The sequence below is a fragment of the Oryx dammah genome, unplaced genomic scaffold, assembly GCF_014754425.2.
Source record: "Oryx dammah isolate SB20612 unplaced genomic scaffold, SCBI_Odam_1.1 HiC_scaffold_4, whole genome shotgun sequence".
Taxonomy (NCBI): Eukaryota; Metazoa; Chordata; class Mammalia; order Artiodactyla; family Bovidae; genus Oryx; species Oryx dammah.
Genome location: NW_024070188.1, coordinates 52,017,325 through 52,161,503, shown reverse-complemented (window position 1 = coordinate 52,161,503; position 144,179 = coordinate 52,017,325). Strand labels below are relative to the sequence as shown.

Below are 144,179 nucleotides of genomic sequence, written 5' to 3'. Positions count from 1 at the left end.
GCAGTACGTGGATGCAATCTCAAAAATGACAGAATGACCTCTGTTCATCTCCAAAGCAAACCATTCAATATCACAGTTATCCAAGTCTATGCCCCAAACAGTAACGCTGAAGAAACTGAAGTTGAACGGTTTTATGAAGACCTACAAGATCTTTTAGAAGTAACACCCAAAAAAGATGTCCTTTTCATTATAGGGGACTGGAATGCAAAAGTAGCAAGTCAAGAAACACCTGGAGTAACAGGCAAATTTGGCCTTGGAATGCGGAATGAAGCAGGGCAAAGACTAATAGAGTTTTGCCAAGAAAATGCACTGATCATAGCAAACACCCTCTTCCAACAACACAAGAGAGGACTCTACACATGGACATCACCAGATGGTCAACACCAAAATCAGATTGATTATATTTTTTGCAGCAAAAGGTGAAGAAGCACTATACAGTCAACAAAAACAAGACTGGGAGCTGACTGTGGCTCAGATCACAAACTCCTTATTGCCAAATTCAGACTGAAATTGAAGAAAGTAGGGAAAACCGCTAGACCATTCAGGTATGACCTAACTCAAATCCCTTATGATTATACAGTGGAAGTGAGAAATAGATTTAAGGGTCTAGATCTGATAGATAGAGTGCCTGATGAACTATGGAATGAAGTTCGTGACATTGTACAGGAGACAGGGATCAAGACCATCCCCATGGAAAAGAAATGCAAAAAAGCAAAATGGCTGTCTGGGGAGGCCTTACAAATAGCTGTGAAAAGAAGAGAAGGGAAAAACAAAGGAGAAAAGGAAAGATATAAGCATCTGAATGCAGAGTTCCAAAGAACAGCAAGAAGAGATAAGAAAGCCTTCTTCAGCGATCAATGCAAAGAAATAGAGGAAAACAACAGAATGGGAAGGACTAGAGATCTCTTCAAGAAAATTAGAGATCCCAAGGGAACATTTCATGCAAAGATGGTCTTGATAAAGGACAGAAATGGTCTGGACCTAACAGAAGCAGAAGATATTAAGAAGAGGTGGCAAGAACACACAGAAGAACTGTACAAAAAAGATCTCCATGACCCAGATAATCATGATGATGTGATCACTCATCTAGAGCCAGACATCCTGGAATGTGAAGTCAAGTGGGCCTTAGAAAGCATCACTACGAACAAAGCTAGTGGAGGTGATAGACTTCCAGTTGAGCTATTTCAAATCCTGAAAGATGATGCTGTGAAAGTGCTGCACTCAATATGCCAGCAAGTTTGGAAAACTCAGCACTGGCCACAGGACTGGAAAAGGTCAGTTTTCATTCCAATTCCAAAGAAAGGCAATGCCAAAGAATGCTCAAACTACTGCACAATTGCACTCATCTCACATGCTAGTAAAGTAATGCTCAAAGTTCTCCAAGCCAGACCTCAGCAATACGTGAACCGTGAACTCCCTGATGTTCAAGCTGGTTTTAGAAAAGGCAGAGGAACCAGAGATCAAATTGCCAACATCCACTGGATCATGGAAAAAAGCAAGAGAGTTCCAGAAAAACATCTATTTCTGCTTTATTGACTATGCCAAAGCCTTTGACTGTGTGGATCACAATAAACTGTGGAAAATTCTGAGAGAGATGGGAATACCAGACCACCTGACCTGCCTCTTGAGAAACCTGCATGCAGGTCAGGAAGCAACAGTTAGAACTGGACATGGAACAACAGACTGGTTCCAAATAGGAAAAGGAGTACGTCAAGGCTGTATATTGTCACCCTGCTTATTTAACTTCTATGCAGAATACATCATGAGAAATGCTGGATTGGAAGAAACACAAGCTGGAATCAAGATTGCCGGGAGAAATATCCATAACCTCAGATATGCAGATGACACTAGCCTTATGGCAGAAAGTGAAGAGGAACTAAAAAGCCTCTTGATGAAAATGAAAGAGGAGAGCGAAAAAGTTGGCTTAAAGCTCAACATTCAGAAAACGAAGATCATGGCATCTGGTCCTATTACTTCATGGGAAATATATGGGGAAACAGTAGAAACGTGTCAGACTTTATTTTGGGGGGCTCCAAAATCACTGCAGATGGTGACTGCAGCCATGAAATTAAGACACCTACTCCTTGGAAGAAAAGTTATGACCAACCTAGATAGTATATTCAAAAGCAGAGACATTACTTTGCCAACTAAGGTCCGTCTAGTCAAGGCTATGCTTTTTCCTGTGGTCATGTATGGATGTGAGAGTTGGACCGTGAAGAAGGCTGAGTGCCGAAGAATTGATGCTTTTGAACTGTGGTGTTGGAGAAGACTCTTGAGGGTCCCTTGGACTGCAAGGAGATCCAACCAGTCCATTCTGAAGGAGATCAACCCTGGGATTTCTTTGGAAGGAATGATGCTGAAGCTGAAACTCCAGTACTTTGGCCACCTCATGCGAAGAGTTGACTCATTGGAAAAGACTCTGATGCTGGGAGGGATTGGGGGCAGGAGAAGAAGGGAACGACCAAGGATGAGATGGCTGGATGGCATCACTGACTTGATGGACGTGAGTCTGAGTGAACTCCGGGAGATGGTGATGGACAGGGAGGCCTGGTGTGCTGCAATTCATGGGGTCACAAAGAGTCGGACATGACTGAGCAACTGAACTGAACTGAACTGAGCATAAGCAGAATTTGAGAGGGATAGTCTCTGCTAAAGGACCAACATGTATGGTACACAAAAGGAACTCATCTATATATATTCTTCTGAGACTCATGAGTGGTTCAGTGTTCTGAAACCAAATCCATGGCTAATGAAACCACAGGGACAGAGCCTAGGAAGGTTGGGAGGGTCCACAATATCCTGGGCCCAAAAGGCAAGCCAGAGAGTCTAGAATTACCCGGAGGGCAATGGCAATCATCAAACATGCTTTGTTCTGTTTTGTCTTTTTAACAGTGGAATAATATGATCAACTCTGTGTTTTAAAATATTCACTCAGGAGCCAAGATGAAGCATGATTAGTGGGAACAAGAACAGTGAGGACTCCGAGGTAATATTTTAGACAGAAGATGATATAGATCTAAATTGGAACAGGAGAAGCGAGAATGAAGAGCAAGAATAGAGTTGGAGTCCCCTCTGCTCTAGAATAGGTCCTTGATGTTTACTTATTTTATATATAGCAGTGTGTATCTGTTAATCCTCAACTCCTAATTTATCTCTGTATAACATAGGGAACTATACTTAATATCTTGTAATAACTTTTAACAGAAAAGAATCTGAAAAAGCATATATTTGTGCAACTGAATCACTATGGTATACACTTGAAACTAACAACATTGTTAATTATGCTTTGATTAAAAAAAAACCTAAAACAGATAAAAAGAATAAGGTGAGAAAAACTATCACACACAACTTGCAAATTCAACCTTGTCATTGTTTTGCCTGAATTCATCGCCAAGACTTTAAAATCCAGAGACTGATTTCACATAAAATCTAAATTTCCAACTCTTCCCTAAAAGTCCAAAATCTGCAGCACTGAGCCACCTCCTTACCACAACACTCTGCTCAGTAGTGAAGAGTACTTGCTGTCTTCCTTAAACTGAGTACCCTCTCCATGGGGCCATGTCCCCTCAGGCTTATTGTATTTGACCCACTGGACCCCTATAGCCATTTGAGATAACCCAAGAAAATCAACAGGCCCTGTTGTTGGTGGGTGAGAGAGTGAGCCGGGGGCGGGGTGGGGGGGGGGCGAGTCACCTTCAGGAGGTGGCAACTGAAGATGCAGTGACCTGAGACAGAAGGGTGTGCAGGAGAGGGAGCAGGTTTGAGGAGTAATCTGTTCAGTTTTGGACATGTTGAGTGAATATATTATTAAATTACCCTATCTCCTAGTGAAGTTTTATTAAAGGAAAAACCATCTTCTATTATAAGCTTTTAAAAACAGATGACTCTCCATTAAACCAACCTGCTAATTTCATTCTGCCAAAAAAAAAGCCTTTGATCCAAACATATAAATGTACTGTGTGCATAAGGAGATGTCATTTTAATCAAATTTACATTTGAAGTGTCACAAGGAATTTTTATCCTTCCTGTCATTATTTATGTAAAGGAAAATATTGCCAAAATTAAAGGCAAAGGAAATGAGCTCTTCTAGTTAATGTCAGAGGACATGAAACATTTTTTACTCTGATGGAATGAAGAATTGGAAGACTTTTTAAAAACTTTACAAAGTCCATTTAATCTTACTAGAAAAGACTATAGAGCAATATACTGAAAGGCTGATTTTTTTTCCTTAATGAGGAAAAATGTCAAGATAAATGAGTTTTAACCCCGAAATTAGAAACAGGTTGTTTATGGAGCGTTGATAGGTGAGTCCACATTCCAGAATATTCTCTCTCCTCCTTTCTCCTCCTCATTCATAGTACTTAAAGGTATAGCTCCAGCCACACCTGGTTCATTGAGACCTCACAGAATCACATAGTCCATATTCACCTTTCTTTTCTAAACCTTGTCTTCTAGCTTCTGTAGCTAAGAGTTTAGCCCTCTCCTTTTTCACTCATGGAGTCATTTGTCTTCATTTTACTTCTCTGATAAGTTAATCAGTTCATCAGATAAAGAAAGCAAAGCTCTGTTTCTTCTCTGGTGACCAGAATTCTGTGTCTGTCTCCCAGTGCTTGGTCAGTCCTTTGTCTGGTTGAGAGATAAGATTAGAGAATGATTTAGTTCTGATTTTGGACCCTGCCTCAAGCTCCTGAAATGTGGGCAAGTTATTAAACCTCTTAGCTACAATGTCATCACTTGCCAAATGATAGTATCTGTGTGGGATAATAAGTCAGCATATGGAACACACTTGGTTCCCTATGCTAACTACACCTGGCATGTAGTAAACTCTCAACATAAGTGTTGCCTGCCAGGCTCCTTTGTCCATGGGATTTCCCAGGCAAGAATACTGGAGTATGTTGCCATTTCCTCCTCCAAGGGATCTTCCTGACCCAGGGATTGAACTCTTGTCTCTGGGGCCTCCTGCATTGGCAGGCAGGTTCTTTACCACTAGTGGCACCTGGGAAACCCCTAATAAATGTTAGTTACTGTTATTATGGACTTCTCTGCTGGCTTAGATGGTAAAGAATCTGCTTATAATGTAGGAGACCTGGGTTAGATCCCTGGATTGGCAAGATCCACTGGAGAAAGAAATGGCATCAAACTCCAATATTTTTGCCTGGAGAGTTCCAGGGACAGAGGAGCCCGGCAGGCTACAATCCATGGGGTCGCAAAGAGTCAAACATGACTGAATGACTAACACTTTCTTTCACTTTCACTGTTATAAACCTAGACAATGACACAAATTATCTGGCCTTGGACAAATTAGGCACCTTCTGATGCCTCACTTATTTTTTCTGGAGAATGGGGACACTAGCAGTATCTGCTGCATAGAGTTTTTTGGTAATTAAATGAAATGATGTATGTAAAACTCTATTTAAATAAGATCTGGCTCATAGGAGGAGCACGCTTTTAATTATCAGTATCATCGTTTTATTTATTCATTCATTTTAATTTTTATTGGAGTATAGTTGCTTTACAATGTTGTATTAGTCTCTGCTGCTGCTGCTGCTGCTGCTGCTAAGTTGCTTCAGTCGTGTCTGACTCTGTGAGACCCCAGAGACGGCAGCCCACCAGGCTCCCCCATTCCTGGGATTCTCCAGGCAAGCACACTGGAGTGGGTTGCCATTTCCTTCTCCAAGGCATGAAAGTGAAAAGTGAAAGTGAAGTCGCTCAGTCTTGTCCGACTCCTAGTGACCCCATGGACTGCAGCCCACCGTCCATGGGATTTTCCAGGCAAGAGTACCGGAGTGGAGTGCCATTGTCTTCTCCGTATTAGTCTCTACTGTACAGCAAAATGAATCAGCCATACATAAACATATATCCCTGCCCTTATGGTATTTCTTCTCATTAAGGTAACCACAGTGCACGGTGCGTAGTTCTCTGAGCTATACAGTGCGTTCTCATTAGTTATCTATTTTATTTGTAGTGTCGATAGTGTATGTGTCAGTCTCAATCTCCTGATTCTTCCCACTTCCCTCTCCCCACTTTGTATCCATATATTTTCCCCCTAGATCTGTGCCATCATTTTATTTACACCAAAGCAGTCAGTCAATTGATAGGAGAGGGAGTCTGAGGGGGGGCGGGGGGAGTAAGCAAACTGAGATGGAGAAAAATTAATCAAGATTTCTGGCATCGGGTAGAAATGATCTCCAACAATGGTCTCATATATATCTTTAATAACTCCTTTGCCAAGGAAGAACCATCAGTTTCTACAGTAAGTGAAAAAATTGGCCCCATGTGGACAGTTCAATTCAGCAAAGTAGTAAAAGCTCAATGATTTATTGCATCCTCATCAGCAATTATTTGGAAAAGACAAGGCTGAGAATTATCACTGCAAATATATGGAGAGAAGGTTTGCTAAGCAAACTAATAGCATAGGCAATAGTTTTAAAATATCTATTTTTTAGAATAAATTGAGTTTCACTATTTTAGAAATACCCATTAATTCCTAGAAAATTAATATGCTAATTCCAACTACTAATTTCCCAAGAACTATTATTTAAAAATATGTTTACAATCTAGATTTAATGACCATACATCTTAAAGAAATAAAATGTAATTTAAAAAAATTTAACAAATATATAAACATGAATAATTTTAAAGTAATTAGATTAATTCAGCATAATACAGACATGCTTCATTTATTGCACGTCACTTTATTGTGCTGTGCAGATACTTACACATCAAAGATTTGTAGCAACTCTGTGTTGAGCAAGTCTATGTGGCGCTATTTTTCTAACAGTATGCACTTGATTTTTGTCTCTGTGTCATGTGTTGGTATCACAATATTTCAAACTTTTCCATTATTATTATATTCATTATGGTGATCTGTAGTCAGTAATCTTTAATGTTAATATTGCAAAGATTATGGCTCGATGACTCAAATGATGGTTAGCACTATTTAGCAGCAAGTGTTTTTTAATTAACATATGTACATTTTTAAAAATATAATGCTATTGCACACCTGATAAACTATAGTATATTATAAAAAGGATTTTTATATGTAGTGGAAAGCTTTAAAAAACTGTGACTCTCTTTATTTCAATATTCACTTTATCGAGGTACTCTGGAACTGAACCCACAATATCTTCGATGTTTGCCTCCATTTTAACATCAGCCATTTGTCAAACTCTTTCCACTTAACCTAACAGTATCCTTTCCAGTTGGAGAAGGCAATGGCAACCCACTCCAGTACTCTTGCCTGGAAAATCCCATGGGCGGAGGAGCCTGGTGGGCTGCAGTCCATGGGGTCACTAAGAGTCGGGACACGACTGAGCGACTTCACTTTCACTTTTCACTTTCATGCATTGGAGAAGGAAATGGCAACCCACTCCAGTGTTCTTGCCTGGAGAATCCCAGGGACGGGGGAGCCTGGTGGACTGCCGTCTCTGAGGTCTCACAGAGTCGGACACGACTGAAGCGACTTAGCAGTAGCAGCAGTTTCCTTTCCAGTATGTATTATTATCCCAGGATTATTGGAGGTTGAACAACTTGCCTTGTGACACTCAGATCATACAGTTGAGTAAGATCAGAAGCCAGGTCTGTCTCTCCTAAAATCCATGTTACCTTTTTATATCATTTTCCACTGAGAAAATATTTGATCCAAAGATGTGTTCTCCAAATACAGTAGTCCCTTGGTATCCACTGGAATTGACTCCAGGACTGCCCACAAGTACCCAAATCTATGTACACTCAAGTTCCTTATATTATATTGAGTGAGTGAAGTTGCTCAGTCGTGTCCTGACCTGAGGTAGGTCACCTCATTGCTCTAAGGCTGTTTCATTTTTTAAATGAGCATATAATATATATATATACCGATATTCCCTCTCTCTAGATTCGTTAAAAGTACCATGCAACTTAATACAATTTCTCAGTTCAGTACAGTCGCTCAGTCATGTCCCACTCTTTGCGACGCCATGCTGAGTCGTGTCCCACTCTTTGCGATGCCATGGACTGCAGCACACCAGGCTTCCCTGTCCATCACTAATAACTCCTGGAGCTTGCTCAAACTCATGTCCATTGAGTCAGTGATGCCCTCCAACCATCTCATCCTCTGTCATCCCTTTCTCCTCCTGCCTTCAATCTTTCCCAGCATCAGGGTCTTTTCTAAGGAGTCAGTTCTTTGCATCAGTTGGCCAAAGTATTGGAGTTGCAGTTTCAGCATTAGTCCTTCCAATGAATATTCAGGACTGATTTCCTTTAAAATTGACTGTGATCTCCTTGCAGTCCAAGGGACTCTGAAGAGTCTTCTCCAGCACTACAGTTCAATAGCATCACTTCTTCAGCACTCAGATTTCTTTATGGTCCAACTCAACTCTCACATACATACATGACTATTGGAAAAACCATAGCTTTGACTAGAGAGACCTTTGTTGGCAAAGTAATGTATCTGCTTCTTAATATGTTCTTTAGGTTGGTCATAGCTTTTCTTCCAAGGGGCAAGCGTTTTTTAATTTCATGGCTGCAGTCACCATCTGCATCTGCAGTGATTTTGGAGCCCAAGAAAATAAAGTCTGTCACTGTTTCCATTGTTTCCCCATCTATTTGCCATGAAGTGATGGGACAGGATGCCATGATCTTAGTTTCTTGAATGTTGAGTTTCAACTCAACTTTTTCACTCTCCTTTTACAGTTTCATCAAGAGGCTCTTCAGTTCCTCTTCACTTTCTGCCATAATGGCGGTCTGTCATCTGCATATCTGAGGTTATTGATATTTCTCCTGGCAATCTTGGTTCCAGCTTGTGCTTCATCCAGCCCAGCATATTGCATATTGTACTCTGCATATAAGTTAAATAAACAGGGTGACAATGTGCAGCCTTGACATATTCCTTTCCCAGTTGGGAACCAGTCCATTGTTCCATGTACAGTTCTAACTCTTGCTTCTTAATCTGCATACAGATTTTTCAGGAGGCAGGTAAGGTGCTCTGGTATTCCCATCTCTTTCAGAATTTTCCACAGTTTGTTGTGATCCACAGAGTTAAAGGCTTTGGCACAGTCAATAAAGCAGAAGTAGATGTTTTTCTGGAATTCTCTTCCTTTTTCCATGATCCAACACTTGTTGGCAACTTGACCTCTGGTTCCTCTGCCTTTTCTAAATCCAACTTGAATCTCTGGAAGTCCTTGGTTCACAAATTGTTGAAGCCTGATTTGGAGAATTTTGAGCATTACTTTGCTAGCATGTGAGATGAGTGCAATTGTGCAGTAGTTTGAGCATTCTTTGGCATTGCCCTTCTTTGGGATTGGAATGAAAACTGAACTTTTCCAGTCCTGTGGCCACTGCTGAGTTTTCCATATTTGCTGGCATATTGAGTTCAGCACTTTCACAGCATCATCTTTTAGTATTTGAAATAGCTCAACTGGAATTCTATCACCTCCACTAGCTTTGTTCATAGTGATGCTTCCTAACGTCCACTTGACTTCAGACTCCAAGATGTCTGACTCCAGTTGAATGATCACACCATCGTGGTTATCTGGGTCATGAAGATCGTTTTCATATAGTTCTGGGTATTCTTCCCACCTCTTCTTAATATCTTCTGCTTCTGTTAATCTATGCTATTTCTGGCCTTTATTGTGTCCATCTTTAAATGAAATTTTCCCTTGGTATCTCTGATTTTCTTGAAGAGATTTCTAGTCTTTCCCATTCTATTGTTTTCCTCTATTTCTTTACATTGATCACTTAGGAAGACTTTCTTAACTCTCCTTGCTGTTCTTTGGAACTTTGCATTCAGATGGGTATATCCGCCCTTTTCTCTTTTGCCTTTGGCTTCTCTTTTCTCAGCTATTTGTAAGGCCTCCTCAGACAACCATTTTGCCTTTTTGCATTTCTTTTCCTTGGGGAGGGTCTTGATCCTTGTCTCCTGTGCAATGTCACTAACCTCCATCCATGGTTCTTCAGGCACTCTATCAGATCTAATCCCTTGAATATGTTTGTCACTTCCACTGTATAATCATAAGAGGTTTGATTTAGGTCATACCTGAATGGTCCAGTGGTTTTCCCTACTTTCTTCAATTTAAGTCTGAATTTGGCAATAAGGAGTTCATGATCTGAGCCACAGTCAGCTCCCAGTCTTGTGTTTGCTGACTGTATAGAGCTTCTCCATCTTTGGCTGCAAAGAATATAATCAATCTGATTTCAGGACTGGCCATCTGGTGATGTCCATGTGTAGAGTCTTCTCTTGTGTTGTTGGAAGAGAGTGTTTGCTCTGACCGGTGCATTCTCTTGACAAAACTCTGTAAGCCTTTGCCCTGCTTCATTTTGTACTCCAAGGCTGATCTTGCCTGTTACTATAGATATCGCTTTATTTCCTACTTTTGCATTCCAGTTTCCTATGATAAAAAGGACATCTTTTTTTTTTTTGGTGTTAGTTTAGAAGGTCTTGTAGGTCATCATGGAACCATACAACTTCAGCTTCTTTGGCATTAGTTGTTGGGGTATAGAGTTGGATTATTGTGATAGTAAATGGTTTGCCTTGGAAACGAACAGAGATCACTGTGTCATTTTTGAGATTGCACCCAAGTACTGCATTTTGGACTCTTTTGTTGACTACGATGGCTACTCCATTTCTTCTAAGGGATTCTTGCCCACTGTCGCAGCTATAATGGTCATCTGAATTAAATCTGTGCATTCCAGTCCATTTTAGTTCATTGATTCCTAAAATATCGATGTTCACTCTTGCCATCTCCCATTTGACCACTTCCAATTTACCTTGATTCTTGGACCTAACATTCCAGGTTTCTATGCAATACTGTTCTTTATAGCATCCCAGAACCTAATGTTCTACCTCAAACATTGTGGGCACTTACATTAAACAAAATAATTAAAAAGTTAAGGCTGAGAGATATCATGACTTAATCAAACCTGGGATCCACAGGAAGAGCTTCTTTATTGACATATCATAGAAGAGAATAGTATTATGGCCTCATGCTCATGCTTAGTCATGTCCAACTTTTTGTGGCCCTATGGACTGTAGTTCACTGGGCTCCTCTGTCCATGGGATTTTCCAAGTAAGAATATTGGAGTGGGTTGCCATTTTCTCCTCCAAGGGATCTTCCTGACCCAGGGATCAAACCCTTAAATCCTGCATCTCCTGAATTGACAGGCAGATTCTTTACCACTGAACCACCTGGGAAATGAATATTATGAGCTAAAGGTTGATGAAACAAACTAGGAAGGAAAACAATCTCATTTAATCTATCCAAAACTAATTTGGATAATCTACAACCAAACATGAAATAGATAATTCTAGAGGCTCTACTAATATTCTTTAATGAAATTCCTCTGGGAATTATATATGGAAACTATCCTGTTTATGCAGAGATTTTTTCCTCTTTAAAATATATTTAGAAGACATAGTTCCCAGGCTTAACAAATGAAAGCTATCAATTTTAACAGAGTTTTAAAAGTTTAGAATATTATTTAGAATAAAAGGAGGAAACCAGAAAAAAGTTCTTGGTTATTGTTCAAATTGAGTAAGAATTTTGCATACATACTATGTATGTAGGCATACATACTGTATTTAAAAAAAATATTATTATACACCTCCTTAGTGTTTATTTAACGTCTTAGCAACATATTTAATTTGTTAGAACATAGAAACAAGTAGTGTAATTTTTCTAAAAAATAACAGGGCTCATATTTTTATGTTATTTCCCTTCTTAGCTGCCACAACTGCAGTGCCTCCTTTGTCCACCTGGTGGAAATGCCTGGAATTGCAGGAATAGTTTTCAGTGGCACAAACCTCTCCAGTACATAAAAGAAACCAGGATGTCCATTCCTACGTTCAACAAGCACTTAGATACTAAGAAAGGTGAGATACTAGACATAATGATGAATGTCAGTGGCAACAAGGTCTTTAAAAGTTTAAAAGTACATCATATACTGGCTAGAAAAGGGTTTAAATACAACTGTGATGTACCAGCATATAGCACTCAGTTATTGAATTTAAAGTGCTATAGTCTAATGAGTCTTTACCCTGGTTGCATATCTATCAGCACTTTAATTAAAACCATGTGTCTTACAACAGGATTCCAGTTCCTGTGAGACAAATTCAGCCCAAAATACATCTCACAAAGATCACTTGTCTAACCCTGATTGTTTGAGTACCTGTTGCAACTGATAGTTGAAAAAGAAGTAAAAGAAAAACAATTGTGTGCCCCAATGAACAATTTAATTCAGGATGACTATTCTTCATTTTTATTGGATACTGCTCAATTTTCCCACTCCTCAAGGGAAAAGAATTTAAATTTGCTCTGTTTTTCAAAAACATAATCTAAAACACTCTAACCTGTGAGCTGAAATGCCTCTTTAAAACTTGTTGAAAATTATGTCTTTGCTGACTAGTTCAAAACAATTGCAAATACATAGTCTATAATTTAGGGCACTGAGCAAATTAAAACTATTTCCTAGCCTGCCCAAGGCCACAGAACTTGCTGTAATAGGCTCTGGAGCCAGTTTGCAAGGGAACTAGTAGATGCATGAAAGGCTTAAAAATACCCATTTTCGTTTGTTTATTTCTGTATCACTCAGGGATACAGAATGAGCCAAGAATCCATACATTTCATCTCTTTTTTATTTTAATTTTTATTCATTTTGGTTGTGCTGGGTCTGTGTTGCTATATGTGGGTTTTCTCTAGTTGTGGTGAGCAGGGGCTCCTCTCTAGTTATGGTGTGCAGGCTTCTCATTCTGGTGGCCCCTCTTGTTACAGAGCATGGGCTCTAGAGCACACTGGCTTCAGCAGTTGCAGCATGCAGGCTCAGCAGTTGCAGCATACTGGCTAAGCTGCCCTGTGGCATGTGGAATCTTTCTGGAGTAGGGATCGAACCCACGCCCCCTGCATTGGCAGGTAGATTCTTAGCCACTTGTCCACCAGGGAAGTCCCATACAAATACCCAATGCAAACACTTGATTCAGAGATGTTTTTCTCTCTTTAGACCCAACTCTGGTCTTGAACTCTGGTCTTTAGACCCATTTCTGGTCCTGTGCATGTCTAAATGTGACCTGCCTTTTAACTAAGATGGTAAAATGACCACGCCAGAAATCCACTTTCTAGCCATCTCTTTGAACAGCTCCAGACAAACCCATCCATTATCTGTATCAATTCATTTGGAGGTTTTCATTTTTCATTCAAACATTAATTTACCAGGTACTATCATTTCATCAGTTTTGGGGATACAAGAAAGAAGAAAATTAAGCTCAAAGAGCTTACTGCCTAGTAGCCAAAAGTCTAAATTTTATTCTTTTAAAATATATTTTAATTGGAGGATAATTATAATATTGTGATGGTCTTTTCCATACCTCACCATGAATTCACCATAGGCATATATGTTACCCCTTCCTCCTGAACCTCCCTACCACCCAATCCCCCAGGTTGTCACAGAGAACCAATTTTGGGTTCCCTGCATCAAACTCCCACTGGCTGTCTATTTCACATATGATAATGTACAAGTTTCAATGTTGTTCACTCAAATCATCCCACCCTCGCCTTCTCCCATTGTGTCCAAAAGTCTGTTTATATCTGTGTCTCCTTTGCTTCCCTGTGTGTAGGATCTTTCTAGATTCCACATATATGCATTAATACACAATATTTGTCTTTCTCTTTCTGACTTACTTCACTCTGCATACTAGGCTCTAGGTTCATCCACCTCATTAAAACTGATACAACTACTATGGAGAACAGTATGGAGATTCCTTAAAAAACTAGGAACAAAACTACCATACAACCCAGCAATCACACTACCAAGCATATACCCTGAAGAAACAGTCATTGAAAAAGACACATGTACTGCAATATTCACTGCAGCACTATTCACAATAGCTACATTTTATTCTTGCTGAGCTTACGAACCCTCACTTCCATCCAGGACTGCCCTTGGAAGCACACTTTCTAGGTAATAGTTTGCTTGACTTCTAAAAGGTATGTAAAACTTGAACTCTTCGGTCAGCAGGAGAAGTTTGCTCAGGGGAAGGATTTCATTCATTCCATCCTATTCCCTACCCACCTTTATAGAAGGAGAATAGAGAGGGGATGTTATTAGGAAAGTGTTGTTGGCATCAGAATAGGGAACAACATAGAGAAACTCCCCTCACCAAGGAATTAAGGAGAAGAATGGCTTTGCTGAATTGTCCTCCTCTCTGGGCTAAGTGATCCCACTTTAAGAGACAAATCTCTCTGTACACATGCTCCAGGGACCTCAGTGAAATGGAGAAGGACCCTATGGTCCTTGCTATCCATGTCCTTCACCTTCCTTTTGTCTGTGGAAAAACATTAGCCAAAGAGTAAGATTCATCAAAAAAGTGACAAAATGCAGAAACAAAAGAAAACACTCCAAGACTAAGCTATAATCATTTAGTCATTAAGCATAGTTCTAGCACCTTTAGTTCCTTCTTAAGGGCTGTAGAGAATATTCTGAGCCACATTCTGTGAACTATTTTGTAGCTACTGAAACCCTACCAGGTGGAAAAAATTAACTGATTGATGACCAGATTGTAGCCCTAACATAACTGCCATAATTCTGAAAGAAATGGAAACAAACCAACTATGAAACTGAAGATTAACTGTACTTAACCAAGATGCCACTGGTCAGACCACCAATGACCAGTTTGAAGATGACTGTCAGAGCTGACTGTGCTGTTTCTCCATGTAGCCCCCACCCTCCACCTATAAAAAGCTGTAGCCCACTGGTTGTCAGTGGGAGGGAGTAGGCCTTTGGACAGGCATCTGCCCTCCCAGCCATCTTCTCCCACCTCATTGCTGGCATCCAAAATTAAATAAACTTTCCCTCTCACCAACCTAGCCTCTTTAATAACTTTTGAGTGGCGAGCAGCCAGGGACCCCATTTTTAGTTACCTCAGTACTCAGCCAACACTTTAACTCTGTAAACTACCTTCTTAGAGCTGAAAATGGGGCTCTGGGTAAAAGTGATGAGTCTTACCAGTGGACGAGAAAGAAGAAGGAAGATCAAGAGAGAGGAAGTGGAATGTAATGAAGTTAAAGAGGAAATGAGAGGCAGGGGTTAAAAAAAAGGAACAAGAGCTTAAGACTACAAACAATAAAGAGAATACCAGTTTGGACAAAAGGAAAGAAGGAGCTCACATGTGAAAGAATGATGAAGTGCCAATATTGACTGCTTGGGATTTGCTACCTTGTGATCTATTCTTTTCATTGTGTAGTTTGCTATTGTTGAGAGTCTAAATATAATAGCAATTGTGATGTAAATAGGACCTTGGAAAGCACTCCAGAAAGGGGTGTGCCTTTTTTCTTGCTCTTAGAGGGTTTCACTGGTAGTTCAAAGGTAAAGAATCCACCCGCAATGCAGGAAACGCAGGAGATGTGGGTTGAATCCCTCAGTTGGGGAGATCCCCTGGAGGAGAGCATGGTAACCCACTCAAGTATTCTTGCCTGGGAAATTCCATGGACAGAGGAGCCTGGGGGACTCTAGTCCATGATGTTGCAAAGAGTCAGCCATGACTGATCATGCCTGCACGCTTGCTCTTAGAACCCGTAAGAAGAAGCCTAAGCTAGCCTGATGGATCATGAAGAAAACATGATCTAATCACCACCTGTTACCTCAACCAACAGACAGCCAAGCGTCACATACATGCAGGTGACTCTCCTGGACCTAGCGGCTGACTTCAGAGGCAGCAGTGAGTTGAGCTGAGACTAGTTAAGCTATCCAAATGAGAAAAGCTGTCCAGCTGACCCACAGAAAATTTTAAAAAATCCATTTGGAAGCATTTATGCATTTACCCTAAAGGATTCTCAGCTGAGGCAATATGAGTAGGGAAGTAGTGTATGGGCACAGAAGACCAGTTGTTTTATGTTATGTCCACAGAGGAAGATCCTTCTTTCAGTGGAATACACAGGAATTTGTAACCTTGAATGAACCCAGGATTCACTCACCCTAACTTTCGATTCTACTAAATAAATATATTTTGAAGAAGTAATGAAAACTTCAATAGGACTTTTTAGGACTTTTTGTACATTTGGTTCTCAACTTCCTCTAGAACTGCCTTCTACATAATACACTTCCTATTTGTTACTTAAATGTTCTTGTTGTTTCAAACAAAATGTAAAAGTAAAGGAGTTTGATCAGCCCAGCAAAGTTGCTCTCCGCAAAAGGGCCAAACAAAATATAATCTTGAAATTGGAAACCCCCAAATCTGTTCTTCCACTGGCCCTGGAGTTAACCAATATTTGGACCCAGCTGCCTGAGGAGGAATGAGGACTGAAGGAATCAGAGTTGGCAAGAAAAATGTCTCTCCTCTGAGGCTTCCAGCCGCATATTCAGTAAAGACAGGGCATTTGAAGTAAGAGCATAATCTACCTGTCAGAAACACTTGGATTTTGCTTAAACACCAGGCAAACCGACAACCACTTTTCCCACAACTGAGGAGAATCTCCTAACATGAGCGGCACTTGAAGACGTGTTAAAATTTTTGCAGCTATTAACACATTCCTAAGAAAAATACTGCCGGAGACACAAGAAAGCCAAGGATAACAACCTCTTCTTTCCAATGAAAATGTTCCATCTGTTTGATTAAAGGAAGATAAATGAAGGGCGAGGGCCAACGCACCTCACATTCTCTGCTACAGTTTGGTTCGCCTTGAGACCAAGTGATTTAGCTTAGGAAACACGCAGCTTTGTCTTCATGACCCTGCATTCCTGGAGCAGGGAGTCTAACCAGGAACTATGTGCGTTCATCGGAAAGCCCAACATTCTCTGACATTTTCCAGGGGAGGCAGAAGAGAGAACACAAAGTGGAGTTGTAAGTGTACATGTTCTTACACTTATTTCTGTTGCAAGGGATCCAAAGTGAGGCACAAATTGTCCTAAGTGAACATAACTCTCTGGACCAGGAGAGGTGAGCTCTGGCCCCAGCTCTGGAATAACTGTGACTTTGAACAACTTTTTTGGTGTCTCTGAGCATCAGTGTTATCACCTAATAAACAGAGCAGTTGATCTAAAATAGTTCAAACTGTGAGTTGTAGCCATTAATGGGACATGAAATCAATTTAGTGCATTGCAGCAGCCAATTTTTAGAAAGATATAAAAAGATAAGATAGGAAAGAATAAGATAAAAATATACTGTACCATATATTGTCTCATTAGACTTTTGTTTTAGTTATTTGTTTGTATGTGTGTCACTGTGTATTACATTCTTTTTATTTCCTTTTTTTAATTAGAGGATAATTACAATATTATGATGGTTTCTGCCATACGTATCAGCCGTAGGTATACATGTGTCCCACCCCTCTTGAACCCTCCTCTCACCCCTCTCCTCATCCCACCCCTCTAGGTTGTCACAGAGCACCAGTTTTGGGTATATTACGTTCTTTAAAAATCTTAATAAACACTGGGTTTGATCTCTTAAGCTTTTTTTTTTTTAACTCTAGCTTTCTGGAATTGGGCTTCCCTGGTGGCTCAGACGGTAAAGCGTCTGCCTGCAATGTGGGAGACCTGGGTTCGATTCCTGGATCGGGAAGATCCCCTGGAGAAGGAAATGGCAAGCACTCTTGCCTGGAAAATCCCATGGACAGAGGAGCCTGGTAGGCTACAGTCCATGGGGTCGCAAAGAATTGGACACGACTGAGCGACTTCACTTTCACTTTTCTGGAATTAGATGAAACATCCAGGTACCATTTTAATCAGCCTGTATTATGGGCTGATCCAGACCTTAGTACACTTCAGTCCTCAGTATGAACCTATTTGTATTTACATTGAAATCACTGAAGTGTGTGCTTGTGTATTGATATGCATGTGCGTTTGTGTTTTGATCTCACCTAGTACAGGACCTATTCACATAGCCAACATTGAAGTACAATGTGACTGACTACAGTAAAATGAAACAGCACAAACCAATGGCCTTCAACATTGGCGGCTTCAGCACCAGATGCCTTGGTGCTGTGTTCACTAGATTCACAGGAGAAAGTGAGTTGCCACATGCAAACTGCTATAGACCAATAATCACCAGGAATATTTCTTGGGAAACACACCACCACAATGAGGACAGAGTTGTTCATAGAAGAAAGTTACATGGTCTTATGACTTAAACACATCAGAAGCAAGAGCATAAGCCTACAAAAGTGTTAAATATGCCTAATTTATTCAACGCTTCTTTCTTTATACCTCTACACTGTGCCCAGGAAAGAGCAGACACTCAGCAGGTATTTGTTGGTATTCAGTGTGACTTTGCTAGCCTGTGGGGATCTTCTATGTCAGTAACTTGGCCCAGCTATATTGTACCAACCTAACATAGATAGGCTTGAAATAATCATGGATTTTTAATGACTAATATTGGTGTCTGGTAACATGATCACTTCTTCTTAGAACACTTTATTTTTAAATTTTTAATTGAAGTATACTTGATATACAATGTTGTGTCTGTGACAGGCATACAGGAAAGTGATTCAGTTATACATACATGTATATTTTCTTTCAGATTTTTTTCCCCTATAGGTTATTACAAAATACTGAGTATAGTTCCCTGTGCTATATAGCAAGGCCTTGTTGATTATCTATTTTATATATAGTAGTATGGATATGTTAACCCCAAGATCCTAATTTGGGATGAAGCACCTGTCTTTCCCCTTAGATAAACATAAGTTTTTTTTCTTACTCAGCCACAAAAAAGAAATACTGTCATTTTCAGCAGCATGGATGAACCTAGAGATTATGATACTAAGTAAGCTAAAGACAAATATCATATGTGGAATTTAAAACACTTTATTAACTTGGCTTCCAGGACACAACACTCTCAGGGTTTTGCTTTTATCCCATTCACTAGCCTGTCTTTCTAGGTATTCTTTCTGATTTTTTTTTTCCACTCTGGGTGTATCTTTTATAGATAACATGTAGCTCAGTTCTTCAGCCCATTTACATTTATAGTCATTGATAATTAGAATGTGTTTCTATCATCTTACTTTGATTTCAATTGCCCAATTTTTGTTTCTTTTTTCCTTCTTTTGACTGTTTGAAGTTTTTTCCCCACATTTCTCTCTCTAATGCTTTGGTACTTATTAATATATACCCTATTTATTGATGTACTGGAATGGGCTCATACCAGCCCATGAAAGTCAACTATACACACATCGGTCCAACTTCTAGTTTAATGACTTCATGTTGGTAGCTTGAAATTGGCCATGGCAGGAGTATTTACATCACAGAAACTGGCAAATGCCACAAATCAGGGTGTCATTTTCAGAGAGAAAATTGTTGTACACTTACCAGCTCACCACTATTTCTTTCTTTTAGTGGTTATGATAAGAAAAATTTTACTATTTTTTTTAGATTTTTAACAAAATCTAAAATTAAATATCTTGAATTCCTTCTGAATAACACAAAATTTTAAAACAACTAATCTTCCCCCACTGAACTTATGAACTACTGTGGTCCAGTATTTTTCTTATCTTTTTTGTGTTCATGTGTGTGTTAAGTCACTTTGGTTTTGTCCAAATCTGTGATCTATGGACTGTAGTCTGCCATGCTCCTCTGTCCATGGGATTCTCCAAGCAAAAATACTGGAGTGGGTTGTCATGTCTCCAGGGGACCTTCCAACCCAGGGATTGAAACTTTGGCTCCTGAATTGCAGGTGGATTCTTTACCACTGAGCCATTGGGGAAGCCTCTTATCTTTTTTGCAGCACCATAAATCACAGTTATTTTATTTTATACAATGTTTATATGTACCTGTTTATCATTTTTAATTCTCACCATTCCTTCTTAAATCTCAGCCTATCCTTCTGAGATCACTATTTTTTCTTAGAGTATATCCTCTATGAGTTCCTTTCGAGCAGGATCCTTGGTAGTAACTCTTCTTGCACTTTTATCTGTAAAAGACTTATTTCTCTCATTTATGAGAATAACTTTTTTTTGGTGGGGAATAAAAATTATAGATTGGTAGTTGCTTTCTGTAAGCATTGTAAAAACATTCCACAGTCTTCTGGCCTCCATAATTACTGTTGAGAAGACTGCCATCTTTCTAATTGTTATCGCTGAATAGGTGATTTGAATGTTTTCTCTGATTTCTTTAAGTATCTTCTTGTCTTGGTGTTCTAAGTTTTACTGTGATGTGTTTAGGATGGGTTTCTTTCCTTTTATCCACTTTGAGCTATGTTGTGCTCTTTGGAAATGTGTAGTCATAATTTTTATTACTTTTGGAAAATCTGCAACTACTACTTGTTATATACTTCCTTTCCTCCATTCTCTCTAGTCTATTATTTTAAACCCCTATTGAGCATGTATAAGACCTTCTATTTTCATCTTCTGCACTTCTCAATTTTTCTAACACACTTTATATCACCAAAAGATCTTTGGTCTATTGGAAAATGATGATCATGAAATTTAGAATTGTGATCATCCATAATGTTCATGGATCTTATAAAAGAGAGCATCCAAGTGAGAGAAAGTTGATTCCCACTTCATCCAGATTTGCCCCCTCACAATTCACCTAATTATTTATTATAAAAATACCTACACACTTGCAACTATTGGAACTTGGTGAGATAAACCAAACAGTGACGGGTCTAATTCCCAAAAGATCAAAATGAATTCTAAAGTTCAGAATTTACTGTATTTTGACTGCTTTGTCAAATCTTCCTTTAACTTATTTGTTGTCAGTTTTCTTAACTGAATTTTTTTTTTTTTCGAGTGGAGGAAATAGGGGAGCCTGTCATTTTTTCTAAGAATGTACCTTAACAAATGTTTACTGAGTTAAATGTCAATCTTCATTCATATAGATATTCATATATTGAGCTACTGAATGGACCCATTTAATCTCTGCTTTCTATTGAAAGTAATTAAAAGCTGAACCTAACAAATAGAACTCTCCAAATATTGTCTATTACATCCTGTAGTGACAGATTCATGTTTCTGATGCTACAAAGATTCTCTATTTGATTTCAGCATCTTGATAAGTATGGCTCATGGTCATGTCTGAGTGTATTTCTTAAAAGATGTGTAACCCTTTCCACACCAAAATGTCCAACTCATTGAGCATTATTATTAATCACCATTTTTAAAAATAAGTAAGGTGGTCAAATAAATTTTGGAGTAAAAACTGAAGTTATTTCAGCTTGTGTACTAATGTTAGCAACCATGACAGAATGTTTAAATACAAACCCATTTGGGAAGCAGGCCAAACATTTTTTGATTCATTGATTTTCTATTTTGAAAACACAGGTTTCATTTTGATGTTATATAGTGTGGAGTAAAGTGATGAATGGTGACAGATTGGTGAAATCTAATAGATATATCACTAATAGGTGTATCTAATAGGTATATCACTAATAGGTATATCTAATAGTGTATCACTAATAGGTATATCTAATAGGTATATCACTAATAGATATATCTAATAGGTATATCACTAATAGGTATATCTAATAGGTATATCACTTTTCTGGGGATTCTCAACTAAAGTTGGGGGGAGGGGTGAGAGATGATGAGAAAAGGACCTATCAGATTCATCTGTGGAGGTTTTTTTCACAATCTACCTGTTGGACTCCAAGAACATCAGATTCATCTGTGGAGGTTTTTTTCACAATATGCCTGTTGGACTCCAAGAAAATCAGCTATGGGATATGTAAGAGAGAGGGCTACCTGAGTGCATAACTCCACCTCCTGTGTTTGAGAGCTGCCTATGTTGAAAATCTAAGGAAACCTAGGCAATATTTAAGCACACTCTTTATTTTAAAGACCCAGATGAAAACTGATATGCAAATGATATCCCTTTATAATGAAGATACAATAGTCTCAGACATAATAATTTCCATACTGTATACTGTATAGTTGGTTTAATGTCAACTTTTCCCCCTGACCAACTCTAGTTAGTCAAAAATAGCCTAGAAAACTTGATAGTCATGTTTCATGTCTAATGACATCCAAATTTCTCCATTATAGAAATTCTGTTGGTCAGAATATATGTTAATAGTTAAGTTAGGGACGCTGTGTTTACATAATGCTGATTTTTTCCAGGCACTGTTCAAACTGCTTTACATATATGAGATGATTTAACTCTACAAAATCTCTGTGAAATAGACACTATTATTATCCTCTTTTTACATGTAAAGAAACTCAGAGGAATTCTGAAACCTGTGCAAGTTCTTAAAGCTAGGAGTATAAAGATCTAGACATGCGTGTTTCTAGGTCCCTTTCACAAGAATGTGATACAGAAACTAAGTGATATTTTTTGTACCTACAGAGCCCAAAGAACTATCCAAGAATGTCAGATGAAAAACATGATAACTGAGTTCATTTTAAAGACACATAAAGAAGTCAAATCGCAGGAGAATTTAAGTTATATGGACTATCAATTTTCCTTGAATTTCTCTCTTACAGGGTCTTCTATTCTCTGTTTATAAGAATAGGAAAGCTGAAGGTATTCATACAAAATTAAAAACAAAATATGCATCCCCTGTTGAAAGCTGGGATGAAATCAAATGTCTTATATCATTATTATTCTTCCCACAGAGCTATTTCAGAATGTGTCCTGAATAATTGCATGTGAACAGCATACAGTTTCCCCCAATGCATAAAGAGTTGGATATCCAATCCTCACAACTTTAGTCTAAGTTCTTTATTTTCTAAAAAGTCACAAGACATGTGACGGATGTACAGTTTGAATTTTCCTGAAAGCTATCTATATACTAGATGTGTGATTTTCTTGCTAACCTCCTCTTGCTAGTATTTTTAACATAAATAGTAGTTTTATAGTCTGCAATTTAAGTATGGACATTAACCTAATTGTAGGTATATTTTAGGATTTTCAGAGGTGAATCAATATATATCCATCCAATTGAACAATAGCTTCTACGCACCAGGTAAAGACCTGTCACACAATAGTTTAATATAAGAGGAAAGAGGCTTTTTACCAAATATTGTTATTGCCAATATTGTATTGTCTTGCCCCCTTCTTTCATCACCCAGTGTGAACATGAAATGCTTAATGCCCATCAGATTGACTGTAAAGGAAAGGCTAGACTGAGGACACAAAACTGTTCTTCTTAAATGTGGACCTTTTCTATTGAAAAATTAATGTTGGAAAATAAGAGTACAAAGTCAACACAGAGGCATCAGATGTGACAATGTCCACTAAATGTTTGTGATGTTGAATTTCTATACCAGTCAACATGTATATTCAAGATGATAAACTGTAAGAGAAGACCTGTTTATGCATCCCAGCCATAGATGGGTCATGAGGACAAGAGGGAGGGCAAACACTCTTTAGACAAGACAAAAAATAATGAAAAAATATTTCTAGCTTAATATTTTCAGGGAATTGAGCTTCTGAGATGGATTTCTGATGGACTATCTTTGGGGGCAGCAGGCAAATAATCAACAAGACATAATCTGGGGAGGCCACTTTGTCCTTCATTCCACTGGAGGCAAAACCGTGTTGATGTATAAATGTGCCTTCTGGTTTCCAACTGTTGTTCTCACTCAGCAATAAGGCATGAAGCCTGGGAAACCACAGATATTTGGACCTAAGAAGGCATTTTATTTCCCCTCCAGGACTGTAGAGTAGAAAATACACAAGGGCACTTTATCTTAGTCCCGTGAGTTCTCATAGACCTATTACCCTCTTCCTCTGAGCTTGAAGCTTATTGACTTGATCTGTACATAATTTTGTTATCAAGAGGGATCCCTGGTACACACATCAGAGACCAGGAAGAAGAGTGAATGTCTCCCTTTTTCAAAGGCCACACACCTCATCTTTTTAGCTTTTCAGTTGCCAGAAACAAACCATCTTAAAACAAAGCAGCCACAATCCCTTTGCCTAGTTATTTACCCTCCATATGCTTTGTTACAGTAAGCTCCTCACTGAAAAGGAGAAAATTGGTCCTCACTCCTCCCAGTGCGTACATGTACACACACAATTTTTTCCCTGAAATCTCCATATCATCTTAATTTCTTCAGGACCCAGTCAATCCTAATCTCTTCTGTAGGGGGAGGGGGAGACAGAGCAGTGGGTTCATGCAGGGCTTCCCAGCATGGTTTTTATTTTCCTGAATCCTTAGAGACTTTCCTCCACAACTTTTTTCCCAGCTGCACTTGGAAGCTGTAACAGATCCAGAGACCATTTTAGAACCTCATTTGTATTATCCTGACACTTAGGAATCCAGTTTCTGTTACAGGGATGTCATCAAAGTTGGTGGGCTCAAAACATGACCTACTTTTTAAAACCCATCTGTTAGGAGCCTATAGATTTTCTTGGTTTGTTTGTTTCTGACTGTCTACAGAAAGGGCAACAGCAATGTTCTCACTTTCCAAGCCCACCCCCAAATAGCAATCAACTGAATGCTCACCATGAACAGGCTGAATGCCTTCCAAATATCCTGCAGGCCAAAAAAAAAAAAAAAAAAGAAAAAATCCAGAAAACAGTGATTTTCCTTAATCTAGAGGGAGAAGGCTGAGGGCAGGAAGTAGTGTTCCGCATAATTTATGCACATCTAGGCTATTTCCCATCAAAAACTCACTCCAGACCAAAGAGCTGCATTAGAAAACAGAGCACAAGATCTACCAGTTAGCTTTCCAAGCTTTCTCCACCATGGGGTCATGAGATTATGGTTCCAGAGAACAGTGACATTCCTAACATCATGGAGTCAAAGACGGAAGATTTGGGAACTGTAAATTGAAGTTAATGAGCATAGCATAACATAAGCCACTATTGCCCTTGGATAGTATGTCTTCCATGTGTCATCTACATTGATTTTTTAACAAAGATTTTTTTTTTCTGACATGGATCATTTTTAGCTAATCTTTAAGATAATTTTATATGGAATGAACTGAAGTTAATATTTTTAAATGACCATTAGATCTTCAACTAGCTCAGATGGTTCAGAAAAAAATAATATGTCCTTCTACCAGAAGAGAGAATGATAAAGCAAATGCAGCAAAATGTTAAAACTGAGAAATACAGTGAACTACATGTGGAAGTTCTTTGCGCTATTTTCAAAATCATTCTGTAATTTTAAAAGTATTTAATAATAATTTTTAAACAACCACCACTTAACAATGGGAGCTTTTTTGTTTGTTTCATTTTGGGTTTTTTGCCTATGACATGGATTCCAAATGCTAGCTAATATTAAGAATTGTGTGAAAGCCTAAACGTAAGTTCTTAGGCCTGGGTCCAATCTACTGAACTAAAATCTTCAGAAAATGGTCTGGGATACTCAGGTGTCTGTTATGATGCTTGGAAAACATTACCTGATGACTTTGACAATAATTTTTTAAAGAATAAATGAAATAAGACAAAATGAAACAACAATAAAATAAAATTTAAAAACTATCATAAGCAAAAAAATAAAGTCATTATTGAATCCGTTACAATATGTTTCTGTCTTATGTTTTGGTTTTTTGGTCACAAAGCATGTGGGATCTTTGCTCCCCATCCAGGGATGGAACCCACACTGACTGCATTGGAAGGCAAAGTCTTAACCGCTAGATTGCCAGAGAAGTCTCTCTCCATTTTTTTTTTTTTAACCCTAGCTCGATGACTAAATGTGTTCATGTGTGAACACACACACAGTGGAACCTCTAGGCTCCCAAGGATGATCATTCCTGGGTTGGAATAAAGCTATAAATAGAGAGGTGAGGGGCAGAGGGAGAAGACAGGAAGGAAAAAAGACTTATATACACTGACTATTCAGTTAAATTGTTCATCTTTACCTAAAAATCAGATTTCAGATTCTACTAACAATCAATTTTACATCAAGTGCACCCTAACCCAGTTTTAGTTAGTGATTCAGATGTTCACCATAATACAGTTCAAGGTCCTAGTTTAGAGGTGTTTTTCTTTTTCTTTTTTTTTTTTTTTTAATTAAGGCCCAGCCATCGCTTGATGCTCCTGTCCCTGACTTGGAATTCTATAGAATCTCCCCTCTCTACCTCTGACCCTAGACTCCACTGTACTCTTGCAACTCTTGCTTAAAGCCTTCCCTGTCATATCTCCTGGAGTTTGTTCAAACTCATGTCCATTGAGTCACTGATACTATCCAGCTATCTCATCCTCTGTTGTCCCCTTCTCCTCTTGGCTTCAATCTTTCTCAGCATCCAGGGTGTTTTCCAATGAGTCAGTTCTTCACATCAGGTAGCCAAAATACTGGAGCTTGAGCTTCAGTATGGGTCCTTCTAATGAATATTCAGGACTGATTTCCTTTAGGATTGACTAGTTTGATCTCCTTTGCAGTCCAAGGGACTCTCAAGAGTCTTCTCCAGCACCACAGTATGAGAGCATCAATTCTTGTATAGTATGTGATGTTAAAAGGTGGCCTGGAGGAAAAATAAATGGAGGTTTTTTTTAACCACCTTGAATAATTTGTATGCATTCCTTGAGGGAACTCCAGAGAAGCCTTTCCTGGATGTGAAACAGCAGGAAACCTTCTCATCTTTCATTCATTCCATCACTATATCTACTAATTTGGGCTGGTCGTTTTTGTTGGTACTCTTAATTTGGCCTCTGCACTATCTTCTCTTTAAAATATAAGCTCCCAGAAATCAGTATTTTTAAAAATTTTGTTTTAATTTTAGCAAGCTTCAAAGCTAATCCCAAAGATAAATGTTCCATACCCAGATCTGAAGAACACAGGCACAGCCCAGGGACTGAGCTTCTAAGCTGTACTTTGTGACTGACTCACCGTGTGGGCTTCAGGCAATTCATCTCTCTCCTACCATTCACTCATCTCTGCAGTGGGAATAATAGCAGCCGTCCTCACTTATAGAGCTGTTTCCTTTGTCATTAAATATTTATTAAGCATCCACATGCATGACATAAAGTTGGAGCTGTACAGACTAAACCAGACAGACTCCATCCCTGGCTTTAAAGTAGTTTCATGATGCAAAACACAGGCAGAATATGGGCACTTAAGTACAGGGCAAAAATGTGCAGATTTGTGTGAGTATGTGTGTGTGTGCTTGTACACTGAAGTACAAAACCTGGAAACACATCCCACTGGCCATCTTTCTAACTCCATGTGTTTGCCTTGATTTTAGGTTATCTTTGACCATTAATAAACTGTGGAAAATTCTGAAAGAGATAGGAATACCAGACCACCTGACCTGTCTCTTGAGAAATCTGTATGCAGTTCAGGAAGCAACCTGAAAGTTAGAACTGGACATGGAACAACAGACTGGTTCCAAATAAGAAAAGGAGTACACCAAGGCTGTATATTGTCACCCTGGCTTATTTAACTTATATGCAGAGTACATCATGAGAAACGCTGGGCTGGAAGAAACACAAGCTGGAATCAAGATTGCCGGGAGAAATATCAATAACCTCAGATATGCAGATGACACCACCCTATGGCAGAAAGTGAAGAGGAACTAAAAAGCCTCTTGATGAAAGTGAAAGAGGAGAGTGAAAAAGTTGGCTTAAAGCTCAACATTCAGAAAACGAAAATCATGGCATCCGGTCCCATCATTTCATGGGAAATAGATGGGGAAACAGTGGAAACAGTGTCAGACTTTATTTTTCTGGGCTCCAAAATCACTGCAGATGGTGACTGCAGCCATGAAATTAAAAGATGCTTACTCCTTGGAAGAAAAGTTATGACCAACCTAGACAGCATATTCAAAAGCAGAGACATTACTTTGCCGACTAAGGTCCGTCTAGTCAAGGCTGTGCTTTTTCCAGTAGTCATGTATGGATGTGAGAGTTGGACTGTGAAGAAAGCTGAGTGCCGAAGAATTGATGCTTTTGAACTGTGGTGTTGGAGAAGACTCTTGAGAGTCCCTTGGACTGCAAGGAGATCCAACCAGTCCATTCTGAAGGAGATCAGCCCTGGGATTTCTTTGGAAGGAATGATGCTAAAGCTGAAACTCCAATACTTTGGCCACCTCATGTGAAGAGTTGATTCATTGGAAAAGATTCTGATGCTAGGAGGGATTGGGGGCAGGAGGAGAAGGGGACGACAGAGGATGAGATGGCTGGATGGCATCACTGACTTGATGGACGTGAGTCTGAGTGAACTCTGGGAGTTGGTGATGGACAGGGAGGCCTGGCGTGCTGCCATTCATGGGGTTGCAAAGAGTCGGACACGACTGAGCGACTGAACTGAACTGAACTGAACAGAACTTGACCATTAATATATGGAAATATATTCAAATTTTCAAAGCATTGGAGTTCACAGGAGAGCATCACCAGATTCTGTCTCCTTTTCTATTTGCCCAAAGGGCACTAATTACCATGTTCCCAGAAGGTACTCAATAGCAAATGTACACGATGATCCCTACAGAAGAATAAAGACAAGCATTTGCAGTACCAACGAGATTTCTCATGTGTTGGTGGCACCTAAGTGCATATTACCACCAGGGCATTATTCTGTATGGGAGATGTCAATATGAGACCAAACTATAATAGCTATTTCTGCTAAGAAAATACTTTCTCTGGGCCGAAGAAGGCATTCAGAGATGTGGTAACCAAGAGGGTGCAGAACAGATGTTCCTGTGTTAATATGTCTACAGCTAGTAAGCCCTAGTCCTTCCCACTAACCTTGTGTCAGTCTGTACTAGCAAGAGATAGAGAATCACATGAGGTACATTAACATTTGTTTTAAGTGAGCAATAGTTGGAAGTTTTCATCCGGGCCCTAGCTGCGTTTCCCTTGTTTGCTTAATCTAGGCTTTCCTCTTCCTGAAAGATGAAAGGGTGCCATTTTAGCCTCCCTACGTCCTAATCTGTGCATTCAACCCAGCACTGCCTCATTATTTATTAATGTCAAACTCTGATACTTCGGTGGAGGATGGGGGCCGAATCGGCCATGGTGACAGATGTTCCAACATATCAGCTTATATAATGAGAAGTTGGGCCAAATCTGTCGAAAGGGGTGTTTTTTTAAAAAACACACTGACTTCAAAGAAATGAGTTGTGGCATCTGTAACATCTAGGGCGCAGCGCCAGCGGAGGCGAGCCGGGCTGCAGCCCGGGGGCGCGAGTTGTGCACTGATTGGAGCTCACGGCGAGGCTGGAGCAACATCTGGGCTGCAGCACGCCCAGCCAGGACGTTTTAAAAGAGCTCCTGTGGTGCCTCAAACTTTGATTTTACAGAGCTGCAAGGAAAGAAACAGGCTGCCTTCAAGAGCTCGTGTGTTTTGGCTCACATGTTGTGTCCTCGGTCACCGGGACAGGCCCCACTCAGGCCCCAAGTGAGGGACACACTTCGACCATCGTCCTGTCCACTTTGCTTACTCTGTGGGTCTGTGCTGGGATCCAGGCCAGTGACCCCTAAAAGGCGTATAGAATAAGAAATACTTCTCACCAATCCGTGAAAATTACACTTAATCTTTCTCAGCAAGAAACTCTCAAGGGATGCATTTGTGCAAGAACTTGACACCTATCAGTTGGTTTTGAATAGTATGCCACTTGGAAATGAAATCGTGTACTGTCTGCATGTGAGTGTAGTTAAGGGAGCGAGGACCCTGCCTACAGCTGAGAATTAAGACTGCATCCCCAGTATCACCATATACCAGTATCTATTCCCAATATCATGATGTTCAAAAAACCTTTATTCCCTGTCTCCTTTCTAGAGTGTTCATTTATTCAGCATATATTATTGTGAAAACAACCCAGTGTGACATAAAGTATACAGAGACCTCAACATGGACAAGACCTGGGACTGAACTGCAGCTTTGCAGCACCCGGCTCTGTGAACCTCAATTACTGTTCAGATGCTTTGGAAGCCCTACAATTCTTTAACATAGCAGAGGTGATGAAAAGCATCATTTCTGGAGCCAGAAATACGTGCGGGCATGCTCAGTTCCTTCATTTGTGTCTGTTTGCAACCCTCTGGACTGTAGCCTGCCAAGCTTCTATGTCAGTAGGATTTTCCAGGCAAGAATACTGAAGTGGGTTGCCATGTCCTTCTCCAGGGGATCTTCCCCACTCAGGGACTGAACCCACGTCTCCTGTAATGGCAGGTGGGTTCTTTACCAATGAACCACCAGAGAAGCCTCATATAAGTGATTCCTTCTTTAAAACACAGATCTGCATGTTTGTACACACACACACACACACACACACACACACACATAAAAATGAAAGCTATTATTTCAGAACTGAAGCCATCAGATGAGAAAATCAAAACTCCCCTTTCTTGTTTCTGCATCCTTTTCTTTTCACCCCCGACTTGGCCAAATTTTGTTCTAGATTTCCTGATTCCCTTGTTTTCACAACTTTGTATATGTGTGTCTTTTAATCACTGTAAGGTTCCTTTGCCAACTTTGTATCCATTATACATTTTGGAAGCTTTCCATTCCCAAAACACAAGCAGGAGCAGAACCCAAAGAGCATGTTGTACGTATAAATCAGAAATGGAAAAGGAAGCGCAGGAGCCTGGAGAGAAGTCAGTAGGTAGAGGAAGGGACTGGAGCTGAGAAGCCTGGTTTAAGACTCTCGCTTACTAATGCCTACTAATACTTAACAGCCCTTCATAAAGTGGGCTTTGCGAAGAATCAGACCTGGTATGAGTCTTGTCTTGAGTATATACGAGCCGTGTACCTTTGGTAAATTATTTATTTGGCTGAGTCTTAGTTTCTTCATCTCTAAATTCAGGGTAATAAAATTACCTCTCTCCTAGCACAGTTACATAGATTATATAATATAAATTAGGTGAAGGGCTTAATAGAGTATCTGAAACATAGAAAGCACAGAAGTAAGAGCAGCTATGACTATTACTACTAGCTGCCCCTTAGTCACGGAGGAGTGTGGGAAAGGAATCACCTCTATCAGAAGGAAGAGAAAAGAAACCTCCCAGCTCTCTGCCTTTCTTCTCTTCAAAGGACTGATGCTGAAGCTGAAGCTCCAGTACTTTGGCCACCTGATGGGAAGAGCCAACTCAGTGGATAAGACCCTGATGCTGGGAAAGATTAGGGCAAGAAAAGGGGACGACAGAGGATGAGATGGTTGGATGGCATCACCAATTCAATAAACATGAGTTTGAGCAAACTCTGAGAGATGGTGAAGGACAGGGAAGTCTGGGGTGCTGCAGTTCATGGGGTCACAAAGAATCAGGTACAACTTAGCAACCAAACAACAACAACAAAGCTTATGAAAAAGCCTTCTCCTCATTCTTGATAGAAAAGAAGTGGGCTAAGGAAAAACCACAGGCTGTTTGCCCAGGAAAAGACTTACCTTTAATAGAATCAACATGAAAACCAAATTTCAAAGAACTTAGGAGGAAAATATTGTTTTTTCTAGGGGCCAATAATAGTTCTTTGTGCCTGAAACAAACAAACAAACAAAAAAACCCAAGCCAAATATGCCAACAGATCAGGAAAAATTAAAGAACGACTTTAATAGATTATAATCTTCACAAGTTATTACATTTGTTCCATTTTCAAAAACTGACAGTCATCAGGGTAGAACAGTTCAAGTTTATGTTTCAAGGACTTACAGAATCATCCCAGAGTGGAAGCCCATAAATGAGTCACTTGGAGAACAGCACATTTTTCTCTTCTTCTTCCAAATTCAGTAACAGCAGAAATCAAATCTGTAGAAGCCACAGTGATAATCTGCCTTATCCAGCCTATTTTTACTTCAGGAGTAAAGATGGTGTGAGGACCCAGAAGATTTTTCTTGAAGTTTATGATGGGCTATCTAAACAAACATGAAGTCCACCTTCTTTTTTGATAACTGCCTTTTCCTCCTTATACGTGCTCCTCCCTATGGTCATGTCTGACTCTTTGCAACCCTGTGAACTGTAGCGTGCCAGACTCCCCTGTCCATCAGATTTCCCAGGCAAGAATACTAGAGTAGGTTGTCATTTCCTCCTCCAGGGTAACTTCCCTGATCCAGAGATCAAACCCACATCTCTTATGTCTCCTTCATTGGCAGGTGGGTTCTTTACCACTAGAGCCATTTGGGAAGCCCTTTCCCCCCTTATCTAATGCCAACTCAACTCTACTTGTTATTAGATTTCTATAACTTCAATGTTCTTCATGGAGACTCAGCTCTTATAATTCTTACAGCTGAGGGTAGTTTAGTACTTTGAACATTATTAATTCATTGCATCGTACAGGCTGCACATTTCCATCAAATGTTGTTATCTTGTCCTCCAGTCTAGAAACCTTGGCATGATGCCCACTCAGAAAGCCTGAATTTCATCTAAAACCATGTGGCAATAAAGAAGCCAAAAATGGGCTGTCCTGGGAAGATTTAGGCTGGGAACAAAGTTATACTGTCCAAACAATAGGAAATCAGCCACATTCAGAACTGCTCCATTGGCCAGTCCACACATTTCCACATTTCTCTGAGCAATTTTACTTGCTTCCATACCTGCTGCCCCATCTTGACCCCCTCCACTTCTACTACAGTGACAAATAAATAAAAAACCCAGTTTCAACTATGTCTTCTTTCAAAAATGTATAAAACTCCAGTATACCAGGTATACCTAATGCTTGTCATAAGCCAATAATTATTTTCATGGAGTATAAAAGAAATTCCTCTTTTCTCCATCATCCAGTGGTTGTCTTTATGAGTTTCATGCCTAAGGATAAATAGGCTTGTTTCTGTTATTTTGCTGATTAAGTTTTACCTGGCTACTACAATGGATATGAGGAAAGAAAGAAAGTATGATTACTAGGTACATATTATATGTCAGTTCCATTTTGTGACTTCAAGGATCTTACATTAATATTGTTAATATAAGGCTAACAAATTCATGTTAATGGCTACCACTTTTTAAGCACTTGCAGTGATCCTGTGTTATGCCTCTATGAGTTTCTTTTTCCAGTCTTTGTTGTTGTTCAGTCACTAAGTTATGTCTGACTCTGCAACCCCGTGGACTACAGCATGCCAGGCTTCCCTGTCCTTCACTCTCTCCCAAAGTTTGCTCAAGTTCATGTTCATTGAGTCAGTGATGCCATCCAGCCATCACATCCTCTGTCATTCCCTTCTGCCCTCAATCTTTCCCAGCATTAGGGTCTTTTCCAATGAGTTAGCTCTTTGCATCAGGTGGTCAAAGTATTAAAACTTCAGCGTCAGTCGTTCCAATGAATATTCAGGATTGATTTCCTTTAGCAGTGACTGGCTTGATCTCCTTGCAGTCCAAGGGACTCTAAAGAATCTTCTCCAGAACCACAATTCAATCTTTACCTCCTAAAGAGAAGTCCCACTGAAGCCCTCCAGGGGATCACAATGCTCATACTTCTCATGTTTCCAATGACTCAGGTATAAGATTGCATATGTTCAAGTGTTTAATAGCATGAAATTAACTGCCCAGATCACAGAGATCTGGCTCTCACTGAAGCTTGAGGATTAACTGTCCAATATGGTAGCCACTAAACCCTTGTGGCCATTGACGCTTGAAATGTGGCTTATGAAACTACAGAACTAGATTTTACTCGGTCTTAATTATTTTAAGCTTAAATTTTAAAACAGAAGCAATGTAAACTATCTTTCCATTAAATAAAACTTTAATTTTGGAAGAGTTACACTGAAAAATTAGCATCTAAATTGAGATGTGGTATTAGTGTAAAATAGATACTGGTGTTCAAAGACTGACTAAAAAATAATGGAAAATTTCCCATTAACCATTGTTATATTAATTACATTTAAAATGATAATATTCAGGATTCATTGGATTACATAGAATACTTAATGAAAATTAATTTCACCTGTTGATTTTTAGTGTGGTCATTATTCAGTTCAGTTCAGTCGCTCAGTTGTGTATGACTCTTTGCGACCCCATGAATCGCAGCACGCCAGGCCTCCCTGTCCATCACCAACTCCCAGAGTTCACTCAGACTCACGTCCATCAAGTCAGTGATGCCATCCAGCCATCTCATCCTCTGTCGTCCCCTTCTCCTCCTGCCCCCAATCCCTCCCAGCATCAGAGTCTTTTCCAATGAGTCAACTCTTCGCATGAGGTGGCCAAAGTACTGGAGTTTCAGCTTTAGCATCATTCCTTCCAAAAAAAAAAAAAAGCTGATGTCCTTCAGAATGGACTGCTTGGATCTCCTTGCAGTCCAAGGGACTCTCAAGAGTCTTCTCCAACACCACAGTTCAAAAGCATCAATTCTTCCACACTCAGCTTTCTTCACAGTCCAACTCTCATATCCATACATGACCACAGGAAAAAGCATAGCCTTGACTAGATGGACCTTTGTTGGCAAAGTAATGTCTCTGCTTTTGAATATGCTATCTAGGTTGGTCATAACTTTCCTTCCAAGGAGTAAGCGTCTTTTAATTTCATGGCTGCAGTCACCATCTGCAGTGATTTTGGAGCCCCAGAAAAGTCTGACACTGTTTCCACTGTTTCCCCATCTATTTCCCATGAAGTGACGGTACCGGATGCCATGATCTTAGTTTTCTGAATGTTGAGCTTTAAGCCAACTTTTTCACTCTCCTCTTTCACTTTCATCAAGAGGCTTTTTAGTTCCTCTTCACTTTCTGCCATAAGGGTGGTGTCATCTGCATATCTGAGGTTATTGATATTTCTCCCGGCAATCTTGATTCTAGCTTGTGTTTCTTCCAGCCCAGCATTTCTCATGATATAATCTGCATATAAGTTAAATAAGCAGGGTGACAATATACATCCTTGGTGTACTCCTTTTCCTATTTGGAACCAGTCTGTTGTTCCATGTCCAGTTCTAACTGTTGCTTCCTGACCTGCATGCAGGTTTCTCAAGAGGCAGGTCAGGTGGTCTGGTATTCCCATCTCTCTCAGAATTTTCCACAGTTTATTGTGATCCACACAGTCAAAGGCTTGGGCATAGTCAATAAAGCAGAAATAGATGTTTTTCTGGAACTCTCTTGGTTTTTCCATGATCCAACAGTTGTTGGCAGTTTGATCCCCGGTTCTTCTGCCTTTTCTAAAACCAGCTTGAACATCAAGAAGTTTATGGTTCACGTATTGCTGAAGCCTGGCTTGGAGAATTTTGAGCATTACTTACTAGCATGTGTGATGAGTGCAATTGTGCCGTAGTTTGAGCATTCTTTGGCATTGCCTTTCTTTGGGATTGGAATGAAAACTGACCTTTTCCAGGCCTGTGGCCACTGCTGAGTTTTCCCAATTTGCTGGCATATTGAGTGCAACACTTTCACAGCATCATCTTCCAGGATTTGAAATAGCTCAACTGGAATTTCATCACCTCCACTAGCTTTGTTCGCAGTGATGCTTTCTAAGGCCCACTTGACTTCACATTCCAGGATGTCTGGCTCGAGATTAGTGATCACACCATCGTGATGATCTGGGTCATGAATATCTTTTTTGTACAGTTCTTCTGTGTATTCTTGCCACCTCTTCTTAATATCTTCTGCTTCTGTTAGGTCCATACCATTTCTGTCCTTTATCGAGCTCATCTTTGCATGAAATGTTCCCTTGGTATCTCTGATTTTCTTGAAGAGATCGCTAGTCTTTCCCATTCTGTTGTTTTCCTCTATTTGTTTGCATTGATCACTGAAGAAGGCTTTCTTATCTCTTCTTGCTATTCTTTGGAACTCTGCATTCAGATGTTTATATCTTTCCTTTTCTCTTTTGCTTTTCACTTCTCTTCTTTTCACAGCTATTTAGGAAATGTAAATATACATATGTGGCTTGTTTTATACTTCTGTTGGTCAGTGATGTTCTAGAAAAGAATTATAAATAGAATAGAAAGCATAGTTTCTACATTGAAATGCAGGGGGAGATGGATAGAGGAGGGCAAAATGAGAAACTATTAATTTAGCCTGTCTTGGACTCCAAGGAGATCCAACCAGTCCATTCTGAAGGAGATCAGCCCTGGGATTTCTTTGGAAGGAATGATGCTAAAGCTGAAACTCCAATACTTTGGCCACCTCATGCGAAGAGTTGACTCATTGGAAAAGACTCTGATGCTGGGAGGGATTGGGGGCAGGAGGAAAAGGGGATGACAGAGGATGAGATGGCTGGATGGCATGACCGACTAGATGGACATGAGTTTGAGTGAACTCCGGGGGTTGGTGATGGACAGGGAGGCCTGGCGTGCTGCAGTTCATGAGGTCGCAAAGAGTCGGACACGACTGAGCGACTGAACTGAACTATATGAAAAGGCTTCCCTGGTGGTTCAGACTGTAAATAATCTGCCTGCAATCGGGGAGACCTGAGTTTGATCCCTGTGTGGGAAAGATCCCCTTGAGAAAGAAATGGCGACCCACTCCAGTATTCTTGCCTGGAGAATTCCATGGACAGAGAAGCTTGGTGGCTGACAGTCCACAGGGTTGCAGAGTTGGACAAGACTGAATGACTAACACTTTCACTTTTCACACAACTATATGAAAGGAAAGTAATTTTATTTGAGACAAAACCACTGGCTCATAATTCCCTTTAGGGTTAATTTTCCAGTCTGTGTTCCTAACCAAATGCTGCACTAGCCACTTCTGGGTGCTGAGATTGTTCTGTGTGGTGCCAACTGCTCAATGACTGGACAGGACACATCCCCCTCCCCTTATCAAAGTGCTTCAAGTGATATAATAAACACACAGCTTATAGCAATGGCATTAAGTGTTCCCCTACATGGTATCTGTCTAGAGCTTGAGTAGATGGAAGGATTACAGGAAAAGTTTGTGTTATAATGATTCTTTAAAGTAAAACCGTAGATCAAAGTTCACCACTGCCAAATATACAACTTGAGAACAAACTCAAGTGCTGCTATTAATCATGGTTTCTAGGGATTTGATGACACAGACCAAACTGCTGTAAAGAATACTGCTGTGCATCGTGTTCTTGCAACTGTCATCAATGCTTTTGCCAAGTGTTCATAGAGCAGGAAGGAAAGCTGTTCAGCCTTCGCTGTAGGTGTCTCACCGAGATTGGTAAAAATTCTGCAACAGGTTTAAATTATGACAACACCTCAAAGGTATCTGCAAAGCCTCTGCTTTCTTGTTGTTTAGTCACTAAGTTGTGTCTGCTTTCTTTGAAGGTGAGAAAAGTCTTGGAGAGATTGAGAGACAAAATGGAGGTGGAACATAAGGCATCAAGTAAATTGAGATCAGACTGACATTTAATTTCACTTCCATTGAACTTTCAATCAGATATAAAACTTTCCATAAAGATTCTATGAAATAATTTAAAGTAATTTATAGTAAACCATGGGCTTCCCTGGTGGCTCAAATGGTAAAGAATCTGCCTGCAATGTGGGGGACCTGGGTTCAGTCCCTGGGTTGGGAGGGAAGATCCCTTGGAGGAGGGCATGGCAACCCCCTCCAGTATTCTTGCCTGGAGAATCCCCATGGACAGAGGAACCTGGTGGTCTACTATCCATGGGGTCGCAAAGAGTCAGACACGACTGAGCGACTAAGCTCAGCACTGCATAGTAGATCATATCACAAATATCTGAGAGTATGGAGCTTTTTCTACATTTTTAACACCTTCCAAACAGAAATGCTTCTTAGAGTTGATGGCATCTTATAGTATCTGTGGCCAGGCAGCAGCTATGGTGAAATCATTGTTGCCTGTATGCTCTGTGCCCATTCAATAATATTGGTCTTATTTTAATGACTTTCTTTGAGCTCTTTGCACTGTTGGTACAAGAGTTGAGTTTAACTGCAAAATATAATGTCTCTAAGGGGATTACATCAGGATACGGTATTGAAAAGAAAGGCTATTGTGCTCATAAAAAGGCATGAGAGAGAGAGAAGATGAGGCATAAATTGACATTAGTGAAGTTATCATTGGCGAGATGATGTCAATGCCACCTTTTCTTACAAAGCAACAGCCAAGTGCTCTAGTTTGTTGGAGACATGTGCAGAAAGGTATCCTACTGCCTGCCAAACAATGCAATGGAAGGCAGAAGAAATAGGAAAGAAACAAGAAACTGGTGTGATTGATCAGGTGTTACACAGGATGATGGATAAGGCCTTGTATCAAGTTTAACTAGCATCATGTTTTCTTCTTAGTGGCTCAAAAAAAAAAATGACAAAGTTTATATTCCAAAAAATTCAATGCATAAGTAAATATACAGACAGAGAGTCTTAAAGAACTGTGCCCTCAGCCTATTATGGACCTCACTGATACACTCCTAAGAGACTTCTTTGTGTCTGGTAAACAATAAGCTGTTCCCTGTTCTCCCTTCTAACATAGGCAATGCTTTGTTAAAATGTATGTATTTACTTTTTAAAGTGATTATTTTAAAATATGAATCACTTGAACTTTTCATTAGTTAGTGAGCAACATTCAGCTATAAAAATGATAAAAATTTTCCTGTGCCCTCCTGCTTGTGAATAAAATAAAATAAATCTTCCCTACTTCTTTGCTAAAGATCTAATAGGAATGACCATAGAGATTTGCAAAATAATATTGAGAGGCTGTTTTGATTGCCAGGAGAATCAAATGCTTCCTAGTTAGATGGAAGATGAGAATCAAAAACATGCCATTTTCATTTGTGTATCAGGCACATTTGTGTTTCAGGTTTGTGTTTTCAATACTGTACTCTGGCAGCTGCACAAGAAACATTCCCTTTTCTTCCTTAGTAAAGCAATTTCACGAACACACTTGACTCATGGAAATTAGGAACTTGGGAAACCAGTGCCACTCATGTTAAATGGTACAAGTGTATGTACTTGTTTTAAACTTAAAATCAAGATCAAATATTCCTTTCTTCAATCATATTCTTCTTAGTCTATAATCTCATAGCGCCATGGATGCTGTTTTCATGGAGAACATTTATGCCATAGTGCTTTTATATTTATTTGAGTTATTAATTGATTATGTCTCTTTCCTCTGCTAGATCATACACTCTTATGTGTGCAAGGCAGCTCTGTGTCTTATTCAGATACTTAGACAGTATTCCAATGTCTAGAATGAGACCTGAGTCATAAATAATACTCAATAAATATTTGTTAAAGATTGAAAAAATGAATACCCAAATGATTGTGAGATTTATTTTCTAGTAGCTATGATGATTATTTTTAGTCTTTCTCACTAGAACTAGCACAGTGCCATAAATGTACTAACATTATGCTTTAAACTTTTATTTTAGTAAAATATACATAGCAAAATATACCATTTAACCATTTTAAAGAGTACAGTTCTATAGAATTAAAATATTGACATCACTGTGCAACTAATACCACCATCTATCTCCAGCACAATTTTGTTTTCCCAAACTGAAATTCTGTATCATTAAACACTTATTCGCTTTTCCTATCTCCCCCAGCCCCTGACAACCACCACTCAACTTTGTGTCTCTTTGAATTTGACTACCCCAGATATCTCATATAAGTGGAATCATGCAAGAATTGTCTTTTTGTGTCTGGCCTGCTTCACTTAGCATAATGCTTTCAAGGCTCATCCATGTTGTAGCATGGACCAGAATTCCATTCCTTCTAAGTCTGAAAGGTATTGCATTGTATACATAGGCCATACTTTATCCGCTTATCTGTCGACGGACACTTTGGATTACTTCTACCTTCTGGCTACTGTGAGTAATGCTGCTGTGAATGTGGCTGTACAAAGTCCTTGTTCAAGTCCCTGCTTTCAGTTCTTTTGGATACATGTCCAGAAGTGAGAAGCTCGGTTATATGGGAGTTCTATTCTTAATCTTTTAAGAAGACACCATACCTTCTTCCACAGTGGCTGAACCACTGCCGCTTGCAATGAATAAGGGTTCCAATATCCATTCTATTGTTTTATGAAGTGATAGCTCACTGTGATTTTCATTTGCATTTCTGTAATGCTTTGTGATGTTGAGCATCTTTTCATGTGGCTATTGGACATTTGTATATGTGCTTTCAAGTCTCTTGCCCATTCTCTGGGCTTCCCTGGTGGCTCAGACTGTAAAGAATCTTCCAGCAATGCAGGAGACCCAGGTTGCTCATTCTTTAAGCAGGTTGCCTTTTAAATTTGTTTTAATAGCCATTTCACACCATTATATATGACAGATAGTTATCTGCATGGACTTGCTAACTTTGTGCATTATATATTAAGCCATTAATAAATAACATTAATGCCTTATCAGATATACAATATTTTCAAATATCAAATATTTGCAAGTATTTTCTCCCATTCCATAGGTTGTCTTTTCACTCTGTTGATAGTGGTCTCTGTTGCACAAATGTTTCAGTTTTGATGAAGTCCAATTTATCTATTTTTTGCTGCCTTGCATTATGTTTTGTAACACAGTTCAGTTCAGTTCAGCCGCTCAGTCATGTCCAACTCTTTGCGACCCCATGAATCGCAGCACGCCAGGTCTCCCCATCCATCACCAACTCCCAGAGTTTATACAAACTCATGTCCATCGAGTCGGTGATACCATCCAGCCATCTCACCCTCTGTCATCCCCTTCTCCTCCTGCCCCTAGTCACTCCCAGTATCAGGGTCTTTTCCAATAAGTCATCTCTTCGCATGAGGTGGCCAAAGTACTGGAGTTTCAGCTTTAGCATCAGTCCTTCCAATGAACACCCAGGACTGATCTCCTTTAGGATGGACTGGTTGGACCTCCTTGCAGTCCAAGGGACACTCAAGAGTCTTCTCCAACACCACAATTCAAAAGCATCAATTCTTCGGTGCTCAGCTTTCTTCACAGTTCAACTCTCACATCCATACATGACCACTGGAACACAGGGATTATGGCAAAAACAAATCTGGAATCAGATGGACTTGAGGTCAAATCCTGATTTTGTTCCTTTCCAAGCTGGTTGGCCCTGGGTAGATCAGACCTTTATTTTGCTTCAGCTTGCTTATTTATAAAATTGTACTAAATAATACTTGTTAGGATCTTGTAGGGAGAAGGCAATGGCAGCCCACTCAAGTACTCTTACCTGGGAAATCCCATGGATGGAGGAGCCTGGTAGGCTACAGTCCATGGGGTCGTGAAGAGTCGGACACTACTGAGCAACTTCACTTTCACTTTTCACTTTCTTGCACTGGAGAAGGAAATGGCAACCCACTCCAGTATGCTTGCCTGGAGAATCCCAGGTACGGGAGCCTGGTGGGCCACCATCTATGGGGTCACACAGAGTCGGACATGACTGACGTGACTTAGCAGTAGCAACAGCAGGATCTTGTAGATCAAACCATGTAAAGGATTTTGCAGGTCATAATTCATGTTAAAAGAATATTAGGGAATGACATCAACAACTGTAATGTTTAAATTTGAAGCTGGTGCAGTTTTCCTTGAGCCAATACAGCTACAAGGTCAGTGAACTTTGGTATGAGGTCAATTTTTTCTTCAAGAAATGAGTTGATGCCATTCTTCTCCTCTCACTCTTCACTATCTCCATATATTTGCTCCTTTGTTTTAAAAGGCATAGAAAAATGATTTTCTCAAATGAAGACCTGGATTCAGAAATAACTTCCCATAGCATTTTGACATTTGGTAAATATATTTCTAGGCTTCCCTGGTGGCTCAGTAAAGAATCTGCCTGCCAGTGCAGGAGATAGGATTTTGATCCTGGGGTCGGAAAGATCCCCTGGAGAAGGAAATGGCAAGCCACTCCAGTATTCTTGACTGGAGAACCCCATGGACAGAGGAAACCTGGTGGGCTACAGTCCATGGGGTCGCAAAAGAGTCAGATGTGACTAAGCAACTGAACAGCTACAACACCACATATTTCCAGAGGGATCATAAGAGGGAAAGTTGACCGTTTCATTTTTCCTCTTCTCAATCCCTAACTGTAAACCCTGTTAAGTTCATTTTTGAGGCCATTAGACTGAGGTGGCTCTGAGGCCACCTGTGTAAGCAACCCCTAATTTCAGCCTGCAGATGCTTCAAGTTTCCAAAATCAAAATCCTAGGGACAGCCCATCACAAACAGCCAACTAGGCTGGACTGTAAGCTACAGTCAAGCAGTAATTCCCTCCCTTTACTTTGGACTTTATAATAGACTAACGCTAAGCTCCTGTCTGTGGAGCTCTCCTAACCACTTAAGGTTTAGCACTGCCATGTTAGAACAAATTTTTTGCTCAAATAAACTCTGGAAACATTTAACATGCCTCAGTTTATCTTTTTTTACCCTTTCCACTGGAGAAGGAAATGGCAACCACTCCAGTGTTCTTGCCTGGAGAATCCTGTGGACGGGGGAGCCTGGTGGGCTGCCGTCTATGGGGTCGCACAGAGTCGGACATGACTGAAGCGACTTAGCAGTAGCAGCAGTTTATCTTTTAACAACTCTTAATTTAACTAAGATTTTCCCACTGGCTTGGAGCTAGCTCTGAATGCCTCAGCTACCCACATAAGGTAGGGGCTGTTCCCAAGAAAGCAGGTAACAAGAGGAAGGGAAGCTGTACTGATAATTCTGGGAATTATTCCTGCCAACCAATTGCTTTTCCTGGAAGGAGCTTCATGTTTTAGTCACACAGAATCAGCAAGGAGCACTTTCCTTCCCTTTTTTCTCTTCCCTTCTCTACCAGTTAGGATTTCCCCTCAACAATTATGACTGCCCCAATCACCTTCCTTCAGCACTGTCAGACACTATGTAGGCATCAGAAAACAGGCTTTACCCCAGTTTGTCACCTGATAGCCCAGTGTTTGTGGGCAAGTCCTTAAGTTTCATGAACCCCAATTTCTTCACCTGTAAAGTGAGGATGAAAGCATCTCACAGGAGTGCTGTAAGGACTAAATGGGATAATGTAGGTGACTATGCAGTATGTTCTATAAAATGCTGTGCAAACACTAGTCATTTTTTAAATAGCTCACGTGAGGAACAGTCTCAATTAATTTTCTCCCATCTTCCCCTAGAAGGAATTGTCTTCTTAATTCATTTATTGGAGCTAAGGCAAGAGAAGGAGGCACACTCACTAATAAATAGTTACCTGGACTTTACCATGGTTTGACAAAGGAATAGAATGACAACCTTTCATCCTGTTATTCATCAGTGGGTACTGCAGGGAGAGGGTAGGAACAGAGCAAGGAGAAGGGGCCTGAGGTATTCTAAGTCGCCTCAGCCAGGAAGGAACCCACTAACACCAGAAAAAGTCCTTTTTGCTTCAGAATTAGTAACCATTTTCCCCCAAAACAAGCCTTGTCAAAGGGAATTATAATGTGTAAAGAGCCCTGAAAGAACTTTCTTGGCTTCTCCCTGATAGAAGAGAAATGACCTGAGGCCTGACTCATTTCTGGATGACTGTGCGACCAGCCCAGCCGTGTGGAGGACAGAGGAGAATTGCACAGGTGCTCAGTAAAGCACATGGACCCATTCATGTCATGGATGGGTTGTCAGGCAGAGTCTTGTAGCTTAGTCAGTTTTCAGTGACAGTAGAGTCACCACCTGCTGGTAATAACCCTCCGAAGCATCATCCACACAGTGGCTTAACCGTGTATTGAGGAAGTTTTATTCTCACTGTTGTCCATTCCACACTTCTCTTTCTGCTTCACAGAGCTTTCTGGAGCCTCAGTGTCCAGCGTGGTAGCCTCTAGCCAGGTGGTTTTATTTTTTACTTAAATTTGAAATAATTAATATTCAATAAAATAAAAAATCCAGCTCCTAAATCACACTAGCCTTATTTTGCAGTGCTCATTAGCCATGTGTAGAGAATATTATCACTGTTGCACAAAGCTCTATTGGACTACTGGAGAATTCTGCCCCAGAATATTCATTCCCTACTCCTGCAAGACTTCCTTGAACTTTATCAAATAGCATCTCATCTTCACAGCTTTACTTGACCCCTTCCTTGTCCACTTATAACCTTAGTCACATTCTCCACTGTTCCCACAGCTCTTGGTACTACCTCTATTGTAACATTTACTACATTGTGTCGGGACTGTGTTTTTGCACATTACTCTCTGTTGGGACTCTGAGCACCCCTCAAAGAACAACACTTCTTGTTCATCTCAACTCCAGCAACAGCAACTGGCATGTGGCAAGCGTTCAACACTAAATACAGGGGTGAATAAATGATTGAAGTGCATGTAAATAAGCAAACGTGTATTAGGAGCTCAGGGTGTCCTTCACAGCCTTTCTCTTTGGGGCTCTGACAGGTATATCACACACACATGCAGAAAACAGAAAAAACATAAATGAAATACAGTCTTATCAATCTGAGCAGATATCTGGTACTCCCCAAAGTACAGCTATGGTTAAATTAACTTTGGGGAGGCAGAGGATGCTCACTTCTTTATGGATGCTCACTTCTCTTGTTGTATGCCCATTTCACCCCCAAACTCTTAGGTGGATCTTATCACTAGAATCTGAAGAAAAGCCAAGCCAAGTACTCTCCTATATATCAGAGAAAAGGGAACAGGAAGGTAGCAAGAAGAGGCTCCTTCTATGCCCCAATACGCAGTGCCTCACTCATCTAAGCTGCTCATCCTGAAGACAGCATCAGATGCTAGGTTAACAGCCATTGTTATGAGTTTCCTCATAGCAAAACAGATTTTCTCCAAGGAGTCTTGGGTCTCCACCAATGGAAAGCATATTTTTTTCCTAACAGAGCACTCCTAAACCATGAGAGCTAGAAAGATCTCTAGGTCCTCTTCTGTAATTTTATTTTTTCATATTGCAAAATAAGCACTTTTTCTAGATGAAATGATATTGCAATATCAACTCACTGGCACAAATGTATAATAATAACCTAGAAGTGACTATGTTAGTAACCTCATGTGTTATCTATGTTAAGAAGGAAGGAAAGAAAAAGGGAGGAAGAAAGGAAGGGAAGGAAGGTGGAAGGGAAGAAGAAAGAAAGTCTTTCTTTTCCTGCCCTTCTATGAGAAGCTACTGATCTCTGTGTCTCTGCTAATAACAGCAAATTGGCAGCTCACCAAACAAAACCTCCAGAGCTACCAAGTTTTAGATTCCTTTGCAAGTCTACAAAATTAATTCAATTTTTCATTAATTTATTCACATACTTATTCATGTATCCACTTCTTCATTAATCACTTTAAAAAAATTTTTCACCACATTCTGTACAAAAATAAACGAGATACAGCACCCTCCCTTGTGGATCTCTCATTGTGGCTGGGCTGGTTGACTTACATGAAAAGCATATATTGAGGTACTTTCTTTTAAGAGAAGTACACATAGAGTACTGTGGTGACATTCTGAGGTGGGGGGGGGGAGTATTTCTCCTGGGGAAAGGACGACAGAAAGAATGGGAATTGGAAAGGATTCACTGAGGAAAGAGAAAGTAATTCCTTGAAAAATGAGAATGTAGGCTTGAAGGACATTCAGGGCTGAGGGAAAAACATGAAGAAAGACAAGGAAGCTTGAAAGTGTTTAATGTCATTGATGGAGGCTATCACTGAATTTTTTAAATATCTTGTTTGAAGCTCGTAGACAGATCAACATTGTTATTCTGAAGGTCACTTGCTACTCCACATATTCCTCTCCTACTTGACCCCTCAGGATCTTCTAGCTCTAATTTTTATATTTCTATCTCCTCACCATGCCCTCCTAAGGTAAAATTGAGTGGACAGCAGACATTTAAACATATACAATTTCTATTTCTTCTCTTCTTTACACACCAAGTTCATCAAATTCAGAAAAATAAAGTAAGCAGAAGCTTCAAGGCACCCACCCTAAGGCAAAGGACTACCAGAACTTTGTGACATTCCTTTATAGAAATGACTTGAAATTGTCTTTATCATTGCTGAGTGAGAGCTTCTATTTTATTGGGGGGGAAAAAAAAAACCAGTTCAAGTCATTTTCCCTTGAAATTCAATTAGGCAAATTAATAAGAAATCTGCAAATCTCTGCAAAGCCATTTCACCAAATACCTTTAAGAAAAATGTGCAGGAATTTTCCCAAACCCCAAACTAGTAAGTTTTCCCCTTCCAGTTATTAATAGAGAAATATCTTATTACAGTTCTGTAAACAGAGCCAAATTGAAGAAATTGCATTTAAATAATGTTAGGGTTTCCAAAGAAAACCACAAAACAAACTCAGAATTAAGGCGATAATGCACCCCTGTTGTACCTTGGCACAGGAGCAGGCATTTTGCAGTGACCATCTGGGATATGTAATATCATAATAAGGGCGAGGGCACCAACACACAGAGAAGCCAAGAGGCGACACTTTTTTTCCTGTCAACTGTGATATGTTTCATTGTGAAGGCTTTTCCCTAGGAAACAGCATTTCAACTTTTACAGGGTATTTGAAGACACCCCAGATTTTTTTAACTGCAGTACCCCAAATGTCTAAAATAATGCCAATGTAGATGCTCAGTAAATACTTACTGATTGAATAAATATTGAAAGTGCCAACCTTTTTTCTAGGGTAATGAAAGTGTCATGATGTTTTGGGGTCCTTTTACTTACTTTTTAAGAACTGAAGTGTGTATAATTATTTTCACATGCATTCTGTCACTGAATCGTGTCTGAGTCTTTGTGACCACATGGATTGTAGCCTGCCAGGCTCCTCTGTTCATGGAATTTTCCAGGCAAGAATGTTGGAGTGGGTTGCCATTTCCTCTTCCAGGGGATCTTCCCAACCCAGGGATCAAACTTGTGTCTCTGCATCTCCTGCACTGGCAGGCAGATTCTTTACCACTGAGCCACCTGGGAAACCTGTGTAACTATTTACTCAATGACAATATTTCAGGTGAGTTGGGAGGAGGGATAATTTATCAAATACTAGCAGATATATACACTCAAAAAAACTTTAAAATGCACTTCTGTTACTTACTTTCACTAAAAATGTGGAAAGGCAGATTTTAAAAAATTCATCCAGTATCAGGCCTCATACCAAAGGTACAAGCAATGAAATAAAAAAATAAGTGAATCAAATCTCTTCAGGATTTAAAAACTTTTGTGAAGCAGAGGACATCAACTTAATAAAGTCAAAACACAGCCCACCAAATGGAAGAAAATATTTGCAAACAATATATCTGATGAAATTTATATCTAGAATATATAAAGAAATCTTTTACCTCAATAATTAAAAGACAACCCAATTAAAGATGGGTGAAGGATCCGAACAGACATTTCTCTAAAGATCTAAAAATGACCAATGAAGCAGAGGAAAACACACTCAATATCATCAGTCATCAGAGAATGAAAATCCAAACCACAATGAGATACCACTCACACCCACTAGGATGGCTATATACAAAAAGATTGATAATAACAACTGTTAGTGAGGATATGGAAAAATCAGAACCTTTACACGGTGCTGATAAGAATGTATAATGGTGCAACCACTTGGGAGATAGTCTGGAAGTTCCACAAAATATTACAACCGGATCCACAAAATATTATGACAGGATTCATTCTTAGGCATATACTCAACAGAAATGAAAACATATTCACACAAAAACATGCACACCAGTTTTTATCAGCATTATTCATAACAGCAAAGAATGAAAACAATCCAAATGTCCATCAATGAATGGATTAATAAAATGTAGTGTATACCTTCTGGAGAAGGAAATGGCAATCCACTCAAGTACTCTTGCCTGGAAAATCCCATGGATGGAGGAGCATGGTGGGCTACAGTCCATGGGGTTGCAAAGAGTCGGACACGACTGAGTGACTTCACTCACTTAGTGTATACCTACAATGTAATACTATTCAACAAGAAAGAGGAATTGTGTACTGATACATGCCACAACTTGAATGAACCTTGAAAGCATTATGTTAAATGCAAGATGCCAGTCACAAAGGACCACATATTCTATTGTTCCACTGACAATGAGAAGTGGGCAAATCTATAGACTGAAAGCAGATAGTGGTTGCCTAGGAGTTTGGGGTGAAATAAGAGTAGAGGGAAAAGTGAGTGACATTTGATGGGTATGGAGTTTTTTGCTGGGTGATGAGAGTGTTCTAAAATTGTAGTGACAGTTGTTATACCCAAAACTACTGAACTGTTCAGTTTATTTAGCCCACATCAATGCAGCTTGCAGGGATCTTAGTTCCCCAACCAGGGATCAAACTCGTGCCTCCTGTAGTGGAAGCTCAAGAGTCCTAACCACTGGATCACCAGAGAATTCCCTGAATTGTTCACTTTTAACAGGTGAATTGTATGGTTTGTGAATTATATCTCAATAAAGTGGTTATTGAGAAAAATATCTTTGCTTATTAAGTTATTCTAGTGAATTTGATTAATATAATTTTGAAATTATGAAAGCACATATTACCATATGTAAAATAGATAGCCAATGAAAATTTGCTGTATGATTCAGGAAACTCAAACCAAGGCTCAATAATAACCTAGAGAGGTGGGATGGGGAGGGGGTGGCAGGGATGTCTAAGTGCAAGGGTACATGGGTAAACCTATGACTGATTCATGTTGATGTTTGATAGAAACCAATACAGTATTGTAAAGCAATTATCCTTCAATTAAAAAATAAAAAACAATGTAATTTTTTAAATGTTTTAAAATATGATTTAAAAATTAATATAATTTTTCTGATAAACACAGAATAGGTATGTTGATTCAACCTTGTGTAAACTCAATGAATTGCAGAGTAATCAGCTGTTCTGTATCTAATTCAGAATGAATAAAACCTTTCAAAATGACAAATTCAGGTTTTTGCCAATGAAAATTTAATTTTTAAAATTTATCTTCATTTTCATTTAAATGCAAGTTTAATTTCATTAAATTTAAATGAACTTTGAATGACTTGGAATTCAAATTGGAATCATCTCTAAATGTTTTACTAGAGGCAAATAGATGGGGAAACAGTGACAGACTTTATTTTGGGGGGGTCCAAAATCACTGCAGATGGTGACTGCAGCCATGAAATTAAAAGACACTTGCTCCTTAGAAGGAAAGTTATGACCAACCTAGACAGCATATTAAATAGCAGAGACATTACTTTGCCAACAAAGGTCCATCTAGTCAAAGCTATGGTTTTTCCAGTAGTCATGTATGGATGTGAGAGTTGGACTAAGAAGAAAGCTGAGTGCCGAAGAACTGATGCTGAAGCTGAAGCTCCAATACTTTGGCCACCTGATGTGAAGAACTGACTCACTGGAAAAGACCCCGATGCTGGGAAAGATTGAGGGCAGGAGGAGAAGGAGACAACAGACAATGAGATGGCTGGATGGCATCACTGACTCAATGGACATGAGTTTGAGTAAACTCCGGGAGTTGGTGATGGACAGGGAAGCCTGGCGTGCTGCAGTCCATGGGGTCACAAAGAGTCGGACACAACTGAGCAACTGAACTGAACTGAACTGAACTGATAATTATTTAACTTATTTCCAAACTGAAACAATTTTATATTATACAATTAAGAGCATCTGAAAAGGAAATTTTATTAACAACTTTTTCTGTTCACTATAAAATAGCAAATGCATTATTAAGTGCAGTTCCCTTCAAATAATAATATATAAAAGTATGTCTTACATATTATAACTAAATAAAGCACAATTCCATTCTTAAAAATTGTAAGTAGAGGGCGGTCCTAAGATGGTGGAGGAATAGGATGGGGAGACCACTTTCTCCCCCACAAATTCATCAAAAGAACATTTAAACGCTGAGTAAATTCCACAAAACAACTTCTGAATGCCGGCAGAGGACATCAGGCACCCAGAAAAGCATCCCATTGTCTTCAAAAGGAGGTAGGAAAAAATATAAAAGACAAAAAAAGAGACAAAAGAGGTAGGGATGGAGCTCCGTCCCAGGAAGGGAGTCTTAAAAAGAGAGAAGTTTCCAAACACCAGGAAACACTCTCACTGCCGAGACTGTGGCAAACCTTGGAAGCACAGAGGGCAACATAACAGGGAGGAAAAATAAATAAATAATTAAAACCCACAGATTACAAGCCCAACGGTAACTCCCCTAGCGGAGAAGCAGCGCAGACGCCTGCACCCGCCACTAGCAAGCAGGAGCTGGGCAGGGAGGCGCAGGCTGCATTGCTTAGAGTAAGGATCTGGCCTGAATGCCCTGAGGGCAATCTGAGTGAACTAACTTGGGCTAGCAAACCAGACTGTGGGATAGCTACCACATGAAAAGCCCTAAGACACCGCCAGGCCCACGCACAGAATAAGGACTGAACAGAACTAGCTGGCTGCAGACCATCCCCCTCCGGTGACAGGCAGCCAGAGCCAGAAGGGGGCAATCGCAGCCCCAGAGAGACATTATCTACAAAACTGCAAGCAGGCTTCTTTGCTAACTAAGACTTCTTGGGGTTCTGGAAAGTCAACATCTGCCTGAGAAGGTGTGCCAGTTGTACACCCAGAAAACCCAGCGGCAGGGACAGGGGAAGTGATAAGTTGCAGCGACTGCACTCGCCAAACACCTCATCACCTGAGCTGCTCGGACCTGGGAAGGGCACAAAACACAGGCTCAACCGAGTCTGCGCCTCTGAGGACTACCCAAGTGCCTGAACCTGAGCAGCTTAGACCTGGGAGGTTCATGAAGCCCAAGGCCGGCCTCAGATGGTTCCCGGAGGAGCAACCTAGAGCCTGAGCAGTGTGGGCAGGGAGGGCACATGCGCTGTGAGCGGGGGCAGGCCCAGTGTGGCTGAGACATTGCGAGCATATGCCAGTGTTATTTGTTTGCAGCGTCCCTCCCTCCCCACAGCGCGACTGAACAATTGAGCCTAAAAAAGTGTCCACCATTGCCCCGTTTGTGTCAGGGCGGAAATCAGACATTGAAGAGACCAGCAAACAGAAGAAGCTAAAACAGAGGGAACCACTTTGGAAGTGACAGATGCAATAGATTAAAACCCTGTCTTTAGTATTGAATACATAGGAAGGGGCCTATAGATCTTGAGAAATATAAGCTGGACCAAGGAACTATCCAAAAATGAACTGATCCCACGATAGCCACAACAACACCAGAGAGAGTCCTAGATATATTTTTACTATTTTTACAATCATTCTTTTTTTTTAATTTTTAAGTCTTCTATTACTCCTTTAATTTTCACTTTTGTAACCTACTGTTACTTTGCAAAAAAAAAAAGACCCTATTTTTTAAAGCAAACTTCATATATATATATTTTTTATAATTTTTATGACTTTGTTTTTTTCTTTCTTTTTTTTTCTTCTTTTCTTTAATATTGTATTTTTGAAATTCCAAACTCTACTCTAGATTTTTAATCTTTGCTTTTTGGTATTTGTTATCAATTTTGTACCATTAAGAACCCAATCTTCAGTACTGAGTTTTACTTGGGAGCGAGATTACTGGCTTGACTGCTCTTTCCCCCTTTGGACTCTCCTTTTTCTCCACCAGGTTGCCTCTGTCTCCTCCCTACTCCCTCTCTTCTCTACCCAACTCTGTGAATCTCTGTGTGTTCCAGATGGTGGAGAACACTTAGGGAACTGACTACTGGCTGGATCTATCTCAATCCTTTTGATTCCCCCCTTTTATCCTCCTGGCCGCCTCTGTCTCCTTCCTCCCTCTTCTCTTCTCTGTATAACTCCGTGAACATCTCTGAGTGGTCCAGTTGTGGAGTGCACATAAGGAAGTGATTACTGACTAGCTTGCTCTCTCCTCTTTTGGTTCCACTTCATCTCATTTGGGTCACCTCTAATTCCCTCCTCCCTCTTCTCTTCTCCAGGTAACTCTGTGAACCTCTCTGGGTGTCCCTCACTGTGGAGAAACTTTTCATCTTTAACCTAGATGTTTTATCAACCGTGCCATATAGAAGAAGTCTTGAGACTACTGTAAAAATAAGACTGCAAACCAGAAGCAGGAGGCTTAAGTCCAAATCCTGAGAACACCAGAGAACTCCTGACTCCAGGGAACATTAATTGACAGGAGCTTATCAAATGCCTCCATACCTACACTGAAACCAAGCACCACCCAAGGGCCAACAAGTTCCAGAGCAAGACATACCATGCAAATTCTCCAGCAACACAGGAACACAGCCCAGAGTTCCAATATACAGGCTGCGCAAAGTTACTCCAAAACCACTGACATCTCATAACACATTACTGGACACTTCATTGCACTCCAGAGAGAAGAAATCCAGCTCCACCCACCAGAACACTGACACAAGCTTCCCTAACCAAGAAACCTTGACAAGCCACTGATACAACAGCACTCACAGTGAGGAAACTCCACAATAAAGAGAACTACACAAACTGCCAGAATACAGAAAGGCCACCCCAAACTTAGCAATATAAACAAGATGAAGAGACAGAGGAATACCCAGCAGGTAAAGGAACAGGATAAATGCCCACCAAACCAAACAAAAGAGGATGAGATAGGGAATCTACCTGATAAAGAATTCCAAATAATGATAGTGAAAATGATCCAAAATCTTGAAATCAAAATGGAATCACAGATAAAGAGCCTGGACACAAGGCTTGAGAAGATGCAAGAAAGGTTTAACAAGGACCTAGAAGAAATGTAAAAGAGTCAATATATAATGAATAATACAATAAATGAGATCAAAAACAAATAGTTGAAGGCAACAAATAGTAGAATAAGGGAAGCAGAAGATAGGATTAATGAAGTAGAAAATAGAATGTTAGAAATAAATGAATCAGAGAGGAAAAAGGAAAAATGAATTAAAAGAAATGAGGACAACCTCAGAGACCTCCAGGACAATATGAAACACCCCAACGTTCGAATCATAGGAGTCCCAGAAGAAGAAGACAAAAAGAAAGACCATGAGAAAATACTTGAGGAGATAATAGTTGAAAACTTTCCTAAAATGGGGAAGGAAATAATCACCCAAGTCCAAGAAACCCAGAGAGTCCCAAACAGGATAAACCCAAGGTGAAACACCCCAAGACACATATTAATTGAATTAACAAAGATCAAACATAAAGAACAAATATTAAAAGCAGCAAGGGAAAAACAACAAATAACACACAAGGGGATTCCCATAAGCATAACAGCTGATCTTTCAATAGAAACTCTTCAGGCCAGGAGGGAATGGCAGGAGATACTTAAAGAGATGAAAGAAAATAACCTACAGGCCAGATTACTGTACCCAGCAAGGATCTCATTCAAATATGAAGGAGAAATCAAAAGCTTTACAGACAAGCAAAAGCTGAGAGAATTCAGCACCACCAAACCAGCTCTCCAACGAATGCTAAAGGATCTTCTCTAGACAGGAAACACAACAAGGTGTATAAACTCGAACCCAAAACAATAAAGTAAATGGCAACGGTATCATACTTATCAATAATTACCTTAAAAGTAAATGGGTTGAATGCCCCAACCAAAAGACAAAGACTGGCTGAATGGGTACAAAAACAAGACCCCTATATATGTTGTCTACAAGAGACCCAACTCAAAATGGGACACATATAGACTGAAAGAGAAGGGCTGGAAAAAGATATTCTATGCAAATGGAGTCCAAAAGAAAGCAGGAGTAACAATATTCATATCAGATAAAATAGACTTTAAAACAAAGGCTGTGAAAAGAGACAAAGACGGACACCACATAATGATCAAAGGATCAATCCAAGAAGAAGATATAACAATTATAAATATATATGCACCCAACATAGGAGCACCGCAATATGTAAGACAAATGCTAACAAGTATGAAAGGAGAAATTAACAATAACACAATAATAGTGGGAGACCTTCATACCCCACTCAACCTATGGATAGATCAACTAAACAGAAAATTAACAAGAAAACACAAACTTTAAATGATACAATAGACCAGTTATACCTAATTGATATCTACAGGACATTTCACCCAAAAACAATGAATTTCACTGTTTTCTCAAGCACACACGGAACCTTCTCCAGGATAGATCACATCCTGGGCCATAAATCTAGCCTTGGTAAATTCAAAAAAATTAAAATCATTCCAAACATCTTTTCTGACCACAATGCAGTAAGATTAGATCTCAATTACAGGAGAAAAACTATTAAAAATTCCAACATATGGAGGCTGAACAACACACTGCTGAATAACCAACAAATCACAGAAGAAATCAAAATATGCATAGAAATTAATGAAAATGAAAACACAACAACCCAAAACCTGTGGGACACTGTAAAAGCAGTGCTAAGAGGAAAGTTCATAGCAATACAGGCATACCTCAAGAAACAAGAAAAAAGTCAAATAAATAACCTAACTCTACATCTAAAGCAACTAGAAAAGGAAGAAATGAAGAACCCCATGATTAGCAGAAGGAAAGAAATCTTAAAAATTAGGGCAGAAATAAATGCAAAAGAAACAAAAGAGACCATAGCAAAAATCAACAAAGCAAAAAGCTGGTTCTTTGAAAGGATAAATAAAATTGACAAACCATTAGCCAGACTCATCAATATACAAAGGGAGAAAAATCAAATCAATAAAATTAGAAATGAAAATGGAGAGATCACAACAGACAACACAGAAATACAAAGGATCATAAGAAACTACTATCAGCAATTATATGCCAATAAAATGGACAACGTGGAAGAAATGGACAAATTCTTAGAAAAGTACAACTTTCCAAAACTGAACCAGGAAGAAATAGAAAATCTTAATAGACCCATCACAAGCACAGAAATTGAAACTGTAATCAGAAATCTTCCAGCAAACAAAAGTCCAGATCCAGACGGCTTCACAGCTGGATTCTAACAAAAATTTAAAGAGCTAACACCTATCCTACTCAAACTCTTCCAGAAAATTGCAGAGGAAGGTAAACTTCCAAACTCATTCTATGAGGCCACCATCACCCTAATACCAAAACCTGACAAAGATGCCACAAAAAAAGAAAACTACAGACCAATATCACTGATGAACATAGATGCAAAAATCCTTAACAAAATTCTAGCAATCAGAATCCAACACACATTAAAAAAATCATACACCATGACCAAGTGGGCTTTATCCCAGGGATGCAAGGATTCTTCAATATCCACAAATCAATCAATATAATACACCACATTAACAAATTGAAAAATAAAAGCCATGTGATTATCTCAATAGATGCAGAGAAAGCCTTTGACAAAATTCAATATCCATTTATGATAAAAACTCCAGAAAGCAGGAATAGAAGGAACATACTTCAACATAATAAAAGCTATATATGACAAACCCACAGCAAACATTATACTCAATGGTGAAAAATTGAAAGCATTTCCCCTAAAGTCAGGAACAAGACAAGGGTGCCCACTTTCAACACTACTATTCAACATAGTTTTGGAAGTTTTGGCCACAGCAATCAGAACAGAAAAAGAAATAAAAGGGATCCAAACTGGAAAAGAAGTAAAACTCTCACTGTTTGCAGATGACATGATCCTCTACATAGAAAACCCTAAAGACTCCACCAGAAAATTACTAGAGCTAATCAATGAACATAGTAAAGTGGCAGGATGTAAAATCAACACACAGAATTCCCTTGCATTCCTATACACTAATAATGAGAAAATAGAAAGAGAAATTAAGGAAACAATTCCATTCACCATTGCAGTGAAAAGAATAAAATACTTAGGAATATATCTACCTAAAGAAATGAAAGACCTATATATAGAAAACTATAAAACACTGGTGAAAGAAATCAAAGAGGACACTAATAGATGGAGAAATATACCATGTTCATGGAGCAAAAGAATCAATATAGTGAAAATGAGTATACTACCCAAAGTAATCTATCGATTCAATGCAATCCCTATCAAGCTACCAGCGGTATTTTTCACAGAGCTAGAACAAATAATTTCACAATTTGTATGGAAATACAAAAAACCTCAAATAGCCAAAGCAGTCTTGAGAAAGAAGAATGGAACTGGAGGAATCAACCTGCCTGACTTCAGGCTCTACTACAAAGCCACAGTCAAGACAGTATGGTACTGGCACAAAGACAGAAATATAGATCAATGGAACAAAATAGAAAGCCCAGAGATAAATCCATGCATCTATGAACACCTTATCTTTGACAAAGGAGGCAAGAATATACAATGGAGAAAAGACAATCTCTTTACAAGTGGTGCTGGGAAAACTGGTCAACCACTTGTAAAAGAATGAAACTAGATCACTTTCTAACACCATACACAAAAATAAACTCAAAATGGATTAAAGATCTAAATGTAAGACCAGAAACTATAAAACACATAGAGGAGAACATAGGCAAAACACTCTCAGACATAAATCACAGCAGGATCCTCTATGACCCACCTCCCAGAATACTGAAAATAAAAGCAAAAATAAACAAATGGGACCTAATTACAATTAAAAGCTTCTGCACAACAAAGGAACCTATAAGCAAGGTGAAAAGATAGCCTTCAGAATGGGAGAAAATAATAGCAAATGAAGCAACTGACAAACAACTAATCTCAAAAATATACAAGCAACTCCTGCAGCTCAATTCCAGAAAGATAAACGACCCAATCAAAAAATGGGCCAAAGAACTAAATAGACATTTCTCCAAAGAAGACATACAGATGGCTAACAAACACATGAAAAGATGCTCAACGTCACTCATTGTCAGAGAAATGCAAATCAAAACCACAATGAGGTACCATTTCATGCCAGTCAGAATGGCTGTGATCCAAAAGTCTACAAGCATTAAATGCTGGAGAGGGTGTGGAGAAAAGGGAACCCTCTTACACTGTTGGTGGGAATGCAAACTAGGACAGCCAGTATGGAAAACAGTGTGGAGATTCCTTTAAAAACTGGAAATAGAACTGCCTTATGACCCAGCAATCCCACTGCTGGACATACACACTGAGGAAACCAGAATTGAAAGAGACACGTGTACCCCAATGTTCACTGCAGCACTATTTATAATAGCCAGGACATGGAAGCAACCTAGATGTCCATCAGCAGATGAGTGGATAAGAAAGCTGTGGTACATATACACAATGGAGTATTACTCAACCATTAAAAAGAATACATTTTAATCAGTTCTAATGAGGTGGATGAAACTGGAGCCTATTTTACAGAGTGAAGTAAGCCAGAAAGAAAAACACCAATACAGTATGCTGCTGCTGCTGCTGCTGCTAAGTCGCTTCAGTCGTGTCCGACTCTGTGCCACCCCATAGACGGCAGCCCACCAGGCTCCCCCATCCCTGGGATTCTCCAGGCAAGAACACTGGAGTGGGTTGCCATTTCCTTCTCCAATGCATGAAAGTGAAAAGTGAAAGTGGGGTCACTCAATTGTGTCCGACTCTTCACGACCCCATGGACTGCAGCCTACCAGGTCTTCTGTCCATGGGATTTTCCAGGCAAGAGTACTAGAATGGGGTGCCATCACCTTCTCTGAATACAGTATACTAATGCATATATATGGAATTCAGAAAGGTGGTAATGATAACCCTGTATTCAAGACAGCAAAAGAGACACAGATGTATAGAACAGTCTTTTGGACTCTGTGAGAGAGAGAGAGGGTGGGATGATTTGGGAGAATGGCATTGAAACATGTATAATATCATATATGAAATGAATCACCAGTCCAGGGTCGATGCATGATACTGGATGCTTGGGGCTGGTCCACTGGGACGACCCAGAGGGATGGTACCGGGAGGGGCAAGGGAGGGGGAGTTCAGGATGGGGAACACGTGTATACCTGTGGTAGATTCATGTTGATGTATGACAAAACCAATACAATATTGTAAAGTAATTAACCTCCAATTAAAATAAATAGATTTATATAAAAAAGTTGTAAGTAATCCAATAATTTTTTTAAATTCTGGAAGTGTAATGTTCTTTATAAAGATATATACCTGAATATTTTTATAAAAAGATATCTTTTGGAAATATATATATATCCAAATACATGTACATATCTCTGAAAATTCATTTTTATAAAACTATTTTTCTGTTATTAAGCTGAATATTATTTATACACCAAGGTTGTCAATGAATTTGAAACTGAAAGGGCTAGTAAAACTTCTCATTACAGACACTCCTAACACACATAAAAAACTGAGATCTAAAGCAGTTACATTTTGTCTAAAACCATGATTGGGAAATCACATCTCAACGAAGTGATGATCTCCTTCAAACTTCCAAAAAAAGAAAATTCATGATTTGAAACTCTATTAGCATGTAGATGGATATTAAGGTTTATCAACCTCTGCTGGATGTTTCTATACTTGAAATACACACACACACACACACACACACACACATACATATATATATTTGTTCATTTCCCCCGACAATGTTTTTAAGCTTTGAGCTCCCAGAAGGGTGTAATCATGTATGTCTACTTTACTCTTCACATAGTCAACTTCACCTGCAACTTCTCTGAGCACCTATTTTAAGGAATGATGGTCAATGAGATTAAAACACAATGTGGTAATGATTTAATAAAATGATTTAATTTCCAATGGAAGAAACTCTCCATGTAGATGAGTCAATAAACTCACCATGAGGACACCTGGCAGAGTTACACTTTGAAATAGACGATTCTTTACAAACCTCTCTAATAGAAGATAGCATCAGCATAGCATCTACCAACTCTACCATGACTCCTGAAAAAAACTTATGAAATTATTTTTAATGGCTTTACACCAGACTTGGTTAGTGATCACTCTTCTTGCACCTTCTCCTTCACATCCAAATCTTCTCAGAACTGCCATACTCCAAAATTTACTCTCTTCTCTTAATCAAACCTCCAGTTATCTCCAAAACTTCTGTGTTATCTATTTCATACTAAGGTGTGAGTTGCTAATAGGTTTATATCTAGGGAGTGATGTCTCAAGAAGAATTCACATTTTAAAAGTGGGGTGCATTCTGTTCAAAATTCCACTAATGTAAAGTGTGTGATCTACTGCCATATCAGCAGTACTATGCCCCAACCTCCTCTGGGCGCCACCAAAGTCTCCTGACCCCCCTACATTCCAGAAACCAGGGGTCAGCAACTGGGTGCCCTGCTAGAGAAAAGCTGTTGACCTCTGGGAGGGAGCTTGTGTGGAAGCAAGTGTTAATTTTCAAAATGTGACTGGTTCTGATAGCAACAACCTCACCTCATCACAATGTCCCTTGGAATGTTTTCTAGGCAAGGGGTCTAAAAGTATCTGTCATCACTGGTCAGTGGTACAAGTAGCTTACTCTTACATCCTTGCCCTTCCCCCTCGGACCCAAAACAAAACATCCCAGTCTGCCTTCCTCTTCTTCTCACATTTGAATTTTCATGTGTTCAGCATTTGTCAGGGCTTCATCTTCAATGACATGGTCAAGGCACCAAGAAATTATATTTAACACATGAAAAATGAATACCAGGCCCATTTCCTCGCGCCTTGTAATTGTAAGCTACAAGATTTGTGTTTGGTGTCTCCATGTGTATGCCTATTCTTGGAACAACATTTATAGACACTTTAAATGATTCCTCTTCAAAGCCATAAAAGGGTTTAGTAACACACTTTAATATATAATTTCTTAAGCATTTTTTAATAAAATACAGATATATAATTATAATTATCAATGCATGTATGTCATTTAATATAACGATAAAAGGCTAGTCTTTGAAGTGACATGATGATTAATATTTACAGTAAAATCTAAGGAAAATAGCACTTGTACAATATTGCTGATCAAAAAGAAAAGATTAAAAATTCTCCTCGTATTATGGTGTCATCTCAAATCACAAAGAGCAGAAAAGAAAATTCTCATCTTATTAATATATATAGGAATAGATCATTACTTTCCATGTTTTCTCAAGTTGGAAAACTCTCTTGTTCTCCTGAAATTATGCCAGACTCTGAGGCTGGGATATGTTCATAGTAAGGACTTTTCCCAAATCTTTATCAAGCTATTAATACCATACACAAACATGTTACATAGATCTACTTATTGGAAATATGTCATGTACCTTCACACTAATTTTAAATTTAAAGATCAATACTCACTTGATGAACTGTTACAGCATCCATGAAGAAATTTATCAGTATGTATAAACAGAGTCACATTGTGTGAAAATACTGTTCAAATAGTAATCCCCCTAAATATATAACATCCATGCTGCTTTAAAGTAAAGAAGCAAATCAGGAACTACATTCTTTCCCCATCAAACTAAGGATAGGATAATGCCATTCTGTTTAGCACTGAAAGGAAACTCCACTGCTTTCGCTTGACAAATATATGAAACATAATGAGTCAATGTCCAGACACATAATTTTTTTCTCAACAAATATATGATAATGCTCTTCACCTTGCATTCTTAATTTCTCCTATTAATCTCATTTTGTGCTATCAAAGTTACTACTTGTTTTGAAACCATGTACACATTATTTGGGGGAATTAAAAAAATACATAATGTTTTTCTTTTTTTTTTTCAGTTTCAAGGCTAAAAATGATGTTGAGGTTAAAAGTTTTACAGCTCCTTTATCATAATTGGTATCTTCCTCCTTAGTCTTCCAAGAAGGACTTTATAGTAATGGGTTTTGGCCTTTGCACTGCAACCCCCAAAAGACAGATTGCTGGAGATAACCCCCTGAAATTCCTTACAGCGCTATTTAACACCATGAAGGCCTATAGAATCTATCTGTTTTGAGAAAGACAAAGGGACAAGGTTCAGGGAGGGGAGAGGTTTCAATTTGCAGGAATTTTCGAGACATAAATAAGTAGTGTAAGTGCCTTTTCTCTTTACTTCTAGATCACGGGTCAGGAATCTCAAAGCAAGATGGAAAAAGAAACCTGAATGAAAAAAACGACACTATAAAAACCTAAGTGAAAGCAGAAAATATTATTCCTCTTGATTTAAAAAGTTAGACATTTTTCATTGGAATCAAAATATTTGAGGTGGATTTATTTTCTTTTTGCCATTCCAGTCATATCATATATTCCTTTCCTGGTAAAAACTGGAATTTAAAATATTTATTGGTCTACTTGATACTAAATAAAATGAACCAATAAAGTCCAAAACACTGGAAATTTATTCTCTGCATATGAATAAATACCTCTTATATGTCCAATGGAAAGTGAAAAAATTACAAGCCTCTCTATCTTCTTTCGGGAAATAATTATTATGGATTAAGAATTTTTACAGGACCAAAGTCACCTAATAGATGTGATAAATAAGAGCAAGCAGGAACACAAAAGCTAATCCTTCATGATTACAAATACCTCAGAACTATTACTAAGACTTCAACTGGCTTTTGCATCTTAGGTTCTCACACTGTGCCCAAGAATAACAAATTGCAAGACTCTGTGTGCTGGTTACTGCTGGTTATCAACACTCAAGTAGGAAACTGTGTAGAGCATTTTCCTGATAAATTAAGTTATACATCTTAGTCTGGTTAGTATCATTGCCAAGTTTTAAATTTGCTGTTTGCTTTTTTTTTTTAAGTATAAGAACTTTGGTTAAACATACTACATGATGCCAATACTCTGTGCAACTGGGGAGAAAAATAGAGGGAGGATGTGGTTTTGTAGGCTGCAAACTCCACATGCCACATACAGTATACATATATACCATAGCTAATCACAGTCTCACCATGAGGAAGTCAAAAACCTCAGTGAGCCTTCATTTTCTATTATACATACATTTTACAAGCTACTTGATAAGTTTCTTTCCATATTGCTTTCCAAAGAGAAAAAAAAAATAATAAAAGAAAACAAAGAAAGAAAATACATTAGCTGGATTCGAATGTAGTTTAACTTAAAGGCTTCATCAGACCATATGTGCAGATACTTGAGATGATGAGAGAGTTAAGCTTCCTAGGGTCCTAGAGTCAAAGAAACTCTGCTGACCCCCACTGCTAAGCAGGTGCACGCCTTCCACGGGGGGCAACATCTGCCGATCCGTCATGGTTCCACTCGGTGAGGACCCCAAGAAACTTCCTTGGGAAGAAACAATTTTCTCAGGACTAGCAGCCAGTTTAGGGGATGTAGAGAAGTTATACCCATACAAGGCACAGGGGCTGTGTAATCTGAACGTGTTGTAGGAACCCTGGTGGGTCTGGTTAGCAGCAAAGGCATTGCTGGGGGGTGAAGGCATGATGTACTGGAGCTGGGGAGACATCCCTGAAATCTGCATGGACAAGCTGGTCTGTGGGCAGCTGAAGGTGTCCCCATCCGTGCCGCCCATGGACATGTTCACCGAGGCACTGCTACTGACGCCCACGTAGGAGGGAGTCCTGGGAGGGGCGAAGGTCTCCCCTGTCTGGTTGGTGAGCCTGTTGTAGGTCTCAGCCAAGGATGTGCTGTATCGGTTGAGGGTGAGGCCAGAGCGGGCGCAGGCGGAATAGTCAGCTGGGGCCAGACCACACAGCTGGCTGGTGTTGGGTCCCAGGTGGAAGGCAGGAGATGAGCAAGGGGAGCCAGACAAAAGATGAGGGTGGGTGGCCGCAACACCATTCCCAGAACCTTGGAGTAAGGTAGAGGAACCTGTATTTCCTACAAAAGAAGTTGAAATGTAAAGAGCCTCTTTTCCTTTCAATTTTGTACACATGAGCTAGATGTGACTTGTTACATGGGGCAGGTACAAAGACAAAAAGGAGATGGTCTCTGCTCTCAGGAATTGTAATGTAATTGAATTTAGACTGAATGACTTTAAACACAGATACTCTCAACATTTTCAAGAAAAATTATCTCCCCAAGGGATGGTCTTTTTTGTTTGTTTGCTTTTTGCTGTTTTTGTTTTTTTTTTTTGAAAAAGGTATTAGGACTCTACCACATCAAATTTTCACATTTTCTCCCTGAATTATTAGTTTTCTCATTATTTTGTAATAAACATTACAAAGATTGACTTTCCCAGCAACTTAAGGAAGTATAAATTTCATGTTACTCTGTAATTTTTTCCAGAAGTATAACCATCACCTCACTTCTACCCACTTTTTACTCTTTTTTTCAGCAGAGTTTGCTCTGGATCAATATATTTTCTTGTAAGAAAAAAGAAGGGATTCAAAGAAAAGACACAAACTGGCCAGACCCATCCTGTCTCAAACGAACTGGCAACCTCTCACTGAAAGCTTCTGTGGGTCAATGACTACCACGCATGCAGGGCTATTACAATAAGGCAACAGTCTCGTACTTCAAAAATCTCATTTCCAAACAGAAAGTGGTTTGGTGAATCATATGCTAACCCAAGAGATCCAACAGATAAACAGTCCTGTGAAATAGAGAGGGTGTTTAACCCTGCCTCCAATCAATAACAGTGGTGGCGGCTGATCATGCCCCACCCCCCAGATTTGCTGGCAGATTGATGTCTGCAACTTGATGGAACTTAGGGAGAGAAGAGAATTCCAACGGGCTGGACAGGTTGTAAAACCTTCATTGCTCTAGCGACAGTGTTTTATATAGCTTCTCAAAATAATCTAAAAGCCCAATCCACCCAATGATAATTATCTTAAAACCTAGCATGCTAAGTTCTCATGGGGATGCCAGGCAGGGTCAGGCATTAAGTGCAGGACTGAGTGCAGAATTGGGCTGTGAGTCCTAGCTATGCCATTGAGAAGGAAGCATCATCCTGTTCCATGCAGCCTCTTTGAGGAAACACCAGCCCTGGGCTTGTTGGAAATGCTCAACAGTGATCTCAGGGAAGGCTGCCTCAGTGTACCTGAACTTCTCATCATAAATCAGCAGGAGAAATGTGCCTAGAGCCAATTGAGTTGAAGGAAGTGAAGAAAGAAGGGGGCAAAAAAGGATGATCTGGGACCAGCATCTGTAATTTCTTGTGAAGTACACCTGGTACCAGGGCCAACTAGTCTACCTCTAATTTTAAGAAAAAAAAAAATTAAAGGTGAAATAAAGGTCATGAAATACATAAACAGCCTAAAACATCCAAAACTTAACTTATGACCACACTAGCCATTTTCCTGGCCCATATCTATTCCAGACACAAAAGGGAGGGATCTTGTAATAGAAGGATGTTGGTAATGAGGTAGCCATTAGACAATAGTAATGACTTGGGCATTTTTCAGTGCCTGAGCATCTAGGTAGGAACTGACCATATCTATGATCCAGGAGACTTCATGATTTACCTTGCTTGGGAATTCCAGGGATATCTTCAAAGGTGAGGGTCCGTAGTGAAGGTCTCCAGAATGCATATGACTCCACAAGAGCTTCCAAACCCATTCTAAATGGAAGGGTCAGGACAGGGAACGAACACAAGAAGCCAAGTTAAGAGCAGGTGGAGTTTTCACCACTGATAAGCTGCTCAGGAAACACCACTGGTGTTGACAGTGCCTCCCTCATTGGCAGGTTAAAAGCTTAGCACAAACACACATCCAAAAAAATGGTTTGGAGATGAGCTACTATTCTGTCACCAAGAGCACAAGAGGATAAACCACCCAGCAAGTCCTGTTAATATTCTCCGAAAAATGAGCTGATCTCAGGGGATACAAAAGCTGCCCCCTGTGCTAGGAAGATGATGTGAAGACCATCCATCCTGGCCGCCCTGAGTCCAAGGCTCTGTGTGATCTGGAAGCACCCTCTCTCCCTGATTCATTACTACCCCTCTGATGAGAAAGGCTCTGTCACAAAAGTGTGCTCCTGCAAAGAGGCATTTCTACCCATCATTCAGTGCCTTGACCACCAGCCGAGAAGAGCAGTCATCCAAGGAAAATTGACTTCTCTCTCCGAGGCACGATCACCACACCCAGGACAGCTAGGGTGGGCTCAGGGCAGCAGCCCTGACTTCTCAACCCAGCCTCCAGTAGGACCACAGCAAGGTGATCTCATAGGGCACTAAGGTACATAGGCCTAGTATTAGCATCAGACATTATGGTAAAGCCTCTACATACGCTTAATGAATGGACACAAAGAGATAGGATAACTTCATAATGGACTATCCACACGATATCTATAAATTTTAAAACATGGCTGACTACTCTAAATACATACAAAAATGTATGCATCTCCTACCGTAAGTGATTCAGAGTCTTCCCTATTGTATATCAGATAATGAAGTCCTCCAGGTCTTATAAATGAGTCCCTTCACTCAACTAGCACCTTCTCAAGGCCTTTCTACTTTTCCCTCAACCATCTCAGCCCTAATCAATCTGTTAATTCAGGTAACATTATGCTTTCCATGAAACTCACAGCTTTGCTGAAGAAAATGCCTGATTCCTGAGTGTCACACTATATAAGGCCACCTCTTGAGATTATCAGATACAGTTTTAGTGAATACAGATAATCTGTGTTTAATGCAAATTTAAAGACAGGGAGTATGATTAACAGCTTAGGCTTCATGTGATGGCTGCTGTAGAGTCCCTGCATCTCCAAGTCATAACCTATGAACTAGGACTAGAGAAACACTCCCTTCAGAGTCACACCTCCTATACAACATGGTGAAAACTCCCGGGAGACCCAGAGTAAGTGACCTGTGCATACAGATAAAACCATCTTCCCTTACTTGCCCTGGGCTGCACTGAGCATGAAGAACAGAGCCTGGCTTTGGATGGAATCACTGTGCCCCAGAGAGAGGACTAGTTAGTGCTCAAGACACTGAATTGGGGTCAGGAGAACTGGACTGTGACTACAACCCTCTAACATTGAGTAAATATTTGGAGCTCTGTAGACTGCCATTTCCCACAAAGTGAGGACTGGAATACAAAGTTCTGAGTCCTCTCCTAGCCCTAAAGTTTACCACTAAGCAATTTACAAACCAGACATTGTATCTGTGGCTGACTACAAACCAGGTCTAAGAACACTCTGTTCAACAATATTTTATGTAAAGCATTGAAGGGAGAAGTTTGGCAGCCATATCAGTCGCAAAGCCCCACATAATCTGCAGGTTGCATGCGATACTAGACTGATGAATGCTGTGCATGCATGCATGCTAAGTCACTTCAGTTGTGTCCAACTTTTTTTGACTCTATGGACCGCAGCCCACCAGGTTCCTCTGTCCATAGAATTCCCCAGGCAAGAATAGTGCCATGGGTTACCACGCCGTCCTCCAGGGGATCTTCCCGACCCAGGGATTGAACCCACATCTCTTACATCTCTCACATTGTCAGGCAGGTTCTTTACCACCAGCGCCACCAAGGGAAGACCCTCATGAATGCTGGGTGCTGTTTATTCCATTACTTTATTTTAGCTTGTACTAATACTCAATTTTTTTTTATGACTTTCTAGAAACAAGCTTTTTTAAGTTAAAGAATTTAGGACACAGTTTTGTCCTGAACTGTTTTGTTAAACACAGATGAATTTTTGTAATTACAGTTTTAAATATTCAGGATACCTAAGTAGTCCTGAAGGGGCCTCAGGGGGAATTTACTAAGAGGCAATTAATGAATATTTACAGGACTTAGAAATTTATTAACCGTGGAGATGAGCATCAGTGCATTATTTGCTTTAGCGGTATAAACTTGACTATGTTTCAAATACAAACCCATACTCCAAATTCTTAGGGAGAAGTTAGTAATCCTCACAAATGGGTAACCCTAAGCCTTAATGAGATGCTCTGAAGGTTACAGATCTACAAGTGGTCTGATTTGGACCTACTGATATTTTTCTTGAGGCTGCTGTTTCACACTACAAGTTCCAGAAAGGATTTCAGATATTTTGCAGGAAACAGTTATAAAATATTTATTAGCTGAATCTGGACTTAAAAAAAAAAAGTCTTCATTTTCCCCAGTAATGGAGACTTTTCCCGTCTAGTTAAAGAAAAGATAAAAGGCACCTCCTGCAGGAGTGTAGCCAAGGCGATAATTTATACAAGATGCCTTTGAACAATTTCCACATTTTATCACTGCCCTAATTTATGCTATCAAATAGCCTAGTTTATTTAGTAAAATGGTTATGTTTTTTCCTAAAGTATTTAAAGAGAAGAAATTTTTGTACCTTCCTGAGTAAAAGATTTTATAGGGTCAACCCTAAGGCCTAACTGAAGAATGAAACTATTCTCAGCACATAAATTCTCCTTCACGTAACAAATGTCCTGCAGGAGCACTTTTAAGGGCTGAAGCTACTGATTTCTATAAAATAGGCTGTAGGACCATAAATAGCCAGGAAGGTATAATTTTTAATTAAAGCAAATTGTTTTATAAAGTTTAAAAAATCACAGGTCCAAGTTTATTTCTTGTCATGCATAATTTATTTCATGTATAGAGAAAAAATAAAAACAGAATGTATGTTAAAAAGTAGTAACAGTACATCAAAATCAGGGATATTAAAGAAATATTTTGTACTTTTTCTCTTGGGATTTTTCCTCTATTAATATATAAAAACAGATCACCCCTTCCCCAAGTCCTCAGCACCAATGCACCCTCCTGATCTTATAGATAACTTGGGCTCTTTTTTTTTTCCTTAAGGAAAATAACACGCAAGTTAGAAATCTTTAAAGCTTACCACATGCTCTCTTTTCCATAAAAGTGTCTTTCGCATTTATCAGTGGAAAATGTTAAAGTATTTAATATTGATTCACAGATAGTTAATAGTGAGTCATAGATATTTAGCATTCAAAAATAAGCACTGAAGAGTTTGTCTGTCACAAACAGGAGAATTCATTTTAACGAGAAAAAAAAGTGAAACTATTCATTTCACCAACAGGGAAGCTACATATAAGCTCAGTAGGTTTTTTCCTATATTAAGGTATTATTTAAACAGTTGGAGTAAAATAAAAATTTGAAAGTTTAGCAACCTTTTAAAAAGTGTTAAGATATAATTCATTATTTTTTTCATATCTGTTAAAAACTTTAAAAGGTGTAGAATCAGGAAATAAACAGTAGCCAGCACCATGACTGCAATGGCTTATACTCCTTCAACAGTGAAAGGAAAGAAAAATTTCTATTGAACCTAGCATTTTTACCTCATGATACCAAACAAGAGGCTTAGTGGTTTATTTTGACCAATGCCTCTGATTTTTTTTTTTAAACTTATCCAAAAAAAAAAAAAAACCTTTTAATTGTGCCAACTTACCTAAAATTCTTTTTGAAGCCTTGCAATATCGGTTGGCCAAAAAGTTCGTTTGGGTTTCTCCATTACATCTTATGGAAAACTATTCTGAATGAACTTTTTGGCCAACCTAATATGTATCTAATATGACTCTTGCAAAGAGTCGGGCACAACTGAGCAACTTCACTTTCACTTTCAATATGTATCTATCATCTCACTTCCATTTACAGGCTTATCCACCATACTATAAATACTACCCAAAATACATCTTTAAAAATGTTTAAGGTTATCACTTCAAAAATGAATTGACAGTAATGTACAAAATGATAAATATAACTAACACTGCTCTATGTTATATAAGAAAGTTAATTCTACGTGTTCTCATCACAAGGAAAAAAACTTTTTCTATTTCTTTAATTTATGCCTATATGAGATGATGTATGTTCACTAAACTTTTTGTGATAATCGTTTCATGATGTATGAGAGTTAAATCATTATGTGGTACACCTTAAACTTTAGCAGTGCTGTTTGTCAATGACATCTCAATAAATGTAGAAAGGAAAAAAAAAGACAGTGTTCAAGCCATGTGACCCCACAATGTCAACAGCAGTGAAGTCTTTGCTAGAGTCACCCTACAGGAGAGCCTGAAATTAGTCCTGGCAGTATAGTCGCATGGTTTCCCACGTGGCTCAGTCAGGAAAGAATCTGCCTGCAACGCGGGAGGCCTGGGTTCAATCCCTGAGTTGGGAAGATCCCCTGGAGGAGGGCATGGCAGCCTACTCCAGTATTCCTACCTAGAGAATCTAAATGGACAGAGGAGCCTGGCAGGCTACAGTCCATGGGGTCGCAAAGAGTTGGACATGACTGAATGACTAAGCAGAGCGCAGTATAGTCTCAAGTCTCACTGCTGCCTTCCTGGAGTTTCAGTGAGTTTCAGTAAATTCATTCTCTGCTTAAAAAAAAAAAAAAAATGAAAGCAATGCAAGGTTCTTAAATAGATAAATATTCTGCTATCAGAAGAGTCACAAGAAGATTTCATCAAAGTAGTTGTCAAGGTCGAAAAAGGAATCATCCCAGGGGCTCCCAGTCACCTCACCAATAAGCACCTCAGTTACTGATTTATTCAGCTTTCAGAAACTCCTCTGAAAAGCAATGTTAACTAGGAGCTAATGCAATGATGTAACAAAAGCCAAGCAAAGTTTTTCTCCACATGGAAAGAGACATCTAAAACAATAGAATAATCTCAGTACAGCAGATGTATGGTAGGAACACCTGGAAATCTTCCTACAGAGTAAAGGAGTTCAGACGGAAGCTGCATTATTAGTCAGTCTTACTGATCTGCCTGCGCTAAGTTAGAGGCTATTCTACTCTCATACATTTAAGTCCTGATATTCAGTCAGTTCAGTCACTCAGTTGTGTTCGACTCTTTGTGACCCCGTGGAACTGCAGCACGCCAGGCTTCCCCTGTCCATCACCAACTCCCGGAGCCTACTCTAACTCATGTCCATCCGGTCGGTGATGCCCAATCCTCACAGTACATGGTGTTTAAAAGAACCACTGCATTACCGAAGGGGGAGGGATAAACTAGTGATTAGCAGATATACTCTACTATATATAAAATAGATAAACCACAGTGTCCTACTGTATAGCACAGGGAACTATATTCAATATCTTATAATATTTGGGATGATTTGGGAGAATGGCATTGAAACATGTATACTATCATGTAAGAAACAAATCGCCAGTCTAGGTTCAATACAGGATACAGGATGCTTGGGGCTGGTGCACTGGGATGACCCAGAGAGATGATATGGGGAGAAAGGTGGGAGAGGGGTTCGGGGTTGGGAACTCATGTACACCTGTGGCAGATTCATGTCAATGTATGGCAAAACCAATACAGTATTGTAAAGTAAAAATATATATATATATATATATATCTTATAATAAACCACAATGGAAAATAATCTGAAAAAGAAAATAAATAAAAGAGCCATTGCACATGAAGCTGAAATCAAGTCTTTCTGTAGGCACATAAGTTTATTCTGAGAAAAGGTCTCTGTCTATGCTTACCTTGCTCAGCCAATCATCTGAAAGAACTAAAAGTCTGGACTCCTACGTGATTGTTTTCTCTCTACAATTTTAAGTGAAATTGTTCCTAAAATAAGATAATCGAGGGTTTCAACCTCATATAGCCACAGCCTATCAATACCAAGTTTTTAAGAAGTATTAGAATAATGTCTGGAATAAAGTGATAAAAATGTCTCAAATACTTTTTAAAAACAAAATGATTTTCAAAACATTTAAGTCAAAGTCTTACCCAGAGAGGGCATCTGGAGAACGTTAGTCTATTATTACTATCAACAGTTATAAAATATTTTAGAAAATGTCACACCAACTCTATTGGAATAGAATCATATCAATAAATTCAAAAACTCTTGGCACACAGACTAAGGAGATCTGCTTTTTGATAAAGAGTAATAGAGTGGAATTCATTACTGTAGCTCTCCCACTTAGTACAAACACCATAAAACACGACACAGAAAAAATAAACAAGTGTGTGGCTGTCAGTAGAGCCAAGACAAATTTGGAAACTAAAGAACATCAGCTGTCTTGGCAGTGGGGAGTAGTTTCAAATTCTAGTTGAAAATCTGAGTGAACAAGAGTCTCTGTCATATTTCGAAGAGAGATCAATACATAGTTGTGACATTGCTAAGCAAATTCTAAACCAAGAGCAGATGCAGACAGTATTTTGACTTGGGATATTAAAGATCCTGGGTCTGGAGACACAGGTTTCTACAAAGCCCCTTCAGAGGCAGCATACACTGTATACCCTGAGAACTTCCGTTTTTACCCCAGCATTTCACATCAACATTCAGCTTAGAAACGAGTACGCCACAATGATGCACCCAAAATAAGTTATATTCATGCCTCAATAATATTAACAAATTTAAACTTCATCAGAAATGATTTCAGAATCACGTAAGTAAATTTAACTGTTTACTTTGTAGTGGAAAATTCACCATAAAAATCAAATGTATTTATCACAGCCAGAATGTTTTTAACTAAGACTCACCTGTTACGCCCAGAGTCTCGGAAGCCTTTGGCAAAGGGATTCCTATCTATTTTCAGGCGAGTAATCTGCAGAGTTGGGAAAAAAAAATCACATCAAATCTTAAGATAAAAGCCAAGGAAGGTTATAAAAAATGGTAGTGATGGAAAAACTAAAAGAAACTCCAGAATCAACTGTTAGAGGATTCTACTGTGTTCTTCTCTCCTGTTTCTAGGGTATTTTATTATCTTACTAGCAAAGCTACAGGAATATTTCAGAAGTCATCTAGACATTCATTTGCTATGAAAAGAACATTCCCCTACTTCTATCCAAGCACTGTAATAAAGTTTGCTTTGCTATTAATATTCCTAGAGAAGGGGATTCTGAATCATCTGTTGATAATTGCCCTTTGTTTGACAATCTCTTTAAAATTCTTCCCTAAAAATTCCGTGAAATGTGTCTGCTTCTCTTGCAGTAGTGGTGATGGAGAACAGCTAATACCCAACTTCTATTTAACAGCAACTTATACACTGAAATGTTGTTAATGTTCTTCAGAAATAGGCAATATATACTCCTTGAATGTTCCTGCCTTCCGTTTTTCTTTGTCTCTCCTCAAATCATCTTTACAGCTCTCATCTCCTCTTTCATCTGTGGAGTCGTGACCTGGTCAGAGCACTACAGTGAATGTCTAACCAAAGGTAACCATGGCTTGAAGGTTTTAATAGGATTCAATCTGAAACACATAGGAGTAATAAATAATAGCTTCATTTTAACTACAGCTGTAATTTGTTGACTTACAACTAGATTTTTACTCAGGAAGATCCCAAGATATGAGGGAAAATTTTTTATAAGTGGTCTAATCATCTCCATTAAAAACAATTTTTTTTAGTTATACCATCTTGAAATTGACACTAATAAACAACATCCTATCTGTTTCTGACCATATCTCCATCTTGCCCAGAGAAGTTTATAGCCTATTTTCTAAGAAGCACATCATGCTTTGTTTTTCTGTGTTCCTTGGTTTAGTAGAATCTGCTAAGTTCTAATTGTGCCATTTTGGTCAAGGACAAATGAACACTGCTGAATGACACTCAGGCAAAGAAAGGCATCTTTGGAGAGTCACCTGAAATCCCCCTATATCATGCTGTGTGCACTTTCAGCCATCTGCCAATCAGCTTTGCAACACCGAAGGCAGGTGTATTCCATATGCTACTGTCTTAGTTTGTGGATGCTGCTGCTAAGTCGCTTCAGTCGTGTCCAGCTCTGTGCAACCCCATGGACAGCAGCTCACCAGGCTCCTCCGTCCACAGGATTCTCTAGGGAAGAATACTGGAGTGGGTTGCCATTTCCTTCTCCAAGTTTGTGGATGAAACTACATTATAACAAGATAATGTAAGAGTCTGCTAAGTAATTCCCTATGTCTACCACTCTGCCACTGAAACAATTCTTTATAATTCATTATAGCTCAATTATCTGTTCATTTAAATAATGCTTAAAGAACACTTAATAACTTAAACATTCATTTAAAACAGTATTTTAACACAGTGGGAAAGGGGAGGGTGGAATAAATTGGGAGAGGAATATTGACATATATAAACTACCATGAGTAAAATAGACAGCTAATGGGAAGCTGCTGTATAGCACAGGAAGTTCACCTTGGGGTTCTGTGATGACCCAGAGGGGTGGGATGTTGGGGTGGGGTGGGAAGGAGGTTCAAGACAGAGGGGATATACACATATACATATGAATGATTCATATTGTTGTACAGCAGAAACTAACACAACACTGTAAAGCGATTACACTCCAATAAAAAAATTAAAAATAAAAACAATAAAGTGCTGGGGAAGAAGTTTAAAAAATATTTCTGAGCTATAAATAAATGGAAAAACATAGTAAAAAATAGTATTTTAAAAAAGAGTTTATGGCAAAACCAATACAGTATTGTAAAGTAAAATAAAAATAAATTAATTAATTAAAAAAAAAGAGTTTACAGCTATTACAAAAAATGTTACTTGAATCAGTTCTAATGAGGTGGATGAAACTGGAGCCTATCATACAGAGCGAAGTAAGTCAGAAAGAAAAACACCAATTCAGTATATTAACGCATATTATGGAATTTAGAAAGATGGTAACAATGACCCTATATGCGAGACAGCAAAAGAGACAAGGATGTAAAGAACAAACTTTTGGACTCTGTGGCAGAAGGCGAGGGTGGGATGATTTGAGAGAATGGCATTGAAACATGTATATTATCATATGTTAAATAGATCACCAGTCCAGGTTCAATGCATGAGACAGGGTGCTCAGGGCTGGTGCACTGGGATGACCCTGAGGGATGGGATGGAGAGCGAGGTGGGAGGGGGGTTCAGGATGGGGAACACAAGTACACCCATGGCTGATTCAGGTACGGCAAAAACCACTATAATATTGTAAAGTAATTAGCCTCCAATTAAAATAAATAAATAAGTAAAATTTTAAATTAAAAAAAATAAAAAAGAGTTCAGATTTATATCATAGTGCTTGTTTAAATAGAGGTACACTGCAATCACCAGCATCATTATACTGACATCACATCTATTATGCGCATACCATGTATGCTATAATATGAGTTTTGCACATATTATTTCATTTAATTCTCATAGCAACTTAGATGTAGTTATTATCCCAATTTTATGTTTTCTTTTATACCGGCTTAAGTTTTTTATGATTATAAGGTTACTCGGCCGTAGAACTGGACCGGGACTCCAAGTTTCAGAGCTTATGCTGGTAACCACCAGCCATGGAAGCCTACCAATTTTCCATAAGTTCTTCAAAACACAGCTGGGAAGTTAAAAAAAAAAAAAGAACTACTGCATTTTTCATGATCAATATCCTTTCTTCCAACTTTTCCATCCTCTTAACTGATTTATCAGCATTTGTGAATTGGTGTTAGTCACCAATATGTATCAAAAACCCACTATATCTTGTTTACTGTATAAAAGAGGCTTGGAGAAAATACATGTTTAAAATAACATTTAATACACAGTTAATTGGATGCATAATTCAATTAGAGAGAGAGACAGAGAAGAAAGACTGATAGGGTTGTTTAAAAGGTATCAAAAGTACAAAATGCCTCTTTTCTCCTTATACACTGTATTTTTCCTGAAAAAAAAAATCATTTTCTATGATTGATATATTTTAAGAATATTTTCCTGGGACTTCCTGGTGGTCCAGTTGTTAATACTTTGCTTTCTAACGAGGGGGCTTCCGGTTCCATCCCTGGTTGAAGAGATAAGATCCCACATGCCTCACACCCAAAAACACAAAACATAAAACAGAAGAAATATTGTAACAAAATCAAGGGAGCGTGCATGTGTCGCTTCAGCCGTGTCCGATTCTGTGTGACCCTATGAACTGTAGACTGCCATGGACTCATCCACAGGGTTCTCCTGGCAAGAATACTGGAGTGGACTGGCATGCCTTCCTCCAGGTAATCTTCATGCCCCAGGGATTGAACCCACATCTCTTACATTTCCTGTATTGGTAGGTGGGTTCTTTATCACTAGGGCCACCTGAGAAGCCCTGAAAAGCGGCTATATCTTAAAAAAAAAAAAAAATTTAATTATCTTCAGCCCTTTTAAAGGTTAATTTCATGTTCCTTCCTAAAAGCCTACATAAAAAGTGTGACAATGTGAGTGTGAGAGGACAGAACAGCTTGGGTGGTGTCACCCATGGATGAGAGCAGATGAGCCTCTCAGCCCTAAGGGAGAACTCACAGGGCAGGGTTCAATCTCCTAAGAAGATTTAAAACAAAAGAAAACAAAACAGAGAGCTTAAAGCCTTAGATTGTTGACTGAGATGTATATAAATGTCAAGAGAAGTGAAAATCTAAAATAATGCTGCTGACCTTTGAAAATGAAAAAAAAAAAAATTCTACCACAGACCACATTGCTCTGCTACATTGCTATTTCTTAAGAAAACTGGCCAGAAAATTGCATGGGTCAAATAATTGCCTCCATTCAATTTTCCACCTGCTTGATACAGCCTTAAATAATGACATATATTAATGCTCACTTATAAAGAAAAGAAATATTTCACTTCTCAAATTATTTCTAATTTAATGAAAGGATTACTCCAGAATTGCTCATCTCTCAGACGGTAAGGGTATGTATAACCTCTATCACAATTAAAGAAATAGCACTTTTGTACATATGAGAAGGATAAATGATTCTGAAATACTTCCCATAACATAGGGATGTCAGCTCTAAAATAAAGTGAGCTGACAAATCTCATGTCCTGTGATATAACTCACTTTCATGTTCTACAGCTCTATTTCCTTGTCAGTACACATGCTTTCTAATTTTAATTATGACACCAGGATTCAATGTCTCAAAATGGAAAGTAAACCTACAGTGCCAGTCATGAGAGACATTCTGGTCTGAAGAAATCTTCACTAGAGTAGCTTTACATAGGCATCTTGGATAAATAATTATTACTACATATGCATGCATGCTAAGTCACTTCAGTCATGTCCGACTCTTTGCAATCCTACGGACCACAGCCCACCAGGCTTCTCTATCCATGGGATTCTCCAGGCAAGAATACAGGAGTGGGTTGCAATACCCTCCTCCAGGGGATCTTCCCGACCTAGAAATCAAACCCCTTTTGTTATGTCTCCTGCGTTGACAGGTGGGGGTATATATATATATATATATATACATTCTGGATGTCATACATGGCAAGCACTTATGACCATTCTTAACTTTCAGATAGAGTGAAAAAGAGAGCTAGCTTTTAATCTGCACATGAAATTAAAAATCTAGAAAGATTCCAATTCTGAAAACAATACCTGCTGGTTCTGATAGGCGGTGACAGTGGTGAAAACAGTTTCTGGAAAGGAAAATGCCTTCACTCCCTCTCCAGATGGAACAGGCTTGATAGGAGAAAGATCATCCCCACAGTCTTTACGGATGATGTGGACTCGCGGTTGGTATTTGTGCATAGAATGAAGTATAATCTATATCAAGGAAAGAGAATAAAAATTTGTCAGCAACTTCTGCCCAACCTCAACCCCTTGACTAAATATTGAGTGTGTAAAACAAATCCCAGTTAGAAATAAAGATACCCAAGGCTGTGAAAGTCCCAATTTAATAAAGTGTATCAAAACTGGAGTAAGACAATTAGGAAACTGGAAAGTGCACATACAAAAAGAAAAAAAGGCAAGTAATTATTTTGGTTGAAGCCCTGTGTGCAACCATATGAATATAGCATCACATTTTCTGTTTCTGAAAACACAAGAATAAATTCATCAGCATTTTTATTTATAATGAACCTAATGGAACACAGAGTCCAAAACAATAAAACTAAAAATGAGATTGAAATGATTATTTTAATTCCACCACACCCATCCCCTAAAAATAAGTATTTGCACACCAAGATTTTCTTCAGAGAACATTTTTCCTCTGTTGGTAACTACAACATGTCTACTCAAGGGCAAAGGGATTTTAAGGATACCCCAGGGTTTGCCTTATGTGTGGTTCACAAAGTCTCTGGTTTGCCTGGAGAGCCCAGCATTCGTGCTTCCATCACAGCAAGGCTTCCAAAACCCAGATGCCCGGGGATGAAAAAGCTCTCAGCTCGAGGAATCTGACGATATGGTTCAACTGCCTTCTGCCCAGTGATTCCACTTCTGAGAATTTATCCTAAGGAAATATTCCAAATCCCAAAATGTGTTTCATGTACAAAGATGTGCAATGTGCGATTTATAACAGTGGAAAAACTATAAACCACTGACATGAACAGATTGGTTAGGTAAATGAAAATCCACACAATGGTTACAGCGTAATTCAGCCATTACTAACGCTTTTAGAACATTTTTATCCACATAATGAAACACTTCTTTTTAAATCCTAAATTAGAATAAAGGATCCGAGTTGTTTTTAAACTTACCATAACTACATAAAAATAGACAGTTAAAGGACCCATACAAAGATATGAACAGTGGTCATCTCTAGATGATGGAATTGTGGATGAATGTTTTCTTCTTCATTTGTTTTACACTTTCAAGGTAGAGGAGGTAGGTAAAGAAATAGCTTCATCCAATGAGATTTTCTATGTGCTGCTGGAAATCCAAATTCAATTATTCACTAATGAGTTTAATTAACAAATCTATATCTTTCCTGAGCTATACAACTTGAATTCAAGCTTTAAAATGTTAAAAGTTTGGAGAAATGCTTAAACAAAAGTCTGAGAAAAAAAAACACAGTGGTTGGTTGACCTGCTTCATGCTTTTCAGGAAGTGCACAGGTTACTAAACCAAATTCAGAATTATTGGTCAACCTAAACATCTCTCTACTTTTACAGGGTGTTTGCTGCCCCAAAAGAATGTGTTTACCTTCCATTATTAACCAACAGTTGTGAGGTTTTTCTAACCCTAAAATTTTCTTTCTATCAGTGGAGGAAATGCCTGGAGAGTAAATCTAATGATGATACTCACCACACATGGCTGATGGAGGGATAGCATGAGTCTGAATAAAGGACAAGAGGGAACATTGTCATCTGGGGGGACACAACACAAGTCGGCAACCTCTGGAAAAGTTTTTTTCCAGATATATAAAAGGACAGAATTTCAACTTATTCATGACTCACAAAGTCAATTTAAAGGGTTACAACTGGAAATCTTTAGATAAGTAAAATTAGCAAATAAAGTAGAAAAATAGAATGTGCTGTATTTAGTAAGGATAAGTTCTGTTTTCCAAAACACTGCCTGTTGGGGGGGTGTGTGTGTGTATACACTAAGTTAAACATAAAATGTATGTCTGGCTGTAATCAGATTAAAAGTCTGAAAAAGCAAGATTTAATTCTAATGATTCATAGATTCCAGAGCTGGAGAAAAATTGGAAAAAGACACTTTACATTAAACAAAAATAAAAGGCATGGTCAGTTTGAAAGGATGAGAGTTAACTGACTTGAAGTGAAGGAAATAAAAAGTCATTTAGGTTTCTGTTTACTAGTCAATGAAAAGTAAATTCTTGTTTTATGAAATCTTTTTTCTCTCAAGCAGATTTCTCCATACAGCTCTATATATTTTAATAGTATTTATTTGTTTATATCCTTACGCAATCTCCAAAATTATTTAAGGTGGGATATACTGGGAGTAGGGTATAGAAATAACTGAGGCATGCCTATGTTTGTACATTAAAGGGTAACTGCCAACAGTAACCTGAAAATTATTCAAAGAAATAATGTATTCTCAATATTACCTTAGGAATTTAGTATATCCCTACAAATTTTTAGGGAATGCTAAACAAGCCTCAGTTCCTGTATATAAAATAGCATTATTTGTTTTTTAATGAACTATCAAAGTTATAATGACAAATGGTCATGAATAATTTGCTTTTTATTAGAACAAGTAGAACTAGGAGAACCACTGCCCTTATGAACAAAAAGACCACAATGATAATATCCATTACTGAAACTCAAATAATTATAATCTGATCTGCATGTTCGATAGTCTCTGTTCTGTTTAGACGGAGGATATTTTTTCTTTTGGATACTGTCTATTAGCACAGATAGTAACATAAATTGCTGTCCATAAACACAGGCTTCTTTCTCACACATTTTTCCCATGTTAAAGACATTAGGTTTGACATTGGTGGGATAACTAATATTTTAAAATTTAGCCACTACTGGTCTTCCAACTTCCTTTTCATATATATTCTTCACAATTCTGACTCTCCTTCAATTTCTTTACTTCTTATGAAGCAGAATAAATTACTTTTTAAAAAAAGACACTAGGTTTGAGTCAAAAGAAGCATATTACTTAGTTCTGATGCTGCCTATCCTATGAAGGCAGAGGGGTGAGAGTTCCTGCGAGGTCCCTGCATCAAGAAAGCGACTAAGTTAGTCCCATCACAATAGTACTGTTGTCTTCTCAGACCCTGAATCACATCAACAGTAGAATATGACTTCCTAATTTTTAATCTAACCTTATTCGGGGTGATAAAACTGAGCAAAAACAACAACAACAACAACATAACAGACACTTTCGGCCTTCCCAATCTCTCTTGGCTGGAACAAAATGGCTGCCGTACTGTGCTGCTCTGACAGCGCGATAATCTGTGTGCTGCTGCTGCTACAGCTGCTAAGTCGCTTCAGTCGTGTCCGACTCTGTGCGACCCCATAGAGGGCAGCCCACCAGGCTCCTCCATCCCTGGGATTCTCCAGGCAAGAACACTGGAGTGGGTTGCCATTTCCTTCTCCGAATCTGTGCGCTAGTCTTCTCTTTTGTCTAAGTTAAAAGATCACTGAAGCCAGAGACTATGGCTTTTCATCTCTTACTACATTTTACAAAGTCTTCAAAACTTTTGTTTTTAAATAAATAACAGGCAAGAGTACTCTCCCTCCTACCTCCTCCTATAGTATTAAGCAATATGTGATTTCTACTAATAGCAAAGGCAATTTTCTTGCTTCCAAAATGTATAGGTACATATTTTTCTCTTTCCATTCCCCCCACACACTACTTTTTTTAAAGTATTACATCCTGCCACAACTTTAAAAGAAAAAAAAAATTTGGAAGATGACACACTTCTATAGATATTGCTTGTTTTCTGAGTTTTTATTTTTCTTAATAGTGAAATATTATAATTATTCAGGTATAAACAACTGGGGTTCAATTGGCAATCTATTATTTTGTGTTTTAAACAAATGCTGTGTGATTTAAAACAGTAGATGTCTGAGTAAAGCATATTATCCTCTGTAATATGGGTGGGTCTCATCCAATTAGTTAAAAAACTTAAGAAAAAAAAAATTGAGGTCCACTGAGGAAAAGGAAATTCTGTTTCCAGACTGCCTCCAGACTCAAGTTGTAATATCAGGTCTTCCCTGGGTCTTTGCCAATCCACCCTGCAAATTTTGGACCTACCAGCCCTACATCTGTGTTAGTCAGTTCCCTAAAATAAATCTCTTTCGTGTGTGTATAATATAATCTGTTGGTTCTGTTTTTCTAGAGAAAGCTGTTTTAAATAGAATCTACTGAAATTATGAAGCTAAAATAACATAGACAGATAAATTACTACCTCTAATACTATATACTAGGTATTAGGTATAAAGCCAGTAATTTGATCAGAATTAGAATTATAAAACCACCACATTCATTTAAATTATTTAAAGTCATTTGTATCTTATCTAAGACAGCATATAGTTTTAGATCCATTATCTCTTTAAGAGATATGTACTCAAATATATATATATATATACTGAAACTATAGAACTCCAAAAAATAGAGTATATTTAAGCTTTTGAAAATCATCAACATTAAGTACCATTTATTTTTCAATTTTTTTATTCTAAAAAAGTAAAGACTCTTCAATGGACACATTGGCAAAATTTCACACTTAGCATCCTCCTTGAGACAGAAGAAACTAATGTTCTTTCACTGAAGTTAAGTGAAAAAGAACTGTTACAACCTGACTATGTACATAAAGAAAAAAAAAGAGAAAGTAATGTACTAAACTTCAGGACATGAAATTGTATCATTCAGAAGTAAAATGTACTAGGCTTCAAATTACAAAAGGCAACAAATAAAAAGCACTGGCAGTTTGAGAGAGATGAGTCTTACAAATCCAGATACTGCATCTGTACCACAATGAAATGTGTATTTGAATGTCTTCATTAAGGTCAATTGCTTAAGATATTGTCTAGCAACTTACAAATCACATCCTGTCATCACTGTATTACCATCTTACAACAGTTTGCATTTTTTGTTTTAAAAGATTGGCCCATAAATAAGCTATCTTCATGTCACCTCTTGAGAAATGAATGAATTGGTATTCTTTTTATGTACGATACACTCTTCAAAAGGCACATCAATCCTGCTTCAGTCAAAACTCTCTCAAATAACAGAAATCTAACAGAAATGCTAGCACTGAGTGGAAATCAGCACATATCCAGTGTTTCTTATTTATTAAAACATCGATAATAAGGTAGATATCGCACCTACAAACAACACTGTGTGAAAATCATTAGTGTTAAAAATGACTATATTATTGAAACTACTGACTTTAGCATATATTTCATATTTCAGTTTTCAGATGAAAAGGAATTATTATCACAACATATTTTGACACATTAGATGTCATTACAAAACAATTGGGAGCTTGCAGATGGAACACACAGATAACATAAGCCTGGGCCATCATTGACAAGCGATGAGCCTCAGCTGGGAAAGGAAGACGATACAGGCAGGACACCATAAATCATCCCTGTTCATCCAACTTCAAGAATTCATATTCAATGTATAATAATTATCACTTTATGAAATTTCAAACAAAGGTGTTGGCTAAAATTATCTTCCAACACAAATGCAGTATCCAGTTTTATCTATTAAAAGCTTCATAGAATACTCTGGCCACAGGCATAGCCTCTGATGAAAATGTAACCTTGACGTTGCACAGCTGTGCACACTCTAGTCAACCAGGAGAGGAATGTCATGATCTTAGAAAAGTTCATTTCCTTCAGGCAGACACAGTATAGATAATGGTCGTGCCAACCAACGGAGGCAAATTAGGGAGGCCCTCTACTCACATGGCCTTGGTCATCCAGCTCGTTGTTGGTGAGCTTCAGCTTGTCGAAACTGATTACTTGTCTCATCCAAGTCTCCCCTGAGGCAGGTGAGTCTGGATGAATGTACACGCGGGGTGGCACAGGGGAGTCAGCATTGCCCGCCACCATCCATTTAGAGCTGTGATAAACATACCTAGAAGGCACAGACAAGGCTCCGTTTGTGGATTGTTGCTTTCTTGGAATTTCCAACTCTGTAGACTCAGACAAAACGGGCACCCTTTTAAGTCTAAAATTCAAGGATTTGCTCTTTAGATTCAATGTGTATAAAATAAGAATTCAAACACTTTTTAAAAACTCTCTGAAGCAGTGGTAGCCTGCTAACCACTCAAGGTGATATTTAAGGATTTAGTGAAAAATATGCATGCTATTTCCACCATAAATGCAAGAATTTCAATTTGGATAAATCACACTTATTCACATTAGACATTCTGTCTGTATTCTGATGGTTTCCATTTTTCTTCTGGATATGTAATTGACCTGAAGAAACTATTAAGTTGTCAAGCTCTGCTTTAAGGAAATCTCAAAAATACTTGAGAGTTATATCTTCAACAGTCTAACTTTCTTTATCACTCCTCATTTTAGGCTTATGTTCAAACTGATGAGAGACATGGTAGAAAGTCAAGGGGAAACTGTCAGAATGTACAGTAAATTTATTTTTATAGGGAAAAAAGTCCCATCTATTATTTAGAATTATTTTTTTCTAACTCCATTACACTAGAAACTGAAAATTCAGTTTAATTCAGTTAAAATCCAGTTTAATTTAAAGTTTGTATAATCATAAAACATAGGCTTTTATCTCCTCTAATTCTCTTTATTTACTATTGTCAGAAAATCTTTAAATTTTTATACCACTAATTAAAATATACATCAAACTTTTAAAATTACAATTTATCTAAATAATATTACCTAATTAAGAGGCAAAACATCCTATTCTACTTGTTTATGTCTGTCAACTACACTGACTCTATAAAAATAACACACTTAAATAACAATGTTTCAAGTAGTATATAAGATAATAATGTTTAATCTTATATTCAGACTATCATTATTGTTAGTTCAAAACAGACTAAAAAACTAGAAACTAGTATATCAGTGATTAATTTAGGAAAGGATAGAAAATGAAATTATATATTTGGATGCTTATCTTCCTTTTGTTTTAAAATATGGCATACAATTTAAAGCAACAATTTATGAATAGTCTCAAAGAATTCTACCAGTATAGTAGGAAATTTTCTTTTTAAAATAGCATGAAGTATTTTCATAATATCCCTGGTGAGGCCCACTGTTTCAGCTATGTTCACACATTTCATTCTCTTTTGAATTCAATATGCCTTCTATTCTCTAATTCCTTTTCTTGGGAAAAAATACATTATCACAAAATTAAGAATAACAATAAAAACAATTTCCCTTAATTGATACAGTGTAATTTCAATAAATAAGCTCTGTGCATAGGCTTTTGTGAATATGAATTTTACATTCTAATAAATCACAGTCACTTTTCATTTGACCAAATACCATTCTTTGATAGCAGAGAATAAGCCAAAATATTTATTTCTAGTATTGCTGAAAAGGTTGGAAAATAAATCTTAGAAATGCAAGAAAAAGCAGCACAATGGATACAGAGCTATTGCCAAAATAAATAGAACAATATGCTCTGTCAAAATTTTGAAAAGTATGCATATTGAACAGTTCAAAATTTCATACCCACTAAGAGAATAAATGCTACATGTTACATATTCTTTGTGAAACATTCTAAATACAAATGCTAAAAACAAATTTTTCTTGAGAAGCAATTTAACTGAAAGCAAATTTATGTTTTAAGAATTTGATCTTTTAAAATCTCGCATCTTAGTACTAATACTTGAAATTTTTCTTGTTTTATATGTGACTAATAAGGATCAATAAATAAAATAAGCATCCAAAATATATGGGAGAGATTTGGAGGAAGAAATAGAAGCCAAACTTAGAAGAGAAAGGAAAGATTTCTAAACTCACTAGAATTACACTGTTTTCCTCTGTACAAACCCAAATTAGAATATGGATTTTAAACCAAGTATACTTAAAGATAAACTTCAAGGCACTTCTAGCTTCTATCATGTAGTAGACAATTTTAACAAAACTCCCTAATGAATTATTTAATTAAAATAAGTGATACAACTTATACACAAAATGCAAATCATAAAACTGTCCTTTTTACTACCTATATTTTTAGCATTCCATATGTGCCTCTACTAATTAAATCTGTATACTTTTGACATCATAAACCTGTTTCCAAAAAGTGACTCCCTAAATCTTAAATAGTAATAAAAACCAAATCTGATTTCATTTAAAAACGTACTAAATGTTCTAGGTGTTTATTTAAAAGACAGAAACAAAAAAGACCACAATTGAAAGCAGGGTCTTCCAACTTGCCACTCAGAATTTTCTTTAAATGTTAGCCTTTTCAACTCCCCAGGAAAATAAAAATTATTGTCATTGACTGTTGATTTGTTTACTCACAGAAGGAAAAGCAAAGTTTGGTTTGGTACTGAAGAAAGTATCTTTTCCAGCTTTACTTGATATCTAGATAAATATATTGTCTCAAAACCCAAATATTACAATAATTTTTAAAAATTCTGTTAACAAAAAACAGCCACAAAAAAACAACAATAAGATAACAAATTCATTACCAGCTTAAAGATGGTCTTGATATCTTGATATCAAGATGTCTTGATATCATAATGAATTATTAGTTTTCCTAAATTATAAAAAAATCTTCAATAATTTTCTCAAAGAGAAAAAAGCCTGTAAACAGTTATGATTTTGTACATAACAAAATAAAGGGAATTTATTTAAAGGTCACAAAATAATAAGGAAGAAATTGAAACAGTTTAACTATTATGTACATCCACAAATTTTACTTCGTACTTCCTCTCAAAATCCTAATCAAAATGTGATCAACATAAAAGACATACTTAGCTTACCAACGCTAAACTGGCCACTTATTAAAACTCCTCAACACTTAAAGACATTTCTGTATCTATTAAAAACAAAACAAAAAATAAATGTTCACATTTACTGCAAGAGAAGGCACCATCTAGACTACTGCAAGTGACTAGGGTTGGACTGTGTATCCGAACATTCTACAAGCTTCTGGAAACAAATATCATAGTCAGTACAGATGAAATCCGCATAGCCTATGAAATCCTGGGGCTTTCTTATCCTCTGTACCCATCTGATCACTGTACCTGTATCTTTTGTTGTCCACTGGCACAATATCCATGGCAATATAATACTGCTGGTGAGGATCTAATCCTGAGATCTTCACTCTCATTGCTGGAAACATGCGCCTATGTATAAGAAAGGGGAGGAAAGACGGTTTGGGTTTTGTTTGGGGTTATGATTATGCTTGAAGAATGAATAAGCAAAGAAAGCTCTTGAATCTGTACTTTTCATGTGGACAAATTTATAGCATTCACTTTGGCAAATGTAATCCAAAGAATCCGAACACAGGATGTATCAAAACTGAATCATTTAAATGTAATTTGTTATACCTGTTCTTGCATTCTGTATTTACTGAAATGTCAGTATACCTAAAAGCCAAATACACACACACACACACACACACACACACATACACACATATATATTCTGAAGAAATAATGGTACAGAAAGCACTTTGTTTTTTAAACAAAAATCAGTAAGCAGGCTGACTTTAATAAAACAAATAATAAATGGTTCCAAATAGTAGAAATAGAAAATTTGAATTTCTAAAAGTGATAAAATATATTATAATGTGAAATTTTAAAAGGGTTATAAAAAAGCACAAGGAGCCAATGCGCCATGCCATAACCAAACAATATGTTCTTTATTGAGACAGGACTTCCTGTCTGCCGCATGGTAAAGGTGAAGTGCAAAAGTTGCTCTAAATTTGAAAGGTATAGTAAAACTTCTTTATTGAAAGCAGAAACTAAACACAATGTATATTTACCAAATCATTCCTTCCCCCACCATGCCCTGAAAATACTTTATTTAACCACATTTACTCACAACTTTGCTAATTAAAACAAGTGAAACCCACATTTCTTTTAGCTTCCCAGAGATGCTTATCAAAGGAGATACTAAAGTAAATGCATCTATCTTTTTAAAAAGCACAGTAGCAAGGAATACAACAGCAAATTATTGTGTATATATATGTGTGTGTGTGTATATATGTATATATATAACTCCTTCTTTAAGAAAAAAACAAAAAACTTTCATCTACTGATTTATGTCTAGGACCCTTCCAAGGTAGTCCAATTTTTGCTAATTTAACCTTATAACACAAATTTTAGTACTGTTATTTACCAAAAATGTTTCCATAACAATAATGCCATTAAAGACCACTTCCAGAGAAAAGAAAGTCCATTATTCCTAACTAGGCATGAGAACAGTTTAATACACTGGCTGTTTAAGAGTTTTTCTCAGTGCACCTGTAAGATAAAGAGTAAAGGTGTTTAACTACATCCTTTATAAGACAACTGTTGCTTTGTGTTGTTGAAGACTGAATTTGGATCATTAATAAAAGCTCTGTGAAAATGTAGAAGGTAGCATATGGATTCAATAAAATATGTTTTTGTAATTTCTAATATGTTTGGATACTTTTATACTATCCAGGTTTTTGCCATGTGTACTCCCTGAAAGAGTTGTGTGTGTGTGAAAAGTTTCTTTGGGGGAATAGTAGTCATAGATTTCACTGCACTAAATGAACTGAAAACTTAAAAACGGAAATATTTCTGTGCACCTTCGCATTTACATGATCTGTGCAACAAATCCATTTATTTTACTAACTGATGGATGTGGAAATTTCACACTTTTAAAAAATAGATAAAACTTACAAATATTGTTTTGGTATTCCTCAGCAAATTTAGGTTAATTTGTTGGATTTCACTTAGGGGAAAAAAAAAAACTATAGTAGCTGTGAATCTATAGAAAGAATGGTTTTTAAAAATCAGAGCAATTGTTTTTGCAGGGATTAAACATGGTTTACAGATGATTCCAGTAATTTTCATCCTAATCTAATATCAAGATAGTATAACACAGCACATTCTCATACTCCCAGCGAATCTTTGGATAAAGAAGCAATTGGAAATTTCGAATCTATAAAAGCAAACGACAGTTTTGCTAAAGAGTAAATTGCGTTTTTTAAAAAAGGAGTAGTGGTGGTGGTGGATAATCTGTTCCACAGTTTCAGAAACATAACGAAAGTCTAACTAAATACCTGAACAGATGCTAAGTCGGATCACGAATCTTTAACACTTCTGCCCACGGAACATCAGTAGTCACCATCACCGCCTCGGCGGCCACAGTGATTTCTCCGCAGCATCCAACAAGAGAGGGCTGCTGGGCTGTGCCCCGCGCCGACTGCACTCCAGGTTAGGTAGGCAAAGTCGGTCTCAAAAGAGAATCACTACCCCTCGTCTTATCTGTACAAACTGCTAACCAGAGACCCCACCGTGCTGCAGATTCTTTTCCTTCACCCACCAAGGCGTGGAATGAGGCCCGGGCCCGGGCCGTTCGCGCCAGCTTGCCCTTTACCTGCCCGCCTTGGTGATGATCATCTCCGTGCCGATCTCGTGAAAGCGCTTCCAGAGCTCAGCTCCTTGCAGATCCACCCGCGGGGCCTGCGGCGAGGGCAGCGGGGTCCCGGGCCGGGCCAGGGTGGGCGCCGGGGACCCCTTCGGGGAGCCTCCTGGGGATGCCAGCGGGGAAGCGCCCTGCAGGAAGCCATCCTCACAGCCGCCTGGGCAGCAAAGGGCAGAGAGTGGGTACCGGTGAGGGCTCGAGATGGGAAGCTTAGTGGGGAGATAAACCCCCCGAGGGCGGCTGGGGAGAGAAAAGGGCTGCAGGAGAAACGGAAGTTTTCCTGCCATCCGGCCCACGGGTGGGTAAATACCTGCTCCGCCCGCCGAAGGGACGGACACTCGACGCTCAAGTAGGGCCCTCTTGGTCCCCAAGTCTCAAGTCCTGAAGAGGCGTGCGGCCCAAGTCCACCCCACCCTCCCTGCTTCCGCCCGGTCAAGGCCCCAAAATAAGTTTTGTGCCGCAGTCGGAGTCTGGGATCCGTGCCCGATACACCCGAGCCATGGAGAGCACAGAGCAAAAGCGCCTGACGCTCGGGTTCCTGGTCTCAGATGCTTGGGCCTCGCTTCGCAATCGGTGTCCTTGCTTAGGGCCCGGCCGGAAGCATCCTCTAGAAATCTCTCCAGACACCGCTCTAGCCAAACTCCCCGGCCGTCCGGAGCGTCTTAGCAAAGCAGCACAAGGAATAAGAAGAGCGCGAAAAATAAGCCCAACATCGCCGTCGGCCTTGGCAGCGGGAACCACGGGTGGGGGGAGGCAAGGGAACCGCTCTGCTAGCCCTTGGGAAACCACGTTTGCAAACACACCGCCCTCTTCCTGGTTTGCCCAAATGGTTTAGGCATTTGTTTCGGTTTCGGGGGGGTACGCCGTCGCTCACCCCACTCTCTAGCTTTGAAAAGTTAGGAAATAAAAAACAGCACCCAGAGGCCAGAAGCCCAAGGGAGGCAGATGCGGAAAGCACAGATCTGCACCGCTGAGCGCCGCAAATTGCAGCTGCTACGGGTGAGCTTCGCCTAGTGGGCGGCGGCCGCCTGAGAAGCCAGACTGGAAGCGGCATTTTAACCGTCTGGACGGTGACCCGAGTTGGGCGGAGGAGCGGCCAGGGCAGCGGGAGCTTTGAGCCCTGACACCCACCGCTAGTGCGGCTGTGGCTGAGTTGCCCTGGGTGCATAGGGACACCGCACGCTCGCATGCCCACAACTCGCATAAGTTCAGGTTCTCCGCGGCGGTACGGGCCCGCGGGACCGGGAGGGGACGTGCAGGGAAGTTTAGGCGGGAGGGGCCGACTCACCCGCGGTTCCGCGGGAGCCGCAGCTCCGCTCCAGGTCTGCGCAACTCCGGGTGGGCCCGGAAGCTGCCCCAGCCGGCGGCGGGAGCGCAGAGCCTTCATCTCCCTCGGAGGAGCCCTTTTCGCCGGCGCCGCCGCCGCGGCTGCAGCCTCCGTCATCTAAGGCCCCGGCCGCCTCCTCCGCGCCCAGCTTTCGCCTCTTCTTCTGAAGCTGTTGCTGCTTCTCGGCGCCGATCAGTGCCTCCACCGAAAAGGCGTGCGCCTTAAGGCTTAGCATGCTGCACGGCGAGCCCCTCCGTTTCTCGGCCATCCCCGCCGCCCGGCGCCCGCCCCTCGCTCATATACACGCGCGCGGGCACACGCACACACTCGTTCTCCTTCCCCCACCAAAATCTGAACGACTCTCGGGGCCTCCCGCAGGCCCAGATAAGCGCCCTTCCCGGCTGCGGGCAAAGACAAATTTGGCGTTTCCTCTCTTGCGACTGTGTTGGGATCCGAGGAACCAGCGACGCGCCCGCCAAGTTTCCTTCCCTCGGTCTCTAGCGCGCGCGCTCTCACTGATGGACTCCTTCGCTCCCACCCCCTCCACCTCCTCCTGCTGCTCCAAGATCTGCCTCGACTGATGCGCCAGCGAGAACTAACATGGGTAAAAAACACTCTGCGGACACAAATTAGGGATTGTAATTGAAATTTGTTGCCTTGATCTGTCAGCACTTCCAGGCAGGAGAGCGGTGGGAAGAACTTGCTCATTAGTGTCAATAAAGGGGCGGGGGCGGAGTCCGGGGTCCTGTCAATCACTGAGACGCCCAGCCAATCAGAAGGCGCCGACTCCGCTCAGCCCGCGCCCACTTCCTTACAAGGTTGCAAAAAATCTAGAGTGGAAAGCGCCGCCATCTGGCTTGGAAGCGCCAACCCCAGCGCTGAACTGGGTCGGTCTCCCTGCCTCCCACAGTCCAGTCCAGCCCAGGAGTCTCCAGCGTTCCCCACCGGGACCTGGAAAGGCTGAGGTTCCTGGCTTTGAACCGAAGTGATCACCACATTAGAATACCAAGAATCTTTCAGTAAACCTAAAGTTACAGTCCCTTTCCCGTATCACTTAATATTGCCACAACTCAAAACATTTTGAATGGAGAGAATTCACAGCCGCCAGGCCCATCTTTTCTGCTCTACACATTCCTGCCTTTAGTAACACCCATTCTGCATCGGGAGTGGTATAGACGTATTTATTTCTTTTACTCTGTGAATTTTTCTTGGGGAGGGCGGGAGAATTCAAGGTATGTTTAAATCCTTTATATTTAGGAAAGCAAAATTCTATCCTATTATAGTTCAGTTCTTTCTATGAACTAGTCAGAAAAAGAACGCTCTTTCCGGAGCCTCCCATTTCTTTCATACCGTGATAGTTAATTTAAACCTAGGATTTTAATTTTTTAACGATAGGACCTAGCTTTAAGACGCCTAAACAGTTTGCAAAGTGAAATATGTTTTAAGATGCAGTAAGATTTACATTGCAGGTTTAAAAATGTCTCTGTGATTTAACGTAGCTTCATATTTTCCCTGTTTTTGACAAGTTGCTACTTCTTTTCTCAGACTTTTATTAGAAACAACATGTTTCTTTAAAACAAATTTTAAAATGTTTTTTAATTGAATAACACTAAGCGTATCTGCACAGTTTGTTTTGTACTTTCTACTCGATTTTTGCCCTGGATTAACAAAATTAATGGAGGTCGTGTAAATAGAGCAAGTCTCTTGTAGAATGAAATTCATGCTGCATATTACTCTTAAATTTTTTATGTAAAATACAGGACAAAGCGTTGTGTTGTTTTGTTTCTCTCTCTTTCCCTCGCTCTGTTTAACCTCCACGCTGTCCGCTGCCCCATTATCTCTTAGTTCTCTCGTAGTTTCCAATACAGCTATTCAGGCAGTAGCTTCTGAGTTGTTGTTGCTTTTTTTTTTTTTTTTTTTACCGTAGCTCCAGGGGGAACTCGCGGTTCCTCCAAGGCAACCAGGAGAGCAGAAAGCAGAGCAAGCGGTGTTCAGAGGCTTCCCCGCACTCGCCGCCCTTCGGCGGGCCCAGCAGTCTCTGGGTCAAAAACGACTCCTTAGCAACCTGCGGAGGAGGCCTCTTTTAAAAGATTGAGAACCCTACTCAACCTAGAGGAGGTGTTTTGCATTTGCAAAAGAAGGCTGTGCGCACAATCTGGAGCAGGTCGCTCTTCGGAGGACCTCCAAACTCCGCGGCGCCCTGGGCGGGTAGTATAGCTTTAAAAGTAAGCGCAAATCCGGTTTCTGAAGCCTGCCCTAAGACGGGCGCGAGCCTGGGAGAACGAGGAGGCCGCCCGGAGGGCTCGGGCAAGCGGTGGGGAGGGGGATGCGGTGGTGGGAGGGCCGCAGACGTGGTAGGAGGCTGCGCACCGAGCTCCGCGCGGCTGGGGCATCTGGAGCCAGCATCCGCAGCCTGCGGGGACCGAGCGCCAGGCCCCGGCCCTTGGCGACCCCTAGGAGAAGCGACTTGTTGCTCCTCCAAGCCGCCCTTGCGGCCTTGAGGATGTGAAAGCGCTGAGGCCCAGAGTTGGAGTCCCCGGGGCCCTCAGGCCTACTCCTGCCCCACTGCAGGGGAAGGAGCCTGGGACGGTCACGGTTTTCCAGACGCGAAGCCTGCTTTGTAGACGGGTTCTTGTCCGTTTACATGCCTCGAAGCTCAAACTGATTCAGAGAAAACTGCACCGGCCTACAGGGTACTCTGAGGTTCACAGAGCGCCAAGGCCTCCTATCCCCCTACACCATTTTCTCCTTTATCCCCGGCGGCGATGGACGCAGCCTTCCGCACGCGCGGGCACCTAGGACTTGTGTCGACTTAGACAAGCCGGAAATCCGGGCCTCACACACACCCACTATGTCAGATGGAACGTGACCCACAGAAATAATCCAGGTGTGCCCTGGGCGCCCGGGACAGAACCTAGGCTCTGGTCTCCCTAGTCCAAGTTCCGGCTGGGCTTTGGGAAACACAGCCATGGAGCTCTCCACTTTGGGCTCGCGCTGAATCCGGCTCAGACTCCTGGACCCAAGGACCCAGCGGGACTAGCTGCCTCCAACCGCCGGGAAGCAGAAGGTCGCAGACCACAGTGCACCCCCGACTTTCGCTCCGGCGAGGGTGCGCCGAGCTTCTCACGGGGTCGGGAGGGAAGGAAGGCTGGCTTGGCATGCGATCGGAGTCTCAGCCTTCGAAGTGCTGGCGAAGCTAGCACCTTATTGCTGCGTTTTCTTAAAAGCACAGCATGCGCGTGCCAGAGCCAAGCCAGGGCCTTGCACTTTGCGAGTCAAGAGAAAAAGAAGCAGGGACAGGGAGCTAGTTGGCGGGAGAAAAACAACCCGGTGAGCGCGTGCACGTGTCTGTATTTGCATTTTTGCATGGGTGCATGTGTGTGCACCTGCGCGCGTGCAAACATGGGGGGGGTGTGTGTGACCGGGGAACGTGTGCCTCTCGTAACTTGAAGAGAGAAAATGTCTGTTCCCAGTATGAGCTATGTTAAGGAAACGATTAAAACGGAATTAAACTGTCAAGCCTCTGACAAGAATAGCAGTGCTCTATTTCAAGTAAAAGCCATCCAGGCAAGAACGTTGTCAATGGGCTTGTCTCCAGAACTTGGGGCGGGGGTCACGGAGAGGAAAGAGCAGAACCCTGTGAACTGTACCTAGTGGAATCCGTGTCCAGCCAGATAGCAAAACTAACGCAGGAAGGACGGTGGGCGTTGAAAAGCAAGTTGGTTCCTCTTCTTTTCCTCTGTGCATTTTAAAATTGGACAGTTCTGAGAGATTTTTTTAAAAATGCCTAGGTTCCCACTGTGCTTTCTCAGCCTAGAGCCTATTTACAGTATAGTGTAATATATATAGATTCCACCTGCCAATGCAGGAAACATGGGTTCCATCCCTGGGTGGGGAAGATACCCTGGAGAAAGAAATGGCAATCCACTCCAGTATTCTTGCCTGGGAAATCCCATGGACAGAGGAGCCTGGTGGGCTACAGTCCATCGGGTTGCAAAGAGCCAGACACGACAGCAATTGAGCACAGACACACATACATGTTTGGAGACAGCTTGCTATTGACGCTTACTTAACATAACTACTTGTATTATATTTATAAACAGCATATTTTAAAATTCTAAATTTAAAAATTCTAGCGAGGATTTTCTTCTCTAAATAGACTTTTTTTTTTTAATCTTTTACACTTGACGATGGCCATGAGTTTCTAACCCTTGTGATAATTTTCCCCACACAAGACCTGACACAGGAGGTGAGCCCTGGCACACAAGAGAGTTTGTTCTTGGCTTTTGAATGGGAGTTGCATCAAGTGGTCCCCGAACTTCCGAACAGGCAGAATCCTGACTTTCTTCTCATGCGTTAAAAAAAAAAAAAGTTTATTATTAGCTAGAGGATTAACATAGTGAGATATACAGAAATAGACTCGAGAGAGGGGGTGACAAGGGCACCAAGGGAGTACTTATTTGGCTGCCTTAATTTGTAAGTGAATCTGGGAAGAAGCCGCATCCTAACTGGGGGCGTGGATTTCAGAGCGCCCCCCCCCCGACCCCTCCCCCCCCGCCGCCCCAGTCATTCAGCAGCACCTTACTCGCGGACGGGGCTCCCTTTCTCCGCCACTTCCTTCCTTTCTTCTCTGCTCTGCTCTTCTTTTCGCTTCTCCCTCTGATCTGGATTAACAAAAATAAGAAAATGTAACCTGTATAAGTTTACAAAGACTAAGAGAGTACATTCGATCTCCGCTCTCGCGGGCCTCCTCCCTGCCGAGTCTCCAACTGCAAACCCAGGCCCCGTAGAGAAAGCGATCCAGAACCGCAATTCCTCGAGGCTTCTGTCGCGGATTTACACACAGAGACAGCACGCTGGCAATTGACTGCCATTCTCTTTTTCTAACAGCCAGTCTCTCAAGTATTCTTGTCAGTTGAGAGCTAGTCTCGCTACACAAGAAGTGCCTCAGCCCACGGAAGCGCTCTTCAGGGCTCCCAGGCGCCCAAACTCGATTTAGAGCCTGAAGAGACGCCTTCTAGTGTTGGTTTTTCAGTCAATGCTCATTTCTCAGTGAGGTTTAGGGGAAGTGCGCAGTTTGGGGAAAGCAAAAGGAGTGTAAGCTTGTCGTCATTATTCCTCCCTCCCATGTCCAAGTTCTCCAGTTTAAGGAAGGAAAGGAAGGGAGAAAGGGGTCCTCTGACCCACCAAGTTGAGGGATGGTGAGGAGGGAAAGAACCTGTAATGAATCCGGAAGGAATCTCACTCTGCTGAGGGGAATGAGCTTCCCCACTCATGTCCAATTTCCAGCAGTTGTCGGCTGTCTTTCCAGCCAATGCTGCAATTATTTTTCACCCTGTGCATGAAAAACCACCCCTTCACTTCCTCATTCATTGACCCACACTCTGATGACCCTACTACAGTAAGGGGTTAGTAACATAAAAATCCAAGAAGCAAAATTTGTCTCTATCACTAATCAGGTATTAGCTGATTTGGTGGCGGTAATGAAATTAACACCTAGATGTAAATGAATACCCAAAGGTGGGTAGTTGGACATTGCTGATACCAATATTGCAACAGGTCAATTTGGACATAAACCAAATTGGGACAAAGAATGGGGAAATTAAACAATATTCCCTAAATAGTTGATGGGCATTTTAATAGCTTATACTTCATAAAATCATGTTTAAATTGATATTTTAAATATGTAGCTTCATATTCTTAGAACTAAATATTTAATGCTATTTTCCCCCATGAATGAGGATTATCTTGAGTCTGCTGGTTTAATAAAATGAATTGAAAACTGAGTCCCTGTTTAGTTTCCATGTAAGAATCAGTAGGTAAGCTTTTAGCTTTTTATACAAATTATTACACCATCTAATTAGCTATAAATTGGACCCTGTTCTCCTATTTCACATCTGTAGATACCTACAGTTATTAAACAGTAAATATTTTGTGTGCATTTATATAATCTGCTGAAAGTATAAACAATAAAGAATGTGGCTAGAATTTATTCATATTTTTGTACTGACAGATGAAACATTTCAGTTTCAGCTGAATGAAGGGCATTTTGACAGATTAAGTCTAGCACTGGAAATTCACAAAAAGAAGTGAGCTACTGAAATATAGTATTAGCATTAATAATGAACTCTGAATTTAAACACACAGTCAAAAAAACCTGAAAACAAGCTTTGGCTTTTCTACATTACTTTTGGTTTTGATTTCATTTTTAATCGTGTAAAGTCTTCCATCCTTTAACAAGTATAAGATGAACAGCTAAGATAGAGGAAAAATGAAAGAGCTTGTGATTTCCCTCTTTTGATATAAAAATATTACAATGTGTCTCAAAATAATCTTACTGGAAAACACTTCCAACATGGGTTTTCAGAAAGAAGCGAATGAGAATCTTCAAGCAAAAGGCTAAACAACAGTAAAAACAAGAGGAACTCTACCAAAGCATTTAGACATTTTGGAAATGCTGCATGTGAAAAATTCTCAGCATACACAATACTGCATTTCCAAATTCAGTCTCAAGAAGAAAGAAGAGGGGAAAAAAAGCAACTCAGGCCATGCACAATAGGTGATGTAAATTTTGAATAACTAACATTTCTAGAAAGACTTGTGCTTTTTTATGTTAACCTTTAGTCTTTGGTTCGGGTTCCTTCTCAAATTACATAAAATGTACTTTAAGAAGCACTCACTACCTGCTACAGATGTCCAGGAAAAACTGAATTATGGAAGTCGGAAACATATGGCAGTTGCCTATTGCAAAAGGAAGGTACATATGAAAGTTATAAATTTCTTTCTTTAAGTCAGCATTGTAAACGCATTTTATAGGGTTCACAGTATGTATTACATCTGTAGATTTAATTTTTTTTAAAATATACGTTTTAAGGAGATATTTGTGTTTTGGGATTCTAAGAGAAAAAACTCATCTTGATGTGTTAGAAATAAAGAAAAAACAACAAATAAAAATAAATGTGTGGAGAAGCAAATTTTTCTTTTATTTCCCCCACTCGTTACACTGAAAAGGACATCACATCATGTATTGGCAAAGGAATACTCACAATACAGGAGTTGCCTGTCAGCAGAGCACGCTGCGCTTACTGAGTTCCCAATCTGAAGAAGCAGAGATGTCAACTTGAGCAAAACCAGTTTGGGGTTGATATAAAAACCACCAGGTTAAGAACTGGATCATGCAAATGTCAAAACCACACCAATTAAATTTGTTTTTGAGAAAAATTTCCAACTACTTGATGTTCTTTTCCCCCATAAAAAATTAAAATTTCATTTAATCCCTTTGAAACCACGTTTTGATTGCAATCGCAACTTAATATTATATATTCAGAAGAGAAACCAAGGACTATCAACTATAGAAGTATCTTAAACTTTAAAAGTTATTTGAAAATAATCCCGCCAAGTTTCTACCTGAAGCCCCCTTTGGTATCTTGAAATTTATTTTAATTTGTGGATTTTAGGAGTCACAGCTCTCCTGTTCCAGTTTATTTGGAGAAATGTTAGAAGCAAGTTATGTGAACGGTCTTGGTTAAAAAGAAATTTAAACAAATATATACTTGTTTAATACCCTATGACAGGGGCAGGTGTCTACATTTAAGGTCTCTGTGGCTTCATGTCAAGAAAACGGTCTTCAGATTTCCCTCGTAGAAGCTTGGGAAATGCAGGAGGCTGATCTCCGCTTTGCTGTGCAGGAATGAAATCTACTTGCTGGAGTTCGAGCTGTGTGAAATAATACAAAAATAATAGCAGATGCTCCCCATCCTGGCAGAATTTTTATTTGGTTGCGTTTTGAGTTCCTCTAATTGATCAATTGTTGGGTGGTCGCTTGGGTGGGTTTTCTCTTCCAGTTCCTGCCTTACTGAAAGTCCTGGACAAGGTTTAGACCACTCGGTCTTGGTGCGGCGGCAAGAAATTGAGCTTTAATTATTGGGGGCTTCCAGACAGGTGTTGGGTTTGGGGGAGGAACGCCGGAGGAGCCGAAAAGATTATCAGATTCTTTTCTACCTATTCACAAGAAATTTGGGAACAGGAAAGCGCCAGGAAATTTCTGACCTCTTTCTCCAAGTTTTAGGTGGTTCCCAGAATTCCTACCCCGTCCTACTCAGATCATTGTCCTTAACATTTACAATTGGAACTCTTCAAGGGGACCCCCCCAAATAGCATACATTATTTAATAACAAAAACAGCAGTAGCAGTTAAAAAAAGAAAGAAAGAAAGAAATCAGTCCAGTTTCCAGGCACCCTAGAATCTCCAAGGCGGATCCGAGTGGTAAAACATTTACTAATTCACATTCTCGACGAGGTTCCACGCCTAAAATTAAAATCCAATCTGGGTTTCTGAAGCTCGTTTTGCTTTGGTCAATATCTGCGTTTTCTTTCATTTTGTTTCTGTTCCCTTCTGGGTTTGGTGCTTTTTTTTTTTTCCCCTCCATTGCCGAAGACAATTTGATTTACAGTTTGACTGAGAGTTGCATTTCTGTTTAGAAGGTGAAACGTCCAAGTCAGTTAGCCAAATTATTCCCCGACGGCTCCAATATTGCGCCAGAGTCCCAGAGTCAGTTATTTTTATGTCTGACTGTATTTCAAATGTGCAGGGTGATAAATAAAACCCGCCTCAAGCTGCAAACTATCTCAGTGTGATGAGGAACAATTGACAAAAATTAACCCAGCCAAAGCGTTGGGGTTCTCGCGAGCGGCTGGAGCATAAATCAGCATCGCGGCGGCTTCGGGGAGCAGCGCGCTCGAAGCCGCGCGCCCGCGGCAGCCACGATGTTCCAGCAGCCGCTGGGCTCGCCTGGTTGGAGTGAGTGAGGCTCGGCTCCGGGGATCTGAGCGGGAATCGGATTCTACTCCGAGTTGAGTCATCCGCGGAAGCGCGGTATGTAGGGTAGAAAGGCATGGCCACGCCTAAACGACTCCCTAATTTATCACTGAGAGTTGTCCAGTGGGTTGTCTGTGAATGAAGTCAGGAAGACTAGGGAGGCAAACTCAGGGGTGGGGGACTGACCAGGGAGTAACAATTCCTCGACTCTCTCTGAATCCCAGAGGAGTGTCTCTGATTATTCAAGTCACTTGAAAGCGCGATTCGTCTCAGCCATTAAGTAAATCTATTTTACGGAAAATCAAAGGAGCCTGGAAAACTCTGCCTCGGCGCTGGAACTGCTTGGAGCCCGTGGCCCGCCAGTATTTTCACTCCCCAGTGCACAAGAGTCCTCGGCCTCTTCTTTGGGGCGAAGTGGCCGGCCACGACACCCAGGAGATGTGGGTCAGGCAGAGGAGAAGGTGTCCTGGTCGGTCGCCGTTGGCCCTCGCCACCTGTTGCAGAGACCAAGTCTACGATTCCGCGACCCTAGGCGGACTCGCGTTCAGCGGCCACAGGGAGTCAAGGCTGCGGAACCGAGGGTTTCTTTCTGTTGCTAAGAGCAAAGAACAGCCCTCTTGGTGCTAAGTGCACAGTAAGTGAGAAGAATAAATACATCATCTCCCGGGCCGGCTCTCTCAGAAAGGCCTCTCAGCCCCCTGCCGTTCGGAGCCAGCCGAGGGTTATTGATTAGTGTGGGCGCCCGTGACGCGCTTGGGCCTCCGCCCATAGGCTGAAAGGGCTTGCTGCCCCGAACGCCGTGGGCCCCTTGCTTAGCGCGGCGCTGGCTCCTCCGAGGGAAACAGGATCCTTAAAACCCTCAGAAACACCCACAACCGCACCGCCGCGGATTTCGCGGGCTTCAGCCCAACCGGCGGGAGCTGCTAGAGCGGCGCCGCAGAGCCCTGACCTGGCGTGAGCGGCGTGTGCGCATGTGTGCGTGCGGAGACGGCGCGGGCCGTTAGGCCGGGTTGGTGTGGGAGACTGCGAGGGTCTGGAGCGGGGAATGGAGGCTGTTCGTCCCTTGTAGCTGCCAGTGAAGCCTCTCCTTTTAAAAATGGCTTAAAGAGCAAAGTGAGCGTAAACCTAAGCCCTACCCCCACCCCCCACCCCCTAACACACACGCCCCGCGGAGAGCTCTGGTTCCGGGGCAGCGCGTGGGAGTTGGGCGCCCACCGCGTCCGCTGCTGAGGTCGGGCGGCTGCGTCCTGGGGAGCCTGGGCCTCTTTGTGGCTCCTGGGCTCCGCGGCTCAGGCCTCCTCTTCGCCCTCGGCTCGGCGGTTCCGGGCCCCTGACCTCGCCAGCCGCGCCGCCCACCGCTTCCTTCCCCGAGGGCGTAAACGCTAATTCACTCGGGCCTCGGCCAGCTCCCTGGCCCGCAGCCCGCCCGGCTCCGAAGTTTCGGGCCGGGGGCAGGCGGACTGAGCTCCTCTCCTGAAGTGATTCCACACACATTTGTTTCGGCCTCGTCCCAGCCTTAACCTCCTCACCTTTACAATGGGGATAATAGTCTTTGCCGGCTCGCCCACCATGTGGTGGCGGGATAATATATATTTCGGCTGGCAGAGACTTGTCAACTATCCCGCCGGGTGGCAGTTCACAGCCCTCCCCGATTGGAGGGTGGTGGAGTGAGGGGCTTTCAGGTCCCAGCCTGCGACATCCCAGTAGGAGGGGCTAGTGGTCGTTTAGGTTCCGCGAAGCCCACCACGCTTCAGGCCAGGACACGTGATGCCCTTGGGGACCGTCGGGCCGCACTGTCCCTGAGCCCTGCCTAGAGCAGAGCAGCCTTCCTGGAACCCTGTACTAGGCTCTTGGTCGACCTCACCATCTCGCCATGGGCAGCTGCCGCAGCGGGAGACCCAGAAACTCCTGGCTGGAGCAGAAACTGAGCGTCACCCAAAACCCAGGTTAAAAGAGGACCCCTCTAGGTTGTCCTGAACTGTCGACACGGTGGAGGCGACCCTGAGTCTCATCAGAAAATCAAGCCCAGAGAAGAGATTGGCTGCTGATGATCAAGCCTCCTGGGAGAGTCTCAATTGAAGACATTCCCAAACTTTTTACAAAGCTATATAACTATTTAGAAGAAAAAGCAGCTACTTGGATGGAGGGAGGCAGTTGAGAATTACAAGGTAATTCTCATTAGAAGGAGGAACTTAAAAGGAATATTAACATGTATTTTCTTTGCACCTGAGTTTAGGTTAACCCCATAGTTTTAATGCTTTAAACCAAAGAACACTCCGACAAAAGACTTAAATATGTCCAACCAGGCCCTGGGCCTGCTAGCATAGTTCCCAGGCCAGTTATCAGTACCCCAGATACAGATGGTCGGGAATGAGCTTCTCGTTGTCATTTACGTTTAAAACTGCAGGGCACTCCACTATGAACTTTCTTGACTTCTCTCATTAGTGAGGTTTTCTTGGGTTTTGTTGTTCTGTTGTTTAAAAAGGCACATTTCACTAGTTCAAAAGTAGGTTAGATTGTTTCAAACTGTCCCGTCTTGAATCACATAAAACACCAATAAATGAATACAAAATAACCTGTATATGGGGTAGTAAGCTAAGATGACTGTGGGCTCTCAGATGCATAGTTATTTCTAACAAGACTTCATTTGAAAAAATGAAAAACATTTTGGGGCAGTTACAGTTACATTAGAACATGTTGTGGAAATAAGCTTGCAGTTTGAGAAAAAATTATTAGAAACAGCTGTGATGTTAATGTTTCAAAACCCAGAGTACTCAATATGCTCAGTATCTACTTTTCATCATCATTTTTTCTTGTGCATCCACATAACGCACTACTCTGTGTGTAATACAAGACACTTGTTTAATAAAGCAAATGATTGTCTGTGTCAGGGAGATTTGGTCCTATTTCCCTCTCCCAGTACATGTGCAGAGCAGATCAAAGACCTGATTACCTCTGTCTTTCCAAAGGCTCCAGATGGTGTCTTTTTTTTTTTTTTCTCCAGATATTTTAGCAATAGAATTCAAAGGACTAAAGAATCTGTGTGATGCTACAGATGAAAGCTGCACCCAGGTAAATTATTTTTTTAAATGAATGTCATGCATACCTTAACCTTATTCCACTAAAGTTTTGAGGTTTCTCATGAGAATAAATTGAGGTTTCTCATGTGAATAAATATATAAATGGTGAGCAAAGGTTAGAACCAAGTGAAATAGAAATCAAAATCCAGGCTCAAGATGAAAATACTGATACACATGTGGCTTATTGTACAGTTACTAAACAAGAACTTTGGGTTTGTCTCTGAGCTTCCTGGGAGCAAGAGTAAAGAGCAAAACGATGCTTATAATGCACAAGGAGAAATCTAATCAGTGTTGTTTTTTTTTTTATACTAAGCAACTGTTCCCATCACTTTAGTGATAATGTTAGTAGCAGTAGCTGTTCTGTTTGGGAGATCAACTGCCTTTCCCCTTCCTGGCCCCCAAGTTCCAACACACTCAGGTACTCTTCATGGGTTGTTTTTACTTTGTTAGAATTAGGCTGAAGCTGCTTCTCTACACAGAGGCAGTTCAGTGTCTGGAAAGAACTTTGAAATCAGAGGAATCTGAGTACATTACTGGCTTTTGCACTTAGGGTTCTGCTGTAAGCCTTGGCAAGGCCTCTCTGAGACCTAGTTTTCTTTATAAAGTGGAGACAAACTAGCCCATAGGCCAGAAGGAGAGGGTATTCTAGTTGTTCAGTTGCTCAGTCCTGTCTGACTCTGAGACCCCATGGACTACAGCATGCCAGGTTTCTCTGTCCTTCACCATCTCCCAGGGCTTGCTCAAACTCATGCCATCAAGTCAGTGATGCCATCCAACCATCTTGTCCTCTACCGTCCCCTTCTCCTGCCTTCAATCTTTCCCAGCATCAAGGTCTTTTTAAATGAGTCAGCTCTTTGCATCAAGTAGCCAAAGTAATGGAGCTTCAGCATCAGTCCTTCCAATGAATATTCAGGATTGATTTCCTTTAGGATTGACTAGTTTGATCTCTTGCTGTCCAAGGGACTATCATGAGTCTTCTCCAACACCACAGTTCAAAAGCATCAATTCTTCGGTGCACAATCTTTTTTATGATTCAGCTCTCACATCTGTACATGACTACTGGAAAAACCATAGCTTTGACTAGACAGACCTTTGTTGGCAAAGTGAAGTCTCTGCTTTTAAATACACTGTCTAGGTTTATCATAGCTTTTCTCCCAAGGAGCAAGCGTCTTTTAATTTCATGGCTGCAGTCACCATCTGCAGTGATTTTGGAGCCCAAGAAAATAAAGTCTGTCTCTGTTTCTATTGTTTCCCCATCTATTTCCCATGAAGTGATAGAACTGGATGCCATCATCTTTTGAATGTTGAGTTTTAAGCCAGCTTCATCACTCTCCTCTTTCATTGGGAGGTTTTTTAGTTCCTCTTCACTTTCTGCCATAAGGTGCCATCTGCATATCTGAGGTTCTTTGATATTTCTTCTGGCAATTTTGATTCCAGCTTGTGCTTCACCCAGCCTGGCATTTCTCATGGTGTACTCTGCATATAAGTTACCTAAGCAGGGTGACAGTATACAGCCCTGATGTATGCCTTTCCCAGTTTTGAGCCTGACACTAAGAAACTGTGTGTGAGGCTGTAACTGCTGTCTTTACTGCTCTTAACAATAACGCAACCATTAGTTTCCTTTCTCCTTTTCCACGGCCACAAAACATTCAATGGCACTTTTCCATTTGGGCCTCAGAGCAAATAAGAATGCCAAGCTTTAAGACTGGAAGACCTGCCAGTACGGGTATATGAGCAAGGTCTCCGAGCTCCTTTACTCTCCCTGCTTACCTGTAGTAGTTATTTTTCTGGAAAGAGAAGGAGGTATTGGTAAGACAGACCTTGTCTTAATCCAGCAAGTATAAGAAGTGTCAGTCCTTGAAGCTGCAGGTCCGCAGGTGGATGCTATGCAGTAGCCCCACGCCTAGGTACCAGTGGAAGTGGCAACTGTCTGGGTCACCTTGGTAATGAGGTGAGTCATGGCATGCATGAATTCCAAGAGAAGGTAGGTAGATCTCTTGAGTATTTTTTTGAAGGGGACAGGTGCTACAGTTTTGCCATCACTATAGGAAGTCAGTAATCTTAGAAGTATTGAGGATCTTAGATGTATTGAGGATTTTAGGCAGGAACTAAATACAAGGTAACCCTCCCCTTTCCCCCTACCTCCCTCACTCTGCCTCTTACTGTGTAGAACTTCTAAACTGAGTACTTGTGAAGAATCCAGTAGTGGTTCTAGGTTTTACATAGACAGGTTCTCTGTTGCGGGTCCACCACCTAAGACTATCCAGGCAGTTGCCCCCAAGAGGTCCTCTCTTTTTATCCCTCTTCCTTCTTCGTTCTCTTTCACCTGCTCAATACCCACTAAACTCTCACATTTCTCCTTCTAAAGCTTGAAGGTTGGTACTGGGTCAGATATCAATCTAGTGTATCCAAGTCTTTGTATTTTCCAACATTAGTTGTATCTTAGAAAAGAATAGCAATGTATATGTGCGTGAGTGACTTGTTCTACATGATTGTAAGCATCCGAAGGCCATAAACATCTTGATGTTTATGCATTGATTGATTGCATTTAGAATGGCAGGTAATTTGTTTCAGGTTGGCACAGCCCCATGATTAAGATGCCAAGAAGTGCGCTTGTCCTTGTTGTTTGTGAAGTACAGGCCAAGTGGTTTAGAATAAATATCCAGCTCCTTTCCTTGGAAAATGCACAGAATATGGCAGAAGGGAAGGAAGCTTTATGATGTTTTCTTGTGATGGGATTTTTCCCACCTAATAATGCAGTTATTAGGTACAGAGTATGGCATGCAGCCCGCAATGGAGTCCACCTGGCCATGGGAAGGAGTTTAGAGAGGCCAGACTATTCATGTGGCATGGTTTTTGTAGCCATGTTTGCCAACTGCCTGAAACTCTCTCAGGGGAAGGGAAAAAAGGAGTGAGAAGACAACTATATTCTAAGTATGTGAATCTGAGTTCTTCTGCTGGTTTTAGTGGATTCCAGAATTAAGGCTGCAGGCAGAACCAGTGAACTATTTTCTAGAAGAATACTGGCAGGAGAAGGTTACAGTAAATTCTCACAGTAAGACGTTTTCTTGCTTCCTCTATCAGCTGGGTCTTGGGACCTGCAACCCAGCCCCTGCCTCAGTCCTCTCTGCTCACCTGTCACTAGAGCTCCCTCTGAGCAGCCCTTCATGCTGTGGTCCACCCAGAGCTTCAGCTTGGCCAACTGGTGCAGCACTCCTGCACTTTCCTCCCTGGAAAACTGGTTCTTCTGGAGCTTCTGCTGCTATTGCTTGCTGCCATTAAGTTGCTACACTTACCTGTTGCCTTGGTTACTGATACTATCTCCATGGTTACCCCAACTTCCCATTGCTGGGCCTGCATACATGTTTAGGTCTTACATGTTGGAAGCCCTGTCAAAGTGCTTCCTTCTTGCCTGCGTGGGGTTGGGCTGCAGTAGTCCAGATTACTTGTCTTTTCCTCCTGCTGTGAATTCTCCTGCATTTTTCTTGCCTGGCTTCACCCACACACAGAGTAAGAATGAGCTAGGAGATCCAACCAGTCCATTCTGAAGGAGATCAACCCTGGGATTTCTTTGGAAGGAATGATGCTAAAGCTGAAACTCCAGTACTTTGGCCACCTCATGCGAAGAGTTGACTCATTGGAAAAGACTCTGATGCTGGGAGGGATTGGAGGCAGGAGGAGAAGGGGACGACAGAGGATGAGATGGCTGTATGGCATCACTGATTCGATGGACGTGAATCTGAGTGAACTCCAGGAGTTGGTGATGGACAGGAAGGCCTGGCATGCTGCGATTCATGGGGTCGCAAAGAGTCGGACACGACTGAGTGACTGAACTGAACTGAACTGAATGCACTTTAGCCATTCCTTTTAAAGGTCCTTTCTTTGACTGGCAGGCCCAAAGGTGTGGCATGTTACTTCCTGTGCGCCTCTCCTTGTTGCTGCAGGAATTCCTCATGTACCCACATATGAAGGTTGGTTGCCTTCAGGCCAGTTAGATTTGGATGCATATTTATCCCGATCCATTTATGGTGCATTTATCATATAAGTCTCAAGCTTATTTGTTTTCATAAATTTCAGTATTGTATAAGTTACATATTAGTCATGGAATGCTAACTGATGTATCAAGCAATTGTTGAGAACTCCCCAGGTGGCGCTAGTGGTAAAGAACCTGCCTGCCAATACGGGAGATGTAAGAGACGTGAGTTCAATCCCTGGGTTGGGACAGTCCTCTGGAGGAGGGCATGGCACCTCACTTGGCATGATGCCAATATTCATGGCACCAGTATTCTTTCCTGGAGAATCCCACAGACAGAGGAGTCTGGCGGGCTACAGTCCATGGGGTTGCAAAGAGTTGGACATGACTGAAGCAACTTGCACAACACAGCAGTAGATTTTTCTCTGTCCTAAGTTTTGAAGGGAAACCCCACTCTTTTCGGTACAAGCAATCCCAGACTAGTATCCCCAGACTCAAAGGACAGAGAAAATAAGAGTGCACTGTTTAATCAGGTATGAAAACTAAGATAAGTACTATAGGCCAATGTTTGGTTTTTGTTCTTACGAAGCTGGTTCAAGGACAAAGGTCTCTTTGAGGTCAGGGAGAATTACATTCCATGGAATTGAAACAAGGTGTCTGGAGGAAGATGAGGATATGAAGAGCCAAAGGATCTCCACTTATTGTGAAAACAGCTGTATCAGTGTTAAAAGCCCTAAATCCATCTATTACAGATCTCCATAGTGTTTTTATTGCCAGAGTAGTTTTCAGTGACTTGGAACTTGGGAAGGTTTAGCCAACAAGTTATAGAGATATTCCAAATCCAGGAATTAATCATGTCTTTTCTGGCCTTTTACTTTTAGTCCTAATACATGCTATCAGCACTCTCCCTTCCTTCTCTGTCTTGGTTAACATTTTATTTGTCCCTTTAATGATTTAACAGATGTCAAAAGGGTTTGACAAGGGTTGATGTTGCTCAAACGTCCTTGCCCAGGTCTGGTTCATTTATGAGGGGATAACAGACCACTGATGTCATTTTCATGTGCTTTGATGGAAGTTTTAGTGTCCCAACTCCCCTGCGGATGGAGTTTTACACTTCTAAAGTGGTCGCAGCCTTCTTGTTAAGTTCTTTTCCGAACATATTCTTGCATTTTACTTTTTCACTGAACAGTATATTGTAATACCATTTAGAATAGTTGATTCAACACTAGTACACTCAAATTTTCCAGATGAGAAATAGAGTTAAGAGAAGAAAACGTGAAATCTCCTCTTTTTAAGAGAGATGATGGTCATTGCACATTGATCCATAGTTCTAGTCTTCAAAGAGACTAGAAAAACCTTTGTGCTGTCTGTTCTTAGAATAGTTGCATTTATTGTTTAAAATAGCCTGACTTATTATTCTCATTCCTGAACTTTTGTGTGAGAGAAGGTCTTAGAAGTCCTGCCAGAACCGTAGAAGCTGTTTGATTGGTTAATGCTCACTGGCCAGACTCAAAGCGCCCAAGGAAGGCTCTGGCCAAAGAAAGAAACTAAATGGGGATCCCTTGAGTGCCAGGAGACACATATGTCATGAACAATACTGACCATGGAGAAGAACTGGCCTTCACCTTCAAGAGTTTACAGCTAAATGAACCATAAAAAATAAGTTAATTTTATTAATATGGCTAGGAAAGCATAGTCAGAGGCAAACTAATGATAGTACCTAAATACTATAAAGACAGTGAAAATACTTCACTGATATTCTTCTATGCAGAAATATTAAAAAATGCCTGAATAGGAATCAGGGCCAGGTGAAGAAGTAAGAGTTGAGAGGTTGTTTCTGGTGTAGATCCTTTAACTTGCTGCCTATATGACTTTGCGGGAAGTTTTTTAACTTCGATGAGCCTCTGTTTCCTCAGCCAATAATAATAATAATAATAATAATAATAATGTGGACCCTGGCAAACGCATTAACTGATTATGTGAATCAGATGAGACAGTATATTTGAAAGCACTTTAAAGTAAAATACTGCACACAGGTAGCTTACCACCTCACAATCCACGCACAAACTATTGTGGCTCTTCTTTGAAGCAGAAGGAAAGAATCCATAGGAAACAACTCTTTGGGGTGGAGGTGGGGTGGAGGTAATTGTTTTGGTGTGCTTTGACACCAAAAGTACATGTAAAATCAGTGATGTTAGTAGAGGCAATGTTTTCTCCTAAAGTTTACTTTCAGCAGCTGAAGTCATTTGCTACGTGAATGGAAACATAATTCAAGTGTGGTAGGATGTGGCACTTGGTGATGGCTGCAGATCAATTCTTTGACAATTTGCCAAATTACTAATTGCAGAAAACTGTCAGGTATATATCTTTTACCAGGTGGAAAAGACTCGTTAAGAGCCTTTTCACCAGCAGAAGCAGAGGCATGGCCAGGACAGACACCTACAGAAATATAAAAGGCTATAAAGTGTTTTTAAAGGATAACTCCTCCATCCACATCTTAAATGCTAAGTCCCAGAGAATTGCTTCAGTATCTGAAATGTAAATCATGTGGGAAACTGATAACTGAGCTGCCCTATCTAAACATTTGTGAAAACTACTGCTGTGCACAATCGCCAGAACTAATCTTTTAAAAAATTCAACAATAACTCAGTGAATTGGTCATTCAACAACTTCATCAGACCAGTAAATGGTGACCATTGATTCAAGTGAGTGTGGGTTGAATCTAAAGTACTTTCCCCATCTCTCTCTCTCTCTGTTGAAGAAGCATGAGCACTGCTGTAGTAGCATTTAGGCAGTGGAGATTTTCAGAACTGGATGAGAGAAAGATTCATAGTTTAGTTTATTCAGTTTGAAGCAGGGTTGAGAATAGTGTTAAGGGGACGGTAGGAGTGGAGGCCATTGCTGGGGTGAAGCAGCCCTTAGAACCCAGGTACATGGGGTCCATCCCATGAAAACTGGTGTTCAGACACAGCGAAGCCAATCACATTTCAGGAGCACTCACAGTAAGTTTAGAGCTGTGTTTAGACAATGACTCTGAAGCCCCTCAAGTGGTGAGATGTGGGTTGGTGACATCAGTGTTAGCACCTGAGAGCAGCAAAGGACCAAGGCAGCCAATGCTGAGCCAGAAGTCAGGAACCCCAAGTTCTGACCCCAGATGTAGACCAGTGTTTTGAACTGTCTGTGAAGTTTTTTTTTTAATGTGAACCCATTTTCAGTTAACACATGGTCTTGGTGTACATGACATACACTTGGGTCGTGCCACATGTGACTTAACAACTGAATTAGATGGCATCCAAACTGGTTTGCACTCTGCCTGGTGGCTCAGACGGTAAAGCATCTGCCTGCAATGTGGGAGAGCCGGGTTTGATCCCCGGGTCGGGAAGATCCCCTGGACAAGGAAATGGCAATCCACTCCAGCACTCTTGCCTAGAAAATCCCATAGACAGAGGAACCTGATAGGCTACAGTCCATGGGATCGCAGAGTCGGACACGACTGAGCTGCTTCACTTTCACTTTCACTTTCAGTGAAACAATTACACTACTTGTCATGGGCTTGCCTGTCACAGAAATATCAAAAGTGCTGTAAGTTTTTTAAGTGTTTATTTTTGTTTTTTATCTCTGTGAACAGATAATGGTTTATGGACTTACAGTGTGGTGCATGGTCTCAAAGTTGTCTTCTACTTTGATGCTTTATATATGCAGAATGTGGGAGGGGAACTCATTCTTTCAAATATAGTGATACTTCCTTTATGGGTCATTATTTGAGAATGAGAACGTGAAACTTTATGTAGGTGACTGCTTCAGAAGATAAGAAAAAAATTTAAAGGAATATCGTCCTACCTTGTAGATGCAGGCACACTGAAAGTAAGAAGTAGTAGAGCTGACAAGGAAAACAATCTTATAAGCATAGTCCTCTTAAGCAGGTAATTGTGGTCTCCTGGATGATGTCACATATCTTTATAGCTCTGTGATACTTGTTAATCATAAAAAGATTAAATCACATTTTGAACTCTGTTTAAAAGGGAAATAAGCTGTGTTTTGTTAAATACTTTAATATAAATACCAGTATTTTTAAATTATATCACTAAAAATTGGGTACAGCAAATAAATAAGACACAATTTAAAACTGTGGGATCTAACTTCGTTGTCTCGTATCCATCTGATAATGCAGCTGGATCTGATGTGGCACACTGAGTCCACAGGGAGAGGGCTGAGGCTCCATCTGTCCTGCTGCCGTGCTTTACAAGGCCTCTACTCCCAAAGTAGCCATGCATGTCAAGGTTGGAGGCTCAGCAATTATGTCCACATTCCAGGGCTTTCCCTTTCAGCCTTCCCAGAAGTTGCCATGCCACCTCTGCTTATATGTTACTATCCAGAATTTAACAAATGACCATACTTCGCTACAAGGAAGCTGAGAAATGTAGTTTCTATTCCAAGAACCAAGAGTCCAACCAAAAATTGTGAGTTCTAATACTTCAAAAGAAGGAGAAATAGAGATTGCAACAAAAACAGCATCCTTTTAACCAGTACTTTAAACTTCTGCTTCTAGATGGCTGTAACATGAAAACCAAAATATTAAAATTGGGTTAGATCAATTCTACCTCTATTTATTAAACACCTACTAATATGCCAAGCACTGAGCTGGATGCCAGGCATCCACAGATTAAATAATATAATCCTTTATCTCAAGTTGTTTAAAATCCAGTGGGGCGTTGTAAGTGCCATCAACAAAATATACTAGGAGTGTTAAAAAGGGAGCTATTAATTTTGGTTTGGGAACAGGGTTGTTAAGAGAGTCAGGAAATGTTCACAGAAAAGATAACATTGAAGCAGAGTCCTGATGTGAGATGCTGCCAGAGGAAGAGGTGTTGATGAAGTCACCCCACACGGGGACATAGCTCAGGAGAACCATGGCAGAATGACAGTGGATGGCATATTGGTGAAATAGCCCAGGGAAATGGAGGCATGTAGCTGGAGAGGGAAGTTGAAGTCACATTTAGAAGGATTTTAAATGTTTTATGTAAGAGTTTGGTTTTTGTGGGCAATTGGGAGCTACTGAACTGTGCTGTTTTTTATTTGTGTTTTCAAACAGGACAAAGATACAACAAAATTTCAAAATCTCTCAGTTCAGTTCAGTTACTCTGTCGTGTCTGACTCTTTGCAACCCCATGAATTGCAGCACGCCAGGCCTCCCTGTCCATCACCAACTCCTGGAGTTCACTCAAACTCATGTCCATCGAGTTGGTGATGCCATCCAGCCATCTCATCCTCTGTCATCCCCTTCTCCTCCTGCCTCCAATCCCTCCCAGCATCAGGATCTTTGCCAGTGAGTCAACTCTTTGCATGAGGTGGCCAAAGTACTGGAGTTTCAGCTTTAGCATCATCCTTCCAAGGAAATCCCAGGGCTGATCTTCTTCAGAATGGACTGGTTGGATCTCCTTGCAGTCCAAGGGACTCTCAAGAGTCTTTTCCAACACCAAAGTTCAAAAGCATCAATTCTTTGGTGCTCAGCTTTCTTCACAGTCCAACTCTCACATCCATATATGACCACTGGAAAAACCATAGCCTTGACTAGACAGACCTTTGTTGGCAAAGTAATATCTCTGCTTTTCAATATACTATCTAGGTTGGTCATAACTTTCCTTCCAAGGAGTAAGCGTCTTTTAATTTCATGGCTGCAGTCACCATCTGCAGTGATATGACTGGTGATAGAAACAAGGTTCAATGCTGTAAAGAGCAATATTATATAGGAGAATGTCAGGTCCATGAATCAAGGCAAATTGGAAGTGGCCAAACAGAAGATGGCAAGGGTGAATGTTGACATTCTAGGAATCAGCAAACTAAAATGGACTGGAATGGGTGAATTTAACCCAGATGACCATTATATCTACTATTGTGGGCAGGAATCCCTTAGAAGAAATGGAGTAGCCATCACTGTCAACAAAAGATTCTGAAATGCAATACTTGGATGCAGTCTCAAAAATGACAAAATGATCACTGTTTGTTTCCAAGGCAAACCATTCAATATCACGGTAATCCAAGTCTATGCCCCAACCAGTAACGCTGAAGAAGCTGAAGTTGAATGGTTCTATGAAGACCTACAAGATCTTGTAGAACTAACACCCAAAAAAGATGTCCTTTCCATTATAGGGGATTGGAATGCAAAAGTAGGAAGTCAAGAAACACCTGGAGTAACAGGCAAATTTGACCTTGGAGTACAGAATGAAGCAGGGTAAAGGCTAATAGAATTTTGCCAAGAGAATGCACTGGTCATAACAAACACTCTCTTCCAACAACACAAGAGAAGGCTTTATACATGGACATCACCCAGATGGTCAACACCAAAATCAGTTTGATTATATTCTTTGCAGAAGAAGATGGAGAAGCTCTATACAGTCAGCAAAAACAAGACCAGGAGCTGACTGTGGCTCAGATCATGAAACCTTTATTGCCAAATTCAGACTTAAATTGAAGAAAGTGGGAAAAACCACTAGACCATTCAGGAATGACCTAAATCAAATCCCTTATGATTATACAGTGGAAGTGAGAAATAGATTTAAGGGCCTAGATCTGATAGATAGAGTGCCTGGTGAACTATGGACTGAGGTTCGTGACATTGTACAGGAGATAGGGATCAAGATTTCTTTTCCATCCCCATGGAAAAGAAATGCAAAAGAGCAAAATGGCTGTCTGGGGAGGCCTTACAAATAGCTGTGAAAAGAAGAGAAGCGAAAAGCAAAGGAGAAAAGGAAAGATATAAGCATCTGAATGCAGAGTTCCAAAGAATAGCAAGGAGAGATAAGAAAGCCTTCCTCAGCGATCAATACAAAGAAATAGAGGAAAAGAACAGAATGGGAAAGACTAGAGATCTCTTCAAGAAAATTAGAGAACCAAGGGAACATTTCATGCAAAGATTGGCTCGATAAAGGACAGAAAATGGTATGGACCTAACATAAGCAGAAGATATTAAGAAAAGGTGGCAAGAATACAAAGAACTATACAAAAAAAATCTTCATGACCCAGATAATCACGATGGTGTGATCACTCACCTAGAGCCAGACATCCTGGAATGTGAAGTCAAGTGGGCCTTAGAAAGCATCACTACAAAAAAAGCTCGTGGAGGTGATGGAATTCCAGTGGAGCTATTTCAAATCCTGAAATGTGAAAGTGCTACACTCAAGATGCCAGCAAATTTGGAAAACTCAGCAGTGGCCACAAGACTGGAAAAGGTCAGTTTTCATTCCAATCCCAAAGAACGGCAATGTCAAAGAATGCTCAAACTATGGCACAATTGCACTCATCTCACACGCTAGTAAAGTAATGCTCAAAATTCTATGTCTACTATAGTATGGTCAGAGCAGGACCCCAAACATTGGCCATAGGGAGGGAGATGCTTATGAGACATTTTAAAGAAGTAAGAAGACTTGGTTGGAGAAGGTTGGTGTATATGTGGAGTGAAGGAAAGGGAGTTACAGTTTCAGTGTGACTGACACTGAAATGTGTATTTTTTTTAACTGCTGTCAGACTCAAAAGGAAAATTAAATTTAGGGACAAAGGTGATTTTCATAAATCAGATCATGTTGAGATAAGACCTATAGAACATCAAGGTTTAATGTCCTATGGGCATTTGCAAATTTTAATTATCTGCTCCTGAGGGCAAGAGCTGTTGTTTATCTCTTTTTCTTCAGTATCTCCAACAAATGCTGCTTGACTATAACTTCTGCACAGTATCACATGTATATTGAGTTAATGACTAAATAATTCAACTAATACAAAAATCTAGGGAGGAGATAGGAATTTGGAAATCAGTAGTGTATGTGCAATATTTGTTCAGCTGCTCAGCCATGTCCAGCTCTTTGCGAAAACATGGACTGCAGCACACCAGGCTTCTCTGTCATTTACCACCTCCTGGAACTTGCTCAAACTCACGTCCATTGAGTCAGTGATGCCATCCAACCATCTCTTCCTCTCTTGTACCCTTCTCCTCACTTCAATCTTTCCCAGCATCAAAGTCTTTTCTAATGAGTCAGCTCTTTGCATCAGGTGGCCAAAGTGTTGGAGCTTCAGCTTCAGCATCAGTCCTTCCAATCAATATTCAGAATTGATTTCCTTTAGGATTGACTGGTTTGATCTCCTTGCTGTCCAAGGGACTTTCAAGAGTCTTCTCCAACACCACAGTTCAAAAGCATCACTTTTTAAAAAGTCAGCCTTCTTTATGGCTCAACTCTCATATCCATACATGACTACTGGAAAAACCATAGCTTTGACTAGACAGAACTTTGTCAGCAAAGTAATGTCTCTGCTTTTTAATATGCTGTCTAAGTTTGTCATAACTTTTCTCCCAAGGAGCGAGTGTCTTTTAATTTAATGGCTGCAGTCACCATCTGTAGTGATTTTGGAGCCCAAGAAAATAAAGTCTGTCACTATTTCCATTGTTTCCCCATCTATTTGCCATGAAGTGATGAGACCAGAAGCTTGGGTCCTGGGAATTGATTAAATGAATAATTAGAAGAAAAAAGAAACATAAGAAAATTTAGGAAACTTAGGTGATCAGATAAAGCATGTTCTAGAAAAAACATAATATAGTTTTAAGACTGAGATAGAGATGAATTCTGGTTCTTTGAAAGGATAAATAAAATTGACAAACTATTAGCCAGACTCATCAAGAAACAAAGAGAGAAAAATCAAATCAATAAAATTAGAAATGAAAATGGAGAGATCACAACAGACAATACAGAAATACAAAGGATCATAAGAGACTACTATCAGCAATTATATGCCAATAAAATGGACAACGTGGAAGAAATGGACAAATTCTTAGAAAAGTACAACTTTCCAAAACTGAACCAGGAAGAAATAGAAAATCTTAATAGACCCATCACAAGCACGGAAATTGAAACTGTAATCAGAAATCTTCCAGCAAACAAAAGCCCAGGTCCAGATGGCTTCACAGCTGAATTCTACCAAAAATTTCGAGAGGAGCTAACACTTATCCTACTCAAACTCTTCCAGAAAATTGCAGAGGAAGGTAAACTTCCAAACTCATTCTATGAGGCCACCATCACCCTAATACCAAAACCTGACAAAGATGCCACAAAAAAAGAAAACTACAGGCCAATATCACTGATGAACATAGATGCAAAAATCCTCAACAAAATTCTAGCAATTAGAATCCAACAACACATTAAAAAGATCATACACCATGACCAAGTGTTTATCCCAAGAATGCAAGGATTCTTCAATATCCTCAAATCAATCAATGTAATTCACCACATTAACAAATTGAAAAATAAAAGCCATATGATTATTTCAATAGATGCAGAGAAGGCCTTTGACAAAATTCAACATCCATTTATGATAAAAACGCTCCAGAAAGCAGGAATAGAAGGAATATACCTCAACATAATAAAAGCTATATATGACAAACCCACAGCAAACATTATCCTCAATGGTGAAAAATTGAAAGCATTTCCCCTAAAGTCAGGAGCAAGACAAGGGTGCCCACTTTCACCGCTACTATTCAACATAGTTCTGGAAGTTTTGGCCACAGCAATCAGAGCAGAAAAAGAAATAAAAGGAATCCAAATTGGAAAAGATGAATTCTGTTAAATGCCACCACAGGGGAAAGTTTCGAGTACTCAGCTCACTGGTAATTTTGGAATTAAGAGTGACAGAGACTGTTTAGAGAGAAATTTCTGTAGAGTGATGAGTCTCAAATTTCAATGTGCATCAGAATCAGGAGGGCTTGTCTGGTAGATCTGAGATGTTTGCATTTGTAACAAGTTGCCAGGTAATTCTATACTGTTGCTGGGCCAGGATAATGCTTGAAGAACTACTGCTATAGTACTTCAGAGAGAAAATAGTCAGATTATTGGGGGATGAAAGAGCCTTTGCTAAAGGAAGAACTGCAGGAAAGATGGGGGAAAAACCCTTTCTACTCACTAATATAAGACTTCATAACCTCCTGGTGGAAAAGCAATAGATTACATCTTCCTTAACTGTTTGAAGCTGAAGAACTTTTGTTAAGACATGCAATGTCTTCAAACTTCTGTTTCCTATTCTGTATAAATAGGAGTAATAATAAAACCTATCTCTATGCATTGTTCTTAGTAATAAATGAAGTATTAATAATGTTATAGTATTTACCTCTATGTTAAGTGCTCAAATAAATAATCTTGAATCTGAGCATATACACTGTTTTATCAAAGGTCAGAAAAGCCTGTACATAAATGTATCTGTTAACAATAAAAGCTGCCTCTACAAACCTTCAGCAACCCTCCAAAATATGCTTTTATAATTGGTACTGGAGTGCCATCTATAAATTATAAATTGAGCACATATAAAAGGCTTGATGACTATTTGCAGGGACAGTGGACTTTAATACCACATATCACAAAACCTTTTCCTTCTTTGTCTTTAAATATGTGTTGTTCCAAAATTTCCATCTCCTAAAATATTTTCCTCTGGTCACTTTTTAAAATAAACATTTAAATTTATCACTCAACATTTCTTTCATTAATGTGATGAGTGAATATAAATCACTAAAACATGTTTGAGGAAAGAGTACAAAAATCCATTCAAATAAAATATGTGAATGTTTACTAAAGAATTTAATAAGAAGCCAAAACAAACTTTGTCAATATTCTTTATTAAACAAATGAAGTATTCCTTTAAGTTACACTATGTTTAAATAATGAATCCATAAGATTAGGTAAACCAACCAAGATTTTGAGAAATGTAAATATGTCTTACAAATATTCTAATCCAATAATTATATTTAGGTAGGCAATAGTTATTGAGTGTGGTGTTTTATGACTATATAATAATAATAATATTTAAGATAGTGTATGCATATTAAGCGGAGAAGGCAATGGCACCCCACTCCAATACTCTTGCCTGGAAAATCCCATGGGCAGAGGAGCCTGGTAGGCTGCAGTCCATGGGATCGCTAAGACTCAGACACGACTGAGCGACTTGACTTTCACTTTTCACTTTCATGCACTGGAGAAGGAAATGGCAACCCACTCCAGTGTTCTTGCCTGGAAAATCCCAGGGACAGAGGAGCCTGGTGGGCTGCCGTCTATGGGGTCGCACAGAGTCGGACACGACTAAAGTGACTTAGCAGCAGCAACAGCAGCAGCATGCATATTAAGAAAAGGAAAATATTTATTATAATATCAACTTCATATAATTATTCTGAGAATTAAATCATATACATAGAATCTTTAGATTACTTGGAACAGAGTAAACACAACAATAAAATACATAATAGCTATCACTATTTTTGTCTTAAATTATGGTCAAGTTGTTACTACATTAGCTTAGTTTCATCAGTAATCCATCATTATCTAGTGTATGTTATTAGCCTCGTTTTACAGATGAGGAAACTAAACCTTAGTGAGGTGAAGTAACATTGTAAGTACCATAGCTAGTACATGGTGGAGCCAGTGTTAGAACCCAGACTATTTACCTCTACAGCTCTCCCTTTCCCTCGAAGAACTGCTATAGTACAGTCCCTCCATATGTTGGTGTACATAGTATTATCAATCTAATAGGAATGTTGATGAAGGCGTCATACTGAATGTGTATCCAGTGCATTTAATTTGAAGGATTTAACTACAAAGCATGCATGAAGTTAAATTGAATGTAGGAAATGTGTCTAAAAGAAGACTGTGATCATGTGGAGAATTACTAAAACATGCCAAATAAGATACTATCCACATTAGCAAATCATATATCTGATAGAAGCTTGTATCTAGAATAGATTAAAAAACTTACAACTCAGGAATAAAAAGACAAATAACCCAATTAAAAACTGAGCAAAGAATCTGAATAGACACCTCTCCAAAGAAGAAATATAAATGGCCATTAAACACAAGAAAAGGTGCTGGATATCATTAACCATCTGGGAAATGTACATCAAAGACACAATGAAATACCATTTTACACCTACTATCATAGCTAGAATAAAGAAGCCAGGTGATAACAAGTGATGATGAGGATGTGGCAAAATTGGAACACTCATATGCTTCTGGTAGAAATGCAAAACTGTATGCAGCCATTTTGGAAAATAGTCTGGCACTTCCTTAAAAGAGTAAGCACAGTTACCACTTGACCCAGCAACTCCACTCCTGGATACATATCCAAGAGAAATGAAAATACATGCCCACTCAAAATGCTGTTTATGAATGTTTGTACCAGCATTACTGATAATAGCCACAAGGTGGAAATCACCCAAATATTCATCAACTGATGAATAGGTAAATAAAATGTGGCATATCCATACAATGGAATGATATTTGGTCATAAAAAGGAATGAAATATTGATACATACCACAACAAGAATGAGCCTTAAAACATTATGCCAAATGAAAAAAGCCATACAAAAATCAACTGTCTTTCTATACAGTGACAACAAACTGTCTGAAAAAGAAAATGAAACTATCCCAATTGCATAGCATCAAAAACAACAAAATACTTAGGAATAAATTAAACAAAAATGGTGAAAGATCTGTATGCTGAAAACTATAAGACAGTGATGAAAGAAATTGAAGAAGACACAAATGGAAAGATATCCCGTGTTTATGGATTGGAATAATTAATATTGCTAAAATGATCACACTACCCAAAATCATCTATAGACTCAATGCAATCTCCATCAAAATTCTAATGACATTTTTCACAGAAATATAAAAAAATCCTAAAATTTGTATGGAACCATAAAAGACCCCAAAGAACCAAACAATCTTGAGAAAGAAGAACATAGCTGAAAGCATCACATTTCCTGATTTCAAACTATATTACAGAGCTGTAGTATTCAAAACAGTATGGTAGTGTCAAAAACAGGCAGACAGACAAATGGAACACTATCAAGAGCCCAGAAATAAATCCTCACACAAACAGTCAATTAATATTTGACAAGAGAGCTAAGAATATCCAGTGGAGAAATTACAGTCTCTTTAATAAATGGTGTTGAGAAAACTGGATTTGCAAACTATAAATGAAATTGGACCCCTATCTTATACTGCTCACACACAAAAATAAACTAACATTGAATCACAGACTTAAAACTACTAGAAGAAAACATTGGAAAAACCCCTTGACATTGGTCTTGGCCATGGTTTTTTGGATATGACACAAAAAGGATTTTTTTTGTTGTTGCAGAAGTAGCAAAAGCAAAAATTAATAAATGGGAAGACATCAAACTAAAAAGTTTCCACATAGCAAAAGAAACAATAAAATGAAAAGGCAACCTATGCGATGACAGAAAATATTTACAAACCAAATATATAATAAGTGGTTAATATACAAACTATATAAGGAACTCATACAATTCACCAGAAAATCCAAATAATGGTGAAAGGACCTAAACAGACATTTCCCCAAAGAATACAAACATCTAATAAGTAACTGAAGAGGTGCTCAACACCACTAATCATCAGGTAAATGTAAATCAAAATCACAATGAGGTATTGCCTCACATCTATTAGAATGGCTCCTATCAGGAAGACAAGAGGTAAGTATTGGAGGCGATGTGGAAAAAAGGGAACTCATGTGTACCATTTTTGGGAGTGTAAATTAGTGGAGCCACTGTGGAAAACATTATGGAGGGTCCTCAAAAAATTTAAAACTAGAACTACTATATAATACAACAATATCACCTCTGAGTGTATATCCAGAGGAAATGAAATCAATACCTCAAAGAGATATTTGCACTTCCATGTTCATTGTAGGGTATCCATCATAGCCAAGACATGGAAACAATGTGTCAGCAGAGGAATGGATACAGAGGATGTGATGTGATGTATACACACACAGACACTGGAATATTATTCAGCCTATAAAAGAAGGAAATTCTGTCATTTGTGACAATGTGCATATATACCTTGATCGCTTATGCTGAGTGAACTAAGTCAGAGAAGAACATATATGGTATGATCTCACTTGTACATGGAATCTAAGTGAGCGAGATTCATAAAGACAAGGAGTAGATTGGCAGTTGCAAGAGCAATGTTTATTACTGAAATTTCTGGGAACAAACCTTAAATATTTAACAATGGGGCATGTAATTAAATTAGGGTACACAAATATCATTGAACAGTATTCAGCTATTAAATGAAAAGTGTAATGAATATTTAGCAACGTGAACGGATTATCATTATGGCATATTACGGAAAACAAATAGGCAAACTTCAGAAACAAAATCCCTACCAGAATACAAATTTAAATCAACTACCTAAAATTATTATATGTACATGAACTCAAATAGGGAAAGGAGTACGTCAAGGCTGTATATTGTCACCCTGCTTATTTAACTTAGATGCAGAGTACATCATGAGAAACGCTGGGCTGGAAGAAACACAAGTTGGAATCAAGATTGCCGGGAGAAATATCAATAACATCAGATATGCAGATGACACCACCCTTATGGCAGAAAGTGAAGAAGAACTAAAAAGCCTCTTGATGAAAGTGAAAGAGGATAGTGAAAAAGTTGGCTTAAAGCTCAACATTCAGAAAACAAACATCATGGCATTCCGTCCCATCACTTCGTGGGAAATAGATGGGGAAACAGTGGAAACAGTGTCAGACTTTATTTTGGGGGGCTCCAAAATCACTGCAGATGGTGACTGCAGCCATGAAATTAAAAGATACTTACTCCTTGGAAGAAAAGTTATGACCAACCTAGATAGCATATTGAAAAGCAGAGACATTACTTTGCCAACAAAGGTCTGTCTAGTCAAGGCTATGCTTTTTCCTGTGGTCATGTATGGATGTGAGAGTTGGACTGTGAAGAAGTCTGAGTGCCGAAGAATTGATGCTTTTGAAGTGTGGTGTTGGAGAAGACTCTTGAGAGTCCCTTGGACTGCAAGGAGATCCAACCAGTCCATTCTGAAGGAGATCAGCCCTGCGATTTCTTTGGAAGGAATGATGCTAAAGTTGAAACTCCAGTACTTTGGCCACCTCACGGGAAGAGTTGACTCATTGGAAAAGACTCTGATGCTGGGAGGGATTGGGGGCAGGAGGAGAAGGGGACGACAGAGGATGAGATGGCTGGATGGCATCACTGACTCGATGGACATGAGTATAAGTGAACTTTGGGAGTTGGTGATGGACAGGGAGGTCTGGCGTGCTGTGATTCATGGGGTCGCAGAGTCGGACACGACTGAGCGACTAAACTGAACTGAACTGAACTGAACTGAATATGGGTTAGGTGAAGACATAGAAAAATTCAAATTTTGATTTGTTCACAGGAACTGTAGGTAAATATTTTTATTTTTTTTCAATTTTAATATAATGGGCAGAAAATAAGAGCTGTATGGTACCATGGAGAAAAAGTGCTATCAGTTTCACTCACCAAAACTGGTTTTTATGGCAATGAATGAAGTAAAATAGGAATTGAGAAAATATTAGATAAATTATTATAGATATCTGATACAGTTTACCAAATGTTAATTTAAATTAAAATTTTTCCAAAAAAATGTTCAAGGCATTTTAGGAAAATTTTACTTTACTGTTGACCTCTTTACCCCATTTGGGAAAGGAATTGCTGTAGGAGATGCCATTCTACCTCTATGTCCCCAGAGGTGGATACATAAGAACTACATGCTGAAATGAGGCTTTCTCATGTAAGATCAGAGGAAGAGAGTACATAAAAATTGAGGAAGTGGATAAACCCATGGATGAATGCTGAGCCCATCAAGCTGGGAGATGAGGACCAAAGGGCTGTAAAACCAAAGGTTCCAAAGTTGGATATGGGACCAGAAGTAAGAATAAGTACAAGAAAGCCAGAAACAGACATTCTATTGTTTCATAGTAGTCTGAGATGTTTTTTAAATTTTCATGCTACTTAATGTGTAGAAAGCTGGAAAGAATATCACTCTCAGACTTACAACAGGAACAATGACAATAGCAAACAGCCAGATCTGAAAAATCATGATTTTTCATGAAACCATCAGAAAGCTGAGATCACAGGGCAACCAACAAATCCAAAATCTAAAGTAACACAGGAACCTCCAAGAAGAGACAAAACAGGAACAATTAAGGTGTACCTGGGGCTGATGTAACCAGCCATTGCAAAACTAGTAGGAAAAATTCTACTAAAAATGTTCACAAATTACATAAAACCAAATAGAGGCCAGAATGAGAATACAGAATTCCGGAAAGCAGGAGACAAAAGGGGAAACAGCACCATTTTCAGGCTCTTCTCTGTAGATCTCAGAGTAGTCACCAAAACCAGTAGGGGTAGGGGGAGAGTACCATCATAGGATCTGGGAGAGGGGGAAAGCATCCTTGGTAAGAAGGTCATGAAATCCAGCCCAAGTCCTTCTCTCCTATTTTTTTCCCATAAGGAACAAAATTCCTAAGCTGCTGGGGAAAGGCCAGTGACTCCTATGGGCACTAAGGATTTTGGTGAAGACATGGCAGCTGGTGGCAAGGACCTGAGAAATATTCTTTACCTCTGAGGGAAGAACAAGAACACTCCTGATCCTAGATCACTAGAGGTCTTCTACAGCTGGGAATAGGGCAGGATCACAAGAGGACCCCACCAGTACAACCTGGGGAAACAATTCCTGCCTAAAACTAAAGCTTAATAAGAGCAACAGAAAAGCATTCTTCTTCCTCTTCCCAAAACAGAGACTAAGAATCTTAAAGCAATAGCTATTAGCAGTCGACTATTGGGAGATGGGCTGGAATGTGCTGAGAGACCTATCTGATACACAAGAACAAAGGAAGACCTAAAGGTGAGGGTGCAGGAAATACTGAAGAAAACCCTCTGACATACCAACCACCACAATAAAATCAAAATAATTCTATGGGAATTTGAAAATATGATGCACTGAAAATAACCGTAGCATCAGCATTCCACTGACCCATTTAAATTTCTGACTAGATTGACTCAAACTCCCTTCCCCCATACTAAAGACCTAGAAGAGGAAATGGTATGAATAATTCCATACATAAAATATATTTACCTCAGTCTCTACTGTACAAGATACTCAACTTTCAACAAAAAATTATGAGGCATACAAGAAAGCAAGAAAAGATATAACACAACTTCAAGAGACAAAGCAATTAATAGACTAGACTCATATAGCACAAGTATTAGAACTTTCAGTCAGGAAATTTGAAATATCTATTATTAATATGTCAAGGGATCTCATGGAAAAGGTAGACAATATGCACAATTAGATGAGTAATACCAGACGAGACATAGAAACTGTAGGAAAGAATCAAATGCTAGGAAATTCACTTTAAAGAGATGAAAAATGCCTACCATGTCTATTGAGCCATCAGTAGAATCAGTATATCCAAGGGAGGAATCAGTATACTTAATGATAAGTTGATAAAAATTTCCCAAATTGAAAAAATAGGAGAAAGAGAGGAAGGGGGAGCAGAACAGAAATTCAAGATCTGTGGAACAGTATCAAAAGTCTAATATATGTGTAATTGGGATACAGGAAGAAGAGGAAGACAATGGGGCAGAAGAAATATTTATAGAAATAATGGCCAAGAATTTTCCAAAATTAACCATTTTCCAATCAACAGGTCAAAGAAGCTCACATATATCAGTAGGATAAAAACAAACATACAAAACACCCAGATATAAACAGTTTATATTCAAACGACAGGAAACCAAGGACAAAATCTTGTAGGCAGCCAGAGAAACCAAAAACAAATGAGAAACAAATCTAAGAATAATAACAGATTTCTGATGAGAAACTGTGAAAAAACAAGACAAAAGAGCCACATCTTTAAAATTCTTGGATGTTCCACACAGATATGGCCCAATAGAAACCATAGAAGGTCTGGCTTCCTAGATAGCAGAAAGGAGGGGCCTGGTAATATATCAGGAAGTGCTAGGAAGTTAACATAGGGGCAGTATTTGACCAACAGAAGGCAAAAAAATAGAAATGAACCAGCAAATAAATTGCTCACTTTTCAGCTGCCAACCTCCCAACAATAGATTGTTCCAAGTTGTTAGGGTTCCATGTGAGCTCTCTGGAGAAATACTATGTGACCAATTTCCAACTTGTGTTTTTTTGTTTTTTAGAAGTTGTTATGAATTAGATTTGCTTTCCTTTTTCTGTGCCTGTTTCCTTCTTCCCTTTCTCTTGTTTCACTGGGATTATACCTTCCAAAAAGCTAGTAGCATATTCACTTTGCTTCAGGATCTGTTTTAGTGTAGAGAAAGTGTCTTACATATTGATGTTTGTAAGAATTACCTGGGGAATTCAATAAAATGCAGATTCTGATTCAATACTCTCGGGTTGGGCCTCAGATTCTGCATTTCTAACCAGCTCCCAAATGATGCCAATGCTGCTGGTCCATGGATCACATTTTGAATCACATAGCTGTAGAATATATAGAATAAAGTAACTGGTATGAGAAGGGTTGTAGTAATACTCCCTGGTATGCCATGGCATTGCAATTATTAAAGCTTTTGCTCTTGTTAATTGAGTTGAAGTACAGGTGAATGACATGGTATAAGAACATTGTGTCTTCTGTGCTTGAACATTATGGGGATGATGATAATTATAAGGATTATGTTGTTGGGTGGCTGCTTTTGACATCATCAGAAGCCTTGCAAAAAAAAAAAAATTATAGGCTGTAGACAATTGTTAACCTGTGTCATGCTGTAAGAGTCAAAGGACCTTATGGCATCTTAGTAAAACTTTCATCTCCTGTGAGAATGACTAGGCTAAAATTCAAGCCTTTCATTTGAGTATAAGGGTGGTAAGTCTGCAAAAAAAAAAAAAAAAAAACAACTAACTGTGCAGCCTCAGCAGTTCTACATCTAACTCATGACTCTGCTAGGGCAAGAGTGGGGATCCTAAAAATTAGGATGAGGACATTTGCGTGCATGAGTTTGAGAATTATTACCCCAATTTATCTTGAATTCTCTGTCCATGAGAAGCAAGTCCTTACTTCTTGCAGAGGCCAGGAGTTTCTGTTTATCTAGAGAGCACTCAATTACTTCATTTTAATTTGGTGCCTCAGAAGATGATGCTGGTTTTCATCAAGGTCTGCCCCACTGCATATTTTATTGTGTCCAGGTAATAACTAGGGTCAGATTTTAGCACAGTCTGAGCAGGGAAGTACAAGGCTGCTTCAAGAAAAGGCATTTACATACAAAATAGTAGTACCAGCATACTCATATACACACATATCAGTAGAAACATAGGAATACATTGGGGTATTGAGGTGGCTGACTAGGGGAAGGTGTAATATGTGAGTGGGTAAGAGATAGTCCATCATCATGGGGATCTCACACATGACTCAGGATTCAGTGTTCTGGAAGTATGTCTATTTCTAGTCTTAATAATTTGCTGAGATGAGTCCTTGAAGGTTGAACATAGCCATGGCCTATAGAAGTGGGGGGCTTCCCTGATAGCTTAGCGGTAAAAAAAAAAAAAAAAAACCCACCTGCCAGTGTAGGAGACATGGATTGAGTTCCTAGGTCAGGAAGATCACCTGGAGAAGGAAATGACAACCCACTCCAGTATTCTTGCCTGGGAAATCCCATGGACAGAGGAGCCTGGAGGGCTACAGTTCCTGACCCAGGGATTGAACCCAGGTCTCCTGCATTGCAGTGGATTCTGTACCATCTAGACCACCAGGGAAGCCCTGATACTGAGAGGAGACCTGAAATACCATGCTGGTCCTCTGGGTAGAGCAGGGGTTTATGGAGATCAGATGCTACATGGACTTTTAGCCCAAGTTTTTCTCACTGTGAGTTCAGTGGCTTAATAGATCCACCCTGTGGTTATACTTCAAATATATACATAGCAGCTGATAGAATTTTTTCATAGAAGGATCAGTTGAAAGCTCCTGAAATGAACCCCTAACTTATCCTGGCCAGGACAGGCATAGTAGAAGAGATATAACATCTGATATAACAAATGATGCAAGAGGTATTGAAAAAATTAGCACCACTATCACACAATTAAAAGATGCAAAATGGTCTGCATCAGGTTCCCATTAATTTACCTACCTGCTGCTGCTGCTGCTAAGTCACTTCAGTCGTGTCCGACTCTGTGCGACCCCATAGACGGCAGCCCACCAGATTTCCCCGCCACTGGGATTCTCCAGGCAAGAACACTGGAGTGGGTTGCCATTTCCTTCTCCAATGCATGAAAGTGAAAAGTGAAAGTGAAGTTGCTCAGTAGAAAACCCAGATGGATCACAACTGATGAATAAGGACTGCAGTAAACTTAGCGGCAGTGGTAAGGGGCCATTCATAGCTTCACCCTCAGCTGCCATGGCATCAATAAGACTCTGACGCCTTGTATGCAACTATTAATTTAGGGGAATTCTTTCCTTATCTCTGGCCACAAAAAGGATGAAAAGAGTTTTTTCATTCATATAACAGGGATAGCATTATGCCTCCCCTGTCTCCTTTCATGGATATCAACCTACATGGTACCCTCTCATTGCCTATTCCTGTTCCTTTCCCTTTGTCAGTCACAGAAATTTTCCCCAATGAATAATTTATACAAACAGTTCCATTTTGGAGGGAGATATTTCTTGGATAATTCAAGCTAACATAAGGTGGAAGTAAGATTGATTTTATTGCCATCATTTGCAGTTATCCATTTATGGAATTTCAGATGATTTCTGCTTCCTGCAATGTTAGGCTCTGTCAGTTTGTATTCCTTGGTCATTTAATGGTGGGGTACTTCTTCCAGGAGACAAAGTAAGATCCGCTGAACTGGAAGTTGTGATTACCACTTGGCCATTTTGTATTAAGCATCAGCCAGCAAAGTAAACCAACAAAGTCTGAGATAATTAACCCTAATTACCATGAAGAGCATGTATGGAGACTACAAAATTGAGGGTCTAGAAAAAGTATATCTTATACCCAAGGAAATCACTGGATTATCTATTGGTATTTCTATGGCCAGGGATAAGTGTGAATGGGCAATTCCATCAACCCTGGCAAGACAACTTAGGGTGTAGACTCCTTGGGAATGATTATCAGCATAATTCCACTGAGTTAGTACAATGCTTCCCAGGTAGTTCAGGGGTAAAGGATCCACCTGCCAACACAGGAGACTCAGAAGATGTGGGTTCAATCCCTGGGTCAGGATGATCCCCTGGAGAAGGAAGTGGCAACCCACTCCAGGATTCTTGCCTCAAAAATCTCATGGGTAGAGGAGTCTGGTGGGCTACAGTCCTTGGGATGGCAGAGTCAGACATGACTTGGGTGACTGAGCAAGCAAGTATAATGCTGGCCAAGGGAGTGGGAAGTCTGGAATGAGAAAGAGAAGGGAGATGATCAGTATTAACTCTAGCTCCAAGAGCAACTGCTGCAGCATCAGTGATTATAGCTTAGGTTGATAATCCTGTTGAAGTCTACCTAGGAGATTATAACTAGGTGTTAGTTTCAAGAATGAGACATAACAACTTTTCTCTCAGGGAGGAAGTAAGGACATTCTGTTTGTGTATGAGATTTGGATATATTGAAGAGTGAAAACAGATCTGAGAGGTGCATGGGGTGAGTTGTACTAGACCAGTTTTGCCTCGGTCCCTATTTCCTCAACATTTCCTATCCCCTGGGTCTCAGGTGTCACCTGGCTTCCCAGCCTGAGCGCCACAGTGATAGCTCCCACAGATTCTGCAGTTCACTTTATATTCTAATACCACTGATGGTCTCAGCTTCCCCTGAAGGGTAAGGACTATTTTGATATTATTCCAAATAGCCTCTTTGGAAAAATCCCGCATAGCTGACAACCAGCTATGTTTTCTTTAGAAACTGGCCACTCTGGGTAATGCACTATTTAGTGTGGGCTTCCTCTTTTTCCCTACCTTATTTCCCACTTCTTCCCTGGCACTGAACTTGCTAATAGAATATTAGCACATAATCTGTCTCAGAATTTGTCTTCCTGGAAACCAAGCAAGGGTTCAGTTCAGTTCAATTGCTCAGTTGTGTCTGACTCTTTGCGACCCCATGAATCGCAGCATGCCAAGCCTCCCTGTCCATCACCAACTACTGGAGTTCACTCAAACTCATGTCCATCGAGTCAGTGATGCCATCCAGCCATCTCATCCTCTGTCGTCCCCTTCTTCTCCTGCCCCCAATCCCTCCCAGCATCAAAGTCTTTTCCAATGAGTCAACTCTTTGTGTGAGGTGGCCAAAGTACTGGAGTTTCAACTTTAGCATCATTCCTTCCAAAGAAATCACAGGGTTGATCTCCTTCAGAATGGACTGGTTGGATCTCCTTGCAGTCCAAGGGACTCTCAAGAGTCTTCTCCAACACCACAGTTCAAAAGCATCAATTCTTCGGCGCTGAGCCTTCTTCACAGTCCAACTCACATCCATACATGACCACAGGAAAAAGCATAGCCTTGACTAGACAGACCTTTGTTGGCAAAGTAATGTCTCTACTTTAGAATATGCTATCTAGGTTGGTCATAACTTTTCTTCCAAGGAGTAAGCATCTTTTAATTTCATGGCTGCAGTCACCATCTACAGTGATTTTGGAGCCCCCCAAAATAAAGTCTGCCACTGTTTCCCCATCTATTTGCCATGAAGTGATGGGACCAGATGCCATGATGTTTGTTTTCTGAATGTTGAGCTTTAAGCCAACTTTTTCACTCTCCTCTTTCACTTTCATCAAGAGGCTTTTTAGTTCTTCTTCACTTTCTGCCATAAGGGTGGTATCATCTGCATATCTGAGGTTATTGATATTTCTCCCGGCAATCTTGATTCCAGCTTGTGCTTCTTCCAGCCCAGTGTTTCTCATGATGTACTCTGCTTGTAAGTTAAATAAGCAGGGTGACAATATACAGCCTTGACGTACTCCTTTTCCTCTTTGGAACCGGTCTGTTGTACCATGTCCAGTTCTAACTGTTGCTTCCTGACCTGCATACAGGTTTCTCAAGAGGCAGGTTAGCTGGTCTGGTATTCCCATCTCTTTCAGAATTTTCCACAGTTTATTGTGATCCACACAGTCAAAGGCTTTGGCATAGTCAATAAAGCAGAAATAGATGTTTTTCTGGAATTCTCTTGCTTTTTCCATGATCCAGCAGATGTTGGCAATTTGATCTCTGGTTCCTCTGCCTTTTCTAAAACCAGCTTGAACGTCGGTTCACGTACTGCTGAAGCCTGGCTTGGAGAATTTTGAGCATTATTTTACTAGTGTGTGAGATGAGTGCAATTGTGTGGTAGTTTGAGCATTCTTTGGCATTGCCTTTCTTTGGAATTGGAATGAAAACTGACCTTTCCCAGTCCTGTGGCCACTGCTGGGTTTTCAAATTTTCTGGCATATTGAGTGTAGCACTTTCACAGCATCATCTTTCAGGATTTGAAATAGCTCCACTGGGATTCCATCACCTCCACTAGCTTTGTTTGTGGTGATGCTTTCTAAGGCCCACTTGACTTCACATTCCAGGATGTCTGGCTCTAGATGAGTGATCACACCATCGTGATTATCTGGGTTGTGAAGCTCTTTTTTGTACAGTTCTTCTGAGTATCCTTGCCACCTCTTCTTAATATCTTCTGCTTCCATTAGGTCCATACCATTTCTGTCCTTTATCGAGCCAATCTTTGCATGAAATGTTCCCTTGGTTCTCTAATTTTCTTAAAGAGATCTCTAGTCTTTCCCATTCTGTTGTTTTCCTCTATTTCTTTGCATTGATTGCTGAGGAAGGCTTTCTTATCTCTTCTTGCTATTCTTTGGAACTCTGCATTCAGAGTTCCTTTTCTCCTTTGCTTTTCGCTTCTCTTCTTTTCACAGCTATTTGTAAGGCCTCCCCAGACAGACATTTTGCTTTTTTGTATTTCTTTTCCGTGGGGATGCTCTTGATCCCTGTCTCCTGTACAATGTCATGAACCTCAGTCCATAGTTCATCAGGCACTCTATCAGATCTAGGCCCTTAAATCTATTTCTCACTTCCACTGTATAATCATAAGGGATTTGATTTAGGTCATTCCTGAATGGTCTAGTGGTTTTTCCCACTTTCTTCAATTTAAGTCTGAATTTGGCAATAAGGATTTCATGATCTGAGAGCCACAGTCAGCTCCTGGTCTTGTTTTTGCTGACTGTATAGAGCTTCTCCATATTCTTCTGCAAAGAATATAATCAGACTGATTTTGTTGTTGACCATCTGATGATATCCATGTGTAGAATCTTCTCTTGTGTTGTTGGAAGAGGGTGTTTGCTATGACCAGTGCGTTCTCTTGGCAAAACTCTATTAGCCTTTGTCCTGCTTCATTCTGTATTCCAAGGCCAAATTTCCTGTTACTCCAGGTGTTTCTTGACTTCCTACTTTTGCATTCCAGTCCCCTATAATGAAAAGGACATCTTTTGGGGTGTTAGTTCTAGAAGGTCTTGTAGGTCTTCATAGAACCAACTGTTCAACTTCAGCTTCTTCAGTGTTACTGATTGGGGCATAGCCTTGGATTACTATGATACTGAATGGTTCACCTTGGAAATGAACAGAGATCATTCTGTCGTTTTTGAGATTGCATCCAAGTACTGCATTTTGGACTCGTTTGTTGACCATGATGGGTACTCCATTTCTTCTAAGGGATTCCTGCCCACAATAGTAGATATAATGGTCATCTGAGTTAAATTCACCCATTCCAGTCCATTTTAGTTTGCTGTTTCCTAGAATGTCGATGTTCACTCTTGCCATCTCCTGTTTGACCACTTCCAATTTGCCTTGATTCATGAACCTAACACTCCAGGTTCCTATGCAGTATTGCTCTTTACAGCTTTGTACCTTGCTTCTATCACCAGTCATAACCACAACTGGGTATTGTTTTTGCTTTGGCTCCATTCCTTCATTGCTTCTGGAGGTATTTCTCTACCGATCTCCTGTAGCATACTGGGCACCTACCGACCAGGGGAGTTCCTCTTTCAGTATCCTGTCATTTTGCCTTTGCATACTGTTCATGGGGTTTTCAAGGCAAGAAGGCTGAAATGGTTTGCCATTCCCTTCTCCAGTGAACCACATTCTGTCAGACCTCTCCATCATGACCTGTCCATCTTGGGTGGCCCAACAGGGTGTGGCTTAGTTTCATAGCCATATGTAATAGGAAGGCTTTTAAGTTATATCTTGTTTTCCTATTTCTCTTCCATTTTTGATTTCTCTTCCATTTCTTTGAGCAAATATCATATCTTAAATCAAGGTTCAAGAAACTTACTTTGTGAAAGAGCTAGATGTTAAATATTTTTTGGCTTTGTAGTCCATATGGTCTCTGTTGCAACTGCTCAACTCTGCTCTTGTAGAGAGAAAGCAATCACAGTAAAACATAAGTGAAGGAGCATGGCTGTATTCCAATAAAACTTTATTTACAGAAGCAAGCTATAGGCTGGATTTTGAATACAGGCCTTAACTTGCTCACATCTGTATTAAATTAAAAGTACCATGATGTGATGGAAAGAGCTTGAGTTTTGTAGGAAAGTAGATCTGGATTTGATTCCCAGTCCTACTGTTAATACTTACCGGGCTTCCCTGGAGGCTCAGTGGTAGAGAATCCGCTTGCCAGTGCAGGAGATGCAGGTTCGATTCCAGAGTCAGGAAGATCCCCTGGAGAAGAAAATGGCAACTCACTCCAATATGCTTGCCTGGAAAATCCCATGGACAGAGGAGCCTGGCGAGTTACAGTACATGAGGTCACAGAAGAGTCGGACACGACTTAGTGACTAAAACAACAAGAGCCTACTACTTACTACTCTGTAATTGTGCAAGTTTATTTCTCTGAGCCTCAACTTTCTCAAGTAGGCTTTGTAACATTTCACAGTTTTGTAGTAATTACATGAGATAATGAGATCATTTTTGCAAAATATTTGACACAGTGTAAATGTTCCATAAATCAAAGGAATTGCCTTATTTTATTTTTTCTGAACAGCACTCTGCATATAACCCAGAACATTTTAAGTATTCAATAAATGCTGGTTAAAGAAGTAAAAGATACAAAATCAGCAAACTGCATTCTTCTCATGACATGTTTCTTATGTAATCTTTCCTAACATCTTTTTTGTCCTTCATATAAATGCACAGATTATCTGTGTGTAAGCTGTGTACAATATTTCTAATAGGAAAGCATTGAATTAGGATTTTGGCCATTAATCAGGCTCATGACTTTTAGTTATGTGAGTTTTCCATAAGTCTAATCACTAGAGATCACTGATGTTGCCACTTGAAGCTTTACGGATCAAATACATTAGAATATAGGGGATTTCCCTGATGGTTCAGTGGTTAAGACTTTGCCTTCCAGTGCAAGGGGTGCAGGTTTAGTCCCTAGTCAGGGAACTAAGATCCCATATGCCTCACAGCCAGAAAACAATATTATAACCAGTTCAATAAGGACTTTTAAAATGATCCAAAAAAAGGGGGGGGGATATAAAGACTGCCTGAAGATATTTCGTCTTCTCTAAGTTTGAGAGAGCCTGGGCTGTTTTTGAGGCATGCAGTATATAAACCAATAAAGAAGTGCCAAATGGAGCTAAAATCGTGTGGTATATTTTAAATGTTTACATGAAGTAAAATAGAGCTTTTAACCCTCAGAATAGAATGTATTATATTTTCTTTTGATTGTAGACTGTCAGAGGTCTGAACAGAAGGCCCATCATGACTGTGGGACTGGGGCAAATGGATATCGGGGTTCAACTTTTCTGAGCCTGACCCTGCTCAACTCATAAGACTTCTAACTTGTTGGCACTTTAAAGCATTTTTCAACAACTGTTTTATGCTTCTGAGAAGTAGTTCTACACTTCCATAAAGCACACCTGGAAATATTGGTGCATTTTGGATAATAGCTTTCATATTTCAAAATTAAATCTGATAACTTACTCAGTGTGGAATGAGAAAAACAGATGCTCAGCCAGAAGAAATTCTATAAAATGCAGTTTAGATTGATACACCTAAAGCCATGCATAGGTAATAAGCAGTATCATCCAACTTGGGGGAATATGTTTTGGAGCTAAATGCTATTTTTTATTAAGTTTAGAGAAATGATATGTTATATATATATATATGTGTGTGTGTGTGTGTGTGTGTGTAGGATGCATTAAAAGTATATATCAGTGGGAGTTTTTTATTATGGGTTGGTATAAATTATCCTTAGAGTCCTCTAGAACTAAAATGCTTTGCAATAATCTTTATGAGTGTGCCCATGGCCACAAAATTGTGTAATAAAGATCATAGTGGGACCATACGCACAGCATTTTGTTGTAGACATGGGGTTCAGAATGTGTCTCCCATGTGGCTTTATACAGTTGACATCCTTCTGGCTGTGAGAATTCTATTTCTATCGACTGATATTTATAGAGCAGCATATTGTGGTAGGCTTCTACTATGAGCATTCACTTCAGACTCCTTAAGAATGATTACAAATGAACAAGAATGTTTCTTATTAATCACTGCCACCTGAGTGGTGAGGAAACAAAGAAGAACTTAATAATTATTTGTGGAATGTTTTTGAATGGATATGCTATCATATTTTATTTTTACTCTGACCTGGTGAGATATGTATTATAAACTCAATTGTGTAGATGAGAATCTATAGTCAAGTAGCTAGTAAATAGTCAAGATTATTTATTTATTTATTTTAATTTTTAAATTTAAATTTATTTTAATTTGAGGCTAATTACTTTACAATATTGTATTGGTTCTGCCACACATTTATTTTGGTATCAACTATGCTGAGATGTCTGGAGGGCCAACCATATTCATTGTATTATGATCATTTATAGAAGGGACTTGAGCATCTGTAGATTTTGGTATCTATAGGGACTCCCAGAAGGGTGACTAAGTGGGCAGCTTTGATCCAGCTAAACTTAAGTGGTCATGATATTGTTATTCCATAGCATCTTTTCTATGGAGTAAAGTACCAGAGACTGGGGTAGACACTGGTTTATGTCTTTCCTAATTCCTATACCAATGATGTTTTCCTGGAAACCCAGGTCAAACCTTCTATGAGTAACTGGGAGGTGTTTAGATTGTCTTTTAATTATTTTTCAGTCTTTTCCCCTTTTGGCTATCTAAAGGCAAAAATCATGTCTTATAATGAGAAGAAGAATGATATGATAAAAGAGGCTCAAGTTTGCAGTTAAGCAAATTGTCCCACTTTACAGGCAATGAAACTGAGGAATAATAAGATGAAGTGACCAGTCTGCGATCACACCACTGTAAAGTGGTAGAGACTGGATGAGAATACAAGTTAATTTAATTTAAAAGCCGTATCCCCACTTCTTTTCCTCCTCCTCTCTCTCCAAACAATGATGTGAAGAATGGACCCATGATGGGGATGTTATTTGGTCCTAATGTACAGTTGGATCCTTTCTGCACTGGTCAAGACATACATCTGGATTTACTAATGTCTTACACTTACAAATGTCTCATATTGTTACACTTCAAACCTGGGAAGACTAACTCAGACAGTTGAAGCAGGTACAAGAGAGTAACCACCATATTATTTGCTCTGTAGAGATGGTTGAAGGTTCAATCACTTATGTTAATTGTGCTGTAATGCATGGCTTTCTGTAAGTGGGACATTGTTTCCTGGTTGTAGCTTTGACTGCAGCAGCAGATGGCGAGATCAGGGTTGTGTGGTTTGAAAAGTAGTATAAGAACTGACCTGAGTTAGCTTCTGGTCAGGCTGAGCTACAACTGACCCTACTGCCATGTTCGAGCTGTCTTCTCTCTGGCACATGGCAGACTGTGGAACCTGGCAAGTTCAGTTCAATTCAGTTGCTCAGTCATGTCTGACTCTGTAACCCCATGGACTGCAAGCACAGTAGGCTTGCTTGTCCATCACCAACTCCTGGAGCTTGCTCAAACTCTTGTCTGTTGAGTCAGTGATGCCATCCAACCATCCAATCCTCTGTCGTCCTCTTCTCCTCCTGCCTTCAATCTTTCCCAGCATCAGGGTCTTTTCCAATGAGTTAGTTCTTCACATCAGGTGGCCAAAGTGTTGGAGCTTCAGCTTCAGCATCAGTCCTTCCAATCAATATTCAGAATTGATTTCCTTTAGGATGGACTGGTTGGATCTCCTTGCAGTCCAAGGGACTCTCAAGAGTCTTCTCCAACACCACAGTTCAAAAGCATCAATTCTTTGGCTCTCAACTTTCTTTATAGTCCAACTCACATCCATACATGACTATTGGAAAAACCATAGCTTTGACTAGATGAACCTTTGTTAGCAAAGTAATGTCTCTGCTTTTTAATATGCTTTCTAGGCTGGTCATAGCTTTTTTTCCAAGGAGCAAGCATCTTTTAATTTCATGACTGCAGTCACCAACTGCAGTGATTTTGGAGTCCAAGAAAATAAAGTCTGTAACTGTTTCCATCATTTCCCCATCTATTTGCCATGAAGTGATGGGACCAGATGCCCTGATCTTAGTTTTTTGAATGTTGAGTTTCAAGTCAGCTTTTTCACTTTCCTCTTTCACTTTCATCAAGAGACTCTTTAGTTCCTCTTTGCTTTCTGCCATAAAGGTCGCGTCATCTGCATATCTGAGATTATTGATGTTTCTCCTGGCAATCTTGATTCCAGCTTGTGCTTCATCCAACCTGGCATTTCGCATGATGTACTCTGCATATAAGTTAAATAAGACGGGTGACAGTATACAGCCTTGACATACTCTTTTCCCAGTTTGGAACCAGTCTGTTGTTCTATGTCCAGTTCTAACTGTTAGTTCTTGACCTGCATACAGATTTCTCAGGAGACAGATCAGATGGCCTGGTCTTCCCATCCTTTTAAGAATTTTCCACAGTTTGTTGTGATTCACACAGTCAAAGGCTTTGGCGTAGTCAATAAAGCAGAAGTAGATGTTTTTCTGGAACTCTCTTGCTTTTTCTGTGATCCAGCAGATGTTAGCACATCTGTTGAATTCTCTCTGGCACATGGCAGACATAATTCTGTGGAACCTGGTAAAGTGATGCTTTAAGCTGAGAGTGAAGAACCAGATTATCTAAAGGGACTTTTGGCAGACTCATCACCTCTATGGCAGCTGAGCCAGGTGTGGGGATTCAGCCATACCCATAGCCAGTAATTCTACTGTTGATAACTCACCTGACCTTCCATGGAGATGACTGCCAAGAATTTCATCCAGAATAGACTGAAAGCTGATGATTCAGTCTGGTTACAGAGCATTGACCACAGAGACTGGTTCTTGCTGGGTGGTCCGGAGCAGGGTATTGTTCCAGTTCAAAAGGATAAATTGGAAATGTGCCTGCATACACATTCATGAAATAGTCTAATGTGTTCTGGAAGAAATCGCTCAGAGAGTACTGCTTTCTGAGGAACCGGTACACAATCCAAATATCAACACAGAATATTTAAATTTATTAAGTCACTTATTCTTTCATTCAACAAATATATATGGGCTGCCAACTGTGAGCCAGTCACTATTCTAAACCACTGAGGCTCAAAGATGAATGAGAAGCAATCCCTGCCTTTAAGGAGCTCCAGCCCAGTGGGCAGATAGATATATATTAATAGACAAGTATAAAGTAAGGTGAGGGATTATTGCAAATAAAAAACTCCAGCAGATATTATTGGAGCAGTAAGAAAGGACCTCTCAGTTAGCCTGGTGTGTGGATAGGGGTTTAAGGGGGACTTCCTGGAAAAGGTAGCTCTTGTGTTGAGTTTTCAAATAGATGCTATAGTATATTTGACAAAATATAGGGGTGAATAATAGTCCATGAAGAGGAGCTTGCAGCAGTAAAGTACCATGCAGCCATGTGCCTTTTTGGAGAACGTCATGAAGTTTATTGTTAATGGAACACATTTAGGATGATTATAATATATCCAGAAGGTCATCTTCTTTGTCCAAAATCAGAGCCGTATTGGTCTCTAAAATTGTTCTAATTTAGTATGATCTATAGTTATCAATCGGAGAAGGCAATGGCACCCCACTCCAGTACTCTTACCTGGAAAATCCCATGGACTGAGGAGCCTGGTGGGCTGCAGTCCATGGGGTCGCTGAGTCAGACACAACTGAGCAAGTTCACTTTCCCTTTTCACTGTCATGCATTGGAGAAGGAAATGGCAACCCACTCCAGTGTTCTTGCCTGGAGAATCCCAGGGATGGGGGAGCCTGGTGGGCTGCGGTCTATGGGGTCACACAGAGTTGGACACGACTGAAGCGACTTAGCAGCAGCAGCAGCATAGTTATCAATAACTTGAGTGATATATCAGAGTTCATATGATGAAATTTGAGTGCCCAATAATCATTGCAACAAAATAACAATATGTGCTCTCTTTCTACATAAAGATGCGTAAGGCTTAGTGGGATACATCTGGTTTCTGCAAGTACTAGACTATCAAACTCAACAGAAATTTAACTGGGAACACCATCCTTGCATCTCTTAGGCTTTAATGGTGGCACTAATCTTCACCATCCCTCCTGAGATTATATTGTTTTTGATTTACTATCTTGGTTCTTTGAGACCAGAGCCATTTCAAAGGTTTCTATTTGGTCTTCCCCACTAGAATAGGTCTTAGTCCATAAGTTGAGGACCCAATGTGGGGGTTACTTTAACTGTTTAATATGTCAATTCCAATTATAAGGTAGGGAACTAAGGAAATGACCACTGGGAGTATCTTTGTAGGCCAGACTTTAACCATAACTGGATTTATTACTTGTCATCTATAAGCCCTACTCTAACATGGGGACAATGATGATGATTTAGGCTGCTGTGCTTGCTGTGCTCACTCAGTCATGTCCAACTCTGTGCGACCCCATGGACTGCAGCCCACCAGGCTCCTCTGTCCATGGGGATTCTCCAGACAAGAATACTGGAGTGAGTTGCCATGCTCTCCTCCAGGGGCTTTGGACCTCTGGGATCTGTTAATTCAGACACCGAGTAAACTAACCTTGATCTGTCTGGGGACTCCCCCTTCCTCAGTCTGTCTAGTCAGCTGAGTATATGACTGTACATCCCATTGGTGAAGAACAAAGGAAGTCACTACAGTATGTCCTTATAGCAGTGTTGCTGTGTTCTTTTCAGAGAGCCCTTTAAGTCATGTGACTCTGGATCTGAAAACTGAGCAAGGAATTGGTACCCTTTTTTTTTCTGATTGCAGAAGTAAAGAAGAATGCTTATTGCCCGGTGGTCTGTTTGGCCCCTACAGGTGCCATGTTATGTTAACCATCTCCACAATTTCCTGTTAAGACCTCTTGGCTACCCTCTGCTCTTGCATGTAATTATGGTAACTGGTGTCTGGTGGGAAAGTACCCCCATCTAGGCTCTAACACTTTGGAGCTGAGTGTTACTGAGCTCAGTTCTGTGACTGCCTCCCCTACAGTCAGCCAAGCCTACAGAGAGGGTCCACTGTGAATATCTACTGATGCTCATGCCCCTCCCAACATTGCCATTTTCATGGCCTTGGTGACTGATGTACTCTGTTCTCTGGGCTTCACTGTAGAACATAATCTTCTGGCCTGTTAATACATTCATTCCAGCATGCCTACTTGTATTAGCCTCTTTATTTCTTCCTCTGCCATCAGCCAAGGCAACCCATGCACTTCCATTTATCTCAGCATTGGCCATAAGCTTTTTTGAAGCATCTAAGAGCTGCACTGGCAGTGAGTTTGTTGCATCAGTTGGGATCCTTACCAAGATATTAAGTAAATATTAACATTTAATGTTTGCTCATTTAATCTTATATTCTGGATTTTTTTAATATACATTCTAGATACTCATATCAATCTGAGTCTAATCAGGAAACAGAAACTATGTTGTAATATGAACAAGAGATTTTTAGCATAAATAATGATTAAACCATATTATAGGGGAGTAACTATAAGGGTATAGAAAGAACTCTAAAGTACCCCTTGGGGTGAGGAAGCATATCCATGGAGGGAACAGCTTAGAAGGGAGGCTTCCCACTCCAAGGCTTCAGACCTTCCAGGGGTAGGTGTGGTTGCAGTTGATGGTTGAGATGTTTGCTGGGTTTCTTGGGTCAGATTTGGTCTGCTGTTGTCAGGCAGAAGAACATAACTCTTTGGAGTGTAGGTAAGCTGAAGCTGATAGGTAGGCATGAAAAAGAGCTGGGGTGCCACTTTCAGTGCAAGTCCCAGAGTTCACTAGAATCGACAATAGGAAGACTCCAGCAAGATGGTCACCAGGTCTAGGCAAGGACTGTGGGGTCACCAATGGAAGCTGTTAGCTCCATGTACACTCTTGTACACCCACAAGAACTCCCATGCAACAGCAGTACCACTCCCTATTTCTTCCTAACAAGACAGAGCACTCTTCCTCACATGTGAAGACATTCTCCCCCTCCCCCATCTAAGAAGATACACCATTCCAACAGTCTGACAGGGCTCTGTAGAACCAACATCTTGAGGGACACCCATCCAGATGATGTCATGCCATATTTCCGGGGTCTCAAGTTTTTCCCAGGCATGGTCCTTAGCATAACAGACTTGCCTTAAGTGAGCATTTGGGCATCTGTGGAATGCTGACACACACCTATCAAATCTCTAGGATGTTGCTCTGCTGTATCTGAGACAAGGACCTCTCAGTGAGCTCCCAAAGATATGCTCTGGCTCTCACACTCAGCTTTCTTTTTTTTCAACTTTTTATTTTGTATTGGGGTTTAGCCAATTAACAATGCTGTGAGAGTTTCAGGTGAACAGTGAAGGGAGGTGCAGTATCCATTCTCTCTCAAACTGCCCTCCCATCCAAGCTTCTGTATAACATTGAGCAGAGTTCTCTATGCTATACATTAGGTCCTTGATGTTTACCAGTTTTAAATATAACAGTGTGTACATGTCCATCCCAAACTCCCTAACTATCCCTAACCCACCCCCATCCTTCTCCCTGGCAACCATAAGTTCTTTCTTTAAGTCTGTTTCACACTAAGCATTTATCTGCCTGTTAATGATTAAAAGTTTCTCATCATCTCTGTAGGGCATCAAAACAACTTAGAAATAAGTAGTCATGTCCACTATCCTTGTATTGATGGCTATTTTTACTTCATATCTTTCAAATGGATTCACCTTGATGTACGGCAGAGACTACCACAACGTTGTAAAACAGTTCCCCTCCAGTTAAAAGAAAATGGATTGTTTAATCTGCAAAGGTATTTCCTTCCACTCAGACATTTTCCCAGGTAACCACTTGTGAAATCTCTAGCAACTGAGCTGCCAACTTGTGTCAGAAACTATCTGTGTTCCACTTACCATTTAGGAGGGCATCCTTTTTGCCTTTCTGTGATGATGCCCTATTCCTATCTTTCCACTGTTTCTCAGACCATCTCTGTGCTAATGAGCTTACATTCCAGTGGGAGCAGGCTGTGTGTACCCATATTTCTGCTGAAATCCTCTTTGTCTGCATTGAAGGAGCTTCCCAGAAAACTAAGAGCTCAGCTAGGGGAGGGGGTGCTGTAGATGGATTTCAAGAAGGGTTGCTGTCATTCAGTTGCTAAGTCGTGTCCGGACTATTTCAGACCCCATGGACTGCAGCATACCAAGCTTCCCTGTCCTCCGTTATCTCCCAAAGTTTGCTCAAACTCCTGTCCATTGAGTTAGTGATGCCATCCAACCATCTCATCTTCTGTTACCCGCTTCTCCTCCTCTCCTCAGTCTTTTCCAGCATCAGAGTCCTTTCCAATAAGTTAGCTCTTCGAATCAGGTGGCTAAAGTATTGGAGCTTCAATTTAGGCATCCAGTCCTTCCAATAACTATTCAGGTTGATTTCCTTTAGGATTGACTGGTTTGATCTCCTTGCTGTCCAAGGAACTCTGAATAGTCTTCTCCATCACTATAATTAAGAAGTATCAATTCTTTGGCATTCAGCCTTCTTTATGGTCCAACTCTCACATCCCTACATGACTACTGGAAAAACCATAGCTTTGGCTCTATGAATCTTTGTCCCTAATGGCTCAGATGGCTAAAAAAAAAAAAAATCTGTCTGCAATGCAGGAAGCCCAGGTTTGATCCCTGGGTCAGAAAGATCCCCTGGAGAAGGGAATGCCACCCACTCTAGTATTCTTGCCTGGAGAATTCCATAGACAGAGGAAGTTGGTGGGTTACAGTCCATGGAGTCAAGAAGAGTCAGACTTCATGAAGGGTAGGGGAGTGAAGAATCCTCTTGCAACCCCCACTGGTTTCTTTTATGAGAATTTTCTTCCTTCTCAGTACACAGGATAGTGATTAAGTGCAGGAACATGACCCATGTTTACATTCTGCCTTCACTCAACATTGAATAGTCGTATGTCCTGGGTATGTTACTGTGCTGCCTAGATGTCATTTGTCTCTCCAAATCTGTTCTCCAGTCTTCTCCACCTGGCTCTATATTTAGGAGGCCAGCCTTTAGAGACTGCACCACCAAGTTCCCTTATCAAATGGTTTCTAGTTGAGGCCGCCAATGTGATATAGTTCAGGAGATCAAAAAGAGGGAAGACAGGTCAGGGTATTGATTATCCCAGCCACCTGCCCGTCAGGTCACAGCTTGGCAGTGGCTGTGTCCTACCAAAAGCTGTTGGCTGTTCTTTCAGCGTTCCAGTCTGGGATAGTAAGAACTTTCTGATGGGATTAGCCTTTCACCATTGCTTGTTGGTTTCCCCTAATCTTACCAAAAACTTTGTAAATAGTCACTTCATTAAACCTTCTTTATTTACCTCTTTTGGAGGTGGTGTCTATTCCCTGCTGGGGTGGATCTCAACAGGTATAATTGTTTTACATTTCTAAATCTTTTCCCTCACTTATAAAACAGAGATAATAAGAGCATTTATGTCATAGAGTCTTAGTGATGGTTAAATGAGGTAATGTAGATAAAATTCTTAGCATGGTGCCTACAGCATAGTAAATATTCAATGAATGTTAGTTGTCACTCTTGGTACTGTTATCATTATGATTATAATTTGTATTCAGGCCCTGGACATTGGGACTGAGATAAGAATTCTGAGAACTGGGCTTTCATCCAAAACCTGCACTCAAGTCAGGATACTTGGCAACATGTAAGTGCAACCAAAGATTGGGTCCCTTTAGACCATTGCATGATAAATCCGCTTTGCCAGCATACAACTCACAGCAGGATAGTTCTGATCATCATTATTTCTGAGTGCATTTAAAGGCCAAATATTAGTGCCATTACAATTTACATTTCCCTTGATACAAATTAAACTAATTTAGAGAAGGAATTCTTAATCAGTAGCTTGAGGTAGAGGAAAAAACCTCTAAGCACCTCAAAAGGCATTACTACAACTTAGGAAAGCAAGGCTTATCTCATCCTAAATGCTTTATAATTCCTGAATATATATTACAATGAAAAGAAAGCAATACCTAAAAGAAATGCTGTAATTTATCCATGTTATCTGTGTAATCATTCTAATGGTCTCATCATAGTTTGGATCAGTTAGCATATTTTGTCATAGAGGAGATAATAGTCCTAATGAGTTTGGGTTGTAGATTTATCTCCATGTAGTCTTCATACTCTCATATCCCAATTTATAAATGCATGATCGTGATCACAAGAAGGATGGAGAGGTAGTGGGGAAGGGTTTGGTACCTATTTAATTTGCACAAGTGGAAGAAAACTCCAAGTCCATGTTTTTTTGGTAGTGAGTAAATGATATTATTTTTCTGTGCAGCAGTCTAATTTTTTGGTATGTGAATAGAATAAATTTCCATGTGAAGAAAGAACAATGCAACTGATATACAAGTATTAGTAATGCACCATTAGTGTCTGTGCTAGTTTCCTTGAGCTGCCATAAGAAATTATCACAAACTTATTGGCTTGAAACAGAAATTTATTCTCTCACAGTTTTGGAGGCTAGAAATCCAAAGCAGCAGGGCTGTGCTCTCCCTGAAGGCTCTAGCAGAGGATCCTTCCTTGCCTCTTCCTAGTTTCTGACAGTTGCTGACAATCTTGGGCTTTCCTTGGCTTGTGTGAGCATTAACTCCAATCCCTCTCTCCATCTTCACGTGGCTAATCTTCTCTCTGTGCCTGTGTCCAGATTCTGTTCTTTTTGTAAGAATACCAGCCATATTGGAAGTAGGGCCACTCTAATCCAGTATGACCTCACTTCGCATGATTATATCTGCAAAGACCCTATTTCCAAATAAGGTCACATTCACAGGTTTTCAGGGGGACATGAGTTTTGGAGGGATGTTATTCAATCCATTGTAACTACTCATGGATTTAGTTCATCTCTTTGTGGCTCTTTTATGCTCTTCTGTACTTTTTTCTTCTTAGATATTTGTTTCACATATTTTTGGCCATGTTTCTTTCTTTTTAAAAATATTTGATTGGATCACCAAGGGAAGAAAGATTTGAGTTACATCATTTTGGTGATTACAAAGCAGACAGACTATGGGGCAAGTGGTTTGTCTTACCCCTCTTTACTCTCCTCCGTAGGATATATACTCATATGTTCACTATCCCTTTGCTACATGGTAGATTGTGGGTTGGTGAGGGAAGATTTCGGTGAATAATGAGCCATCAACAGACTTCTCCATATGCTGTTTTATAGTCCATAGACCCTAATAAGATGTTCTGCCAGGTAACTCCCAGTTCTCTGTTGCCCACTCCACAAGTTCTTCCTTCCCTGTGTTCTTTTTCCTGAAGCTACCTGCCTCCAACCAGGGAACACTCCTGGTAAAAAGATTTCCTTTTGGCCCTTCTTAATATATCACTTAAAAGAATCCCACAGTTCTCTTCCATTTTCCAGCAAATGTGAGTTCACAGTACCTAAACCTGTAGAACTGATGGATTATTTGGGCAGAGAGAAAATATAGAAGCAGAGACTCTTCTGCCTTCCCAAGCCCTCTCTACTCAGGCCTCTTCCTCATCCTTCCCCAAGTGGGGAAGAGTTGCTAAACTGATTGTTCAAAGTCTTGAAATACTGATGGGCCGTCTGATGATCAGGTTTACTGATCATCACTCATGCACTCATGGGCTTTCTGCTGCAACCCTCCATCATGCTGCTGGTGTGGTGGGAACCCAAATCTGCCTTGTTGATCCCCACAAAGTATGCCTGCACTTGTTGGTCATTGCTTTGATTTCTGGCCCATCGGGCCAGAAATGGTAAAAGCCTATTGTAGGTTAGGAGTAGGGGTAAGAAGTGGCTCCACTTTGTAGTTTAGAGTATGGGCAAACACAGCCCACACTAGCTTTTTACCTTCATTGTGCACTGGTGGTAATTGGGCAGCGCTAAGCCAGTAAAATCAAAGAAACAACCCCAGCACTTTGCATGTTGCTTCCTTTTGTGTGTTGAGGGTAGGGGGGAGGTGGGGGAAAGGCACAGCAGGAAATTTGAGTAAGGGTGGTTGTCAGAGCAGAATATGTATATTTTGGATCCCTTAGCCAAATATGTCAATGTCCCAGAAACATTTCTAACAAGTATGTTACAAGCAATGTCTGCAATAAGAGAACTGGATTTATTAGCTGGCTTAACTTATTCAGGCCATTCATTATTTCAAATAATTGGGAATTAGTCCCATTGTGGCAGCCCATGGTATGTTGTAGGTAGCCCATTTCATAGATGAAGCTATGTTACGTTGTTATAGGAAGTATGAAGCATGTTCACACTGTTCATGGGGTTCTCAAGGTAAAAATACTGAAGTGGTTTGCCATTCTCTTCTCCAGCAGACCACGTTTTGTCTGAACTCTTCACCATGTCCTGTCTGTCTTGGGTGGCCCTACATGGCATGGCTCATAGTTTCATTGAGTTAGACAAGGCTGTGGTCCATCTGATCAGATTGGTTAGTTTTCTGTGACTGTGGTTTTCATTTTGTCTGTCCTCTGATGGAGAAGGATAAGAGGCTTATGGAAGCTTCCTGGTGAGAGAGGAGGCCTTACAAATAGCTGAGAAGAGAAAAGACATGAAAGGCAAAGGAAAAATGGAAAGGTATACCCACTTGAATGCAGAGTTCCAAAGAATAGCAAGGAGAAATAAGAAAGCTTTCTTCAGTTATCAGTGCAAAGAAATAGAGGAAAACAATAGAATGGGAAAAACTAGAGATCTCTTCAAGAAAATTAGAGATCCCAAGGGAACATTTCATGCAAAAATGGGCACAATAAAGGCCAAAAATGGCATGGATCTAACAGAAGCAGAAGATATGAAGAAGAGGTAGCAAGAATACACAGATGAGCTGTACAGAAAAGATCTTCATGACCTAGATAACCATGATGGTGTGATCACTCGTCTAGAGCCAGACATCCTGGAATGTGAAGTCAGTTGGGCCTTAGGAAGCATCACTATGAACAAAGCTAGTGGAGGTGATGGAATTCCAGTTGAGCTATATCAAATCCTAAAAGATGATGCTGTAACAATGCTGCACTCAATATAACAGCAAATTTGGAAAACCCAGGAGTGGCCACAGGACTGGAAAAAATCAGTTTTCATTCTAATCCCAAAGAAAGGCAATGCCAAAGAATGTTCAAACTACCACACAATTGCACTCATCTACACACTAGCAAAGTAATGCTCAGAATTCTCCAAGCCAGGCTTCAACAGTACTTGAATCATGAACTTCCAGATGTTCAAGCTGGTTTTAGAAAAGACAGAGGAACTGGAGATCAAATTGCCAACATCTGCTGGATCATGGAAAAAGCAAGAGAGTTCCAGAAAAAACATCTATTTCTGCTTTATTGACTATGCCAAAGCCTTTGACTGTGTGGATCACAACAAACTGTGGAAAATTCTTCAAGAGATGGGAATACCAGACCACCTGACCTGCCTCCTGAGAAATCTGTATGCAGGTCAAGAAGCAACAGTTAGAACTGGACATGGTACAACAGACTGGTTCCATTTTGGGAAAGGAGTACATCAAGGCTGAATATTATCACCCTGTTTATTTAACTTATATGCAGAGTACATCATGAGACATACCAGGCTGGATGAAGCACAAGGTGGAATCAAGATTACTGGGAGAAATATCCATAACCTCAGATATGCAGATGACACCACCCTTATGGCAGAAAGCGAATAACTAAAGAGCATCTCGATGAAAGTGAAAAAGGAGAGTGAAAAAGTTGGCTTAAAACTCACCATTCATATCCATATGGACATGAAGAGAAGAGAGGAGAGGGTGAGACGTGTGGAAAGACTAACTTGGAAACTTACATTACTATATGTAAAATAGATAGCCAATGGGAATTTGCTGTAGGCTCGGGAAACTCAAACAGGGGCTCTGTATCAATCTAGAGGGGTGGGATGGGGAGGGAGATGGGAGGGAGGTTCAAAAGGAAGGGGATGGCTGATGCATGTTGAGGTTTGACAGAAAACAACAAAATTCTATAAAGCAATTATCCTTCAATAAAAAACAAACACA

At 40.0% G+C, this 144,179-nt stretch overlaps 1 protein-coding gene across 1 annotated transcript; it reads right to left on the bottom strand.

Annotated features, from left to right (window-relative positions):
* Nucleotides 1-60,431: 60,431 nt before the first annotated feature.
* Nucleotides 60,432-88,760, bottom strand: TBX18 (T-box transcription factor 18). Its single transcript, XM_040238859.1, has 8 exons — nt 88,030-88,760; nt 86,694-86,898; nt 84,365-84,466; nt 81,099-81,270; nt 75,364-75,531; nt 70,560-70,624; nt 63,631-63,725; nt 60,432-62,044 (listed from the first exon to the last, which is right to left on the bottom strand). The coding sequence occupies exons 1-8, from the start codon at nt 88,334-88,336 to the stop codon at nt 61,320-61,322; spliced, it is 1,839 nt and encodes a 612-aa protein (XP_040094793.1). The 5' UTR covers nt 88,337-88,760; the 3' UTR covers nt 60,432-61,319.
* Nucleotides 88,761-144,179: the final 55,419 nt, after the last annotated feature.

Excerpts from the sequence above, each read along its gene's own strand:
- TBX18 (XM_040238859.1), bottom strand. The coding sequence starts at position 88,336 with ATGGCCGAGAAACGGAGGGGCTCGCCGTGCAGCATGCTAAGCCTTAAG. Across the intron at positions 75,532-81,098 it reads AGCTGGATGACCAAGGCCAT|ATTATACTTCATTCTATGCA; the intron begins GTGAGTAGAGGG and ends TCCTTGATATAG. Across the intron at positions 63,726-70,559 it reads CGAGACTCTGGGCGTAACAG|AATGGGTTTGGAAGCTCTTG; the intron begins GTGAGTCTTAGT and ends CCTTCCATTTAG.